General features: G+C 45.9%; 2 protein-coding genes across 3 annotated transcripts; both read left to right on the forward strand.

The window, feature by feature from the left end:
* Nucleotides 1–1617: 1617 nt before the first annotated feature.
* LOC141161887 (uncharacterized) lies at nucleotides 1618–27501 on the forward strand. Its single transcript, XM_073647379.1, has 3 exons — nucleotides 1618–2378; nucleotides 24453–24613; nucleotides 26055–27501. The coding sequence occupies exons 1-3, from the start codon at nucleotides 2036–2038 to the stop codon at nucleotides 26313–26315; spliced, it is 765 nt and encodes a 254-aa protein (XP_073503480.1). The 5' UTR covers nucleotides 1618–2035; the 3' UTR covers nucleotides 26316–27501.
* Nucleotides 27502–33190: 5689 nt separating this feature from the next.
* On the forward strand, nucleotides 33191–120531 carry CFAP65 (cilia and flagella associated protein 65). 2 transcript variants are annotated; one of them, XM_073647377.1, is made up of 33 exons: nucleotides 33191–33339; nucleotides 36032–36156; nucleotides 36252–36436; nucleotides 69470–69572; nucleotides 70678–70844; nucleotides 70952–71151; nucleotides 72565–72704; nucleotides 73371–73593; nucleotides 75373–75638; nucleotides 75717–75917; nucleotides 81934–82293; nucleotides 82444–82578; nucleotides 82653–82898; nucleotides 86642–86866; nucleotides 87534–87674; nucleotides 87767–87932; nucleotides 91841–91969; nucleotides 93245–93470; nucleotides 93575–93703; nucleotides 95834–96010; nucleotides 96347–96413; nucleotides 96695–96805; nucleotides 98151–98342; nucleotides 98430–98579; nucleotides 98933–99076; nucleotides 99720–99836; nucleotides 99908–100039; nucleotides 101118–101189; nucleotides 101584–101798; nucleotides 108835–108969; nucleotides 109495–109776; nucleotides 118902–119036; nucleotides 119898–120523. In XM_073647377.1, the coding sequence occupies exons 2-33, from the start codon at nucleotides 36079–36081 to the stop codon at nucleotides 120004–120006; spliced, it is 5358 nt and encodes a 1785-aa protein (XP_073503478.1). In that variant the 5' UTR covers nucleotides 33191–33339; nucleotides 36032–36078; the 3' UTR covers nucleotides 120007–120523. The 2 variants fall into 2 exon arrangements, with proteins under 2 accessions (XP_073503478.1, XP_073503479.1); XM_073647378.1 differs by lacking the exon at nucleotides 109495–109776 and having other exon boundaries at nucleotides 119898–120531.
* The last annotated feature ends 23648 nt before the right edge of the window (nucleotides 120532–144179 follow it).

Raw genomic sequence — 144179 nt, forward strand, 5'->3', positions numbered from 1 at the left:
TGCACATTTTTTTTGCCTAGTTTTTACTGTTTTTCACCTTTTTTTATTTGCACCTTATTCTTTTTTTAATTTGCACTTTTTAAAAGTACGTGTTTTTTTTTTTTATTATTTTAATGTTCATCATTGTAGGTGGTGTTTGGGGTTTCCAGATGTTTCTGGCTGAGTCATAAAGTGAAAAAAGTCTTTGTGTGCAAATGTACTCTAGAATCCCCCTGGAATTATTTGAAGTCAGCCTGAAAATTTTTGTGCAAATTTTGCAACATTTTATTGTAACATGAGATTTTTTTTTTTTATACTAAAAAGTCACAAGAGGTTAACGGTAAAAATAAAGACCAGTTTTTACTTTTGCCTAAAATTCATGAACCACGTGTGCGATTTTGAAGATTTTGGTGCTTTTTTTTTTTTTTTGCATCAATGAATACCACAAAAAAAGGACTTCATACAAAACAACAAATGGTGACTCAGACCTTATTTGTCTAAAATAGATTGGATAGATATAGGACATAGATAAATACACAGAGTTGAGGGGGGAATTAATCAAGGATTTTGTGGCATCAAAAAGTCACAAATTTTGGCTCATGTTTTTTGCAGAATAAAAAAAAATCTATCTTTTTTTTCTATTTTATGTTGCCTTTGCCAATTTTAAAGAGTGGATGTAATAATGTAGGTGCGGTTTGCTATACACAAAAGGTTTGCAAAACAAATTTATAAATTTGCGACTTAAAAAAAAAAAAAATTAAATTATCTCACAAAATAATTCATAATGTCACTCCAGTAGGAAAGTGGCATAAAAATGGTCATACTCTGACAAATTTGGCAACTTAGTCGCATGAAGATCGGATTAAAAAAACAAAAAAGAAGAAAAAAACCTGATGAATTTTTCTCAGAATTTCTAAAGGTAGATGTAAAATACGCGAGTAGATAGATATAACTATTATTGATGTATACTGTAAAGAATTGGTGGGCTGAAGGGATACAGGAGATGCAGAATTATTGCATCCAATGTTATTATTTTGACTTTAGAACAGCGGTAGAAAAAGTGATTGTATAGAAACAAGATACAGAACACAATGTAGCCTCAATCATTGTCCCATGTTTTCTAATTCCCTATATAATTATACAGAATTATATATTCAGTTTGTGCAGAAATTCCATGAATAATAATAGATCCGGAGGATTCATCGCCCAGTGTATAACTACTACTCTCACCAGACACAGCTCTGCTCCTCTGATTATACATTAACTTTCTGTACATTACTTTATGGTGACCTGTGTAAAGTACAAAGCTCTGACTATCATCCTCAGCCGCCCACTGTCTGATATACAGAATAGTAAGAAGGCTATCTCCACAGCTGGAGCCAGGAAGGGTTAAACCCTGCTGCCCCCTCCCTGGTGCCCCCCAGCTTGTGCCATGGTCCAGAGCTGCAGAGATGGCCACTGAGGGATGGACCTGCCAGGCTCTCATGCACACAGGGCTTGGCTTGCGGCAATGAGGGGCTAATTAGCTCATTAGCAGATTGTCTGCTGCCACTCAGCACAGGGGGGATGAGGTCAGTGTCTGACAGCCAATCAGAAGCCGGCACCAGGCTCCAGGAGGAAACCGGTGCAAACAACTGGGAAGGAACTTTGTAGAGTTGATACATTTGTTTCACATGAACAGACAGAATGAATGTATCTCCTGCAGTCACTGCTGAGGACCTGCCAGCAACCACACAGCTTGCCATGTATTAACCAAGTAATCTCCAGAGCAGCAAGGAAGGACTACCACCTCATCACCCTCACTGCAGCACCTGCAAAGCCACAGAGCTTGCAATCCATGAACTCGATCATTATAAAAGCTCCCATCATCCACGTCCCACGAGGACTTCTTCCTCCACCTCCTGAACTCATTAATGGGCTGCAGAGCTTGCAATCAGTGCACAGTGCCAGGATGTGTTATTACTGAGACTCTGCAGGGAAGCACAGAGCTTGCACTTCTCTCTACTCACCACAGAAGCCTGGGAAAAGCCTGGACCAAGTCTCGTCTGCTGCAGCCATGCAGAAAGTAATGGAGAATTCGCAGAAGTTTCGAATTGATGCCCTCCTGGCAGAAGAGCGCCCCCGTGTGGTCCCAGCTCAGGGCAGAGACCTTTGCCTAGCGCAAGCTACCCCCGTATCACATCAGTACCCGAAAACTGGGTTTTTGCCTCTACATGGACTCTACCCTGCACCTCTGTACCACATGCCCACCCTTGGCACCGTGCAGCACCCACACTTTCCATACAGCTGCTTCTCAGGGGTTCCTGTCCCAGGACCAGAACATATTAAAGCAGCATCATTGCCCCTGGAGCACTGGCTGAGGGCCGGGCTGCTCCTCCACAGGGGACCGGACCTGCATGGTGAGTACCAGGGGCTGAGGGCAGAACCCAGGGGCAAAATGGGGGAGGGGAGGTTAAAGGGTGACACGGGAGGAATAAAGGGCAGAACGGTGTGGGGATAAAGGGCAGAACAGTGTGGGGATAAAGGGCAGAACGGTGTGGGGATAAAGGGCAGAACGGTGTGGGGATAAAGGGCAGAACGGTGTGGGGATAAAGGGCAGAACGGTGTGGGGATAAAGGGCAGAACGGGGTGGGGATAAAGGGCAGAACGGGGTGGGGATAAAGGGCAGAACGGGGTGGGGATAAAGGGCAGAACAGGAGGAATAAAGGGCAGAACGGGGGATAAAAGGCAGAACGGGTGGGGAGGGGGGATAAAGGGCATGCTACAGAGGAGCTGTTATTGCCATGTATGCAAAATTATTAAAAAAAATGTATATACCTATGTATTTATCCATCTCATGTCTATCTAATATTTATCTCACACCTATCCAATATCTAATATCTATTAGTCAATCAATGCATCTATGTGTAACAGGTAGGAGCCCTTTGTTCTGCACAACAGGTATACATGTCCTTGTATACCATCTGCACCTTGTATACTGATCATTTGGGTATGGGTAGTGGGGAGATTTCCTGGATATTTCTGCTCATTTTTATTGTAGAGGAAACATCAGAACTTCTCACGTGACACAATGGAAATATTCACTGATACATTTTGTGATGCCATAAATACACACTGAACACCGCACGTCTGTTATGGAGGCGCCGAGACCTTGTGGGCTGTGTGCAGTGGGTCCACATGTAACAGATGGGCCTGTGCCCATGAGGACTCAAAACAGGTTGATTCCTATTCTGAGGGCTCAGGCATGTCCATGCCCCTTGAGGACCATGGTATAAAGACTGCAATGAAGATGCTGTGGTGTCCTGCCAGGATTGATGGTCTTTACCCACCTGGCACCCTTACATCCGATCAACTGAAAGTAATGAGAGCCTTTATACTAATTCAAACCTAACCTGTATAGAGCAAGACTCTACTCCAGTCTATCCTCAAAAATAGTAATTATTTCTTATTTCAAAATGTCATAACACAATCTCGATAAAAGCATAGAAAATTCAGGGAAAACAAGATGTGATGGCATGCTGCATTCTCATGTGATTAGAAGTGTATACATTATTCTGTTAGTCAAAATAAGTATAATGCATTTGTATCAAACTTCGCCACAAAATAATTACAGATTTGTACATGATCCTATGGACATAATAGATAAAGTGCATACAGAAGCTTTACTCCTCTACAAAGTGCAAAAATAATAATTGGAGAAAAGTGCTTGATGCAATGTAAACCACCATGTCAGAGGAGCATATAGCATACGATATGCAGGAAAATCTCTTAGGGGTAGCAGCCATTTGGTTGAAGTAGTAACACATGCCATACCAGCCCCTTTACTCACCTGGCACCCTTACATCCTAGACTAATACCAACCACTTTACCCACCTGGCACCCTTACATCCAAGACCAATACCAGCCCCTTTACCCACCTGGCACCTTTACATCTTAGAATAATACCAGCCCCTTTACCCACCTGGCACCTTTACATCTTAGAATAATACCAGCCCCTTTACCCACCTGGCACCCCTACATCCTAGACCAATATCAGCCCTTTTAACCACCTGGCACCCTTACATCCTAGACTAATACCAACCACTTTATCCACCTGGCACCCTTACATCCTACACCAATCCCAGCCCCTTTACCCACCTGCACCCTTACATCCTAGACCAATACCAGCCCCTTTACCCACTTGGCCCCCTTACATCCAAGACCAATAGCAGCCCCTTTACTCACCTGGCACCCTTACATCCTAGACTAATACCAGCCCCTTTACCCACTTGGCCCCCTTACATCCAAGACCAATACCAGCCCCTTTACCCACCTGGCACCCTTACATCCAAGATCAATACCTGCCCCTTCACGCACTTAGCCTCTTTACATCCTAGACTAATACCAGCCCCTTTACATCCTAGACCAATACCAGCCCCTTTACTCACCTGGCACCCTTACATCCTAGACTAATACCAGCCCTTTTACCTACCTGGCATCCTTACATCCTACACCAATACCAGCCCCTTTACCCACCTGCCCCCTAACATCCTAGACTAATAACAGTCCCGTTACCCACCTGCACCCTTACATCCTAGACCAAATCCAGCCCCTTTACCCACCTGCACCCTTACATCCCAGACCAATACCAGCCCCTTTACCCACCTGCATCCTTACATCCTAGGCCAATACCAGCCCCTTTACATCCTCCATGGTATAATGAGAGTTGTAGTTCCACAACAGCTGGAAAACCTTAGACGGAAGAACACTTAATATATGGTACCATATACAATGCATGTGTTGGTGGTGAGGCCGGTTCTGCTTTATGGCGGTGGTCAGATTCCAGTCTCTTAAGGGCACACTGCAGTCATTTTGATAAGAGAGGAGGAAATAGTGAGACACTCACATGGCAGATTCCCGGATTGATTTACACAGCTGATAAGATAATGGGAAACCTTTATCCCAGGAGAGGAGTGCATATAGTCTACACTATATATAGTGTACCACCCTCCGTATACACCATCAGAACATCTTATCGGCCATATTCCCCTGTGATCTGATCTGCACTGACATACTGAGCACTTCCTCCGCCAGAGGCAGCGATCCTATACTATCTGCTGTCAATGTGGCCGGTATAGATGTCCTAACACAACCCAGGGGCCGCGTCCCTTCAATGTACAGCAGCATAATGAGAAGGTTCTGAACTGGCTGATAACAGGGGACAATAGAGTGCATTCCACTACAAGAACCTTAGAGAACTTGTCATCAATCCTGACATGTCTGTCATAGAATAACAATTGTAGAGCATTGTTTTTCGTAATTCTGTGTTGGTTTATTCTTCTGTTAATCTTCCTGAAAATCTATGACTATATTGACAGCTGAGCGTTACTATTCCCCCTCACAATGGGGTGTGACCCAAAACACTCAGATACTCTCTGTACCGACTGGACAGGGGAGACACTGCAGGGACACAGCCTCGACTGCTACTGCCGGACTGTCAATCTATGCAGACATTTTCCAGGACGAATAACAGAGGAACAGCACATGCAAAGCTCCAAAAAAAGATGCTATAGAACTGTTATTTCATTGGGAATATCGGTCTCTATAACAGGTTATCCAGTGTCGTCCAGAACCGCTGACTTACACGGGTGACGTGAGAGCTGCCGATGACGTTATGACCCCATGACCCCACACACCGGCCGAGACTCCTGCACTTCAGACATGAAAGCAGCGGCTCTAGAAAACCCCTTTGGAGTCCAGTCCAAAACTTCTATTGATTCACTAAAGAATGAGGTTGTCGATCAGTTTTGTAGGGGCAGGAGAAGCGCACATATCATGGAGGCCACGGTAGGGTCCTTGGGACACAAGTTTTGACGGGTTCCATCTTATTTGAGTAATGGAAAGGGCATGGAGGGGAAACAAACTCCAGGTCCCTCCGCCATGTGCGTGCTCCTATATTACCATCACATGCAGGGCTGTGGTTACCCGAGGTCCAGGGCCTAGGGTGGCAGGTTCTGGGGAGGGGGATGGTCCCGGTGTGAAATAAAAGAAAAATGCCAATGCTGTAGAAAAAGACATAAAGACATGGACCACACGTCCAAAGATCATACATTGATCTAATGCGACTGGGCAAAAATAAAAAACTGAACATGAGGTTCTTATTCTGATCAGACTGTATGAAGCCGCTGCCACGTCACGACAAACCTCTCAGTGGGTCCATAACTTACATAGCCTTAAAGGTGCAGCGCCGCATGCCAACAACCACCGCGGCAGCAGTGCACCAGCAGGGCAAGCAACCTGGTGCCTCACAGCACCCACACCGCAAGGCTGAGTCCCCATGACTCCAGGCCGCACCGCTCCACAACCACAAAATCACAGCAACAATGGCCGCCACACAGCACCAACACCAAGTGAGAGGAACCAAAAAACTCACCTTCCACAGACCCTCAGAATGTGAACAGAGAAAAAATAGGCAGACCCCTCTCCTGCTAAACTAGGAACCTCATGTTCAGTTTTATACATTTTTGCCTAGCAGCATTAGATCAATGTATGATTTTTGGATGTGCGTTCCATGGTTTTTTTTTTTTTTTTTTTTTTTAAGACAGTTCTAGCAGAAAAGAAAAATATTTCCATTAGAGCCCCCATCCCCTCCACCTTACACAAAGGCACATAAACATGCAAGTATATATAGCAAATATATTTGTGAGCTGGACGTCTGCAGGACGTCGTCTGCCAGCGTAGCATAGAAGTGTAGCATAAAAGTGTATTGCAGATGTATACAGCTCTGAATTGAAGCTGAAGGTAACTGGATACTCAGTCACAGTAAACAATGTTCCTATCTGTTTTCACTCTCTCCTCTATAATCCTTCACTTTCTACTAACCCCCCTAATCCCTACACCTAGTAAGAAACTGGTCATCTCTTCCTCCATCCTCCCCATCCACCTCACCTCCTCCTCAGAACTATTCCTCAACATACAATCCTGCATCTCTAAGCACAAACAGCCACCTCACGCCCTATCCTGCGCCCACCTGCTAACACTTTGTCTGCTCCTCCTCATCTCTGGCGATATCTCTCCAAATCCCCCCCAACCACATCCCCACAGTCACTTCTACCTCTCATCCTAGATCTAGCACACATTTCTGCAACCTCTCTAACCTTATACCCATCCGCCCAGGCCCCGCTTCCCCTGTCCCACTAACAGGAGCTCTATGGAACGCTTGCTCCATCTGCAACAAACTTTCCTACATCCATGATCTTTTCATCACTAACAAACTTTCCTTCCTCGCCATCACCGAAACCTGGCTCACCCCCTCTGACACAGCCTCTCCAGCTGCACTTTCGTATAGCGGACTCCACCTTTCCCACACCCTCCGCCCTTGCGGCAAGCATGGTGGAGGAGTTGGCTTTCTCCTGTCAGACAACTGCTCCTTCTCACATATCCCACTGCTACCCTCCATTACTCTCCCCTCTTTTGAAGTGCACTGCATGCACATATACTCCCCCTCCAACCGGCTGTCATCTACTGCCCCCCAGGACAAGCCACCACCTTCTTAGACCACTTCACCACCTAGCTACTTCATTTCCTTTCTGCTGACATCCCCACTATCATCATGGGTGGCTTCAACATCCCAATTGACACTTCCCACTCATCAGTCTTCAAGCTTCTATTCCTCACTTCCTCCTTCGGCCTTACTCAATGGCCTTCCACAGCCACCCACAAAGATGGACACACACTGGACCTCATCTTCACCCGCCTCTGTTCCCTATCCAACCTCTCTAACTCTCCTCTCCCTTTTTCTGACCACAATTTTCTCACATTCTCTCCCCTCTCCTCTCCAGGTCCACAATCCCCCATCCAGAAAATTGCACACCCTCGCAGAAATCTCAAACACCTCAACCTACACTCACTCTCTGAATCCCTCCTCCCTCTTACAGACATAAATGCCCTACATGATGCAGATGCTGCTGCCACCTTATATAACACCACAACAGCTGCAGCTCTTGAATCGGTCTCCCCCCTCATACATACCAAAGCTCGCACAATCAACAGGCAACCCTGGCACACCAGCCTGACTAAAGAACTACGACGGGCTTCCAGGGTTGCTGAGAGGAGATGGAAAAGGTCCCACTCCAACGAACACTTCATCGCATTCAAACAAGCCCTCACTACTTTCAGGTCCACACTCACTGCAGCAAAACAAACATACTTCTCATCTCTCATATCCTCCCAGTCTCACAACCCTAAACAGCTGTTCAGTACTTTTAATTCTCTCCTCCGCCCCCCAGCACCTCCTCCCTCTCCACTCATCTCAGCTGAAGACTTCAAGCAAAACATTGATACCATCAGACAAAGCTTTTGCCATAAGTCCCCACAGTCCCTCCTCATATCTACTCAACTCTCCTCCTCCAAAACCAGCTTCTCCGCCATCACGGAAGATCAAATGTCCTCTTTACTCTCAAAGTCACATCTCACCACCTGTGAACTTGACCCAATCCTGTCTCACCTCATCCCAAATTTTACCGCAGTCTTCATCTGAACCCTAACCCACCTCTTCAACCTGTCACTAACAACTGGTGTCTTCCCCTCATGCTTCAAACATGCCTCGATCACACCCATCCTCACAAATCCATCCCTTGACCCATCCTCTCTGTCTAGCTATCGCCCCATATCACTTCTCCCCTATGCATCAAAACTACAGGAACAACACGTCCATCTTGAGCTGTCCTCCCACCTCTCCTCCTGCTCCCTCTTTGACCGCCTCCAATCTGGCTTCCGACCGCACCATTCTACTGAAACTGCCCTGACTAAAGTCACCAACGACCTACTGACCGCCAAATCCAAGCGACACTACTCTGTCCTTCTCCATCTGCCTTTGACACAGTAGACCATTCCCTCTTACTACAGACTCTCTCATCTCTCGGCATCACAGACTTGGCACTATCTTAAATCTCCTCATACCTAACAGACTGGACATTCAGTGTCTCCCACTCACATACCATCTCCTCATCTCATCCCCTATCGTTCGGTGTCCCCCAAGGCTTAGTTCTAGGACCCCTACTCTTCTCCATCTACACCTTTGGCTTGGGACAGCTCGTAGAGTCTCACGGTTTTGAGTATCACCTCTATGCTGACGACAAAAAGATCTACCTCACTGGACCGGACATCACCTCTTTACTAACCTGAATCCCACACTGCCTGTCAGCTATTTCATCTTTCTTCTCTGCTAGATTCCTAAAACTTAATAGGATAAAACTGAATTCATCATCTTTCCCCCATCTTACTCAGCCCCCCTATCTGACCTATCCATCAAAGTCAATCGCTGTCCACTCTCCCCAGTCCCACAAGCTCGCTGCCTCGGAGTAACCCTTGACACTGATCTCTCCTTCAAACCTCATATCCAAGCCCTTTCCACTTCCTGCCGATTCCAGCTCAAAAATACTTCCCGGATCCGCACATTCCTCAACCATGAATCTGCTAAAACACTAGTGCACGCCCTCATCATCTCTCGACTCGACTACTGCAACCTCCTGCTCTGTGGCCTCCCCTCTAACACTCTCGCACCCCTCCAATCTATCCTAAACTCTGCTGCTCGACTAATCCACCTGTCCCCCCGCTATTCCCCGGCCTCTCCTCTCTGTCAATCCCTTCACTGGCTCCCCATTACCCAGAGACTCAAGTTCAAGACCCTAACCATGGCATACAAAGCCATCCACAACCTGTCTCCTCCATACATCTGTGACGTAGTCTCCCGGTACATACCTGCACGCAACCTCCGATTCTCACAAGATCTCCTGCTCTACTCCCCTCTTATCTCCTCTTCCCACAATCGCATACAAGATTTCTCCCGTGCATCCCCCCTACTCTGGAACTCTCTACCCCAACACATCAGACTCTCGCCTACCGTGGAAACCTTCAAAAGGAACCTGAAGACCCCCCTCTTCCGACAAGCCTACAATCTGCAGTAACCCTCGCTCCACCACACCGCTGCACGACCAGCTCTACCCTCACCTACTATATCCTCACCCATCCCCTGTAGATTGTGAGCCCTCACGAGCAGGGTCCTCGCTCCTCCTGTACCAGTCGCCCACTTGTTTTTGTTCAAATTATTGTACTTGTTGTTTGCTATGTATACCCCTTTTAAACATGTAAAGCGCCATGGAATTAATGTCGCTATAATAATTAATAATAATAATAATAATAATAAAGTACACCAGCAATGTTCGGGGTCAGAGGAGCACCAACAAGCTACCCCCTTAATGTGTGGATGCGTGATCATGCTGCTGACGTCGCTATAGTACCACAGAAGCAGTGAAAAAGTGGGAGCCAGAGGAGGTAGGCGCTCCATGGAGTTGAGGATACAACGGATTTTTACTATTGGTCTGGAGAAGGGAGGACGGCTTCAGTATAAAGAGTGAGGGATATGTGAGTATGGATAGTATGGAAAGGGACACCTTAAAGAGGGGACACAGCCTGGAGAAGGACATTGGAGAGGGGGCATTGTGTGAAGCGGAGAGGGGTTGAGGGACACTGAACAGGGGGCACCGTGGCATGGGCAGGGGGACAATGTGGAGGTTAAAGTTCATAAAGGAGGTGTGCTGGTTGTAGCTAATATGGGAGAACAGTGTGGAGATAAGGACAGCGTGAAGTAGTGACGGTATGAAAGTTATAGTCCATAAGGGAGGACAATGTGTAGGTTATAGTTCATAAGGGAGGACAATGTGTAGGTTGTAGTTCATAAGGGAGGACAATGTGGGTTTTATAGTTCATAGGGGAGGTAGTAATTCATAAAAAGGAAAGTGTGGTGGTCACTGCACATAAAGGAGGACGGTGTGTAAGCAGTATTTTATAGGAGAGGATATTGTGGAGGTCATGTATCATAAGAGGAACAGTGTGGGGTCATTTGTTTGTGCAGGAGGCACAGTGAGGGGCAATTAATTATTCAGGGGTAAAATATAGAGCTTATTTAGGGCACAGCATGGACACACACTTTTATTCAGGGCTCTGTGTTGGGATGGCACACGGCCAAACAGGGAAGACAGGCTGTGAATGTGACAACTCATCATGGCGTCAGGACCAGATGAAGAAGAACAACTCCAGTCAGAGAAGAAAGATGTCACTTATAAAAAAAAAAAAAAAGGTACCTGGATCTAAGGTTGCATTTACACTGGTCAATCACAGCCTTTAAAATGACTGCAGACAGGTAATATGAAGACGTTTAGACAAGCACATAGAAAAGCATTGTTCTCGGCAGCACGTCTTGTTTATACAGGACAATCTGCTGGTGAGCACAATGATATTTAAGTAATCTTCAAAATCATTTCACCCAACAAACAAACATTTTGTTCGTGGATCAGTTGATTGACAACCTGTTGAGATAGTCTGATATTTGGTTCCCAATTATTCGCCAGTGTAAATGTACCTTTAAGAGTAACTAAACTTATGGTAGATTTTTTTTTTTTAAATGTTTTAGGCCCTTCCTGAGACCAGCATAAATTGCTCAAAAGACCTAGAAAAATTGAGCAGCTCAGGAGAAAGTAGAGCACACGGAGGAGTACGTATGCAGCAGGAAATCATAGGCTTTCTGTGAGCTCCAGTCTCCTGAGTTTCGCACTTCTGAGAGGTCTTTTGAGCGATTGGTGGTGGTGGTGGTGGGGTGGTGAAATCAGGGCCCAGACCCCCACTAATATTCTCAGAACTAAAGTTCCTAAAACATATAAGATAGCTCCAAAAAGTTAAGTTCCTCTTTAGACGCAGACAGTAGCACTATTAAACATTTACTCAGTACTGTGGTTCTTGTATGGTCCAAAGTCTGATGATGGCTGGTGACAATGCCCATCATATCCTTACCATTGTTAAGAACATACTAGGAGTTGCAGGTTCAAGCGATACAATTGTGCCATAGGCTGACATTGCAATTGGTCACTGCACTAAGATTTGTGCTTTATTCATGTAGTGATGGTGGTTCTGGTGCTGTATTCATGTACTGATGGTGGTTCTGGTGATGTATTTGTGCACTGATGGTGGTTCTGGTCATGTATTCATGTACTGATGGTGGTTCTGATGCTGTATTCATGTACCGTTGGTGGTTTTGGTCCTATAGTAATGTAGCTGTAGTAATCCTTAACTTGTCAGACTCGACAATAGATTATTATAGGGTCAGTGTACTGCCCGTTGCGCACACGCACAACACACAGACTAAAAATCCAGCCTTTTGAAAGAGCCCATATAGGTCAGCTGAACAAGTGTCTAACTAAAGCTCCCATACACTTTCGAGAGCTGTCGAACGATGGCATGTGCGATCATTTAAATGGCAGCTATTTAGCACAACTCTCTCATGCAAAGGAGCGTTTGCTCTGCTGAGCACTCCTGTGCTCACTGAGAGAGCCGCTGCAAGACATCTCTGGTGGTGGCTTATAACTTAGATAAATGGATCTGAAGCCTGAAATCAGACATGCTGGATCCCCTATCTTCCCCGATAATCATCTGTCAGGGGCACCCATACACATTAGACTGTTGGAGATTCCTGCAAATATTGAATGGTTAGGCCGACGTTACTGTAATCTATTTGGGTGCCTTAACCACTATCTTAAGGGTATGGCCACTTTTAGTCGGATTTACCAGTAGGTGGCAACGTGGCGTGACCACTTAAAGTGCCGTGGGTAGTGGCAAATATGGCCCTGATCACATATGCCCGCCAGTGACTGTGCATACATCCACATACAATGAGACAATGATATATTTGCCAGGAGCAATCAGTAGAGCTGAGCGTCCGCCCGTACAGTGTTTGCCCTCTGAGGGACGAGGATTTTCGTCAGGTAATGACAGGGACCTGAGATTGCTGTTTGATTACAATTCTAGAAGATCATTAGTCACGGCTGACGCGACAGCTGCTGCAGCGCGGCGGACAGGAACCGCACGAGAACTTTGTATCCAGATTATTATATGGCGGGAGCGACGGCTCTTATCTCCGCAGGTAATGTATATATAATCACTGAGCGGAGATAAGACGGCAATGTGTGTATTACTCATTATCAGCCATGTAATATGTGCTCCTCCCAGAGCATCACACGGCAGAGGATTAGATACAGCAGCTCAGCATCACGTGGCAGAGGACTAGATACAGCAGCTCAGCATCACACGGCAGAGGATTAGATACAGCAGCTCAGCATCACGCGGCAGAGGACTAGATACAGCAGCTCAGCATCACACGGCAGAGGATTAGATACAGCAGCTCAGCATCACACGGCAGAGGACTAGATACAGCAGCTCAGCATCACACGGCAGAGGACTAGATACAGCAGCTCAGCATCACACGGCAGAGGATTAGATACAGCAGCTCAGCATCACACGGCAGAGGATTAGATACAGCAGCTCAGCATCACACGGCAGAGGATTAGATACAGCAGCTCAGCATCACACGGCAGAGGACTAGATACAGCAGCTCAGCATCACACGGCAGAGGATTAGATACAGCAGCTCAGCATCACACGGCAGAGGATTAGATACAGCAGCTCAGCATCACACGGCAGAGGACTAGATACAGCAGCTCAGCATCACACGGCAGAGGACTAGATACAGCAGCTCAGCATCACACGGCAGAGGACTAGATACAGCAGCTCAGCATCACACGGCAGAGGACTAGATACAGCAGCTCTGCATCACACGGCAGAGGACTAGATACAGCAGCTCAGCATCACACGGCAGAGGACTAGATACAGCAGCTCAGCATCACACGGCAGAGGATTAGATACAGCAGCTCAGCATCACACGGCAGAGGACTAGATACAGCAGCTCAGCATCACGCGGCAGAGGATAAGATACAGCAGCTCAGCATCACGCGGCAGAGGATAAGATACAGCAGCTCAGCATCACACGGCAGAGGACTAGATACAGCAGCTCAGCATCACACGGCAGAGGATTAGATACAGCAGCTCAGCATCACACGGCAGAGGATTAGATACAGCAGCTCAGCAGACGGTATCACACAGGAAAGGATTAGATACACGGTTCATCAGACAGTATAACACAGGTGAGAATTAGATACTTGGCTCATCAGATCGTATCACACAGGAGAAGATTAGATACACAGCTCAGCAGACAGTATCACAAAGGAAATGATTAGATACACAGCTCAGCAGACAGTATCACAAAGGAAATGATTAGATACACAGCTCAGCAGACAGTATCACAAAGGAAATGATTAGATACATGGCTCATCAGATATGAAAGGCTTAGATACAGCAGCAAAACCACAAATAATAACCTTAGATACACTTTCTTATCAGACAGTTTCAAACATAAGAAGCTGAGATACACAACTCAACACAAAGTATTACATAGGAGATGCTTAGATGCACAACTAACCATACATTAACACATGAGAAGTTTAGGTATCGCAGCTCAGAATATAGTATAACACATGATGGTTTTAGATACATCCGCTCAGCAGACAGTATTACACATATCAGGCTTAGATACAGAGCTCAGCAGAAAGTACCAGGAAAGGACATCTCAAGGACCTTAGAAAGAGGCTCAGTGGTTAGGTACGCCTCCTCATTATTGGAAAAGTAGACAAAGTCTCCATAAAAGGGCTGAGCTAAGCACTTTCCTGAAGAGCTGACATTCCCACCCGCTGTTTATTTTATCTGGTTCTCAAGGAGGTTTCTATAAATTAGGAGGTGGTGGCTTTGGCCGCCATAAATTGTGGCTTTAAGTGGCGCTTTGTGCAGGGGGATGACAGCTGTAAACTCCTCTCTCTCGGTCTTATTGCATGGCGGTGGCTCTAAATAAAGTCCTGGAGCTGTAACCGTGACCCTGAGCCCCTCACTTACAGGACACTGAACAGAACCAGGTCTGGATCAAGTGATCGCCCCCGATCTGGGATCAAGAGCAGAACTAAATGATATCCCCAGGTCACATCCTACAGACAGACAGGAGCGGATGGGTATTATACCGGCATAATAAGATTCAGTGACATGATGGGGGATGTAGTGCTGTGCTCTGCGAGTGTATCACACGACATCGGCTTAGATACACCCGCTGCAGAAACGTCTGAGGGACTGCACACCCCTAACACAACCACCCATTTAACATAAGCTTCCAGCAATATCCCTGGGGGTCTACAGAGGTGTACATTTTTAGTTTTTTCCTCCTTGCCTTCCAAGACCCATAACTCCCCCCCCCATCAACATAATATGAAAAAAGTCGATGAAATAGTGGAAAAATATCAAACAGAAAAAATAGCAATTCCGCCATTGTTTTTTATTTTTTTTTTTGCTTTTACAACATTCACTTTGCGGTAATAAAGACGCAATGACTTGTGAGTGCGGTTATGGCGACCCCTAATTTATATAGGCATTTTCTTTTTACTACTTTAGGGCGTGTGCACACGACGGCTCTTTCAGTCGGATTCTGCATAAAACTCGCCTGAAAGCGCTAAAAACTGCCACAAAATATGAGCACGATGTGCAGCAATGTCAAAAAGACTTGCCGTGCGGACGTTCCGGCTTTTGGTCACTTATTTTAACCGTTTCTGGGTTGGAAAGCTGGGAAGCGGTAAGGAAAAGAAAGTAGCATGGTGAATCTTCGGGCTTCTCTGCGTGTTTTCCTGAAGCGTCTTTGCCCTGGAAATCTCGGTGGGTACACTAAAAGACGCCGTCTGCAGATACCCTTAAGAAAACAAACACAAATAAATTTGTTTCAGCCGCAATATTCTAAAACAATAACTTTTTTTTTTTATTATGGTTCTGCTTGTGGTTTTCGGCAAACAGTGATAAAAAAAACAGCAATTCTGCAGCAGTATCACAGATAATAGGTTTAGATACAGCTGATCAGGAGCACAGCATCCCATAGCAGTGATATAAGCTGATGCTTGGGTGCACACTCTGCAGACCCCAGGAGCTGTTGGGGGCTTTATGTGACCATGACCTTGGACGGCCCTGGCTGGAGTGTGGCAGAAGGAATCCCATTATCCTGGGTAATTGAGCGGAGGCCCCTTCTCCTCATTGTCCTGCTGACTATACAACTTGCTGCTGTAGTGTCCTGTTAGAGTGATCTCATGGGAGGGCGTCATTTTCTGCCCCATTACCCTGAATGAAGAGATCTCAGCTCTGAATACAAGGCTCAGTGCTATTAACAAAGTGCTCTCCTCCCCGCAAACCGCAGATTAGTGATCCGGGCGTGAGTGCGAATGACGTCCTACATAGGAGTTTGTCTACAGGGCGGATATTTGGCTTCTGAAAGTGAATAACTGTGTGAGATTAAACATGATTATTTATAAGAGATTATGATTATTAATGTGTGCAGAACATTTACTGTATGTTTATAGAGGTGTTTAACACTTTATTATATCATCATTTACCAATATACAATATATCATTTAGTTGTGGAGCGGAGACCAAGACACCGACATATAAAGCCAAACACTAATGTGTTCATTTCTTATCCTGTCCTGATCCCGAGATTCCTACTGCATTATACTCCAGAGCTGCACTCACTATTCTGCTGGTGCAGTCACTGTGTACATACATTACATTACTGATCCTGAGTTACATCCTGTATTATACTCCAGAGCTGCACTCACTATTCTGCTGGTGCAGTCACTGTGTACATACATTACATTACTGTTCCTGAGTTACATCCTGTATTATACTCCAGAGCTGCACTCACTATTCTGCTGGTGCAGTCACTGTGTATATACATTACATTACTGATCCTGAGTTACCTCCTGTATTATACTCCAGAGCTGCACTCACTATTCTGCTGGTGCAGTCACTGAGTACATACATTACTGATCCTGTAGTGATCCTGAGTTACCTCCTGTATTATACTCCAGAGCTGCACTCACTATTCTGCTGGTGCAGTCACTGTGTACATACATTACATTACTGATCCGAAGTTACATCCTGTATTATACTCCAGAGCTGCACTCACTATTCTGCTGGTGCAGTCACTATGTACATACATTACATTACTGATCCTGAGTTACATCCTGTATTATACTCCAGAGCTGCACTCACTATTCTGCTGGTGCAGTCACTGTGTACATACATTATAATACTGATCCTGTACTGATCCTGAGTTACCTCCTGTATTATACCCCAGAGCTGCACTCACTATTCTGCTGGTGCAGTCACTGTGTACATACATTACATTACTGATCCTGTACTGATCCTGAGTTACATCCTGTATTATACTCCAGAGCTGCACTCACTATTCTGCTGGTGCAGTCACTGTGTTCATACATTACATTACTGATCCTGAGTTACATCCTGTATTATACTCCAGAGCTGCACTCACTATTCTGCTGGTGCAGTCACTGTGTATATACATTACATTACTGATCCTGAGTTACATCCTGTATTATACCCCAGAGCTGCACTCACTATTCTGCTGGTGCAGTCACTGTGTACATACATTACTGATCCTGAGTTACATCCTGTATTATACTCCAGAGCTGCGCTCACTATTCTGCTGCAGTCACTACATAGAGCATCCCATCTGTTGATGCACAGTCTCCCAGATGTTTGTGGCATCTTTTATGGATGTTGTTCACATGTCGGTTTTGTAACAGTTTCTCAGCTGTCAGTGACTGGAGATGTTCATTGTTCCTATTCCGAGGTTGAACATTCCTCCAATATATCTGTAATAGCGGGAAAACACTGGGACCCCAGAGCAGAACTTGCAGTGTGGCCCCACTTCATTATCACAGGGGCTTGTGCCGGTTGAGAGATTTGTCTCATCTCTAAACCCCTTTCTCTCACTTTCTCCTTTTCCTTTAGCCCTTTTGTACCACATTTCAGCACAATCTGTCACATCTTACATATCATGACATCACATATCTGGAGCATCTGACATATCATGACATCACATATCTGGAGCATCTGACATATCATGACATCACATATCTGGAGCATCTGACATATCATGACATCACATATCTGGAGCATCTTACATTTTAAGCAGCAGTATTTGCTAAATCTCATCCACTTTACTGCTGCTGCAAAAAGTCACACATTTTCTACCTGATCGCCCCCCTTAGGGTTTTATTCTCCGGTGATTATATTTGCAGATTATCTGAGCAGAAACGACCTGGCTAATCTGTTAATTAAACTATCCCCTGGAACAAAGAGCCTCAGTCCAGTCCAGTCGCTCTGATTAGCGCCGACAATTAATTTATTTTAATTTTGCGCGTTTTGTGGACAGAAGATAAGAAGTGTTTTATTTTCCACTTAGCAATAAACGAGGACTCTCCCCCGCTGCTGCTATATCTGTACTGGAGATACGGAGGAGAATTATCTGCAGGTGCAGCCGACAGGCAAAATATACCCCGAGATGTGATACCTGTACAGGGGTCAGTCATGGTGCAATAAAGCCCGGGCTGTATAAGGGGCAGAGGAGACGTAAAGACTTGTATGCCACCATTTGCCATGTGTATGAGACCTAAATATCAACTGTGCCACTCCATTCTGGACAGGCGTCAGCTGTGTAAGACAGCCAGCACCGGCCTGTAACAGCAGCGACCAGAGCCATCTCCAATCACTGCTATTTAACCATTTAGATACTACTGTTCATTATTGACTGCAGCATTTAAGTGGCTGGGTTGGTGGTCCGCACATCACGTGTACTGGTGCCCATTAGCTTTCCCCCCCATTTGAAATGCAGTTTTGATGTACCAATGGGTTGGCATGGCATCTAGGAGTCGACTGTGCAATAAATAGTACAAGATTGCAGGTTAAAGTCTGTGAGGGGAAACTGCAGAGTAAAAATAAAAAAGTTTTTAAACAATTACAAAATTTAAATTACCCCCATTTTTTCACAAATAAAGAAAATTAAATTTGGTATTACTGCATCCATAAACGTCCGTACAATTAAAGTATGAATTAGTTAAGAAAAATGGCAAACTGTATAAAATAAGAAACACAAGAGGCCGGAACTGCAACTTTTCCCAATGTCACTTGCAAAAAAAATAATGTCAGCTCACCGTGCAAAAAAAACAAGCCGATGGAAAATGTAAAACAGTTACAACCACTTTTTAATTTTTTTTTTTTTTTTTACAAAGTTGTACATTTTTTGGGGGAACCACTAATATAATAAAATAAAATAATAATAATAATATTTATAAAAAAAAAAAAAAACGATATAAGTTTGGTATCGCTGTAATCGTACTGCCCTGGGGAATCATACTGCCAGATCATTTTAAAAGCACAATTAATTCTGTAAAATGAAATTCAAAAAAAAAACAAACGGCAGAATTACATATTTATATTTCAGCAATTCACGGCACATGGATCCCCCCCACCCCACCCCTTGTTTTTACATACAGTAAGTTATATGGGAAAGTGAATGGTGCCATTTAAAATTACAACTTGTAATCACAAGAAATAAGCTCTCATATACCGATGGGGGAGGGGGAAGAAAAAAAACACAAAAAACGTATGGCTCTTGGAAGAAGAGAGGGGGGAAAAAATGTAAGTGTAAAAAACTAACAAAAAAAAGGGCCCGGTCCTGAAGGGGTTAAAATATTGCTGACAAGCAGCAGTGAGAGCCTGGGGGGGGGGGGGGGGGGGGGACGACATGTTTTCTGTCCTCTGCGGCTTTATTATTTCAGTAAATCCCTGTGTGAATCGGGCAGGGTGGACTCTGCGGTGGCGGCGGGTGGACCCGGACCTGTTCCCGTGAGAGGTTCTGCTTGTGGTCGGGAGATTCACACCTAATAATAATATTGACACGAGCTGCAGATTTCCCCTTCGCGCTGACGGTGCGCTCCGTGCACTCTGACCCGCGGGCCCCCATCCAGATAACGCTGTGTAAACTCCTCTATAAACTGCGCCTCTATCTGTGTTTGTAGAATAATCATTAGTTATTAGGCCGCAGATAAAGAGCCGGCGACATTCACTGCCAGCGACTAAAGCTTTTATTAATTTACCCGGGGTTGGCACTGCCTAATCCTCTGCCTTCTGTCCCAGGGATGGCCGCACAGCAGCCTGGGAACATGAAGGATACAAGATAGACCTACTGTATATACACACACAGGAATACAGCAGCCCCATGCCAGTCGCCCCTCTGCAGATAGGACGGCTCCGCTCTTTGGGGGAAGGATTTCTATAAGATTTTGGTTTCTGTGGGAATTTTTGCTCTCTTTCTCCAGAAGAGGATTTGTGGGGTCAGACCCTGATGTTGGGGGGGTCCGGGCTCACAATCTCCATTATAGGATGGGGCTAAGGTCCGGGCTCTGTGCAGCCGCTCATGTTCTCCTCCATGTTTGTATGGAGCTTGTGCACTGGGCGCAGTCATGGGGGACAGATAAGGGCGAACCCGAAACTGTTCCCACAAAGCTGAAGCTACAATTGTCCTCAATGTCTTGTGCCGATTATTAAGATTTACCATCACTGGAGCCGAGGGTCTGCGGCCGCCCCTTATAACAGCCCATAGCTTTATCCTCCTTCACCATCTGTACAGGGGCACAATGCAGTCAGGGGGTAACGTCCTCCTGGAATCACCAAACCCAGACTCCTCCATCAGCCGCAGATAGAGAAGTGCGATCCGTCACTGCACAGAACACATCTCCTCCAGTCCAGTGTTGGCAGCTTTACACCACTCCATCCGACGCTCAGCATTGTGCTTGGTTATGTACGGCTGCATGCAGCTGCTCGGCCATGAAGCTTCCAGTGGGGGCGCAGTGTTTGTGCCGATACCAGAGGAGGTCTGGACTCTGCAGTTATGGGGTCAACAGAGGGGTGGGGACCTTTCTGCCCTCTGCTCCTCAGCCCCCTGCTCTGTAACGTTACGGGGTCTCCACTTTGATGATGGGGGAAGAAATGTCATGGAACGGACTTGTTACCCCGGTGGCTCCTATTACAGGACCGCGCTGGTATCAGGGAGCTCTGCACCACCGGCCGCTCTGTCACATGGTAGTAAAGGCAGACAGCATGAGAGGGGCCCGGAGGTTATACACCAGGGGGCCGGAGGTTATACAACAGGGAAGCAAGGGGCCTGAGGCTATATACAGTGGAGGGTGAGGTGAGGGAGATCATACACCGGAGGCAATGGGAATTTCACCAATTAAGGCTCAGTATCATCAGTTAGAACAGATCCAGCAGTAAGCCGTTAACAAGAAAGTTGTGCAGACACTACTTTTTTTTGTCCGGCTAAAAGAAAATGATTTAAACTGGATCTGTTTTTTTTAACATTGACGTCTATGGAAAACGGATCCATTAATTCGCCACCAGTTTTTCTTTCATTTGAGAAGGATCCAGTTTTTTGCTCACTGGATCAGTTTCAAATGGAGCAAAACTGATGTCTATTTACCGGATCCGTTTTCTATAGACTTCAATATTAAAAAAAAAACGGATCCAGTTGAAATAATTTTCTTTTAGCTGGACCACAAAAGTTGCGTCTGCACAACTTTCTTGTTAACCGATTGCTGCTGGATCCGTTCTAACGGATGATTACTGGACATGTGAACATCGCCTTAGACGTGTGGCCCAATGCCTTCTCCATACCAAGTGGATAGAGAGATAAATGTGAATTGCGCCTTTGAAGATGAATGATATCAAGTAGGAATATCTTTTGGCAAAAACTACAGATATCCGTCCTGGAGGTATTTGCCATCTGTAGACCGGTGATAGCTTTGTTTGATGTCAATAATCAAGATACGACCTTCAATATCAGATGAGAGATTTAATGAAACCAATAATTCTGCCTTTAATGATTTTATTAGTTTACTGTTTTGTTCCCATAATTACTAAATTATCTTCATTTAATCTGTTCCGTAAAGAGAATACAAGTTCATTGCACATCTACGAGCGCTGTTGTCCTCAGTCAGGACTGGAGCTGCTATTGTGAAGCCTTAGATCTAGGGGGCGCTGTTTCTCCTTGTGTAGGAAGCCTTATAAGCCAGGCAATGCTCCCTGGGAAAAAGTGTATGCAAATGAGCTCTACACCAGAAAGAAGAAAACTTGTCTCCATTGTAGGAAGACACCTCACAACTCAATGTTTGACCCTTTAATGTAACTTGAAACATAAGTAAAATTGTGAGACAAACCAGAGTTCTTCAAAAAGAAAACAGCTGTTTTTCAAAGTCTTCTTTTAGTGCAATTTTTATAAATGTCCTTTTAACTTTTTGTTTTTTTTTGTAGATTATTTTTTGGATTTTTTTTTTTAAAACTGTATTGTCTTAATGTTGGAGACTTTTTTGTGGCATTTTTTCATGTCCATTTTAGCTTTAAAGTCTACATTGAAACAAAAAAAAAAAGAGTAAAAGCACTACATACAATGCATGTGTGTTGTTAGGCTCAGTGTACAGTCATGGCCAAAAGTATTGAGAATGAGACAAATAGTAATTTTTCCAAAGTTTACTGCTTCATTTTTTGTAATGGCAATTTGCATATACTCCTGAATGTCAAAGAGTGATCAGCTTAACAGCAATTACTGTACTTGCAAAGTCAATATTTCCCAGAAAATGACCTTTAACCCCCAAAACACATTTCAACATCATTGCAGTCCTGCCTTAAAAGGAGCAGCTAACATCGTTTTAGTGATTGATCCATTAACACAGGTGTGGGTGTTGATGAGGACAGGGCTGGCGATCAATCAGTCATGATTAAGTAAGAATGACATCACTGGACACTTTAAAATGAGGCTGGTTCTTGGTATCATTGTTAACCTTGGTTAACTGAAGAGAATCTCTAAAGAAACACATGCAGCCATCATTGCACTGCACAAAAATGGCCTAACAGGGAAGAGTATCGCAGCTACAAAGATTGCACCTCAGTCAACAATCTATCGCATCATCAAGAACTTCAAGGAGAGAGCTTCCATTGTTGTCAAAAAGGCTCCAGGGTGCCCAAGAAAGACCAGCAAGCGCCAGGACCGTCTCTTAAAACTGTTTCAGCTGCGGGATCGGACTACCAGCAGTGCCGAGCTTGCTCAGGAATGGCAGCAGGCTGGTGTGAGTGCTTCTGCACGCACTGTGAGGCGGAGACTCTTTGAGCAAGGGCTGGTTTCAAGGAGGGCAGCAAAGAAGCCACTTCTCTCCAGAAAAAACATCAGGGACCGACTGATATTCTGCAAAAGGTACAGGGAGTGGACTGCTGAGGACTGGGGCAAAGTCATTTTCTCTGATGAATCCCCTTTTCGATGGTTTGGGACATTTGGAAAACAGCTTATTCGGAGAAGAAGAGATGAGCGCTACCACCAGTCTTGTCTCATGCCAACTGTAAAGCATCCTGAAACCATTCATGTGTGGGGTTGCTTCTCAGCCAAGGGAATCGGCTCACTCACAGTCTTGCCTAAAAACACAGCCATGAATAAAGAATGGTACCAGAATGTCCTCCAAGAGCAACTTCTCCCAACCGTCCAAGAGCAGTTTGGCGCCCAACAATGCCTTTTCCAGCATGATGGAGCACCTTGCCATAAAGCAAAGGTGATAACAAAATGGCTCATGGAACAAAACATAGAGATTTTGGGTCCATGGCCTGGAAACTCCCCAGATCTTAATCCCATTGAAAACTTGTGGTCAATCATCAAGAGACGGGTGGACAAACAAAAACCAACACATTCTGGCAAAATGCAAGCATTGATTATGCAAGAATGGACTGCTATCAGTCAGGATTTGGTCCAAAAGTTGATTGAGAGCATGTCAGGGAGAATTACAGAGGTCTTGAAGAAGAAGGGGCAACGCTGCAAATATTGACTTGCTGCATTAACTCATTCTAACTGTCAATATAACCTATTGGTCCTCATAATATGATTGCAATTATATTTCTGTATGTGATATAAACATCAGACAAACACTAATAAAAACCAGAGGCCAGCAGATCATGTGAAAATATAATTTTGGTGTCATTCTCAAAACTTTTGGCCATGACTGTAGTTATGCTGCATACTCTGTGTATGGGGTTTTTCATATAGGACTTTAAACAGTACATAAAATAAAAATTATGAATTGTTACAAATCGCTTGTAAAATCAAGTTTATGGCATGGAAAAAAAAAAAAAAAAAATCATAATAAAACCATGAATAAATTTGCAGAAAACTGTTGGGATACAACCTAAGGCTACAATCGTGGACACTTTTTGCCATCATTTTGTGTCCAAAATCTGTATATAAAACTACCGGCGTTTTTTTTTTCTTCCATTTTTGGAGGCTTTTTTTTTTTTCTTCATTTTTCAATGTTTAGTTTTGAAAGGTTAAAATCAGGTGATTCCAAGATTCACAAAGTGAGAAAATGCAAAAAAAAAAAAAAAAAAAAAATATATATATATTTTTTTAAACCTTTAAACCGAGGATAAGAAATAACACAAAAGTGCATGTAAAAATGCCACATCTACAACATGCTGTGGTAAGAAAAAAAAAAAGGCAAATGCACAAAAACCAGAAGTAAAGGTCTCTATGTCTTATGATGTTGCACATGATTGTATTCCGATGGTTATGTATAATCTGGCGCCGGTTTCTATTAGTATGGTGAATCTGGGGTCTTCTGTTTGCAGCCTCTGCTCAGCCCGGGCTCATGGGGAAGTGCAGACGCCCTCGGACGGCTTTCACCAGCCAACAACTACTAGAACTAGAAAACCAGTTCAAGATGAACAAGTACCTGTCACGACCAAAGCGATTCGAGGTGGCGACTTCCCTTATGCTGACAGAGACCCAGGTAAGAAAACCCCCAGACACACCCCATGTTCTTCATTATCAAGCCCCATTACTGCTCCGTCTTCTCACCCATCGTTTTTGTGTTTTTTTTCATTGCCTTACGACATAGAATCCATTCTGGTTTCTTTCCTCCTTCACACAACTTTTAGACTATTTTCGCACTGGCCCCAAGAACTATAACAAAAAAAACTTTTTTTTCCCAGATGCAGTTGCGCCCCCTAGTGGGGGTCAGTGATAAAATTAAACAGAAAGCGAGTTCTGCTGGGGATGTTGTTATAAACTAAAAATAGATTTGAAACTAAAAAAAAAAAGTTAAAATGTCAGCAAATCTAAAATAGTTCATCTTGTACAAGTATGAAGAAAGAGATTTCACACATTACTGTATATAGGAATTGGTTTTACAGCCGACCTCTACCAATCCTGACAATGAAGGGGCTTCAGCACTGGTATAGTTCAGCATTCCCATCACTAATTCTCTCTGTGCAATGACACTGAGATCTGCAAGTTGTTTGCTATAGAGCTTGTAAGCGCAGCTCTGATCTGCTGGATCGCTGCCCTGGTGCTCCGCCGATGTGCAGTGGTAAAGCTGCTCTGCTTGTAGCATGGGAGAGTGCACAATTCAGACCAGCAGCGCGACCAAACTACTGGTCTGAACTGTCTCCAGCAGGCAGGAAGCCGGGAGCAGAGGAGCGCTGCGCTCCAGAAGAAGGAATATTAGATAAACGCTTTAAGCTGTATTTACACATTGCAGCCGTGGAGCCGTTTTTTTACTTTAAGGAAAAAAAAAAAAAGGTTGCAGCAAATTGAAAATTGCAGCAAAAACAGTGCGGCTTTATCATAATTACGTAAAAAAAAAATAAAAATGCAGCTGCAACATATGAATGCTGCTTAAAGGTGCCATATCCCTAAATCAGCAGAATCATGGGGGCCCCAGAATTGATATGTTGCAGTTTTGAAGATCTGCAACGTTCCCCGTATTCAGTACCGTACAGATTTTCAGCCCTTTACACCCAGACATCATGGATTTGTTTCAGATTTTCAGTGCTGATTCTGCCATTTGCAAAGCAGAAGGAGAAATCTACAACAAATCCACATTTAGCACATGCAGATTGTGCCTTTGCTACGCCGCAAAATCTACTTTTTTCTTATGACTATGTTCACACTGCTCCGTTTTTACTTGCCTGGACCTGACTAATTCTTCCCACATCTGAGGGTTTGTTACACTTGTATCCACTCTAAACAATCCTCCTTGAGCCGAACAGTCTGGTCCCTAGACTCGGACATTGTACCAAAACTACCAGAACAGGAGAGAGATACAAGATGCAATTGTAACAAACCCTCAGCAGTGACGTTATAGAGACATATAAACTCATTTAAGATCATTTCTTTACACCCCCATGCAGATAAATCCGTCTAAATCTCCTCTCCGCCTTCATTTCCAGGTAAAGATCTGGTTTCAGAACCGCAGGATGAAATGGAAGAGGAGCCGCAAAACCAAAGAACAGGGATCGTCCAACCAGAGGAACGGGGGCAAAACGCCAACCAAAGACGAAGACGAGGAAGAGGAGGAAGATGAGGAAGAAGATGGTGTGTTTCAAATATCGGAGCGTGGCACGGACATCCTGCGGCTTCCGGCCCAGAGCAGCTACAGCCCGGAGTCGTTCTGCTCCGAGGAAGAGACTGCGGCCATGTCCTCGCTATAAGGGACGGGCACACGGACAGCGGGCACTGGAGGGCCCAACATCCCATTTATTTATTGCCCATGGACTGGTTACTCCATAGACTCAGAGGGTGGAGATATTTAATTTATATGTATTTAATTATATACTGGGGGTTGTAGGGTAGGGGGCAAACTATGCTGGTGAGCGCTTATATACGCCTCTGAGGTAGAAAGTTATAGGGGTTATTTAGCTTAAAAAAGTTTTACAACTTTCTAATATATTATATATATATATATATATTTTTTTTTAAGTCCTCTGCTTGCTGTTAGTCAAAATTTGTGTTTATAAGAGATCTAAAACCCCTCACAGCTGAGCATTTGCTACAACTGAATCCAATCTGGACTCTAGAGCGATACAATGTATCGGTGCAAGTAAATTGTAACAAACTATCTGAAAAAGAGAGCGAGGCTTGTACTACCCATGAGGAATATTAGAAATGCAGCACGCTCCCATTCACTGACAGCAGGCAGAGCTATGGGAAATGGCCGGGATTGAAGACTGGAGGATATTAGAATATTGCAGAACTTTTCATGATGCAATTAGTAGGATATACTCCCGGGAAAAAAAAAAAAAAATAAAAAATAGAAACTTCTTCACTTTGGATGTCGAATTCTACCAAAAAAAAAAAAAAAAAAAAGCCTTACGCAGTAAATTCCTGTAATTCGGCATCAATCGGATCAGATATCTGACGGTCATAGACCATCCAGTAGATATAATGCTCATTTGCAGTGGTGCAGCATCTGTGGGGCCGGATTATGAAATATTCCAGATTATTGGATAACGGATTAAAGAGACAAATCTGAAGTTTATTAAAGCAGGTTTTCCTACCATAGACATTGGCAGCAGTTTTGTTTTTCCACGATCAGTAACTGGACGGCTGCCATGTCGGTTGCCAGTTTAAGCTTCTCTTATGGCCATGGTAAATCCACAATCATTATCTGCCCTATAAACTAGAAATAGTCATAGGTGAAGGGACTACAAATCTCAGCATGTCTTGGCAAGGAGCCAGGGATGATCTCTCGGATTGTTGCTGGATTTGGAGTTGTTTTTGGGTGAAGTTCACAGATTTTTTTCATGATCATTTGTACACTGGGTGGCGCTGTTTTGATGATTCATTTGTGTTTATTGCCTAAGAAAAGCCGTTCAGAAAGTTCATGAGAATAACTGACTCTAATAAAGTGATAATAAACTCCGCCGACATATTAGGAATCATCTCCCTCTGTACTAGGGTGTCGTTCCCCGATGATTTGCTTTCTTTCCTTTGTGATTTACTTGCTTGTATTTTATAATCATTCTGTCCTTGCCGCTATAAAGAGGTGATTTTCCATAACATGTAAGGCGAACAAGCAAAGCCGCAGTGTAAACCATGGGGGACAAAGGTGGATTTTAGACAATGTCAGCCTCCAAGAAAAGAAAAAATCCTCTATTCGTCCAAATTAAGAAGGCACTAAGTTCTGTCCTAAGAATGGTGATAAAACTAAAGAAAAGTTTGGGTGTTTGACTTCTGATCAGAGCGGATGGTAAAGATCCAGATCACAAACTATCTAGGGTCCCAGAATTCATCATCTACAAGTATCGGATATTATTTAGGAATGGGTGATGATAGTGAGAACGGAGCAGCAGCAGTACGTGGTAACCATATGGCGGTATTATACTGCATCTCGCTCAGACATTTATGGCGTGGCCACAGGTTATGCCATAAGTGTCCGAAATAGTCCCACCATCGGGGAGCATCTTTTGGATACTGTATATTACTTGTGACCATATGGTGCAGACTCTATATGACAGTATTATCTTGGCACTATGTGGCGGTATTATATGGGTAGTAAATAGCAGAATTATGATTACCCTGAATGGAGATATTTTGTGGGCTGAAAATATGAAGAATACTATGAAAGAAGTTTCGCAATCGCTTTCCATATCAACTCAGATTTTCTCATTTCCTTATTGCTGAATAGTTATGATGTGTAGGATCAGGGATGGACGGGGTCACGGGAGAAGATTATTGACTATGATATAATCATTGAGTGCTGTGACTCTGGAGTCCTCCACTCCTGACCTCGGAGTTATCACTCAATCTTTATATCCTGGGGAACAGAAAGATTAGATAATTTATGGGGCCGAGAACCGGAATATGGTGAAAGACATTACATTATGTACATTTATATCCTGCAAGATCCCAGCATGTCGCACTGCCGAAATCATACCCTGCTGGACCGTGCATCATATATGGTGAACGTACAGACAGACACTACAAAGTCTCCAAGGCTAATTGTTTTCAAAATGTTTATTCTGACGTTCTCAAGATGTGAAATTCATTTTAATTAATTTCTTATCCTGTACTGATCCTGAGTTACATCCTGTATTATACCCCAGAGCTGCACTCACTATTCTGCTGGTGCAGTCACTGTGTACATACATTACATTACTAATCCTGAGTTACATCCTGTATTATACTCCAGAGCTGCACTCACTATTCTGCTGGTGCAGTCACTGTGTACATACATTACATTACTAATCCTGAGTTACATCCTGTATTATACTCCAGAGCTGCACTCACTATTCTGCTGGTGCAGTCACTGTGTACATACATTACATTACTGATCCTGAGTTACATCCTGTATTATACCCCAGAGCTGCACTCACTATTCTGCTGGTTAAGTCACTGTGTACATACATTACATTACTGATCCTGAGTTACATCCTGTATTATACTCCAGAGCTGCACTCACTATTCTGCTGGTGCAATCATTGTGTACATACATCACATTACTGATCCTGAGTAACATCCTGTATTATATTCCAGAGCTGCACTCACTATTCTGCTGGTGCAATCATTGTGTACATACATTACATTACTTATCCTGAGTAACATCCTGTATTATACTCCAGAGCTGCACTCACTATTCTGCTGGTTAAGTCACTGTGTACATACATTACATTACTGATCCTGAGTTACATCCTGTATTATACTCCAGAGCTGCACTCACTATTCTGCTGGTGCAATCATTGTGTACATACATTACATTACTTATCCTGAGTAACATCCTGTATTATACTCCAGAGCTGCACTCACTATTCTGCTGGTGCAATCATTGTGTACATACATTACATTACTTATCCTGCACAGACCTGAGTTATCTCCACAGTTGCACTCAGTATTCTGCTTGTGGCTACGCCCACCTGTCAAATTCTTCAAAAGTGGCAGTGTTCCTTACGCTAGAAATGTTACTCTAGTCACTGACTAGAGTAACATTTCCGGTGAGGTGCATGCCACTTAGACGATGCGCCAAGTTTATTAAGAGGAATGCAGCTCATAATGAATTCGGCAGATCTTATTCCTGCACGCCCCTCATTAATACTAGATCACACAGCACCAGTCTTAAGGAATCGGGGCCATTGTCTTGGGGGGAGGGGGGAATATCTGGGATCTGATAGGGCCTTAGCACTTTGCTGCATGGCCTCCATACACTACCGCACAGACCGGCGGCCAGCGCACATGAGCCGTAAGGTTCTAGACCAATGTTCTATTTGGGCCAATTTCCTTCATAAATTAAAAAAAATAAAATAAAATATATATATATATATATATATATATATATATATATATATATATATATATATATATATATATATATATATATATATATATATATATATATATATATATATATATATAAATAAATAATTCCCACTCTGGACAACATCTGGAAGACAAACACTTGTACCAGGATACAGACACTTGTCAGCCAGTGAAAATTCATAGAGAAGGATGAAAGGATGAAGAGCGAGGGGGGGTGTCAGTGAAAATGGAAGGACGTCAAAGATTTAAGTTGCGCTCCTCGCTGTGCGGTGACAGCTTTAATTTGCAAAGTACAAGCATTAAAGTGATGAATGTGCTGCTGTAATTCCTGCAGGGAGAGCGGCCGTCAGGAGCCGTACAGTGGCCTTTTTTATTTATGGCTGTGCTTGGGAGGGACGGGCAGAGGGCCCAGTTCTGCTGCTTGGCCCGGGAGCGCTGATTTATGGCCCCCGTGGAGCATGACTCACCGTGTATACACAGACTGATCTCATTAGTGCTTCATTAATCCCACTTATCCCCGAGTCTTAAACACCGATCCGCTCTCCGCTTATAAAATACACCTGCAATCTGCGCCACACGCACGAGAGGCCGCGAGACTCCATTATTAGCGGATCACGGCTGAGAATCAATGAAAGTCGGGATCGGATTAGTCTGGATCTCATTTATCTTATGTCCTTTCATTACCGGTAATAAGACCAATCTACGTTTCATGTGTCGCAATTTTCAGACAACTCGTCTCACCAAAAATAGTTCTCACACAACTATTTTGGAGTTGTGATTTTGCAAGTTGTGGACACGTAAAAATGTGCGGCAATCAACCAGCAACGAAAAATCAAACACATTTGGAAACATTTGCAGCTCTGTGTCGTGATCTGTGACATTGTAACCTGCGACCTCATAGGAAATCGTTAGATGCGACACCGTGATCCCTCGCTCGCTGTGTGGCCACAGCCTTAGTTCACACGGAGTTTTCAGTACAGTTAAAAAAACTAGCAGTTTTTCAAGCAGAAACCACTTCAGGAAACTCTCTGGTTTTGGTGAGTTTTTCATTTTCCTGAAGAGTTTTGGACAAGTTTTTGTTGCTGCCTTTTGACTGGACAGTGCAATTTCTGGAGACGCTTATTTCAGGATCATCTTCATAGAAGAAGTGATGTGCACTCTCTTTATTTCCACCTCTTTAGGAAAAAAAAAAACTCCTCCTCATATGAAGAGTAAAGTGTATTTCCCGTAGAAATAAATTGGAATTGTTTTCTTTTTTGCTGCCTTTTGACTGGGCAGTGTATAGTTTGCAGAAGTATCCACAAGTAAAAAAAAAATAAGGGGAAAAAAAAAAAATACGCCGTGCAAATGAGAATTTAGAAATCTAATTTACTTTACTAATACTGCATTTTTTCAGCACAAAAAAAAGGTTTTAAAAAAAAATAAATAAAAAAAAAATAGTACATAAAAAAAAAAACAAGCTGCAATTTCTCATAAGGGTGTCGAGGGGTTTACAAGATTTTTTATCCAACCTTCATCCACTCTTGGTCCTTTTGAGCATTTTTGCCATAAGTTTGGCATCACATGAAAATAAAAAATAAAATATTCAAAATAAATAAATAAAATTCCACGTTTCTTGTACCTGGTGCAAAACGTGCAGCTCGGATGACACTCGGCCGCCGTCCATGCGATTTCTGTTTTTTTTTCTCATTTTGATCTGCATTGAATTGGACAGAAATAAAAAAAAAATGGAGGTGAGATCCCGGACTGTGACGGCACGGGACGTATCTGAATGAGGCCTCCGGCGCCGTTCACACATCCCGGACCGTGATAGCCCATGACCTGTGAGCGAGGCCTCGGGCGCTGTTCACACATCCCGGACCGTGAAGGTACGTGACGCATCTGTGATCGAGGCCTCGGGTGCCGTTCACACATCCCGGACTATGACGGCACGTGACGTATTTGTCAACGAGGCCTCGGGCGCCGTTCACACATCCCGGACTGTGACGTATCTGTGAACGAGGTCTCGGGCGCCGTTCACACATCCCGGACTGTGACGGCACGTGACGTATCTGTGAACGAGGCCTCGGGCGCCGTTCACACATCCCGGACTGTGACGGCAGGTGACGTATCTGTGAACGAGGCCTCGGCCGCCGTTCACACATCCTGGACTGTGGCGTCACGTGAAGTATCTGAACGAGGTCTTGGGCGCCGTTCACACATCCTGGACTGTGACGGCACGTGACGTATCTGTGAACGAGGCCTCGGCCGCCGTTCACACATCCCGGACTGTGACGGCACGTGACGTATCTGTGAACGAGGCCTCGGCCGCCGTTCACACATCCCGGACTGTGACGGCACGTGACGTATCTGTGAACGAGGCCTCGGCCGCCGTTCACACATCCCGGACTGTGACGGCACGTGACGTATCTGTGAACGAGGCCTCGGCCGCCGTTCACACATCCCGGACTGTGACGGCACGTGACGTATCTGTGAACGAGGCCTCGGCCGCCGTTCACACATCCTGGACTGTGACGGCACGTGACGTATCTGTGAACGAGGCCTCGGCCGCCGTTCACACATCCTGGACTGTGACGGCACGTGACGTATCTGAACGAGGTCTTGGGCGTCGTTCACACATCCTGAACTGTGACGGCACGTGACATATCTGTGAATAAGGCCTCGGAGCGTCACACGCCCAAAATGGGGACGATAAAAACGACAGCTCATAACGAAAAAAGAAGAGGAACCCCAGAAAGAACCAGGAAAGAAGTTATGGCGCCTGGAAGGTGAGGAGGGAAAAAAGTGATGGCGGAGAGCGGGCCCCGGGACTCTGCCCTCCAGGGGCCACATACACCAGGTGCCGGCCCAGTTTCCGAGACTACCGCAGCTGGACCCTACACCGCTACCACTGGAGGCCGTGAAAAGAGAAATGGCGGTTTTGGAGGCATTTTCCATGGTTTCAGTTGGCGCTCGGTTCTCCACATCACTGGAATGGCGCCATCTTACCTCTACATCTGCATTTAACCCCTAGTGTCCTCAGTGTTGCCTCCGCTGCCAAAAGGAAACAAAATGTGAGCAGATTTTCACCCTGCTACATACAGATACCCGACATTTAGGTTATTATGAAGCACCATCGGCTGATACCTGTCTGGTTACCGCTCAGCAGACTCTTCCATTCACGATGTGCGTTATTCATCCACGTGGACGACGTTTTAGCGGGAGAATTTGCGCCCCCAGCGCAATTTTTACTGCTTCGTCTTCTCACAGATTTGACCTCGCGCGGCTGCCGTCGTTGCCAAGCAACGCTCTTCACCACCACCACACAGAGCCGCGTCCCGTTACCTAGGAGACGGATCATGGCTGCCAACAAGACGAGCAAGCCGTGAGGAGAGAAAGTCACCAGAACCGCGTCTGATATTGATGTCTGCAGCGTCTGACCAGGTGTTAATGGCTTGTGGGTGGTTTTATACAGGAGATAGACACGACTTGTGACGTCACTACAGGCCCCAGAGCTGTATCCTGTGCTCTGCCTAGTTATATATACCAGCCCTGGTTAGTGTTGGGGGCTGGTGGGGTCCTAGTGACCAGACACCCCCTTATTGACCGGTCATTAGTGCTTTTTAGTGGGGCTGCCCCTTTAAATGTACAATATTGCGGCAGAAGCGTCCGTCCGGTGGTTGATGGTGTAGTACCGCGCCCGTGTGTCTGTGTCACCATATATCATTATATCTTCTCATTGTATCCGCAGATAATGTTCTGATTGTTGTCAGAGAATAGATTTATTTTTATTTTTTTTCACCCTAAGATTAAAAACTCAAAATTAAAGGGTTTGACAGCAAGGAGAGATAATACGTGTATGAGCGTGGGGTCCCTCCGGTCAGTGGGACAGGGGTCCCGAGCCTCCACCTGGATGAGATGGAGCAGTCCGGTCTGCTGCCGCCCCCTCCAATGACTATGGGAGGTCAGCGCTCCGCCGGCCACAGCTACCCCATAAAGAAGAATGGCAGGGGTGGTGGGCACGTCCCGACTCCTCTACACTCACAGCCCCTTCCCAGCAGTCGGACCCCCAGCGATCAGACAATTTGCACAATATACTGTAGATTGGTGACAACTTGGGAATGTTAGGAATAACCCTTTAAGTCCCTTTAGGTGCAAAATGATTGGAAGTCCAGAAGGCAGCCCCTCTCTCACCATGCCAGAAGTGGTGGGGTCTCCTGTACCTAGAAATGAATGCTGTCATCCAGCAGCGGTGACGACCGGAAACAGAGACGACCGGAGACAGAGACTACCGGAAACAGAGACGACCAGAGACAGAGACGACCGGAAACAGAGACGACCGGAAACAGAGACGACTGGAGACAGTGAAGCCCAGGAACAGAGGCGACGACTGGGAACAGAGACGACCACGATCAGAGACGACCGGGAACAGAGACGACTGGGAACAGAGATGACCGGGAACAGAGACGACTGGAAACAGAGACGACCGGAAACAGTGATGACCAGAAACAAAGATGACTGTGAACAGAGACGACGACCAGAAACAGTGACGACCGGGAACAGAGACGACCTGGAACAGAGACGACCTGGAACAGAGACGACTGGAGACAGTGATGCCCATGCAGAAGACACTCCTTGCTCGGAGCAGCAATTTGAAGATATTTGAACATTAAAGGAGATGTCAACTGTCAGAAAATCTTGGTCCCTGGGAGCATTTTGTTAGAAAAGAAGCAAACCACACTTTACTCCCCCTCCCGGGGTCCAGCGCTAACATCAGTATTGGCTGCAGTGCGACATCACATCGGGAGCCCTACAGCCAATGACCGAGCTCAGCGGTTCTGCCCGAATAGACAGCAGAGCCACTGAGATCACTGATTGGCTGCAGCACTTGCGATGTGTCGTCAGTACGTCAGACAATAACAGACACCGGGAGCAGAAACAAAAACTTTCTGTAATTTTTTTAAATCAAGTTGCAGCCGAGGGACCGGAGTTTTCCAGAACCAGAAACCATTTCAAAGCTATGTTCACACGTTGCGATTTTGATGTGTTTTTTTCCGCAGGCAAAACCTGTTCTCTTGGCAGTAAAGAAGCAATGTCAAGCAGGTTTTGCGGCGTTTTTTTTTACTGCAGTTTTGTCAGTGTTCATTTGCCTATTGTGCATGCTAATAAAGTTTAGTGCATAAAAAATAACTTGGAGTTAGCTTCCTCAGATTTTGGCACCAAAAACACAGCAAAACCTGATGCCAGAGTTTTTTGCTGTGTTTTTTGTAGCGTTTTTGCACTACTCATTGCTTTCTATGGGTGAAAAACGCTGCAAAAATGCTGAAAGAAGTGACGTTCTGCATTTAGCAAAAACGCAGCTTTTTGACAAAACAGTCAGGAAAAAAAACCAATGTGTGTGCGTGAGATTTCTGAAATGTCATAGACTTTGCTGGTGCTGTAAAACGCAACTGAGAATTTGCATAAAAAACGCATAAAAAAATCGCAATGTGTGAACATAGCGTAATGACTGATAGACAAAACCATTCTCCTCGTGCCGCTGCCCGAGCTCAGCTCTGTATTCACCTCCATAGCCGGGCACGCTGCTTGGTATTATATGAACTCCCATAGATGAATATGGAGGCACAAGAACATTTGCTGCCTCCCCCCATTCAAAGCGGCACCAGATGAGACCCCTTTCGGCTCCATTTTTTGTGCTGGGTATGTATCTGTATTCAGTGTTTATATACCGCCTGACTGTACCCTTCTCTGTGTCTCATAAGCGTAGTAGTCTCATTGTGCCTTATCTTTACTCTGCATCATTTTCCTGTAGTCTGAATGCAGCCTGCAGTGTAAAGAATGGAGGCTGTCATTTCGGATGCATGGAGGAAATATATACACCTTTGTCCTCTTATTTATACTGATATACAATGTAATAATCATGAAAATAACCCTGGATAGAATCATAGCGACTGGATTGAAAACCACCATTCTTTACACTGCAGACGGAGAACTGGAAAAATGATATAAAATAAAAGGTTGAAATTAGAATGTTTATTTTTTTCCGTGTTTGTATTTTTGGACCCCTGTAATACCCGGAGCTTGGGGCTGTGCGGTGAGGGGGACAATCATTTACTGACCTATCTTTGCTCCGCAGGCTGACGTTTCACGAGGAGCTGTATTCACTTCAGAATTTGGGGTGCGATGCTTGGACCAGTTCATATGAGAAATTTGGACTCCTGTCCATTCGGGGGACAGAGCCGGAGCCCCTCAATCAAGCTGGTGAGTGCATATCCCATCCACAGCACCCAGAAACAGTCCTATGTAAGAACCGTCTGTGACTATGACCCCACTCTGGCCACATGTGTGTATTACAGAGACACGTCTCCTCGGAGGCCCGGCCCCGCTGTATTATACGCAGGAAGGTGAAAGAGAAGGACAACATCTTGGGGTTCGAGGTTTGCAAACGTCTTCATTGGCAGAACTGGGAATTAGGAAAGGAAAGCACAAAGAATCTTACCTTGAAAAATGTCCGACTGCAGAAACAGAAGATAAAATTCAGGTGATGACAGGAAGGTGAAGGGAGCAGAGTGTCGGGGGGACCCCAATACTATCATAGAATCATAGAATGGTAGAGTTGGAAGGGACTTCCTGGGTCATCTGGTCCAACCCCCTGCTCAAAGCAGGATTCACTAGATCATCTCAGACAGATGTCTGTCCAGCCTCTGTTTGAAGACGTCCATTGAAGGGGAACTCACCACCTCTCGTGGCCGCCTGTTCCACTCATTAATCACCCTAACTGTCAAAAAGTTTTTTCTAATATCTAATCTGTGTCTCCTCCCATTTAGTTTCATCCCATTGCTTCTAGTCTTTCCTTGTGCAAATGAGAATAAAGATGATCCTTCTACAATGTGACAGCCCTTGACATATTTGTAGACAGCTATTAAGTCTCCTCTCAGTCTTCTTTTTTGCAAGCTAAACATTCCCAGATCCTGCAACCGTTCCTCATAGGACATGGTTTGCAGACCAGTCACCATTCTGATCGCTCTTCTCTGAACTTGCTCCAGTTTGTCGATGTCTTTTTTAAAATGTGGTGCCCAAAACTGTACACAGTATTCCAGATGAGGTCTGACCAAAGAGGAGTAAAGTGCGATAATGACTTCACGTGATCTAGACTGTATGCTTCTGTTAATACATCCCAGAATTGTATTTGCCTTTTTTGCTGCTGCATCACACTGTTGACTCATGTTCAGTCTATGATCTATTAGTATACCTAAGTCTTTTTCACATGTACTGTTGCTTAGCTCTATTCCTCCCATTCTGTAGATGCTTTTTTCATTTTTATTGCCCAGATGTAGGACTTTGCATTTTTCCCTGTTAAAAACCATTCTGTTGGTTGCTGCCCACTGCTCCAGTTTATTTAGGTCTTTTTGAATCCTCTCTCTCTCTTCTCTAGTATTAGCTATCCCTCCTAGCTTTGTGTCATCAGCAAATTTAATCAATTTACCCTCAATTCCTTCATCTAAATCATTGATAAAGATGTTGAACAATACAGGTCCCAGGACAGAGCCCTGTGGTACCCCACTTGAGACATTCATCCAGCTGGATGTGAAGCCATTTACAACCACCCTTTGAGTCCGATCACTAAGCCAGTTATGAATCCACCTAACAGTTGCCTGGTCCATTGCATACTTGGTCATTTTTTCAATAATGATGGTGTGAGATACTTTGTCAAATGCTTTGCTGAAGTCAAGATATACTATATCTACAGCATTTCCCTGATCCACCCACTACACTCAGCCTGCGCCGTGGTATATGGGTATATGAGGGTATATGAGGGTAGTACTTGGGAGAAGGAAAGCCCGTAGCTCTGCATTCCCCTCCGGTATCTGCTATATTCACACTGCTGATTTGCTGCCAAACAACTCCATTCAGATGAAACCAAATCCAAGCAAATTTTGCCAATTTTGTGAATTAGTCCCATGTGGACGTACTGTGCCCCTATAGTATTATAGAGCTTTTCCCACAACAGGAATGCATCACTTATCCACATATGTGGTAAGTGTCTAGTTCCTGGGGCCCCCCACAGTTTGGACCCCACTGTTCACTATGATGGGGATACTGTCCCTGTATTTGGCTGCCTCCCCATAGACTTGCACTGCGTATACGCCATCGACTCCTTATACAAACTCTGCTTCACTGTGATCATGAATCAGGACCGCTGTTAAGGTCATTTTTGGAGGTCCCTTAGTGGGGCTCCAAGGGAACAGATATCACATATCCCATCATTACGTGATCAGTGTAATTTATGGGAATACCGGTATCCTAAAAACATTATTTATCACCTTGCTCAGTATACATGATAAATGTATGATCGTTGAGGGTCCAGCTGCTGTGATCCCCATTGATCCTGAGAACAGCGTCCCCTATGTGAATGGTGCAGAAGGGAGTGTGTGCGACCACCACTCCTATAGAGAGTGAATGGAGCGATAGTGAGCGTGTGTGACCACATCCTATATACAGTGAATGGAGCGGTAGTGAGCGTGTGCGACCATCACTCCTATAGAGAGTGAATGGAGCGATAGTGAGGGTGTGCGACCACCGCCCTTACATACAGTGAATTTAGCGATAGTGAGCGTGTGCGACCATCACTCCTATAGAGAGTGAATGGAGCGATAGTGAGCGTGTGCGACCCCCACTCCTATAGAGAGTGAATGGAGCGATAGTGAGCGTGTGCGACCACCACCCCTATAGAGGGTGAATGAAGCGATAGTGAGCATGTGCGACCATCACTCCTATTTACAGTGAATGGAGCGATAGTGAGCGTGTGCGACCACCACCCCTATAGAGGGTGAATGAAGCGATAGTGAGCGTGTGCGACCACCACCCCTATAGAGAGTGAATGGAGCGATAGTGAGCGTGTGCGACCATCACTCCTATATACAGTGAATGGAGCGATAGTGAGCGTGTGCGACCACCACCCCTATAGAGGGTGAATGAAGCGATAGTGAGCGTGTGCGACCACCACCCCTATAGAGAGTGAATGGAGCGATAGTGAGCGTGTGCGACCACCACCCCTATAGAGAGTGAATGGAGTGATAGTGAGCATGTGCGACCACCACTCCTATATACAGTGAATGGAGTGATAGTGAGCGTGTGCGACCATCACTCCTATAGAGAGTGAATGGAGTGATAGTGAGCGTGTGCGACCACCACTCCTATAGACAGTGAATGGAGCAATAGTGAGAATGTGCGACCATCACTCCTATATACAGTGAATGGAGCGATAGTGAGCGTGTGCGACCATCACTCCTATATACAGTGAATGGAGTGATAGTGAGCGTGTGCGACCACCACTCCTATAGACAGTGAATGGAGCGATAGTGAGCGTGTGCGACCATCACTCCTATAGACAGTGAATGGAGCGATAGTGAGCGTGTGCGACCATCACTCCTATATACAGTGAATGGAGTGATAGTGAGCGTGTGCGACCACCACTCCTATAGACAGTGAATGGAGCGATAGTGAGCGTGTGCGACCACCACCCCTATATACAGTGAATGGAGCGATAGTGAGCGTGTGCGACCACCACTCCTATAGAGAGTGAATGGAGAGATAGTGAGCGTGTGCGACCATCACTCCTATAGAGAGTGAATGGAGAGATAGTGAGCGTGTGCGACCATCACTCCTATAGAGAGTGAATGGAGCGATAGTGAGCATGTGCGACCATCACTTCTATAGAGAGTGAATGGAGCGATAGTGAGCATGTGCGACCATCACTCCTATAGAGAGTGAATGGAGCGATAGTGAGCGTGTGCGACCCCCACTCCTATAGAGAGTGAATGGAGCGATAGTGAGCGTGTGCGACCACCACCCCTATAGAGGGTGAATGAAGCGATAGTGAGCGTGTGCGACCACCACCCCTATAGAGAGTGAATGGAGTGATAGTGAGCGTGTGCGACCACCACCCCTATATACAGTGAATGGAGCGATAGTGAGCGTATGCGACCACCACCCCTATATACAGTGAATGAAGCGATAGTGAGCGTGTGCGACCACCACTCCTATAGAGAGTGAATGGAGCGATAGTGAGCGTGTGCGACCATCACACCTATAGAGAGTGAATGAAGCGATAGTGAGCGTGTGCAACCATCCCTCCTATAGAGAGTGAATGGAGCGATAGTGAGCATGTGCGACCACCACTCCTATAGAGAGTGAGTGGAGCGATAGTGAGCATGTGCGACCATCACTCCTATAGAGAGTGAATGGAGCGATGGTGAGCGTGTACAACCACCACTCCTATAGACAGTGACTGGAGCGATAGTGAGCGCGTGCGACAACCACTCCTATATACAGTGAATGGAGAGATAGTGAGCGTGTGCGACCACCACTCCTATAGAGAGTGAATGGAGCGGTAGTGAGCGTGTGCGACCACCACTCCTATATACAGTGAATGGAGCGATAGTGAGCGTGTGCGACCACCACCCCTATATACAGTGAATGGAGCGATAGTGAGCGTGTGCGACCACCACCCCTATATACAGTGAATGGAGCGATAGTGAGCGTGTGCGACCATCACTCCTATAGAGAGTGAATGAAGCGATAGTGAGCGTGTGCAACCATCACTCCTATATACAGTGAATGGAGCGATAGTGAGCGTGTGCGACCACCACTCCTATAGAGAGTGAATGGAGCGATAGTGATCGTGTTGGACCACCACCCCTATATACAGTGAATGGAGCGATAGTGAGCGTGTGCAGCCATCACTCCTATAGAGAGTGAATGGAGCGATAGTGAGCGTGTGCGACCACCACCCCTATATACAGTGAATGGAGCGATAGTGAGCGTGTGCGACCACCACTCCTATATACAGTGAATGGAGCGATAGTGAGCGTGTGGGACCACCACCCCTATATACAGTGAATGGAGCGATAGTGAGCTTGTGCGACCACCTCCCCTATATACAGTCAATGGAGCGATAGCGAGCGTGTGCGACCACCTCCTACATACAGTGAATGGAGCAATAGTGAGCGTGTGCGTCCACCACCCCTATATACAGTGAATGGAGCTGTAGTGAGCGTGTGTGACCACCACCCCTATATACAGTGAATGGAGCGATAGTGAGTGTGTGCGACCACCACCCCTATATACAGTGAATGGAGAGATAGTGAGGGTGTGCGACCACCACCCCTATAGAGAGTGAATGGAGTGATAGTGAGCGTGTGCGACCACCACCCCTATATACAGTGAATGGAGCGATAGTGAGCGTGTGCGACCGCCACCCCTATATACAGTGAATGGAGCGATAGTGAGAGTGTGCGACCACCACTCCTATAGAGAGTGAATGGAGCGATAGTGAGCGTGTGCGACCACCACTCCTATAGAGAATGAATGGAGCGATAGTGAGCGTGTGCGACCACCACCCCTATAGAGGGTGAATGAAGCGATAGTGAGCATGTGCGACCATCACTCCTATTTACAGTGAATGGAGCGATAGTGAGCGTGTGCGACCACCACCCCTATAGAGGGTGAATAAAGCGATAGTGAGCGTGTGCGACCACCACCCCTATAGAGAGTGAATGGAGCGATAGTGAGCGTGTGCGACCATCACTCCTTTATACAGTGAATGGAGCGATAGTGAGCGTGTGCGACCACCACCCCTATAGAGAGTGAATGGAGCGATAGTGAGCGTGTGCGACCACCACCCCTATAGAGAGTGAATGGAGTGATAGTGAGCATGTGCGACCACCACTCCTATATACAGTGAATGGAGCGATAGTGAGCGTGTGCGACCATCACTCCTATAGAGAGTGAATGGAGTGATAGTGAGCGTGTGCGACCACCACTCCTATAGACAGTGAATGGAGCAATAGTGAGCATGTGCGACCATCACTCATATACAGTGAATGGAGCGATAGTGAGCGTGTGCGACCATCACTCCTATATACAGTGAATGGAGTGATAGTGAGCGTGTGCGACCACCACTCCTATAGACAGTGAATGGAGCGATAGTGAGCGTGTGCGACCATCACTCCTATAGACAGTGAATGGAGCGATAGTGAGCGTGTGCGACCATCACTCCTATAGACAGTGAATGGAGCGATAGTGAGCGTGTGCGACCATCACTCCTATATACAGTGAATGGAGTGATAGTGAGCGTGTGCGACCACCACTCCTATAGACAGTGAATGGAGCGATAGTGAGCGTGTGCGACCACCACCCCTATATACAGTGAATGGAGCGATAGTGAGCGTGTGCGACCACCACTCCTATAGAGAGTGAATGGAGAGATAGTGAGCGTGTGCGACCACCACTCCTATATACAGTGAATGGAGTGATAGTGAGCGTGTGCGACCATCACTCCTATAGAGAGTGAATGGAGCGATAGTGAGCATGTGCGACCATCACTCCTATAGAGAGTGAATGGAGCGATAGTGAGCATGTGCGACCATCACTCCTATAGAGAGTGAATGGAGCGATAGTGAGCGTGTGCGACCCCCACTCCTATAGAGAGTGAATGGAGCGATAGTGAGCGTGTGCGACCACCACCCCTATAGAGGGTGAATGAAGCTATAGTGAGCGTGTGCGACCACCACCCCTATAGAGAGTGAATGGAGTGATAGTGAGCGTGTGCGACCACCACCCCTATATACAGTGAATGAAGCGATAGTGAGCGTGTGCGACCACCACCCCTATATACAGTAAATTAAGCGATAGTGAGCGTGTGCGACCACCACTCCTATAGAGAGTGAATGGAGCGATAGTGAGCGTGTGCGACCATCACTCCTATAGAGAGTGAATGATGCGATAGTGAGCGTGTGCAACCATCACTCCTATAGAGAGTGAATGGAGCGATAGTGAGCATGTGCGACCACCACTCCTATAGAGAGTGAGTGGAGCGATAGTGAGCATGTGCGACCATCACTCCTATAGAGAGTGAATGGAGCGATAGTGAGCGTGTGCAACCACCACTCCTATAGACAGTGACTGGAGCGATAGTGAGCGCGTGCGACCACCACTCCTATATACAGTGAATGGTGAGATAGTGAGCGTGTGCGACCACCACTCCTATAGAGAGTGAATGGAGCGGTAGTGAGCGTGTGCGACCATCACTCCTATAGAGAGTGAATGAAGCGATAGTGAGCGTGTGCAACCATCACTCCTATATACAGTGAATGGAGCGATAGTGAGCGTGTGCGACCACCACTCCTATAGAGAGTGAATGGAGCGATAGTGAGCGTGTTGGACCACCACCCCTATATACAGTGAATGGAGCGATAGTGAGCGTGTGCAGCCATCACTCCTATAGAGAGTGAATGGAGCGATAGTGAGCGTGTGCGACCACCACCCCTATATACAGTGAATGGAGCGATAGTGAGCGTGTGCGACCACCACTCCTATATACAGTGAATGGAGCGATAGTGAGCGTGTGGGACCACCACTCCTATATACAGTGAATGGAGCAATAGTGAGCTTGTGCGACCACCTCCCCTATATACAGTCAATGGAGCGATAGTGAGCGTGTGCGACCCCCTCCTACATACAATGAATGGAGCAATAGTGAGCATGTGCGTCCACCACCCCTATATACAGTGAATGGAGCTGTAGTGAGCGTGTGTGACCACCACCCCTATATACAGTGAATGGAGCGATAGTGAGCGTGTGCGACCGCCACCCCTATATACAGTGAATGGAGCGATAGTGAGAGTGTGCGACCGCCACCCCTATATACAGTGAATGGAGCGATAGTGAGAGTGTGCGACCACCACTCCTATAGAGAGTGAATGGAGCGATAGTGAGCGTGTGCGACCACCACTCCTATAGAGAGTGAATGGAGCGATAGTGAGCGTGTGCAACCACCACCCCTATATACAGTGAATGGAGTGCTAGTGAGCGTGTGCGACCGCCACCCCTATATACAGTGAATGGAGCGATAGTGAGAGTGTGCGACCACCACTCCTATAGAGAGTGAATGGAGCGATAGTGAGCGTGTGCGACCACCACTCCTATAGAGAGTGAATGGAGCGATAGTGAGCGTGTGCAACCACCACCCCTATATACAGTGAATGGAGTGCTAGTGAGCGTGTGCGACCACCACCCCTATAGACAGTGAATGCAGCGATAGTGAGCGTGTCCGACCACCGCCCCTATAGAGAGTGAATGGAGCGATAGTGAGCGTGTGCGACCACCACCCCTATAGAGAGTGAATGGAGCGATAGTGAGCATGTGCGACCACCACCCCTATAGGCGGTGAATGGAGCGATAGTGAGCGTGTGCGACCACCACCCCTATAGAGAGTGAATGGAGCGATAGTGAGCGTGTGCGACCACCACCCCTATAGAGAGTGAATGGAGCGATAGTGAGCGTGTGCGACCACAACCCCTATAGACAGTGAATGTAGCAATAGTGAGCGTGTGCGACCACCACACCTATAGAGAGTGAATGGAGCGATAGTGAGCGTGTGCGACCACCATCCCTATAGAGAGTGAATGGAGAGATAGTGAGTGTGTGCGACCACCACTCCTATATACAGTGAATGGAGCGATAGTGAGCGTGTGCGACCACCACCCCTATAGAGAGTGAATGGAGTTATAGTGAGCGTGTGCGACCATCACTCCTATAGAGAGTGAATGATGCAATAGTGAGCGTGTGCGACCACTACCCCTATAGACAGTGAATGGAGCAATAGTGAGCGTGTGCGAACACCACTCCTATATACAGTGAATGGAGCGATAGTGAGCGTGTGCGACCACCACTCCTATAGACAGTGAATGGAGCGATAGTGAGCGTGTGCGACCACCACTCCTATAGAGAGTGAATGGAGCGATAGTGAGCGTGTGCGACCACCACTCCTATAGACAGTGAATGGAGCGATAGTGAGCGTGTGCGACCACCACTCCTATAGACAGTGAATGGAGTGATAGTGAGCGTGTGCGACCACCACTCCTATAGAGAGTGAATGGAGCGGTAGTGAGCGTATGCGACCACCATCCCTATAGAGAGTTAATGGAGTGATAGTGAGCGTGTACGACCACCACTCCTATATACAGTGAATGGAGTGATAGTGAGCGTGTGCGACCACCACTCCTATAGACAGTGAATGGAGCGATAGTGAGCGTGTGCGACCACCACTCCTATAGAGAGTGAATGGAGCGATAGTGAGCGTGTGCGACCACCACTCCTATAGACAGTGAATGGAGCGATAGTGAGCGTGTGCGACCACCACTCCTATAGAGAGTGAATGGAGTGATAGTGAGCGTGTGCGACCACCACTCCTATAGAGAGTGAATGGAGCGATAGTGAGCGTGTGCGACCACCACTCCTATAGACAGTGAATGGAGCGATAGTGAGCGTGTGCGACCACCACTCCTATAGAGAGTGAATGGAGTGATAGTGAGCGTGTGCGACCACCACTCCTATAGAGAGTGAATGGAGCGATAGTGAGCGTGTGCGACCACCACTCCTATAGACAGTGAATGGAGCGATAGTGAGCGTGTGCGACCACCACTCCTATAGAGAGTGAATGGAGTGATAGTGAGCGTGTGCGACCACCACTCCTATAGAGAGTTAATGGAGTGATAGTGAGCGTGTGCGACCACCATCCCTATAGAGAGTTAATGGAGTGATAGTGAGCGTGTACGACCACCACTCCTATATACAGTGAATGGAGTGATAGTGAGCGTGTGCGACCACCACTCCTATAGACAGTGAATGGAGCGATAGTGAGCGTGTGCGACCACCACTCCTATAGAGAGTGAATGGAGCGATAGTGAGCGTGTGCGACCACCACTCCTATAGACAGTGAATGGAGCGATAGTGAGCGTGTGCGACCACCACTCCTATAGAGAGTGAATGGAGTGATAGTGAGCGTGTGCGACCACCACTCCTATAGAGAGTGAATGGAGCGGTAGTGAGCGTATGCGACCACCACTCCTATAGAGAGTGAATGGAGCGATAGTGAGCGTGTGCGACCACCCCTATATACAGTGAATGCAGCGATAGTGAGCGTGTGCGACCACCTCCTATATACAGTGAATGGAGTGATAGTGAGCGTGTGCGACCACCACCCCTATATACAGTGAATGGAGCGATAGTGAGCGTGTGTGACCATCCCTATATACAGTGAATGGAGCGATAGTGAGCATGTGCGACCACCACCCCTATATACAGTGAATGGAGAGATAGTGAGTGTGTGCGACCACCACCCCTATATACAGTGAATGGAGCGATAGTGAGCGTGTGCGACCACCCCTATATACAGTGAATGGAGTGATAGTGAGCTTGTGTGACCACCACCCCTATATACAGTGAATGGAGAGATAGTGAGCGTGTGCGACCACCACCCCTATATACAGTGAATGGAGCGATAGTGAGCGTGTGCGACCACCACCCCTATATACAGTGAATGAAGCGATAGTGAGCGTGTGCGACCACCACTCCTATATACAGTGAATGGAGAGATAGTGAGCGTGTGCGACCACCTCCTATAGAGAGTGAATGGAGCGATAGTGAGCGTGTGCGGCCACCACCCCTATATACAGTGAATGGAGCGATAGTGAGCGTGTGCGACCACCACCCCTATATACAGTGAACGGAGCGATAGTAAGCGTATTCGACCACCACTCCTATATGCAGTGAATGGAGCGATAGTGAGCGTGTGCGACCACCACCCGTATATACAGTGAATGGAGCGATAGTGAGCGTGTGCGACCACCACCCCTATATACAGTAAATGGAGCGATAGTGAGCGTGTGCGACCACCACCCGTATATACAGTGAATGGAGCGATAGTGAGCGTGTGCGACCACCACCCCTATATACAGTGAATGGAGAGATAGTGAGCGTGTGCGACCACCACCCCTATATACAGTGAATGGAGAGATAGTGAGCGTGTGCGACCACCACCCCTATATACAGTGAATGGAGCGATAGTGAGCGTGTGCGACCACCACTCCTATAGAGAGTGAATGGAGCGATAGTGAGGGTGTGCGACTACCACCCCTATATACAGTGAATGGAGTGATAGTGAGGGTGTGCGACCACCACTCCTATATACAGTGAATGGAGCGATAGTGAGGGTGTGCGACCACCACACCTATATACAGTGAATGCAGTGATAGTGAGCGTGTGCGACCACCATCCCTATATACAGTGAATGGAGCGATAGTGAGCGTGTGCGACCACCACCCCTATATACAGTGAATGGAGCGATAGTGAGCGTGTGCGACCACCACCCCTATATACAGTGAATGGAGCGATAGTGAGAGTGTGCGACCACCACTCCTATAGAGAGTGAATGGAGCGATAGTGAGCGTGTGCAACCACCACCCCTATATACATTGAATGGAGTGATAGTGAGCGTGTGCGTGTGCGACCACCACCCCTATAGACAGTGAATGCAGCGATAGTGAGCGTGTCCGACCACCGCCCCTATAGACAGTGAATGGAGCGATAGTGAGCGTGTGCGACCACCACCCCTATAGAGAGTGAATGGAGCGATAGTGAGCGTGTGCGACCACCACCCCTATAGACGGTGAATGGAGCGATAGTGAGCGTGTGCGACGACCACCCCTATAGAGAGTGAATGGAGCGATAGTGAGCGTGTGCGACCACCACCCCTATAGAGAGTGAATGGAGCGATAGTGAGCGTGTGCGACCACAACCCCTATAGACAGTGAATGTAGCGATAGTGAGCGTGTGCGACCACCACCCCTATAGAGAGTGAATGGAGCGATAGTGAGCGTGTGCGACCACCATCCCTATAGAGAGTGAATGGAGTGATAGTGAGCGTGTGCGACCATCACTCCTATAGAGAGTGAATGATGCAATAGTGAGCGTGTGCGACCAACACTCCTATATACAGTGAATGGAGCGATGGTGAGCGTGTGCGACCACCACCCCTATAGACAGTGAATGGAGCGATAGTGAGCGTGTGCGAACACCACCCCTATAGAGAGTTAATGGAGTGATAGTGAGCGTGTGCGACCACCATCCCTATAGAGAGTTAATGGAGTGATAGTGAGCGTGTATGACCACCACTCCTATATACAGTGAATGGAGTGATAGTCAGCGTGTGCGACCACCACTCCTATAGACAGTGAATGGAGCGATAGTGAGCGTGTGCGACCACCACTCCTATAGAGAGTGAATGGAGCGATAGTGAGCGTGTGCGACCACCACTCCTATAGACAGTGAATGGAGCGATAGTGAGCGTGTGCGACCACCACTCCTATAGAGAGTGAATGGAGTGATAGTGAGCGTGTGCGACCACCACTCCTATAGAGAGTGAATGGAGCGGTAGTGAGCATATGCGACCACCACTCCTATAGAGAGTGAATGGAGCGATAGTGAGCGTGTGCGACCACCCCTATATACAGTGAATGGAGCGATAGTGAGCGTGTGTGACCACCTCCTATATACAGTGAATGGAGTGATAGTGAGCGTGTGCGACCACCACCCCTATATACAGTGAATGGAGCGATAGTGAGCGTGTGTGACCATCCCTATATACAGTGAATGGAGAGATAGTGAGTGTGTGCGACCACCACCCCTATATGCAGTGAATGGAGCGATAGTGAGCGTGTGCGACCACCACCCCTATATACAGTGAATGAAGCGATAGTGAGCGTGTGCGACCACCACTCCTATATACAGTGAATGGAGAGATAGTGAGCGTGTGCGACCACCTCCTATAGAGAGTGAATGGAGCGATAGTGAGCGTGTGCGACCACCACCCCTATATTCAGTGAATGGAGCGATAGTGAGCGTGTGCGACCACCACCCCTATATACAGTGAATGGAGCGATGGTGAGCGTCTGCGACCACCACCCCTATATACAGTAAATGGAGCGATAGTGAGCGTGTGCGACCACCACCCCTATATACAGTGAATGGAGAGATAGTGAGCGTGTGCGACCACCACCCCTATATACAGTGAATGGAGAGATAGTGAGCGTGTGCGACCACCACCCCTATATACAGTGAATGGAGCGATAGTGAGCGTGTGCGACCACCACTCCTATATACAGTGAATGGAGCGATAGTGAGGGTGTGTGACCACCACCCCTATATACAGTGAATGGAGTGATAGTGAGGGTGTGCGACCACCACTCCTATATACAGTGAATGGAGCGATAGTGAGGGTGTGCGACCACCACCCCTATATACAGTGAATGGAGTGATAGTGAGCGTGTGCGACCACCATCCCTATATACAGTGAATGGAGCGATAGTGAGCGTGTGCGACCACCACCCCTATATACAGTGAATGGAGCGATAGTGAGCGTGTGCGACCACCACCCCTATATACAGTGAATGGAGCGATAGTGAGCGTGTGCGACCACCACCCCTATATGCAGTGAATGGAGTGATAGTGAGGGTGTGCGACCACCACCCCTATATGCAGTGAATGGAGTGATAGTGAGGGTGTGCGACCACCACTCCTATATACAGTGAATGGAGCGATAGTGAGGGTGTGCGACCACCACACATATATACAGTGAATGCAGTGATAGTGAGCGTGTGCGACCACCATCCCTATATACAGTGAATGGAGCGATAGTGAGCGTGTGCGACCACCACCCCTATATACAGTGAATGGAGCGATAGTGAGCGTGTGCGACCACCACCCCTATATACAGTGAATGGAGCGATAGTGAGAGTGTGCGACCACCACTCCTATAGAGAGTGAATGGAGCGATAGTGAGCGTGTGCAACCACCACCCCTATATACAGTGAATGGAGTGATAGTGAGCGTGTGCGTGTGCGACCACCACCCCTATAGACAGTGAATGCAGCGATAGTGAGCGTGTCCGACCACCGCCCCTATAGACAGTGAATGGAGCGATAGTGAGCGTGTGCGACCACCACCCCTATAGAGAGTGAATGGAGCGATAGTGAGCGTGTGCGACCACCACCCCTATAGACGGTGAATGGAGCGATAGTGAGCGTGTGCGACGACCACCCCTATAGAGAGTGAATGGAGCGATAGTGAGAGTGTGCGACCCCACCCCTATAGAGAGTGAATGGAGCGATAGTGAGCGTGTGCGACCACAACCCCTATAGACAGTGAATGTAGCGATAGTGAGCGTGTGCGACCACCACCCCTATAGAGAGTGAATGGAGCGATAGTGAGCGTGTGCGACCACCATCCCTATAGAGAGTGAATGGAGTGATAGTGAGCGTGTGCGACCACCACTCCTATATACAGTGATTGGAGCGATAGTGAGCGTGTGCGACCACCACCCCTATAGAGAGTGAATGGAGATATAGTGAGCGTGTGCGACCATCACTCCTATAGAGAGTGAATGATGCAATAGTGAGCATGTGCGACCACCACTCCTATATACAGTGAATGGAGCGATGGTGAGCGTGTGCGACCACCACCCCTATAGACAGTGAATGGAGCGATAGTGAGCGTGTGCGAACACCACCCCTATAGAGAGTTAATGGAGTGATAGTGAGCGTGTGCGACCACCATCCCTATAGAGAGTTAATGGAGTGATAGTGAGCGTGTACGACCACCACTCCTATATACAGTGAATGGAGTGATAGTGAGCGTGTGCGACCACCACTCCTATAGACAGTGAATGGAGCGATAGTGAGCGTGTGCGACCACCACTCCTATAGAGAGTGAATGGAGCGATAGTGAGCGTGTGCGACCACCACTCCTATAGACAGTGAATGGAGCGATAGTGAGCGTGTGCGACCACCACTCCTATAGAGAGTGAATGGAGTGATAGTGAGCGTGTGCGACCACCACTCCTATAGAGAGTGAATGGAGCGGTAGTGAGCGTATGGGACCACCACTCCTATAGAGAGTGAATGGAGCGATAGTGAGCGTGTGCGACCACCCCTATATACAGTGAATGGAGCGATAGTGAGCGTGTGTGACCACCTCCTATATACAGTGAATGGAGTGATAGTGAGCGTGTGCGACCACCACCCCTATATACAGTGAATGGAGCGATAGTGAGCGTGTGTGACCATCCCTATATACAGTGAATGGAGAGATAGTGAGCGTGTGCGACCACCTCCTATAGAGAGTGAATGGAGCCATAGTGAGCATGTGCGACCACCACCCCTATATACAGTGAATGGAGAGATAGTGAGTGTGTGCGACCACCACCCCTATATACAGTGAATGGAGCGATAGTGAGCGTGTGCGACCACCCCTATATACAGTGAATGGAGTGATAGTGAGCGTGTGTGACCACCACCCCTATATGCAGTGAATGGAGCGATAGTGAGCGTGTGCGACCACCACCCCTATATACAGTGAATGAAGCGATAGTGAGCGTGTGTGCGACCACCACTCCTATATACAGTGAATGGAGAGATAGTGAGCGTGTGCGACCACCTCCTATAGAGAGTGAATGGAGCGATAGTGAGCGTGTGCGACCACCACCCCTATATACAGTGAATGGAGCGATAGTGAGCGTGTGCGACCACCACCCCTATATACAGTGAATGGAGCGATGGTGAGCGTCTGCGACCACCACCCCTATATACAGTAAATGGAGCGATAGTGAGCGTGTGCGACCACCACCCCTATATACAGTGAATGGAGAGATAGTGAGCGTGTGCGACCACCACCCCTATATACAGTGAATGGAGAGATAGTGAGCGTGTGCGACCACCACCCCTATATACAGTGAATGGAGCGATAGTGAGCGTGTGCGACCACCACTCCTATATACAGTGAATGGAGCGATAGTGAGGGTGTGCGACCACCACCCCTATATACAGTGAATGGAGTGATAGTGAGGGTGTGCGACCACCACTCCTATATACAGTGAATGGAGCGATATTGAGGGTGTGCGACCACCACCCCTATATACAGTGAATGGAGTGATAGTGAGCGTGTGCGACCACCATCCCTATATACAGTGAATGGAGCGATAGTGAGCGTGTGCGACCACCACCCCTATATACAGTGAATGGAGTGATAGTGAGCGTGTGCGACCACCACCCCTATATACAGTGAATGGAGCGATAGTGAGCGTGTGCGACCACCACCCCTATATGCAGTGAATGGAGTGATAGTGAGGGTGTGCGACCACCACCCCTATATGCAGTGAATGGAGTGATAGTGAGCGTGTGCGACCACCTCCTATATACAGTGAATGGAGTGATAGTGAGCGTGTGCGACCACCACCCCTATATACAGTGAACGGAGTGATAGTGAGCGTGTGCGACCATCACTCCTATATACAGTGAATGGAGAGATAGTGAGCGTGTGCGACCACCACCCCTATATACAGTGAATGGAGAGATAGTGAGCGTGTGCGACCACCTCCTATATACAATGAATGGAGTGATAGTGAGCGTGTGCGACCACCACCCCTATATACAGTGAATGGAGCGATAATGAGCGTGTGCGACCACCACCCCTATATACAGTGAATGGAGCGATAGTGAGCGTGTGCGACCACCACCCCTATATGCAGTGAATGGAGTGATAGTGAGGGTGTGCGACCACCACCCCTATATGCAGTGAATGGAGTGATAGTGAGCGTGTGCGACCACCTCCTATATACAGTGAATGGAGTGATAGTGAGCGTGTGCGACCACCACCCCTATATACAGTGAACGGAGTGATAGTGAGCGTGTGCGACCATCACTCCTATATACAGTGAATGGAGAGATAGTGAGCGTGTGCGACCACCACCCCTATATACAGTGAATGGAGAGATAGTGAGCGTGTGCGACCACCTCCTATATACAATGAATGGAGTGATAGTGAGCGTGTGCGACCACCACCCCTATATACAGTGAACGGAGTGATAGTGAGCGTGTGCGACCATCACTCCTATATACAGTGAATGGAGAGATAGTGAGCGTGTGCGACCACCACCCCTATATACAGTGAATGGAGAGATAGTGAGCGTGTGCGACCACCTCCTATATACAATGAATGGAGTGATAGTGAGCGTGTGCGACCATCACTCCTATATACAGTGAATGGAGAGATAGTGAGCGTGTGCGACCACCTCCTATATACAATGAATGGAGTGATAGTGAGCGTGTGCGACCATCACTCCTATATATAGTGAATGGAGCGATAGTGAGCGTGTGCGACCACCACTCCTATATACAGTGAATGGAGCGATAGTGAGCGTGTGCAACCACCACTCCTATATACAGTGAATGGAGCGATAGTGAGCGTGTGCAACCACTACTCCTATATACAGTGAATGGAGCGATAGTGAGCGTGTGTGACCACCACCCGTATGTACAGTGAATGGAGCTGTAGTGAGCGTGTGTGACCACCACTCCTATATACAGTGAATGGAGCGATAGTGAGCGTGTGCGACCACTACCCCTATATACAGTGAATAGAGCGATAGTGAGCGTGTGCGACCACCACCCCTATATGCAGTGAATGGAATGATAGTGAGCGTGTGCGACCACCTACTATATACAGTGAATGGAGTGATAGTGAGCGTGTGCGACCATCACTCCTATATACAGTGAATGGAGAGATAGTGAGCGTGTGCGACCACCTCCTATATACAGTGAATGGAGTGATAGTGAGCGTGTGCGACCATCACTCCTATATACAGTGAATGGAGCGATAGTGAGCGTGTGCGACCACCACTCCTATATACAGTGAATGGAGCTGTAGTGAGAGTGTGCGACCACCACCCCTGTATACAGTGAATGGAGAGATAGTGAGCGTGTGCGACCACCACCCCTATATACAGTGAATGGAGAGATAGTGAGCGTGTGCGTCCACCACCCCTATATACAGTGAATGGAGCGATGGTGAGCGTGTGCGACCACCACCCCTATATACAGTGAATGGAGCGATAGTGAGCGTGTGCGACCACCACTCCTATATACAGTGAATGGAGCAGTAGTGAGAGTGTGCGACCACCACCCCTGTATACAGTGAATGGAGCGATAGTGAGCGTGTGCGACCACCACTCCCATATACAGTGAATGGAGTGATAGTGAGCGTGTGCGACCACCACCCCTATATACAGTGAATGGAGAGATAGTGAGCGTGTGCGTCCACCACCCCTATATACAGTGAATGGAGCGATGGTGAGCGTGTGCGACCACCACCCCTATATACAGTGAATGGAGCGATACTGAGCGTGTGCGACCACCACTCCTATATACAGTGAATGGAGCGGTAGTGAGCGTGTGCGACCACCACCCCTATATACAGTGAATGGAGCGGTAGTGAGCGTGTGCGACCACCACTCCTTTATACAGTGAATGGAGAGATAGTGAGCGTGTGCGACCACCACCCCTATAGACAGTGAATGGAGCGATAGTGAGCGTGTGCGACCACCACCCCTATATACAGTGAATGGAGCGATAGTGAGCGTGTGCGTCCACCACCCCTATATACAGTGAACTGAGCAGTAGTGAGCGTGTGCGACCACCACCCCTATATACAGTGAATGGAGCAGTAGTGAGCGTGTGCGACCACCACCCCTATATACAGTGAATGGAGAAGTAGTGAGCGTGTGTGACCACCACCCCTATATACAGTGAATGGAGCGGTAATGAGCGTGTGCGACCACCACCCCTATATACAGTGAATGGAGCGATAGTGAGCGTGTGAGACCACCACCCCTATATACAGTGAATGGAGCGGTATTGTGCGTGTGCGACCACCACCCCTATATACAGTGAATGGAGCGGTAGTGAGCGTGTGCGACCACCACTCCTATATACAGTGAATGGAGCGATAGTGAGCGTGTGCGACCACCACCCCTACATACAGTGAATGGAGCGGTAGTGAGCGTGTGCGACCACCACCCCTACATACAGTGAATGGAGCGGTAGTGAGCGTGTGCGACCACCACTCCTATATACAGTGAATGGAGCGATAGTGAGCGTGTGCGACCACCACCCCTATATGCAGTGAATGGAGCGATACTGAGCGTGTGCGACCACCACTCCTATATACAGTGAATGAAGCGGTAGTGAGCATGTGCGACTACCACCCCTATAGACAGTGAATGGAGCGATAGTGAGCGTGTGCGACCACCACCCCTATATACAGTAAATGGAGCGATAGTGAGCGTGTGCGTCCACCACCCCTATATACAGTGAACTGAGCAGTAGTGAGCGTGTGCGACCACCACCCCTATATACAGTGAATGGAGCAGTAGTGAGCGTGTGCGACCACCACCCCTATATACAGTGAATGGAGCAGTAGTGAGCGTGTGCGACCACCACCCCTATATACAGTTAATGGAGCGGTAGTGAGCGTGTGCGACCACCACCCCTATATACAGTGAATGGAGCGATAGTGAGCGTGTGAGACCACCACCCCTATATACAGTGAATGGAGCGGTATTGAGCGTGTGCGACCACCACCCCTATATACAGTGAATGGAGCGGTAGTGAGCGTGTGCGACCACCACCCCTATATACAGTGAATGGAGCGGTTGTGAGCGTGTGCGACCACCACCCCTACATACAGTGAATGGAGCGGTTGTGAGCATGTGCGACCACCACCCCTATATACAGTGAATGGAGCGGTAATGAGCGTGTGCGACCACCACCCCTATATACAGTGAATGGAGCGGTATTGAGCGTGTGCGACCACCACCCCTATATACAGTGAATGGAGCGGTAGTGAGCGTGTGCGACCACCACCCCTACATACAGTGAATGGAGCGGTTGTGAGCGTGTGCGACCACCACCCCTACATACAGTGAATGGAGCGGTAGTGAGCGTGTGCGACCACCACCCCTACATACAGTGAATGGAGCGGTAGTGAGCGTGTGCGACCACCACTCCTATATACAGTGAATGGAGCGATAGTGAGCGTGTGCGACCACCACCTCTATATGCAGTGAATGGAGCGATAGTGAGCGTGTGCGACCACCACTCCTATATACAGTGAATGGAGCGATAGTGAGCGTATGCGACCACCACCCCTATATGCAGTGAATGGAGCGGTAGTGAGCGTGTGCGACCATCACCCCTATATACAGTGAATGGAGCGATAGTGAGGGTGTGCGACCACCACCCCTGTATACAGTGAATGGAGCGATAGTGAGCGTGTGCGAACACCACTCCTATATACAGTGAATGGAGCGATAGTGAGCGTGTGCAACCACCACTCCTATATACAGTGAATGGAGCGATAGTGAGCGTGTGCGACCACCACCCCTATATACAGTGAATGGAGCGATAGTGAGCATGTGCTTCCACCACCCCTATATACAGTGAATGGAGTGATAGTGAGCGTGTGCGACCACCACCCCTATATACAGTGAATGGAGAGATAGTGAGCGTGTGCGTCCACCACCCCTATATACAGTGAATGGAGCGATGGTGAGCGTGTGCGACCACCACCCCTATATACAGTGAATGGAGCGATAGTGAGCGTGTGCGACCACCACTCCTATATACAGTGAATGGAGCGATAGTGAGCGTGTGCGACCACCACCCCTATATACAGTGAATGGAGCGATAGTGAGCGTGTGCGACCACCACCCCTATATACAGTGAATGGAGCGATAGTGAGCATGTGCTTCCACCACCCCTATTTACAGTGAATGGAGTGATAGTGAGCGTGTGCGACCACCACCCCTATATACAGTGAATGGAGCGGTAGTGAGCGTGTGCGACCACCACCCCTACATACAGTGAATGGAGCGGTTGTGAGCGTGTGCGACCACCACCCCTACATACAGTGAATGGAGCGGTAGCGAGCGTGTGCGACCACCACCCCTACATACAGTGAATGGAGCGGTAGTGAGCGTGTGCGACCACCACTCCTATATACAGTGAATGGAGCGATAGTGAGCGTGTGCGACCACCACCCCTATATGCAGTGAATGGAGCGATACTGAGCGTGTGCGACCACCACTCCTATATACAGTGAATGGAGCGGTAGTGAGCATGTGCGACCACCACCCCTATAGACAGTGAATGGAGCGATAGTGAGCGTGTGCGACCACCACCCCAATATACAGTAAATGGAGCGATAGTGAGCATGTGCGACCACCACCCCTATATACAGTGAATGGAGCAGTAGTGAGCGTGTGTGACCACCACCCCTATATACAGTGAATGGAGCGGTAGTGAGCGTGTGCGTCCACCACCCCTATATACAGTGAACTGAGCAGTAGTGAGCGTGTGCGACCACCACCCCTATATACAGTGAATGGAGCAGTAGTGAGCGTGTGCGACCACCACCCCTATATACAGTGAATGGAGCAGTAGTGAGCGTGTGCGACCACCACCCCTATATACAGTGAATGGAGCGGTAGTGAGCGTGTGCGACCACCACCCCTATATACAGTGAATGGAGCGATAGTGAGCGTGTGAGACCACCACCCCTATATACAGTGAATGGAGCGGTATTGAGCGTGTGCGACCACCACCCCTATATACAGTGAATGGAGCTGTAGTGAGCGTGTGCGTCCACCACCCCTATATACAGTGAATGGAGCGGTAGTGAGCGTGTGCGACCACCACCCCTATATACAGTGAATGGAGCGGTATTGAGCGTGTGCGACCACCACCCCTATATACAGTGAATGGAGCGGTAGTGAGCGTGTGCGACCACCACCCCTACATACAGTGAATGGAGCGGTTGTGAGCGTGTGCGACCACCACCCCTACATACAGTGAATGGAGCGGTAGTGAGCGTGTGCGACCACCACCCCTACATACAGTGAATGGAGCGGTAGTGAGCGTGTGCGACCACCACTCCTATATACAGTGAATGGAGCGATAGTGAGCGTGTGCGACCACCACCTCTATATGCAGTGAATGGAGCGATAGTGAGCGTGTGCGACCACCACTCCTATATACAGTGAATGGAGCGATAGTGAGCGTATGCGACCACCACCCCTATATGCAGTGAATGGAGCGGTAGTGAGCGTGTGCGACCATCACCCCTATATACAGTGAATGGAGCGATAGTGAGGGTGTGCGACCACCACCCCTGTATACAGTGAATGGAGCGATAGTAAGCGTGTGCGACCACCTCCTATATACAGTGAATGGAGCGATAGTGAGCGTGTGCAACCACCACTCCTATATACAGTGAATGGCGCGATAGTGAGCGTGTGCGACCACCACCCCTATATACAGTGAATGGAGCGATAGTGAGCATGTGCTTCCACCACCCCTATATACAGTGAATGGAGTGATAGTGAGCGTGTGCGACCACCACCCCTATATACAGTGAATGGAGAGATAGTGAGCGTGTGCGTCCACCACCCCTATATACAGTGAATGGAGCGATGGTGAGCGTGTGCGACCACCACCCCTATATACAGTGAATGGAGCGATAGTGAGCGTGTGCGACCACCACTCCTATATACAGTGAATGGAGCGATAGTGAGCGTGTGCGACCACCACCCCTATATACAGTGTATGGAGCGATAGTGAGCGTGTGCGACCACCACCCCTATATACAGTGAATGGAGCGATAGTGAGCATGTGCTTCCACCACCCCTATATACAGTGAATGGAGTGATAGTGAGCGTGTGCGACCACCACCCCTATATACAGTGAATGGAGAGATAGTGAGCGTGTGCGTCCACCACCCCTATATACAGTGAATGGAGCGATGGTGAGCGTGTGCGACCACCACCCCTATATACAGTGAATGGAGCGATAGTGAGCGTGTGCGACCACCACCCCTATATACAGTGAATGGAGCAGTAGTGAGCGTGTGCGACCACCACCCTTATATACAGTGAATGGAGCGGTACTGAGCGTGTGCGACCACCTCCTATATACAGTGAATGTAGCGATAGTGAGCGTGTGCGACCACCACTCCTATATACAGTGAATGGAGCGATAGTGAGCGTGTGCGACCACCACCCCTACATACAGTGAATGGAGAGATAGTGAGCGTGTGCGACCACCACCCCTACATACAGTGAATGGAGAGATAGTGAGCGTGTGCGACCACCACTCCTATATGCAGTGAATGGAGCGATAGTGAGCGTGTGCGACCACCACTCCTATATGCAGTGAATGGAGCGATAGTGAGGGTGTGCGACCACCACCCCTATATACAGTGAATGGAGCGATAGTGAGCGTGTGCGACCACCACTCCTATATACAGTGAATGGAGTGATAGTGAGCGTGTGCGACCACCACCCCTATATACAGTGAATGGAGAGATAGTGAGCGTGTGCGTCCACCACCCCTATATACAGTGAATGGAGCGTTAGTGAGCGTGTGCGACCACCACCCCTATATACAGTGAAAGGAGCGATAGTGAGCGTGTGCGACCACCACCCTTATATACAGTGAATGGAGCGGTAGTGAGGGTGTGCGACCACCACCCCTGTATACAGTGAATGGAGCGATAGTGAGCGTGTGCGGCCACCTCCTATATACAGTGAATGGAGCGATAGTGAGCGTGTGCAACCACCACTCCTATATACAGTGAATGGAGCGATAGTGAGCGTGTGCGACCACCACCCCTACATACAGTGAATGGAGCGGTTGTGAGCGTGTGCGACCACCACCCCTACATACAGTGAATGGAGCGGTAGTGAGCGTGTACGACCACCACCCCTATATACAGTGAATGGAGCGGTAGTGAGCGTGTGCGACCACCACCCCTATATACAGTGAATGGAGCGGTTGTGAGCGTGTGCGACCACCACCCCTATATACAGTGAATGGAGCGGTAGTGAGCGTGTGCGACCACCACCCCTATATACAGTGAATGGAGCGGTTGTGAGCGTGTGCGACCACCACCCCTATAGAGAGTGAATGGAGTGATAGTGACCGTGTGCGACCATCACTCCTATATACAGTGAATGGAGCGATAGTGAGTGTGTGCGACCACCACCCCTATAGACAGTGAATGGAGCGATAGTGAGCGTGTGTGACCATCACTCCTATATACAGTGAATGGAGCGATAGTGAGTGTGTGCGACCACCACCCCTATATACAGTGAATGGAGCGATAGTGAGCGTGTGCGACCACCACCCCTATATACAGTGAATGGAGCGGTAGTGAGCGTGTGCGACCACCACCCCTATTTACAGTGAATGGAGCGGTAGTGAGCGTGTGCGACCACCACCCCTATATACAGTGAATGGAGCGATAGTGAGCGTGTGCGACCACCACCCCTATATACAGTGAATGGAGCGGTGGGTGAGCGTGTGCGACCACCACCCCTATATACAGTGAATGGAGCGATAGTGAGGGTGTGCGACCACCACCCCTGTATACAGTGAATGGAGCGATAGTGAGTGTGTGCGACCACCACCCCTATATACAGTGAATGGAGTGATATTGAGCGTGTGCGACCACCACCCCTATATACAGTGAATAGAGCGATAGTGAGCGTGTGCGACCACTCCTATAGAGAGTGAATGGAGTGGTACTGAGCGTGTGCGACCACCACCCCTATATACATTGAATGGAGCGATAGTGAGTGTGTGCGACCACTACCCCTATATACAGTGAATGGAGTGATAGTGAGCGTGTGCGACCACCACTCCTATAGAGAGTGAATGGAGCGATAGTGAGCGTGTGCGACCACCACTCCTATAGAGAGTGAATTGAGCGATAGTGAGCATGTGCGACCACCACCCCTATATACAGTGAATGGAGCGATAGTGTGTGTGACCACCACCCCTATAGACAGTGAATGGAGCGATAGTGAGCGTGTCCGACCACCACTCCTATATACAGTGAATGGAGCGATAGTGAGCGCGTGCGACCACCACCCCTATATACAGTGAATGGAGCGATAGTGAGCGTGTGCGACCACCACTCCTATATACAGTGAATGGAGCGATAGTGAGCGTGTGCGACCATCACTCCTATATACAGTGAATGGAGCGATGGTGAGCGTGTGCGTCCACCACTCCTATATACAGTGAATGGAGCGATAGTGAGCGTGTGCGACCACCACTCGTATATGCAGTGAATGGAGCGATAGTGAGCGTGTGCGACCATCACTCCTATATACAGTGAATGGAGAGATAGTGAGCGTGTGCGACCACCACTCCTATATGCAGTGAATGGAGCGATAGTGAGCGTGTGCGACCACCACTCCTATATGCAGTGAATGGAGCGATAGTGAGGGTGTGCGACCACCACCCCTATATACAGTGAATGGAGCGATAGTGAGCGTGTGCGACCACCACCCCTACATACAGTGAATGGAGAGATAGTGAGCGTGTGCGACCACCACTCCTATATGCAGTGAATGGAGCGATAGTGAGCGTGTGCGACCACCACTCCTATATGCAGTGAATGGAGCGATAGTGAGGGTGTGCGACCACCACCCCTATATACAGTGAATGGAGCGATAGTGAGCGTGTGCGACCACCACCCCTACATACAGTGAATGGAGCGATAGTGAGCGTGTGCGACCACCACCCCTATATACAGTGAATGGAGCGATAGTGAGCGTGTGCGACCACCACCCCTACATACAGTGAATGGAGAGATAGTGAGCGTGTGCGACCACCACTCCTATATACAGTGAATGGAGCGATAGTGAGCGTGTGCGACCACCACTCCTATATGCAGTGAATGGAGCGATAGTGAGGGTGTGCGACCACCACCCCTATATACAGTGAATGGAGCGATAGTGAGTGTGTGTGACCACCACCCCTATATACAGTGAATGGAGCGATAGTGAGCGTGTGCGAACACCACTCCTATATGCAGTGAATGGAGCGATAGTGAGGGTGTGCGACCACCACCCCTATATACAGTGAATGGAGCGATAGTGAGCATGTGCGACCACCACTCCTATATACAGGGAATGGAGCGATAGTGAGCGTGTGCGACCACCACTCCTATATACAGTGAATGCAGCGATAGTGAGCGTGTGCGTCCACCACTCCTATATACAGTGAATGGAGCGATAGTGAGTGTGTGCGACCATCACCCCTATATACAGTGAATGGAGCGATAGTGAGTGTGTGCGACCACCACCCCTATATACAGTGAATGGAGCGATAGTGAGGGTGTGCGACCACCACCCCTGTATACAGTGAATGGAGCGATAGTGAGCGTGTGCGACCACCACTCCTATATACAGTGAATGGAGCGATAGTGAGCGTGTGCGACCACCACCCCTATATACAGTGAATGGAGCGGTAGTGAGCGTGTGCGACCACCTCCTATATACAGTGAATGGAGCGATAGTGAGCGTGTGCGACCACCACTCCTATATATAGTGAATGGAGTGATAGTGAGCGTGTGCGACCACCACCCCTATATACAGTGAATGGAGAGATAGTGAGCGTGTGCGTCCACCACCCCTATATACAGTGAATGGAGCGATAGTGAGCGTGTGCGACCACCACTCCTATATACAGTGAATGGAGCGATAGTGAGCGTGTGCGACCACCACCCCTATATACAGTGAATGGAGCGATGGTGAGGGTGTGCGACCACCACCCCTGTATACAGTGAATGGAGCGATAGTGAGCGTGTGCGACCACCTCCTATATACAGTGAATGGAGCGATAGTGAGTGTGTGCAACCACCACTCCTATATACAGTGAATGGAGCGATAGTGAGCATGTGCGACCACCACCCCTATATAGTGAATGAAGCGATAGTGAGCATGTGCTTTCACCACCCCTATATACAGTGAATGGAGTGATAGTGAGCGTGTGCGACCACCACCCCTATATACAGTGAATGGAGAGATAGTGAGCGTGTGCGTCCACCACCCCTATATACAGTGAATGGAGCGATGGTGAGCGTGTGCGACCACCACCCCTATATACAGTGAATGGAGCGATAGTGAGCGTGTGCGACCACCACCCCTATATACAGTGAATGGAGCGATATTGAGCGTGTGCGACCACCACTCCTATATACAGTGAATGGAGTGATAGTGAGCGTGTGCGACCACCACCCCTATATACAGTGAATGGAGAGATAGTGAGCGTGTGCGTCCACCACCCCTATATACAGTGAATGGAGCGATAGTGAGCGTGTGCGTCCACCACCCCTATATACAGTGAATGGAGCGATAGTGAGCGTGTGCGACCACCACCCCTATATACAGTGAATGGAGGGATAGTGAGCGTGTGCGTCCACCACCCCTATATACAGTGAATGGAGCGATAGTGAGCGTGTGCGACCACCACCCCTATATACAGTGAATGGAGCGATAGTGAGCGTGTGCGACCACCACCCCTATATACAGTGAATGGAGCGGTAGTGAGCGTGTGCGACCACCACCCCTATATACAGTGAATGGAGCGGTTGTGAGCGTGTGCGACCACCACCCCTATATACAGTGAATGGAGTGATAGTGAGCGTGTGCGACCACCACCCCTATATACAGTGAATGGAGCGATAGTGAGCGTGTGCGACCACCACTCCTATAGAGAGTGAATGGAGCGATAGTGAGCGTGTGCGACCACCACCCCTATATACAGTGAATGAAGCGATAGTGAGCGTGTGCGACCACCACCCCTACATACAGTGAATGGAGCGGTAGTGAGCGTGTGCGACCACCACCCCTATATACAGTGAATGGAGCGATAGTGAGCGTGTGCGACCACCACCCCTATATACAGTGAATGGAGCGGTAGTGAGCGTGTGCGACCACCACTCCTATATACAGTGAACGGAGCGATAGTGAGCGTGTGCGACCACCACTCCTATATACAGTGAATGGAGCGATAGTGAGCGTGTGCGACCACCACCCCTATATGCAGTGAATGGAGCGATAGTGAGCGTGTGCGACCACCACCCCTATATACAGTGAATGGAGCGATAGTGAGCGTGTGCGACCACCATCCCTATATACAGTGAATGGAGCGGTAGTGAGCGTGTGGGACCACCATCCCTATATGCAGTGAATGGAGTGATAGTGAGCGTGTGCGACCACCACCCCAATATGCAGTGAATGGAGCGGTAGTGAGCGTGTGCGACCACCACTCCTATATACAGTGAACAGAGCGATAGTGAGCGTGTGCGTCCACCACTCCTATATACAGTGAATGGAGCGATGGTGAGCGTGTGCGACCACTACTCCCATATACAGTGAATGGAGCGATAGTGAGCGTGTGCGACCACCACTCCTATATACAGTGAATGGAGCGATAGTGAACGTGTTCGACCACCACCCCTATATGCAGTGAATGGAGCGGTAGTGAGCGTGTTCGACCATCACTCCTATATACAGTGAACGGAGTGATAGTGAGCGTGTGCGACCACCACCCCTTTATGCAGTGAATGGAGCGATAGTGAGCGTGTGCGACCACCACCCCTAGATGCAGTGACTGGAGCGATAGTGAGCGTGTGCGACCACCACCCCTATATACAGTGAATGGAGCGGTAGTGAGCGTGTGCGACCACCACCCCTATATGCAGTGAATGGAGCGATAGTGAGCGTGTGCGACCACCACCCCTATATACAGTGAATGGAGCGGTAGTGAGCGTGTGCGACCACCTCCTATATACAGTGAATGGAGCGATAGTGAGCGTGTGCGACCACCACCCCTATATGCAGTGAATGGAGCGGTAGTGAGCGTGTGCGACCACCACCCCTATATACAGTGAATGGAGTGATAGTGAGCGTGTGCGACCACCACCCCTGTATACAGTGAATGGAGTGATAGTGACCGTGTGCGTCCACCACCCCTATATACAGTGAATGGAGTGATAGTGAGCGTGTGCGACCACCACCCCTATATACAGTGAATGGAGCGGTAGTGAGCGTGTGCGACCACCACCCCTATATACAGTGAATGGAGTGATAGTGAGCGTGTGCGACCACCACCCCTATATACAGTGAACGGAGCGGTTGTGAGCGTGTGCGTCCACCACCCCTATATACAGTGAATGGAGCGATAGTGAGCGTGTGCGACCACCACCCCTATATACAGTGAATGGAGTGATAGTGAGCGTGTGCGACCACCACCCCTATATACAGTGAACGGAGCGGTTGTGAGCGTGTGCGTCCACCACCCCTATATACAGTGAATGGAGCGATAGTGAGCGTGTGCGACCACCACCCCTATATACAGTGAATGGAGCGATAGTGAGCGTGTGCGACCACCACCCCTATATACAGTGAATGGAGCGATAGTGAGCGTGTGCGACCACCACCCCTATATACAGTGAATGGAGCGATAGCGTGTGCGACCACCACCCCTATATACAGTGAATGGAGCGATGGTGAGCGTGTGCGTCCACCACCCCTATATACAGTGAATGGAGCGATAGTGAGCGTGTGCGACCACCACCCCTATATACAGTGAATGGAGCGATGGTGAGCGTGTGCGACCACCACCCCTATATACAGTGAATGGAGCGATGGTGAGCGTGTGCGACCACCACCCCTATATACTGTGAACGGAGCGATAGTGAGCGTGTGCGACTACCACCCCTATATACAGTGAATGGAGCGATAGTGAGCGTGTGCGACCACCACCCCTATATACAGTGAATGGAGCGATAGTGAGCGTGTGCGACCACCACTCCTATATACAGTGAATGGAGTGATAGTGAGCGTGTGCGACCACCACCCCTATGTACTGTGAACGGAGCGGTTGTGAGCGTGTGCGACCACCACTCCTATATACAGTGAATGGAGCGATAGTGAGCGTGTGTGTCCACCACCCCTATATACAGTGAATGGAGCGATAGTGAGCGTGTGCGACCACCACTCCTATATACAGTGAATGGAGAGATAGTGAGCGTGTGCGACCACCACTCCTATATACAGTGAATGGAGCAATGGTGAGCGTGTGCGACCACCACTCCTATATACAGTGAATGGAGCAATGGTGAGCGTGTGTGACCACCACCCCTATATACAGTGAATGAAGCGATAGTGAGCGTGTGCGACCACCACTCCTATATACAGTGAATGGAGAGATAGTGAGCGTGTGCGACCACCACTCCTATATACAGTGAATGGAGCGATGGTGAGCGTGTGCGACCACCACTCCTATATACAGTGAATGGAGCAATGGTGAGCGTGTGTGACCACCACCCCTATATACAGTGAATGAAGCGATAGTGAGCGTGTGCGACCACCACTCCTATATACAGTGAATGGAGCGATGGTGAGCGTGTGTGACCACCACCCCTTTATACAGTGAATGGAGCGATAGTGAGCGTGTGCGACCACCACCCCTATATACAGTGAATGGAGCGATGGTGAGCGTGTGCGACCACCACCCCTATATACAGTGAATGGAGCGATGGTGAGCGTGTGCGACCACCACCCCTATATACAGTGAATAGAGCGGTACTGAGCGTGTGCGACCACCATCCCTATATGCAGTGATTGGAGCGATAGTGAGCGTGTGGGACCACCACTCCTATATACAGTGAATGGAGCGATAGTGAGCGTGTGCGACCACCACCCCTATATACAGTGAATGGAGCGATAGTGAGCGTGTGCGACCACCACCCCTATATACAGTGAATGGAGCGATGGTGAGCGTGTGCGACCACCACCCCTATATACAGTGAATGGAGCGATGGTGAGCGTGTGCGACCACCACCCCTATATACAGTGAATGGAGCGATAGTGAGCGTGTGCGACCACCACCCCTATATACAGTGAATGGAGCGATGGTGAGCGTGTGCGACCACCACCCCTATATACAGTGAATGGAGCGATGGTGAGCGTGTGCGACCACCACCCCTATATACTGTGAACGGAGCGATAGTGAGCGTGTGCGACCACCACCCCTATATACAGTGAATGGAGCGATAGTGAGCGTGTGCGACCACCACCCCTATATACAGTGAATGGAGCGATAGTGAGCGTGTGCGACCACCACTCCTATATACAGTGAATGGAGTGATAGTGAGCGTGTGCGACCACCACCCCTATGTACTGTGAACGGAGCGGTTGTGAGCGTGTGCGACCACCACTCCTATATACAGTGAATGGAGCGATAGTGAGCGTGTGTGTCCACCACCCCTATATACAGTGAATGGAGAGATAGTGAGCGTGTGTGTCCACCACCCCTATATACAGTGAATGGAGAGATAGTGAGCGTGTGCGACCACCACTCCTATATACAGTGAATGGAGCAATGGTGAGCGTGTGCGACCACCACTCCTATATACAGTGAATGGAGCAATGGTGAGCGTGTGTGACCACCACCCCTATATACAGTGAATGAAGCGATAGTGAGCGTGTGCGACCACCACTCCTATATACAGTGAATGGAGAGATAGTGAGCGTGTGCGACCACCACTCCTATATACAGTGAATGGAGCGATGGTGAGCGTGTGCGACCACCACTCCTATATACAGTGAATGGAGCAATGGTGAGCGTGTGTGACCACCACCCCTATATACAGTGAATGAAGCGATAGTGAGCGTGTGCGACCACCACTCCTATATACAGTGAATGGAGCGATGGTGAGCGTGTGTGACCACCACCCCTTTATACAGTGAATGGAGCGATAGTGAGCGTGTGCGACCACCACCCCTATATACAGTGAATGGAGCGATGGTGAGCGTGTGCGACCACCACCCCTATATACAGTGAATGGAGCGATGGTGAGCGTGTGCGACCACCACCCCTATATACAGTGAATAGAGCGGTACTGAGCGTGTGCGACCACCATCCCTATATGCAGTGATTGGAGCGATAGTGAGCGTGTGGGACCACCACTCCTATATACAGTGAATGGAGCGATAGTGAGCGTGTGCGACCACCACCCCTATATACAGTGAATGGAGCGATAGTGAGCGTGTGCGACCACCACCCCTATATACAGTGAATGGAGCGATGGTGAGCGTGTGCGACCACCACCCCTATATACAGTGAATGGAGCGATGGTGAGCGTGTGCGACCACCACCCCTATATACAGTGAATAGAGCGGTACTGAGCGTGTGCGACCACCATCCCTATATGCAGTGATTGGAGCGATAGTGAGCGTGTGGGACCACCACCCCTATATACAGTGAATGGAGCGATAGTGAACGTGTGCGACCACCACCCCTATATACAGTGAATGAAGCGATAGTGAGCGTGTGCGACCACCACTCCTATATACAGTGAATGGAGCGATGGTGAGCGTGTGTGACCACCACCCCTTTATACAGTGAATGGAGCGATAGTGAGCGTGTGCGACCACCACCCCTATATACAGTGAATGGAGCGATGGTGAGCGTGTGCGACCACCACCCCTATATACAGTGAATGGAGCGATGGTGAGCGTGTGCGACCACCACCCCTATATACAGTGAATAGAGCGGTACTGAGCGTGTGCGACCACCATCCCTATATGCAGTGATTGGAGCGATAGTGAGCGTGTGCGACCACCACCCCTATATACAGTGAATGGAGCGATAGTGAGCGTGTGGGACCACCACTCCTATATACAGTGAATGGAGCGATAGTGAGCGTGTGGGACCACCACTCCTATATACAGTGAATGGAGCGATAGTGAGCGTGTGCGACCACCACCCCTATATACAGTGAATGGAGCGATAGTGAGCGTGTGCGACCACCACCCCTATATACAGTGAATGGAGCAATGGTGAGCGTGTGCGACCACCACCCCTATATACAGTGAATGGAGCGATGGTGAGCGTGTGCGACCACCACCCCTATATACAGTGAATAGAGCGGTACTGAGCGTGTGCGACCACCATCCCTATATACAGTGAATGGAGCGATAGTGAGCGTGTGCGACCACCACTCCTATATACAGTGATTGGAGCGATAGTGAGCGCGTGCGACCACCACTCCTATATACAGTGAATGGAGAGATAGTGAGCGTGTGCGACCACCACTCCTATATACAGTGATTGGAGCGATAGTGAGCGCGTGCGACCACCACTCCTTTATACAGTGAATGGAGAGATAGTGAGCGTGTGCGACCACCACCCCTATATACAGTGAATGGAGCGATGGTGAGCGTGTGCGTCCACCACCCCTATATACAGTGAATGGAGCGATGGTCGCGCATGCTCCCTACTGCTCTGTTTTCATAGTGAATATGTGATCTTTGTCCTCGTGATTGTGAAAGTCCCAGAAGTCAGACCCCATTAATCAGACATTTCTCATCTCTCCGGGGGTCTGCAGCATTTACATTCTTGATAAGAATCTGATGCTCCTTTCTTTAGCTCTGAGCGCTGACCCCCCGCCCCATACAGAAACGTCATCTGCCTGTTACCACAACTACAGTGAGGCCTCTCCAAAAGACCACCTCTACAAGAAGACCACCACATTATCCAGGCCAGATATCCTGTGACAGATTCTCACTCCCACCATTGTCTTATCCAGACTTTCTCCACCCCTCATGACCACTTTCCAATGCAGTTTGTGGTAATTGTCTCAAACAGGTTTTACTGAATCTGAAAGCCCATTCATAAAGAATAATCATCTTGCATTTGGGTCCCCACAGGAACAGATCCGAGGAAAGCTGGGACCCCTGAACTATGTCACTTTGAAACTTGGGATGGCAAAGTAATGTAATGACAACAATTAGGGTGTAACTAAACTGACGGCTGCATCGCTCAGGGGGTATAAGTACATACAAGCTGCACCCGGGGTGGTAGTTTGGGGCTGCCCATGTATCGAGGCTTGTTCCTCCGTCAGAGGGTTGTATCACATCAATAGATAACTACTGTATACGCTCAGATATACAGAGACTAATATAGTTCTGTCCGTCTTGCAGTCCTCCCGTCACCGCCTTCTTCAAGACTCTGTTCCCGCAGACGGTCACACTGAGTGCAGGAACGTCCTTTACTTTGCCGATCACATTCTGCGCCCTGGAGAAGGTATTACTCGCTCTCCTCTATAGATGCCTGGTCGGGGGCTTATTTTGGTAGCTCTCGTGTTGCTAGAATTACAAGGAAATGTTTCAGATGCTTGTCTTATACCGCCATCTAGTGGTCACAGAAATGCCATGTGATTGTAGAGTATAAACTTCTGCAACTTTCTGACGCTCCCCATTTGACCTTAGGATTTCAGCTTGCTGTCCACAAGATTCATGTTTACTTCTAGAAGGTGAACATTTGCGTATATCTTTACCCTGCGTTTTCTCCTTACCCTGCGTATCCTCCTTACCCTGCGTATCCTCCTTACCCTGCTTATCTTCCTTACCCTGTGTATCCTCCTTACCCTGCGCATCCTCCTTACCCTGCGTATCCTCCTTACCCTGCGTATCCTCCTTACCCTGCGTATCCTCCTTACCCTGCGTATCCTCCTTACCCTGCGTATCCTCCTTACCCTGCGGATCCTCCTTACCCTGCGGATCCTCCTTACCCTGCGTATCCTCCTTACCCTGCTTATCCTCCTTACCCTGCGGATCCTCCTTACCCTGCGTATCCTCCTTACCCAGCGTATCCTCCTTACCCTGCTTATCTTCCTTACCCAGCGTATCCTCCTTACCCTGCGTATCCTCCTTACCCTGCGGATCCTCCTTACCCTGCGGATCCTCCTTACCCTGCGGATCCTCCTTACCCTGCGGATCCTCCTTACCCTGCGTATCCTCCTTACCCTGCGTATCCTCCTTACCCTGCGTATCCTCCTTACCTTGCTTATCCTCCTTACCCTGCGTATCCTCCATCGCCACCCTGTATTTATTTCCACTATTGGCAATACTGTGTTTTGACTCCAGTCTCATACACAGGAGAGAGATTCGTGATATATTTATCTCACAAAGGATTTTCTACACTAGATACAATTGTAACAAACCCTCAGCTATGTGAATTATTAAGTTAGAACAGGTTCTCAGCTACTGGATATAAAAAATGTTGTCATTTCCAAGCAGCGACAGCAAGTAGGGATCTGAGACACAACATATGTTATTTGCAGAACTTTTCATTATGCAATCATTAAGTGTGATTTTTGCTGATTTTTGCACTTGTTGTCACATTATAGCGGGATTACGAAGATGCCGTCACTTTTGAGACAGAAGATGGCAGTTTCTCCGTGGCGTTATGTGCCACTCTCACCCACCACGAGCTGCTGTTCCCTGAAGACCTCAGCCTCCCCACCTGCGCCGTGTATCACACCTCAGAGGTCGCGTTCATCCTGCGTAATGCGAGGTAAGGGATCCCTTTGTCCATTGTGATGCACGATATCCATCCCTGCACGTCCATTAGACATCTATTGTGCGTGCCCCCGTTATGTGTTGTACACTTTGCCTCGTCAGTGACTTGCAGACTCGGTTCCATTGGGATGTGCCGGAGCCTTTCGTCCTGATGCCGGCCAGCGGTGTCATTGATCCCATGTGTGAGGTTCGGACCAGAGTCATATTCCAACCACAGATTGCCCTTGTGTATAACGCAACTGCAACGTGTCACTTCGGGGAACGAGAAGAATATAAAAGAATCATCCAGTTTACTGCAATCGGTAAGAAGAAGTGAAGCAAGGTGTTAGGTCAGGAATCTGCTGCCGGAGCCGTGCGGCGGTACATTAGATAGAAAACCGTATGTACCAGTAACATATCTGCCGTAAAAGCAACTCCCTATCTGAGGTAGTGATGATATATTGCTGAAATATACTATTATTTCATGATTAGTGGGGGTCTGAGCCCTAGAATTCCCACAGTCCTGAGGATAAAGGGGCTGCAGCACTAATTGAGCCTTACTTAAACTGGGCTGGCAGCAGTTGATGGCGGGGGGCGCTGAGGACGGCAATCAGCCCAATGTAAGTGAATGGTGCCAGCTGCTTTGGGTTATCACCAGGCCGCTGTGTAGGGGACAATAATAAAGCAGTTATCGTCCTCATTCTCTGGATTAGTGGTGGACTCATACAAATTGTACTTTATTGGTTTATTCATCACTTTATGACATGAGAGTACCACCTTGTACTGTTTTAAAAAAAAATTCTGGACACGACTGAATTTGGTACACGTAGACAATCGGCACCAAGAAAGTTTACCAAACTCATCACTTATCCCATTTATGACCTAACCTGAGGAAAAGACAATAAATCAGATAGGTGGGGGTCCGACACCCGGTGCCTCCACTGATCAGCTGTTATCTGCTCCAATGGCGGCTGGTTGTACACAGTGAATGGTGACGGACAGCACAGCTCCGTATATTATGTAATGGCCATTCTCTGTACCGTAGATCAGATTGCAGTCACTTCAATGGAAGCGGAGCTGCAGGTACCAGGGAATGACCACGGCACAGCGTATGGAGCGTACGGATCTGTGCTGTCCGGCACCAACCACTCTTTACAACCAGCTGCTGCCAGAGCTGAAAACAGCTGATTTGTTGGGCTGCCGAGTGTCGGACCCTATCGATGACTGAGGATAAGGCACCAATATCATAGCCCTAGACAACCCCTTTAAGCTTGTATCTGTGCTGAGTATGTATTCTAGTTAGAGAGGTCAGTATCCCGCTGGACAGTGGCCCTGAAATCCATCTCTTACCTGCCACCATCCGCGGCTTCTCTTTTGATTAGCCGGCCTGGTGACATCATAGCTGTGACGTGACTCATGACATCACGCCAGTCCTGCTAATCAAGAGAAGAGCCAAGGATTTCACCAGGCAAGAGGTGGTTCTGTCTAGCGGCCATGGAAAACAGATCCGGCCACTAATTCTAGCAGATTTGTAGACTTATTAGATTGAAAGGTTTCAGTCTGTCATTGATATCACATGGAAGCTGTTGGATCTTTGTGTCTGAAGGTCCCACATTCTAGATGTCACATGATTGTCGGGGGCCCTGATACTGTATATTGGGGCCCAGAATTCTTTTCTCTTATACTGTATTTTCATGACTCCAGGTAAACTAACTTTATTATGTTCCTTGTCGTAGCAAAGTATCCCCATCTGCTAGTGACGGTGCCAGACACGTCCTGTGAAGAGAAGGAAGATGGAGGACCGCTTCTGGATTTCGGATCTGTGGGAGTGAGCACGATAGCGGAAAAAGTCATTGAATTACACAACCTGTCTATGGTACGTTCTGTGTCATAGGGCAGGAGGATAGACGTGTCGTATCTGTGTCCTTCCTTGTTTCTAAGCCTGACATTTCCTAAGATAAATCTGTGCAATCGTAAGCAACTTCTCTACCTTTACTTTGCTGTCCCTCTATTATTCCCCCTGGAAATGTCGGAATAAATTGACAACTGGCTGTTACTATTTCCCCCTGTAATTAGTCAGACACTGTCACCACTCAGTATATATATATATACTGTATACATTGATACTCATTTGTAGTCTTACATTTCCAGGAGGAATAAGAGGGATGACACAATGTAAAGTTATACAATAACGTAGTCTACTAATATAGACACATCCGGATTGTCGGCAGACGCGCTTTCACCCCTTTAACGATGCAACCAATTTTCGTTTTTGCATTTTCATTTTTCATCTCCTTTTTGCAAGTGCTATAACTCTTTTAGTTTCCATCTCCACAGCCATATGAGGCTTGTTTTTTGCGGGATGAATTCTCCAGCTCCGTGCGATTCTAAACTTGTGTCATTTTTTTTTTTTTTTTACTATTTTAGTGACTCAAAAAATTTCTGAACATTGTAAAAAAAAAGTTGATTTGTGTCACCATTTGGGGGTAAATACAACGTTATGATAGTTTTTTATGCCATTTTTATGTCCCTGCACCTGTAGGTAGATTCTCCATTCCGTATTGAACAGGAGAAACGCTCTTGCCAAGTGGACTGTAACTTTTCTTGTGAAGTTGCCCGTGGGATAGTTCCCGCCCAAGGGAAGCAGCGAGTTCCCCTGCAGTTTCGGCCGCGTATCGTGGGCTTGGAGAGCGTGGACTATTTTCATGTTATTCCAGCAGGAAATCTCACGAGGACGGTGCTCAAGGTTTCTGGAACTTGTAAAGGTAATAATATTGGGGACTATGTTCACTAGTACTGTACAGTGTTCCCCAACTCTGCATATACTGAGGTACATGCAGAGGTTTGGGAACACTATACAGAACTGCGTGTACCTCCTAAGCCTCTGCGTGTACCTCCTAAGCCTCTGCGTGTACCTCCTGGGCCTCTGCGTGTACCTCCCTGGCCTCTGCTTGTACCTCCCGGGCCTCTGCATGTACCTCCCGGGCCTCTGCATGTACCTCCCGGGCCTCTGCGTGTACCTCCCGGGCCTCTGCATGTACCTCCCGGGCCTCTGCATGTACCTCCCGGGCCTCTGATTGTACCTCCTGGCTTCTGTGTGTACCTCCCTGGCCTCTGCGTGTACCTCCCTTGCCTCTGCGTGTACCTCCCTTGCCTCTGCATGTACCTAGTGAGCCCCCACATGTACCTCCTTGGTCTCTGCATGTACCTCCTTGGCCTTTACATGTACATCCTGGGCCTGTGCATATACCTCCCGGGCCTCTGCATATATCTCCTTGGCCTCTGCGTGTACCTCCCTGGCCTCTGCGTGTACCTCCCTGGCCTCTGCATGTACCTCCTTGGCCTCTGCATGTACCTCCCTGGCCTCTGCATGTACCTCTTTGGCCTCTGTATGTACCTCTTTGGCCTCTGTATGTACCTCTTTGGCCTCTGCATGTACCTCCTTAGCCTCTGCATGTACCTCCTTGGCCTCTGCATGTACCTTACAGACTTCTGCATGTACCTCCACGGCCTCTGCATGTACCTCCTTGGCCTCTGCATGTACCTCTGTGGCCTCTGCATGTACCTCCTTGGCCTCTGCATGTACATCCTTAGCTTCCGCATGTACCTCCTTCAACTCTGCATGTACCTCCTGGCCTATGCATGTACCTCCACGGCCTCTGCTTGTACCTCCTGGCCTCTGCATGTACCTCCTGGCCTCTGCATGTACCTCCTTGCCCTCTGCATGTGGCTCCTGGCCTCTGCATGTACCTCCTTGGCCTCTGCAGTTACCTCCTTGGCCTCTGCATGTACCTCCTTGGCCTCTGCATGTACCTCCTTGGCCTCTGCATGTGGCTCCTCAGTTATTGGCAGCTACAGATACTACTTGCACCATTTTCAAATGGCGATGGTAGCATTACTGATACCTTACACAGTCAGAATATGATAATTGGCAGCTTACGTTAGGGTAAGAGTCTTACCGTTTGGTCATATTTAATAGATTTTTAAAGGGATTGTCCACAACCTATCAGATCAGTGGTGGTCTGACACCTTGTACCCCCACTAATTAGCCTGAGGTAAGTGGTGAGCAGAGCGGGGACACCCCAGATCTGTACATTGGGTAATGACCATTGCCGGGTATTGCAGCTCATCTATTGAAGTGAATAGAAGCTGAGATGCAGTACCCACGATCGGCCACTACACTGTATACGGCGCTGTGTTGTCCCGCTCCATTCACTGTTTATATTTGCCAGCACTGGAGCTACAAACAGCTGATCATGGAGGGTCCTGGTGTCGGACCCCCACAGATATAATATGGAGGACCTATCCAAATGATAGGTCATCAGTATAGTGGACAACCCCTTTTATGTTCACTTTGGCTTTACACTACCATTAGAAAGTGGCACATGACTTACAAGAGGTTGGGGGCCTCCGCTCTACAATATTATTAACGACCATAGAGGAACCCCGACCTCAGCTGAGGACTTACTGATGCCTTCAGATCGGTAAGACATGTCTCTCACCTACCTAGGTCCACGCTTTATATTTGGATCATTATTTTGCAGGCCCCTTTGTTTCTCTCCAGACGTCTTTAGTGAATTTTGCTTTGTTGCAATTGGGAGAGAAGGCCGCACGGACCTTAGAAATCACCAACTCCTCAGAAGTTCCCGCCGTCTACCAGTTTGACATTGACAGCAGTGAAAGTGTTTTTTCCTTCCATCCTCTCTATGGGAATCTGGGTCCTAAGGAGACTCGGAGTATAAAGATCGTCTTCTCTCCTGTGCACCCGATCCCTCACTATCGGAGGGTCGCCTGTCTCATCCATCACCAGGTAAGAAATAATGGTTTGCTGTTAAGATTTATCTTGTGTTCAGGAACATTTGTGGATGACTCCCTCTGCTTTGTCTAGGATCCTCTGTTTGTGGATTTGATTGGCACTTGTCACTCGGATATAGATAAACCTGCCATCGTGCTTCCAAAACATCTCTCTATCTATAGGACTAATATGGCGCGGGGTATGTCTGTTTACTCTCCTGACGTTCTGGACACCATGCTGGAAAGCGGAAAGCTCAGTGCAGACCCCAGCGGAGCGCTCGCTGTCCTGGAGCCGGTGAGCTTTGTAACGGGGATATAGCTCATGAAATGTGCAGCGTGGCCTAAAATCTAAATCTGCGCAGGATTTTCCACCAAGTGTGGATGGGATTCCTCGCCCGAGCTTTATAGTCTTCAATTCTGCATCGTCGTCTCCTCATTTTTGTCTACACGGATGATAGAAATCTAATGTGGCCTGCAGCATGTGTATCATCAGACTATAGGGTGGGAGAGATCGTGGTGAGCCCCCCTGAATAGCAGGGAATCTCTGTGATATGACAGGGGCACAGACCTTACATGGGTAGACCACCCAGAGCAATGAAGATCCCCAGCGCTACCATACTATTTGTGCTGTTTTTAGGATGTACTTAGTTGTTAGGTATGTGTAATATTTGTACTCAGGGTAATATACTGGCATATAGATAGGAGTCATTGCATTATACACTGCTCAAAAAAATAAAGGGAACACTTAAATAACAGAATATAACTCCAAGTCAATAACACTTCTGTGAAATCAATCTGTCCACTTAGGAAGCAACACTGATTGACAATCAATTTCACATGCTGTTGTGCAAATGGAATAGACAATAGATGGAAATTATTGGCAATTATCAAGACACCCTCAATAAAGGAGTGGTTCTGCAGGTGGGGACCACAGACCACATCTTAGTACCAATGCTTTCTGGCTGATGTTTTGGTCACTTTTGAATGTTGGTTGTGCTTTCACACTCGTGGTAGCATGAGACGGACTCTACAACCCACAGAAGTTGCTCAGGTAGTGCAGCTCATCCAGGATGACACATCAATGCGAGCTGTGGCAAAAGGTTTGCTGTGTCTGTCAGCGTAGTGTCCAGAGGCTGGAGGCGCTACCAGGAGACAGGCCAGTACACCAGGAGACGTGGAGGGGGCCGTAGGAGGGCAACAACCCAGCACCAGGACCGCTATCTCTGCCTTTGTGCAAGGAGGAACAGGAGGAGCACTGCCAGAGCCCTGCAAAATTACCTCCAGCAGGCCACAAATGTGCATGTGTCTGCACAAACGGTTAGAAACCGACTCCATGAGGGTGGTATGAGGGCCCGACGTCCACAGATGGAGGTTGTGCTCACAGCCCAACACCGTGCAGGACGCTTGGCATCTGCTACAGAACACCAGGATTGGCAAAGTGGCCACTGGCGCCCTGTGCTCTTCACAGATGAAAGCAGGTTCACACTGAGCACATGTGACAGACGTGACAGAGTCTGGAGACGCCGTGGAGAGCGATCTGCTGCCTGCAACATCCTTCAGCATGACCGGTTTGGCAGTGGGTCAGTAATGATGTGGGGTGGCATTTCTTTGGAGGGCCGCACAGCCCTCCATGTGCTCGCCAGAGGTAGCCTGACTGCCATTAGGTACAGAGATGAGATCCTCAGACCCCTTGTGAGACCATATGCTCGTGCGGTTGGCCCTGGGTTCCTCCTAATGCAGGACAATGCCAGACCTCATGTAGCTGGAGTGTGTCAGCAGTTCCTGCAAGATGAAGGCATTGAAGCTATGGACTGGCCGCCCGTTCCCCAGACCTGAATCCGATTGAGCACATCTGGGACATCATGTCTTTCTCCATCCACCAACGTCACGTTGCACCACAGACTGTCCAGGAGTTGGCGGATGCTTTAGTCCAGGTCTGGGAGGAGATCCCACAGGAGACCATCCGCAACCTCATCAGGAGCATGCCCAGGCGTTGTAGGGAGGTCATACAGGCACGTGGAGGCCACACACAATACTCAGCCTCATCAGGAGCATGTCCAGGCGTTGTAGGGAGGTTATACAGGCACGTGGAGGCCACACACAATACTCAGCCTCATCAGGAGCATGCCCAGGGGTTGTAGGGACGTCATACAGGCACGTGGAGGCCACACACAATACTCAGCCTCATCAGGAGCATGCCCAGGCGTTGTAGGGAGGTCATACAGGCACGTGGAGGCCACACACTATACTGAGCCTCATCAGGAGCATGCCCAGGCATTGTAGGGAGGTCATACAGGCACGTGGAGGCCACACACAATACTCAGCCTCATCAGGAGCATGCCCAGGCGTTGTAGTGAGGTCATACAGGCACGTGGAGGCCACACACAATACTCAGCCTCATCAGGAGCATGCCCAGGCGTTGTAGGGAGGTCATACAGGCACGTGGAGGCCACACACAATACTCAGCCTCATCAGGAGCATGCCCAGGCGTTGTAGGGAGGCCATACAGGCACGTGGAGGCCACACACAATCCTCTGCCTTATCAGGAGCATGCCCAGGCGTTGTAGGGAGGTCATACAGGCACGTGGAGGCCACACACAATACTCAGCCTCATCAGGAGCATGCCCAGGCGTTGTAGGGAGGTCATACAGGCACGTGGAGGCCACACACAATACTGAGCCTCATCAGGAGCATGCCCAGGCATTGTAGGGAGGTCATACAGGCATGTGGAGGCCACACACAATACTCAGCCTCATCAGGAGCATGCCCAGGCGTTGTAGGGAGGTCATACAGGCACGTGGAGGCCACACACAATACTCAGCCTCATCAGGAGCATGCCCAGGCGTTGTAGGGAGGTCATACAGGCACGTGGAGGCCACACACAATACTCAGCCTCATCAGGAGCATGCCCAGGCGTTGTAGGGAGGTCATACAGGCACGTGGAGGCCACACACAATACTGAGCCTCATCAGGAGCATGCCCAGGCGTTGTAGGGAGGTCATACAGGCACGTGGAGGCCACACACAATACTCAGCCTCATCAGGAGCATGCCCAGGCGTTGTAGGGAGGTCATACAGGCACGTGGAGGCCACACACAATACTGAGCCTCATCAGGAGCATGCCCAGGCATTGTAGGGAGGTCATACAGGCATGTGGAGGCCACACACAATACTCAACCTCATCAGGAGCATGCCCAGGCGTTGTAGGGAGGTCATACAGGCATGTGGAGGCCACACACAATACTCAGCCTCATCAGGAGCATGCCCAGGCGTTGTAGGGAGGTCATACAGGCACGTGGAGGCCACACACAATACTCAGCCTCATCAGGAGCATGCCCAGGCGTTGTAGGGAGATCATACAGGCACGTGGAGGCCACACACACAATACTCAGCCTCATCAGGAGCATGCCCAGGCGTTGTAAGGAGGTCATACAGGCACGTGGAGGCCACACACAATACTCAGCCTCATCAGGAGCATGCCCAGGCGTTGTAGGGAGGTCATACAGGCACGTGGAGGCCACACACACAATACTCAGCCTCATCAGGAGCATGCCCAGGCGTTGTAAGGAGGTCATACAGGCACGTGGAGGCCACACACAATACTCAGCCTCATCAGGAGCATGCCCAGGCGTTGTAGGGAGGTCATACAGGCACGTGGAGGCCGCACACAATACTCAGCCTCATCAGGAGCATGTCCAGGCATTGTAGGGAGGTCATACAGGCACGAGGAGGCCACACACAATACTGAGCCTCATCAGGAGCATGCCCAGGCGTTGTAGGGAGGTCATACAGGCACGTGGAGGCCACACACAATACTGAGCCTCATCAGGACCATGCCCAGGCGTTGTAAGGAGGTCATACAGGCACGTGGAGGCCACACACAATACTCAGCCTCATCAGGAGCATGCCCAGGCGTTGTAGGGAGGTCATACAGGCACGTGGAGGCCACACACAATACTGAGCCTCATCAGGACCATGCCCAGGCGTTGTAAGGAGGTCATACAGGCACGTGGAGGCCACACACAATACTCAGCCTCATCAGGAGCATGCCCAGGTGTTGTAGGGAGGTCATACAGGCACGTGGAGGCCACACACAATACTCAGCCTCATCAGGAGCATGCCCAGGTGTTGTAGGGAGGTCATACAGGCACGTGGAGGCCACACACAATACTCAGCCTCATCAGGAGCATGCCCAGGCGTTGTAGGGAGGTCATACAGGCACGTGGAGACCACACACAATACTCAGCCTCATCAGGAGCATGCCCAGGCGTTGTAGGGAGGTCATACAGGCACGTGGAGGCCACACCCAATACTCAGCCTCATCAGGAGCATGTCCAGGCATTGTAGGGAGGTCATACAGGCACGAGGAGGCCACACACAATACTGAGCCTCATCAGGAGCATGCCCAGGCGTTGTAGGGAGGTCATACAGGCACGTGGAGGCCACACACAATACTGAGCCTCATCAGGACCATGCCCAGGCGTTGTAAGGAGGTCATACAGGCACGTGGAGGCCACACACAATACTCAGCCTCATCAGGAGCATGCCCAGGCGTTGTAGGGAGGTCATACAGGCACGTGGAGGCCACACACAATACTGAGCCTCATCAGGACCATGCCCAGGCGTTGTAAGGAGGTCATACAGGCACGTGGAGGCCACACACAATACTCAGCCTCATCAGGAGCATGCCCAGGTGTTGTAGGGAGGTCATACAGGCACGTGGAGGCCACACACAATACTCAGCCTCATCAGGAGCATGCCCAGGTGTTGTAGGGAGGTCATACAGGCACGTGGAGGCCACACACAATACTCAGCCTCATCAGGAGCATGCCCAGGCGTTGTAGGGAGGTCATACAGGCACGTGGAGACCACACACAATACTCAGCCTCATCAGGAGCATGCCCAGGCGTTGTAGGGAGGTCATACAGTCACGTGGAGGCCACACACAATACTCAGCCTCATCAGGAGCATACCCAGGCGTTGTAGGGAGGTCATACAGGCACGTGGAGGCCACACACAATACTCAGCCTCATCAGGAGCATGCCCAGGCGTTGTAGGGAGGTCATACAGGCACGTGGAGGCCACACACAATACTCAGCCTCATCAGGAGCATGCCCAGACTTTGTAGGGAGGTCATACAGGCACGTGGAGGCCACACACAATACTCAGCCTCATCAGGAGCATGCCCAGGTGTTGTAGGGAGGTCATACAGGCACGTGGAGGCCTCACACAATACTCAGCCTCATCAGGAGCATGCCCAGGCGTTGTAGGGAGGTCATACAGGCACGTGGAGGCCACACACAATACTCAGCCTCATCAGGAGCATGCCCAGGCGTTGTAGGGAGGTCATACAGGCACGTGGAGGCCACACACAATACTCAGCCTCATCAGGAGCATGCCCAGGCGTTGTAGGGAGGTCATACAGGCACGTGGAGGCCACACACAATACTCAGCCTCATTTTGACTTGTTTTAAGGACATTACATCAAAGTTGGATCAGCCTGTAGTGTGTTTTTCCACTTTAATTTTGGGGTGACTCCAAATCCAGGCCTCCATTGGTTAATAAATGTGATTTCCATTGATGATTTTTGTGTGATTTTGTTGTCAGCACATTCAGCTTTGTACAGAACAAAGTATTCAATGAGAAGATTTCATTCATTCAGATCTAGGAGGGGTTATTTCAGTGTTCCCTTTATTTTTTTGAGCAGCGTAGTTAAACAAAAAATAATAAAAAAGTCCACACAAAAGCACTTATTTTCCAATAACTAATTTTTATTAAATATAAGTTGCAAAACCTAAGGCTATGTTCACAGTTTACGTTTTTTTGCTGCATATTTTTATGCAAATTTTAAGCTGCGTTTTACAGCACCAGCAAAAGTTATGAGATTTCAGAGATCTCTTGTACACACATTGTTTTTTTTTTTCCTGACTGATTTGGAAAACTGCTGCGTTTTTGCAAACTGCAATATTTCACTTTTTCAGCGTTTTATCACCCATAGAAAGCAACGAGTAATGCAAAAACGCAGCAAAAAATGCAGGGATCAGGTTTTGCTGCAAAAACCTGAGGAAGTTGCGTCATGTTTTTTTTTTTTTATGCACTAAACTTTATCAGCATGCACAAGAGACCAATGTACCTACCAAAAATGCAACAATAAAAAACACCGCAAATACGCAGCAAAAACTCAGCAAAACCTGCTTTTTGTAAGCAGCTTCTTTACTGCCAAGAGAGCAGGTTTTACCTGCAGAAATAAAAAATGCATTCTACATAATTGTAGACTTTTTGTTCTGATATACTCTGATTTCTTTATTCTAGGATGCAGATCACCCATCTCCTGAGACGTGCGACCTCACTGATGCCTCCACCCAATACTTCCATGATGAGTTTGATCACGAGGCCTCCAAGCCGACCTCCCATATCACCGCCAGCACCGGACACTTTGACTTCGGACGCTGTGTCTGCAGCGCTCAGGAACCTCTTCCTCTCTCTCTAACCAATCACACTAAAGGAAAGGTGACCATCGTCTGGACCTGCAAGCCTGGCAGCCCTTTCCGGATCACCCCGGAGCTCACTGAGATACCTCCGCTCAAATCCACGGCCTTCAGAGCCATCTTCCACCCAACACAAGCCAATACCTTGTATTCTGCTGAACTGGAGGGTTTTGTCTTTTATAAGGTGAGTAATTGGGAGATGCGTGATGGTCCAATTACACTTATTTCTAAGGGGCCTTAACAATAATCAAGAAGATCAAGGAGTCACCTGTGTCACGTGACTACGAAACATACGGTCAGACTATAAGATCCTGATCGATTGCTTGTCTTACAGGTTCAGCGCGATTACCGCAACGTGAAGGAGACCACTTGTCCACCGTGGTGCATTACGCTTCGAGCGAGGGGACACACTTTTGCATTTGGAGAAGAACATTTTGTACCCAGGTGTGTTCTGGATTCTCCACGGATGGTAAGACCAGTAAAAGCGAGATTTATTGGTAACATGTGAGACATGAAGCTTCACATTCTGTCCGTTCTTCACAGCTGTTTCCACCGGCTAAACCGGATGACCACTCTCATCGGACTCTGCTGCTGCAGAATACAGGACCGACTATAATGACATTTGTGATTGATGAGAACAGCTGCCCTGAAGTCCAAGTGAAACCAAGATCCGGCCACCTGGACCCTGGATCCCATCAAATTTTACTAGCAAGGACCAGTCCGAGTGAAGATGGACTAGTAAAACACATTGTGTCGCTGCAGCTAAACTGCAGCCCCGACTATACTCAGGTGAGTCTTCCCTGCAACCAATTGAGCCCCCAATAGGAGTTGTTCTCATTGGTATGTTCACTGTTCACGTAGGGGTTTTTAATGCAGGATTTCATCCAAAATCTGTGTTAAAAACACTTAAAAAAAACCTTGAAATAATTTCCCTATTGATTTCAGTAAGCAAAAGAAATCACCGTGCACGCAGCGAGGTTTTACAATACGTTACATGTCAATTCTTGGGATGTGTCAGTGGGAAAAATGCTCCAGATTTGCCCTTTGAATTGACCTAAAGCAGAGAAATACAATCAGTTTAAAAAATGCTTAAAAAAACAGCATAACATTTCTTTGTGTGATTTTTTTTTTACATGGTTTCTGTGTCACATTTTTAGCCTCCGGTGGGGAAATGGAGCTCTGTAAGTGTTCGTGCACACAGCGGCTTTTAGACGCTGGTGCAGCCGCCGAGTTTTCCCCGGTGAAGCCGCTTCAGGATAACTTTAGCAGTCATTTTCCAGAAGTGGCTTTGCCATCGGCGTCTTTTATGCTCTACTGCCGAGTATAGAGCGCGGGCGACTTGCTAGCAGGAGCCGCCCTGTGTATGAGCTGGTCTCTTCTTTAAACCACTTTAGGGTTTCCGAACATAAGACAGAACATGTGCACAATGTCATTTTGACATTGCTGTATATCATGTTATGGGGCTGTGCATCATGTTATGGGGCTGTGCATTATGTGCATGTTATGGGGCTGTGCATTATGTACGTTATGGGGCTGTGCATCATGTTATGGGGCTGTGCATTATGTGCATGTTATGGGGCTGTGCATTATGTACATGTTATGGGGCTGTGCATTATGTACATGTTATGGGGCTGTGCATTATGTTATGGGGCTGTGCATTATGTTATGGGGCTGTGCATCATGTTATGGGGCTGTGCATCATGTTATGGGGCTGTGCATCATGTTATGGGGCTGTGCATTATGTACATGTTATGGGGCTGTGCATTATGTTATGGGGCTGTGCATTATGTTATGGGGCTGTGCATTATGTTATGGGGCTGTGCATCATGTTATGGGGCTGTGCATCATGTTATGGGGCTGTGCATCATGTTATGGGGCTGTGCATTATGTACATGTTATGGGGCTGTGCATTATGTTATGGGGCTGTGCATTATGTTATGGGGCTGTGCATTATGTTATGGGGCTGTGCATCATGTTATGGGGCTGTGCATCATGTTATGGGGCTGTGCATGCTGTGCATCATGTTATGGGGCTGTGCATTATGTGCATGTTATGGGGCTGTGCATTATGTGCATGTTATGGGGCTGTGCATTATGTGCATGTTATGGGGCTGTGCATTATGTACATGTTATGGGGCTGTGCATTATGTGCATGTTATGGGGCTGTGCATTATGTGCATGTTATGGGGCTGTGCATTATGTGCATGTTATGGGGCTGTGCATTATGTGCATGTTATGGGGCTGTGCATTATGTGCATGTTATGGGGCTGTGCATTATGTACATGTTATGGGGCTGTGCATTATGTACATGTTATGGGGCTGTGCATTATGTTATGGGGCTGTGCATTATGTTATGGGGCTGTGCATTATGTTATGGGGCTGTGCATTATGTTATGGGGCTGTGCATTATGTTATGGGGCTGTGCATTATGTTATGGGGCTGTGCATTATGTTATGGGGCTGTGCATTATGTGCATGTTATGGGGCTGTGCATTATGTGCATGTTATGGGGCTGTGCATTATGTGCATGTTATGGGGCTGTGCATTATGTGCATGTTATGGGGCTGTGCATTATGTGCATGTTATGGGGCTGTGCATTATGTACATGTTATGGGGCTGTGCATTATGTTATGGGGCTGTGCATTATGTACATGTTATGGGGCTGTGCATTATGTACATGTTATGGGGCTGTGCATTATGTGCATGTTATGGGGCTGTGCATTATGTGCATGTTATGGGGCTGTGCATTATGTGCATGTTATGGGGCTGTGCATTATGTGCATGTTATGGGGCTGTGCATTATGTGCATGTTATGGGGCTGTGCATTATGTGCATGTTATGGGGCTGTGCATTATGTTATGGGGCTGTGCATTATGTTATGGGGCTGTGCATTATGTTATGGGGCTGTGCATTATGTTATGGGGCTGTGCATTATGTTATGGGGCTGTGCATTATGTTATGGGGCTGTGCATTATGTTATGGGGCTGTGCATCATGTTATGGGGCTGTGCATCATGTTATGGGGCTGTGCATCATGTACATGTTATGGGGCTGTGCATTATGTACATGTTATGGGGCTGTGCATCATGTTATGGGGCTGTGCATCATGTTATGGGGCTGTGCATCATGTACATGTTATGGGGCTGTGCATTATGTGCATGTTATGGGGCTGTGCATTATGTGCATGTTATGGGGCTGTGCATTATGTGCATGTTATGGGGCTGTGCATTATGTGCATGTTATGGGGCTGTGCATTATGTACATGTTATGGGGCTGTGCATTATGTGCATGTTATGGGGCTGTGCATTATGTGCATGTTATGGGGCTGTGCATTATGTACATGTTATGGGGCTGTGCATTATGTGCATGTTATGGGGCTGTGCATTATGTGCATGTTATGGGGCTGTGCATTATGTGCATGTTATGGGGCTGTGCATTATGTGCATGTTATGGGGCTGTGCATTATGTGCATGTTATGGGGCTGTGCATTATGTGCATGTTATGGGGCTGTGCATTATGTGCATGTTATGGGGCTGTGCATTATGTGCATGTTATGGGGCTGTGCATTATGTACATGTTATGGGGCTGTGCATTATGTACATGTTATGGGGCTGTGCATTATGTGCATGTTATGGGGCTGTGCATTATGTGCATGTTATGGGGCTGTGCATTATGTGCATGTTATGGGGCTGTGCATTATGTACATGTTATGGGGCTGTGCATTATGTGCATGTTATGGGGCTGTGCATTATGTGCATGTTATGGGGCTGTGCATTATGTGCATGTTATGGGGCTGTGCATTATGTGCATGTTATGGGGCTGTGCATTATGTGCATGTTATGGGGCTGTGCATTATGTGCATGTTATGGGGCTGTGCATTATGTGCATGTTATGGGGCTGTGCATTATGTACATGTTATGGGGCTGTGCATTATGTACATGTTATGGGGCTGTGCATTATGTACATGTTATGGGGCTGTGCATTATGTTATGGGGCTGTGCATTATGTACATGTTATGGGGCTGTGCATTATGTGCATGTTATGGGGCTGTGCATTATGTTATGGGGCTGTGCATTATGTACATGTTATGGGGCTTGGTTGCGGCGCTTTTTCATGTGGATTCCTGGCAGAATCCACCTGAACAGACCTGCTGTGCCCATAGCCTGTATGTCTGACATATGTGCCAGGCGCATTTCCTAGTCTTTATGCTTAATGTATAAAGCTTTACAGTGTTAGTTTTTGGGAAAACACGCGGATTACTTCTCCTCAACACTAGAAGCGCTGTGATCGTCCGCGACCTTAGATGGTTTGATGGGTGACTTCTACGTGGACTGACATTTCTTTGCGGCACGTAATGAACTTTTATGATCATCAAAAGTAGTCGGGATATTTACAGTATGTCACATCTACAGATGATGACGCTCCACGCTGGGGGTTGTTACCCGCAGGATTCCCACAATGCTCTGTGTATATGGAGCCATGTCTCATAATGGAGAGGTTACATCCATTGTTTCTCTGTACCTTATATTCTTCAGGAGATCGTCTTGTTCTGTCGAGCGGAAACTCCACAACTATCTCTAGAGAAAGGAGGAAAACTTTTCTTTAAGCCGACCTGCGTGGGCAGCCATTCGGAGTGCTCCTATTCCATAAGGAACGTCTCCAGGGTCCCGATGCATTTCGAGTGGAGGATCCAGCAAGAACACATGCAAAACCTATCAGTTCATCCAAGATCAGGAATCATCAGACCTAATGAAATCCTGGTGAGAGGCCGCGTGATGGAGACGCTGGCTTGTTGTCAGATGTTTTTGTAGTAATGGCCCGGACCATACGGCTTATGGTGCCCATACACATTGGATGAAAGTCACCCAAACCCACAGATTTTGGCAGGATTAAACGATTTTCCAATGTCAATGGTTTGTCCTGACTCACCATTTTTGAGATATTAACACTATTCTTATAGCTTATTGTTTGGGAGACCGACCACCGCTGATTCGACAGCAGAACATAAGCAGTGCTTACAAGCTCTTTACTCTCGAGCTTGTAAAGCACTTGTTTTGAAGCAGGCTAGAATCGCTGGAGCGAACTTATCTGCACATTACAGCAGCCAGTTGCAGCGTAGTGCTTCCAAGCTAGACAGCAGCGGTGGTCGGTCTCCAAGACATCAGGCTGTAAACAAGAGAAAAGTGTTAATATCTCAAGAATGGCTGCAAATTTTAATAAGCTTAAAATTGCAAAAGTGCTTGTTTTTAGAAGCTGTATCTAATAATATCCATGTAGGAAGATGGGAGTAACCTTTTAATACACTTATTCTGTGCTCAAAAACGGTCATTGTTGTCAGCACCACATGTCCTGGACACGTGCTCCCAAAAATGCTGATTTTTAAGCAGGTTGGTGTTGGATGTAAACTGTTGATTATTCGATTGCCAGTCACAGAAATGGTCATTTTTGCCACAAGAAGAGAGAAGTTACTTCATCAAAGCCACCATACTATCATGGCTGGATGATCGAAGCCCCAAAAGCCACTACACCTTGCGTATCAACGGCGAGGGCTGCACAGGTTGGTTGTCGGTAAGTAAGGCTGCAGCGTTGGCCAAGACTCTGTTCTTCCATATTATATTAACCAGCAATACTCCTGATGCAAAACTGCGTTACTTCTCCAGGCGGAGCCGGTGTCGGTGGACTTGGGCAATGTTCTGGTTGGAAGTTTTCAGTCCTATGATCTTCTTCTTTGTAATGATGGTGAATGCACCCTGCAGTATACGCTCAGCGCTAAACAGGAGATTTCTGGGCCGTGTGACCCGGACGTCGTGATCACTGACCCCGTGGGTGAGTAACTGTGGGGTCTAAATGACAAAAATAAATGATTTATAACCTAAAGTTCTGAAATGTTCTTACTTTATTTGTATAATCCCCCATTTTTTTTTTAAACATTTCTGTTTATATCTATAGGCTAAAAAACACTCCACAGCTGCCCGGGGTCACTCACACCTATGTTTAATGTCACTTGTTTTTCTGAAATTGCGGCAGAGCGCATTGGTTTGTTTAAAAAAATTATGAGAAAACTGACATGACCACAATGCTCTGACAGCCGTGACTGCTGAATGACTGAATTCTTCTCTCCCCCTGGACTAGTCCGGCTAGGCGTCTCTCCCCCTGGACTAGTCCTGCCTCGCATCTTCTACTCAGGCCTCCCTGGATGTGACTGACAGCCTGCACAACCGTGCTGCCATGAGGAGTATTGTATGCAGGCTGTCAGTCACACCCGGGGAGGCCTGAGTAGAAGATGCGAGGCAGGACTAGTCCAGGGGGAGAGACGCCTAGCCGGACTAGTCCTGCCTCACTAGCATATAGTCAGGAGAGCTGACAGGATCCCTTTAGACTTGAACCCAGAGCGCCCAGCAGCTCAGTGACAGCCGTGTGACACCGTATAGGCCTTTTATTTTCATCTTTTACATTTTAAAAGTTACAAAAAGGAAAATGGATTGATGCAAAAGTTTGGGCCCCCCGCATGGTTAGTACCCAGTAGCGCCCCCCCTTTTGCAAGTATCACAGCTTGTAAACGCTTTTTGTAGCCAGACAAGAGTCTTTCAGTTCTTGTTTGAGGGATTTCCTCCATTCTTCCTTGGAGAATTCTTCCAGTTCTGTGAGATTTCTGGGTTGTCTTGCATGTTCTGCTTTCTTGAGGTTTTGCTACAGATTTTCAATGATGTTCAGATCAGGGGACTGTGAGGGCCATTGTAAAATCTTCAGCTTGCGCCTTCTGAGGTCTATTGTGGATTGTGACGTGTGTTTAGGATCATTATCCATTTGTAGAATCCTCTTTTCATCTTCAGCTTTTTTACAGATGGTGTTATGTTTGCATCAAGAATTTGTTGAAATTTCATTGAATCCATTCTTCCCTCTACCCGGAAATGTTCCCCTTTCCATTGGCTGCAACACAACCCCAAAGCATGATTGATCTTTCCCCCATGCTTAATGGTTGGCGAGATGTTCTTTTCCTGAAGTTCTCTGCCCTTTTTTCTCAACATATACAGTACAGACCAAAAGTTTGGACACACCTTCTCATTTAAAGATTTTTCTGTATTTTCATGACTATGAAAATTGTACATTCACACTGAAGGCATCAAAACTATGAATTACCACATGTGGAATTATATACTTAACAAAAAAGTGTGAAACTACTGAAAATATGTTTTATATTCTAGGTTCTTCAAAGTAGCCACCTTTTGCTTTGATGACTGCTTTGCACACTCTTGGCACTCTCTTGATGAGCTTCAAGAGGTAGTCACCGGAAATGGTCTTCCAACAATCTAGAAGGAGTTCCCAGAGATGCTTAGCACTTGTTGGCCCTTTTGCCTTCACTCTGCGGTCCAGCTCACCCCAAACCATCTCGATTGGGTTCAGGTCTGGTGACTGTGGAGGCCAGGTCATCTGGCGTAGCACCCCATCACTCTGCCTCTTGGTCATATAGCCCTTACACAGCCTGGAGATGTGTTTGGGGTCATTGTCCTGTTGAAAAATAAATGATGGTCCAACTAAACGCAAACTGGATGGAATAGCATGCCGCTGCAAGATGCTGTGGTAGCCATGCTGGTTCAGTATGCCTTCAATTTTGAATAAATCCCCAACAGTGTCACCAGCAAAGCCCCCCCACACCATCACACCTCCTCCTCCATGCTTCACGGTGGGAACCAGGCATGTAGAGTCCATCCGTTCACCTTTTCTGCGTCGCACAAAGACACGGTGGTTGGAACCAAAGATCTCAAATTTGGACTCATCAGACCAAAGCACAGATTTCCACTGGTCTAATGTCCATTCCTTGTGTTCTTTAGCCCAAACAAGTCTCTTCTGCTTGTTGCCTGTCCTTAGCAGTGGTTTCCTAGCAGCTATTTTACCATGAAGGCCTGCTGCACAAAGTCTCCTCTTAACAGTTGTTGTAGAGATGTGTCTACTGCTAGAACTCTGTGTGGCATTGACCTGGTCTCTAATCTGAGCTGCTGTTAACCTGCGATTTCTGAGGCTGGTGACTCGGATAAACTTATCCTCAGAAGCAGAGGTGACTCTTGGTCTTCCTTTCCTGGGGCGGTCCTCATGTGAGCCAGTTTCTTTGTAGCGCTTGATGGTTTTTGCAACTGCACTTGGGGACACTTTCAAAGTTTGTCCAATTTTTCGGACTGACTGACCTTAATTTCTTAAAGTAATGATGGCCACTCATTTTTCTTTACTTAGCTGCTTTTTTCTTGCCATAATACAAATTCTAACAGTCTATTCAGTAGGACTATCAGCTGGGTTTCCACCAGACTTCTGCACAACACAACTGATGGTCCCAACCCCATTTATAAGGCAAGAAATCCCACTTATTAAACCTGACAGGGCACACCTGTGAAGTGAAGACCATTTCCGGTGACTACCTCTTGAAGCTCATCAAGAGAATGCCAAGAGTGTGCAAAGCAGTCATCAAAGCAAAAGGTGGCTACTTTGAAGAACCTAGAATATAAGACATATTTTCAGATGTTTCACACTTTTTTGTTAAGTATATAATTCCACATGTGTTAATTCATAGTTTTGATGCCTTCAGTGTGAATGTACAATTTTCATAGTCAAGAAAATACAGAAAAATCTTTAAATGAGAAGGTGTGTCCAAACTTTTGGTCTGTACTGTACCTTTGACCATTGTGACCAAAGACTTCTATTTTACCTCATTGATCCACTTGACTTGTTTCCAAAATGCATCAGTCTTGTTTAGATGTTCTTTTGCACTTCTGACACTGAATTTTATTGTGAGGACACAGGAGAGGTTTTCTTCTGATGACTCTTCCATGAAGACCATATTTCTGGTGGTGTCTCTGAACAGTATAGCAATGTACCTCAACTCCAGAGTCTGCTGAATCTTTCTGAAGGTCTTTTGCAGTCAAGCGGGGGTTCTGATTTGCCTCTCTAGCAATCCTATGAGCAGCTCTCACTGAAATTTTGCTTGGTCTTCCAGACCTTATCTTGACCTCCACTGTTCCTGGTAACTGCCATTTCTTAATTACATTTTAAATTGAGGAAAGGACAACTTGAAAAATGTTTTCTATCTTCTTATAGCCTTCTCCTGCGTTGTGGCCTCCACTATTTTCATTTTCAGAGTGCTCGGCAGCTGCTTATAAGAACCCTTGGCTGCTGGTTTTTGGCACAAGGTTAGAGGAGGTTTTTATAAAGCTGGGAAATTTGCATCACCGGCCTTTCCTAACGATGACAGTGAACAAGCCATAACCCTAACAGGCTAATTAAGGTCTGAAACCTTGGTTAAAGTTATCTGAGCACACAAATCTCCAAGGGTGCCCAAACTTTTGCATCAGCCCACTTTCCTTTTTGTAATTTTTAAAATGTAAAGGATGACAATAGATTTTTTTTCTGCCTGAAGTACAAAAGGAAATGTGTCGTCTGTAACTTTAGGCCTTTTAGAGATCATTTCATCTTCAACTTGCTCAGCTGTTCACAATCACAGTAATTTTGACCAGGGGTGTCCAAACTGTTAAATGCCGCTGTGTTAAGTTAAATAGGTTACTTGCATTTTTGTTTTAAATATGCAGCATTAAAAACTCACCAAAAACGCATTGTGGGAACATAGCCTTAGACAGATTAATAAAATGCAACTTTTACCAAACTTTTGGAAAATTTTGGTTTGGTTCCCAGACTTGTACATGCCACTCTACATGACCGTTTACTGCATTCTGTCTTTTTCTCTACAGCTCTGGAGATTGAACAGGAGAAGGGCAGCCTGCCAGCACGTACCAAGCTGAGGATCAGAGTCACCGTTCACCCTGCCCGCCGGGTCTCCTACACGTGGTCCATCCACTACTACGTCCTCTCCCCTAAAGGTGCGTTTGTTTCTATGTCACCAAGCAGCTTACTAGAGCGGGTGGATTCATGACTAGAGCGGGTGGATTCATGACTAGAGCGGGTGGATTCATGACTAGAGCGGGTGGATTCATGACTAGAGCGGGTGGATTCATGACTAGAGCGGGTGGATTCATGACTAGAGCGGGTGGATTCATGACTAGAGCGGGTGGATTCATGACTAGAGCGGGTGGATTCATGACTAGAGCGGGTGGATTCATGACTAGAGCGGGTGGATTCATGACTAGAGGGGCGGATTCATGACTAGAGCGGGTGGATTCATGACTAGAGCGGGTGGATTCATGACTAGAGGGGCGGATTCATGACTAGAGGGGCGGCTTGATGACTAGAGGGGCGGCTTGATGGCTAGAGGGGGCGGCTTGATGGCTAGAGGGGGCGGCTTGATGGCTAGAGGGGGCGGCTTGATGGCTAGAGGGGGCGGCTTGATGGCTAGAGGGGGCGGCTTGATGGCTAGAGGGGGCGGCTTGATGGCTAGAGGGGGCGGCTTGATGGCTAGAGGGGGCGGCTTGATGGCTAGAGGGGGCGGCTTGATGGCTAGAGGGGGCGGCTTGATGGCTAGAGGGGCGGCTTGATGACTAGAGCGGCAGATTCATCACAAATGACATGGGACTGCGCTCCTGAGCATTGTTGACCCCCCCAGCACTGGACACACGAGGTCGACATTTTAAGATGGAATCAAGAACAGCAGGGGGCGCTCTTTGAATCCGTCTTTTTTAGGCATTTTTAAGTCCCATAGAGAAGCCTGTAGAAAAAATGCCAGAGACTCCAGAACATGCTGCATTAAAATAAGAGTAAATGTGTTTTATATCGATTTGAAGGTAGCATTTGATTCCCTGAAAAAATACAAAATAAAGCTCCCTGGTAAATCATCAGTATGACGAGCGATCAGGAGCTGCCATGTCTGTATGGGGGGCGCTCTGTCCTGTTGTGCTTCTTATAGGCAGCACCGTGTATTCTCTAATATTGGGGGCATTCTCTCATTTCTAGTTGTCAGATGTAAGTCGGGGGCTTAGATACATTGATACACTTAGCAGGGCCATATTGCTTAGGTTTCCTTAGCCGGGGTCTGTAAGGCTGTATCTGATATTACAACACTGCTCCAGTGAAGTGATCAGGGCTGAGCTGTCATACCACACACAACCTGTGGGCAGGAGTGGCGCTGTTTATGGACACAGCAGCCATGTCGCCTGCAGGTTCTTTTTGGCTCTAGAGTTGACCGTTCTCTCTCTTTGCAGCTCTGGATCCTGTCGGTGCCATCAGCGAGGAGCGGTTCCTTTGTACGGTGACGGCACAGGGTGTATACCCAACCTTCTCTGTGGTGGACGCATGTCCAGTGGGAGGCGCTAGTGCCCTCAGCAAGACCCAGCTCTGGAAGCTCTTTTCTCTAGAAAGGTTGAATTCCTGTCTGCAAAGTGACCCGACCCCAGGAGAGCTACTATACAGGGTGCCCACGCGACACAGGTAGCACCTGGGTACTACAGCTGGAAGCTGAGGCCGATGTCTTTACTATGCATAAACTCTCTAAAAACAGGATATCATGCATTTTTGTACTTTTTTCCGCACAGCATTCGCCGATGTCCTTCTGTAAACACTCCGGTCCTCCTAGACTTTAACTTCGGAGCCGCCCCCGTGGGGTCTGAGCCGTTTGTGGCTTTGCTTCTGTTGGAGAATAAAGGCGTATTACCTGTAAGATGGTGAGTGATCGTATGACACTGTGGCCGGAGCATCCCCACCTCGCATAACATAAGACCTGGGCCGCATGTCCAACACTCATACACCGGTCTATGGCGGCTAAGGAAAAATGTCCAAAACTGAAGATCCGACTGTATGATGCCACGACAGTCACTGTGAACCTCCGAGTGAGTCCTTGATCTTAAAGGTGCGGCACCGTACTTCAACTGCCACCGAAAAAATACTGCAGCAGCGTGGGGAGTGACCCAGACGCCCGACAGCACCCATGCTGCAAGGCAGAGCCCCCTCCAGGTCAGACCACCCTAAAGGCACAGCACCAATGGCCGCCACACAGCACCGACACCAGGTGAAAGGAGCTAAAAAAACTCACCATCTACACGATGCCAGACAAAAAGCTCAGAGCAAAATAGGCAGAAACTCGAGTTCAGTTCTGTACATTTTACCTTTGCTGCAACAGATCAGTGTATAGGTTTTGGGGCTTTGTTCTACAGTTGTAGCATTCGCACCTTGTATGTCTTCGCACCATGTTTAATACCGTACATGTTGTAAATGCCACATTTTTCACACTTCGCCTTTTTTGCAGCAATTTCCTGAAAATTGCAGCCTGTAAATAAGACCTTGGAGGGGTTTTCTGGTGCAGATCACACCAGCATCGGGAGGTGAGCTGTACTGATGAGGTTCTGTCTGGTACGTGCGGACAGGATAGGAAACATGCACAATACCTGCTGACCGTGCACTCATCCTGGCAGGTACGTGCAGACAGGATAGGACACATGCACAATACCTGCCGATCGTGCACTCGTCCTGGCAGGTGCATGCAGATAGGATAGGACATATGCACAATACCTGCTGACCGTGCAGTCATCCTGGCAGGTACGTGCAGACAGGATACAACACATGCACAATACCTGCTGACTGTGCACTCATCCTGGCAGGTGCGTGCAGACAGGATAGGACACATGCACAATACCTGCCAATCGTGCACTCGTCCTGGAAGGTGCATGCAGACAGGATAGGACACATGCACAATACCTGCTGACTGTGCACTCATCCTGGCAGGTACGTGCAGACTGGATAGGACACATGCACAATACCTGCCGATCGTGCACTCGTCCTGGCAGGTGCATGCAGATAGGATAGGACATATGCACAATACCTGCTGACCGTGCAGTCATTCTGGCAGGTACGTCCAGACAGGATACAACACATGCACAATACCTGCTGACCGTGCACTCATCCTGGCAGGTACGTGCAGACAGGATAGGACACATGCACAATACCTGCTGACCGTGCACTCATCCTGGCAGGTACGTGCAGACAGGATACAACACATGCACAATACCTGCTGACCGTGCACTCATCCTGGCAGGTACGTGCAGACAGGATACAACACATGCACAATACCTGCCAATCGTGCACTCATCCTGGCAGGTGCATGCAGACAGGATAGGACACATGCACAATACCTGCTGACCGTGCACTCATCCTGGCAGGTACGTGCAGACAGGATACAACACATGCACAATACCTGCCAATCGTGCACTCATCCTGGCAGGTACGTGCAGACAGGATAGGACACATGCACAATACCTGCTGATCGTGCACTCATCCTGGCAGGTACGTGCAGACAGGATACAACACATGCACAATACCTGCCAATCGTGCACTCATCCTGGCAGGTGCGTGCAGACAGGATAGGACACATGCACAATACCTGCTGACCGTGCACTCATCCTGGCAGGTACGTGCAGACAGGATACAACACATGCACAATACCTGCCAATCGTGCACTCATCCTGGCAGGTGCGTGCAGACAGGATAGGACACATGCACAATACCTGCTGATTAAGCACTCACACTGGCAGGTATGTGCAGACAGGATAGGACACTGCTGATCGTGCGCTAGTCCCGGCAGGTAAGTGCAGATGTGATACCCTCTTTGCCACTCACCTCCCGATGCATAAATGTGTGTAGCAGGACAAACCCTTTTAACATGACAAGAGTTGGGTGCTACCTGTTACTGCCACAATAGGGCCATTTGGCCATTTGCCATGTGGGCAACTTAGAATATATTTTTCCTTTTCCTCCTTACTTGTTGGTCTGATGTATTTGGGGTTTGTGCTCTTCCTTAGGGATTTTCTGTTTCCCGCGGATCAGCAGATTGAGCTGGAGTTCTGGGCTGAGACCTGGGAGTTTGACCCCAGTGAGATTCACCAGATGAGAATCCAGGATAATAAACTGTTCACCATCAACCCAAAATCAGGGAATCTAAAACCCGGCCAGCAGCAAACTCTGCAGCTGACGTACAGGTGAGCCGCGCGCAGGTGACCACGGAGGACCCCGGGCCCTGCACATACAATCGTCAATGCAGAGTGTAAAGAACATATACCATCACGTGGTAAACCCTGCACTTCATTCATTTTGCTCTGGCACCACTGCATCTTATGTTCCCATGGGTCAAATATTCTGCAGATTTACATGTTGATAATCATATGTGTAATTTTTGGGTTTAGATTACAAAGTAAAATATTTTTGAAAAAAAGCGAATAAAATCTCAAGCGACTGTTACCACGAGTGTCGTGTGCTCCACAAAAAGTTACAAAACTCTGGATTTTTGACATTTGTGTTTTTTTGTTTCTGCACAGACATGATTTTGTCGGGACTGACCGTTTGCCCGTCCTCTTAAAAGTCTCACATGGCCGGGAGATTTTGGTACGTACATTACTCACATGCAGAGCCCACACTGCATTAGTTACATTGTGGCTGCCTATAGTGACCACTAGGGGGAGCTCAGTGCGTACGATTTCTGCAATGAACTATAACACTGTATGCTGAAGGCTCACAAGCTCCCCCTAGTGGTGGGAATGGTAATTTTACCAGTCGTACAGAGATGTTTGATGTCTGTGCCGGTGTTTTGTGTCCTATTCAGAGTTTATATATTGTAGAATTTCTTTGAAGCATTTATATCATTATCTACCTGTCTGACTTTCCAGCTGAACTTCATTGGGGTGACGGTAGAGAGAGATCAACGCTACGTACATTTCACCTCCACTAAACATTGCTTCACCCCAGTGGCCATCGGCAGCTCCAGTCCTTCTAAGCAGGTAAGATGTAGCGATAAAGCGCTGTCACTGTATGGGGTCTGTATGGGGGTCAGTGTATGGGGGTCACAGTATGGGGTCACTGTGTGGAGTCAGTGTATGGGGTTACTGTATGAGGTCACTCTATGGGGGTCAGTGTATGGGAGTCAGGGTATGGGGGTCACTGTGTGGAGGCAGTGTATGGGGTTACTGTATGGGGTCAGTGTATGGGATCACTGTATGGGGTTACTGTATGGGGTCAGGGTATGGGGGTCACTGTGTGGAGTCAGGGTATGGGGGTCACTGTGTGGAGTCAGGGTATGGAGGTCACTGTGTGGTGTCAGTGTATGGGGGTCAGTGTATGGGATCACTGTATGGGGGTCAGTGTATGGGGTTACTGTATGGGGTCAGTGTATGGGGGTCAGTGTATGGGGTCACTGTGTGGAGTCAGGGTATGGAGGTCACTGTGTGGTGTCAGTGTATGGGATCACTGTATGGGGTCACTGTGTGGGGTCACTGTGTGGAGTCAGGGTATGGAGGTCACTGTGTGGTGTCAGTGTATGGGGGTCAGTGTATGGGATCACTGTATGGAGTCAGGGTATGGGATCACTATGAGGTCACTGTATGGGGTCAGTGTATGGGGTCACTGTGTGGAGGCAGTGTATGGAGTTACTGTATGAGGTCACTGTATGTGGGTCAGTGTATGGGGTCACTGTGGAGGCTGTGTATAGGGTTACTGTATGAGGTCACTGTATGTGGGTCAGTGTATGGGGTCACTGCACTGTGTGGAGTCAGGGTATGGGATCACTGTATGAAGTCAGTGTATGGGGGTCACTGTGTTGTGTCAGTGTATGAGATCACTGTATGGAGTCCGAGTATGGGGTCAGTGTATGGGGGTCACTGTGTGGAGTCAGTGTATGGGGTTACTGTATGGGGGCCCTTGTATGGGGGTCACTGTATGAAGTCAGTGTATGGGGGTCACTGTGTTGTGTCAGTGTATGAGATCACTGTATGGAGTCCGAGTATGGGGTCAGTGTATGGGGGTCACTGTGTGGAGTCAGTGTATGGGGTTACTGTATGGGGGCCCTTGTATGGGGGTCACTATGGAGTCAGGGTATGGGGTCATTGTATGGGAGTCAGTGCATCGGGTCACTGGGGTGAGTGTATGGGTCACTGTATAGGGTCACCGGGGTCACTGTGTGAGGTTACTGTATGGGGTCACTGTATGGGATCAGTGTATGGGGTCAGTGTATCGGGTCACTGGGGTGAGTGTATGGGGTCAGTGTATGGCCTTTTCCTCTACACAGCCGGGCTGTAAGTCACAGTCGTGCTTCTAATTACTGATTTGTGATCTTCCACATTTCTTTAGATCTATGAGCTGATCAATGGGGGCTCTGTAGCCGTAATCTATGAGATCCAGCTAGAACCATTGCGGGGAGTCCAAGAAGCGAACTACCACCACCCCATATTCCAGTGCTTGAACCCCCGAGGGGAGATACTACCGGGGTCAACTGCGTGTGTGGAGTGGATCTTCTCCCCGCTGGAGGCCAGGACTTACTCGGTCAGAGTCTCCTAGTCTTCTGCATCGTTCACCATCTGCAGATCGCTGTGTTATGTCCAGTAATGGCGTCTTCTTCCTCTTATGCAGGTCACTGTTCCTGTTCACATCTTAGGGGGGGACTCTGCCCTCATCACCTTTGAAGGGATTGGTTATGATCGCAGTGTTCTGGGGGGTGCAGCGGCATTTGAGGAGTTTTCGCCGTTATCAGCTGTGCCGCGACTTACTCTTCCTGGACAGGTGAGGACCCCGCTCTGCGGAGTAGACACACGAAGACCCCCATAGGGTTCATAGATTCACTTGTATGACATGAGATAAGTCAGCTGCAGCCGCCAATTGTGGTGGGACTGAGATGTATTGTGTGTGAGGGTCTCCTGACTCTCCCTGACGATGGTGTTGGGGCAGATGATTCCTGGCACTTTTCTCCTCCTGCTAGATCAGCGGCAGTCATTCGAGGTTGTCAGTAGCTTACTCCGCTCTCCCCATGGAAAGCACATGTACGCTCAGCCGGGCATACATCCATCAGTCTGTTTCTCACACGTTTTTTCGGATGGTGTAATGCCGAGGTGTCTTGTGATACTTCTCAATTGCAGGTTCCTCACTTGACCCAGCAGAAACTGACATTCGGGGATATTCCCGTTTTCAGTAAGTCCAGTCGGCTGCTGTTCCTGAACAACACTTCGGAGTCCGAGTCCATCCTCTTCACTTGGTATGCAGCGTCGCCCAATGCCAGCGAGGTGGGTACAATCACTAGCCCACCTTTAATGGGGCAGGTTTTGAAGAACTAGCTTCCAAGGGTTATTCTCAACATTGGAAGTTGGCTCCGTTCTATAGCGAAGGAAATAACATTCTGATCGGTGGCCGCCCGACCATTGGGACCTCCCCCCCCACTAATTCAGAGAACGGGTCACTGATATGCCCCATCGTAATGGAGCAATGGCTTTGCATGTGCCACCACTCCATTCATCCTCTATGGGACTGGGCTCGGCTTTCAGCAGTGGATGTCGGGGACTTTCAGTGTGGGGAATAATCCTTTGTAGGATAACTCCTTCTTAAATACAATATATAATAAAAATACCCCATACTCGTCTCCCGTACAGGTGCTGTACTAGCGATGTCAGCGCCGGGTCTCCCGATGTTCCTGTAACATTGGCAGCAGGGCTCGTATGGCATAACAATGTTACAGGAGACCCAGCACCGCCATCGCTGCAACGATGCCGGTGCAGAAAGTGAGTATAAGGTGGTTTTATTTTACAAGAGGGAATATAGTATTCAAGAAGGGATTGTCCAAGTAGTGGACTTGATAAAACATGGGACCCTGTGGATGAATCTATGGATGAATTTATGAGTCAATCACTGAAGTCTCCTCTGGTTTTGCAGATTCTTCAGGTCTCCCCTTTGTCCGGTGCCGTACGACCAGGTGAGAGCCTCAGCATCATGGTCACGCTTCAGTCCGGAGAGCAGGCCTCGTTCTATGCTCTGGAGCTGGTGTGTGAGGTGCGTACTGAAGCTTTGTATGGCAGCAATTGCCTTCTGTGGTGGTTCTTATGTAGATATCCCCCCTGCAGATATTCATGGAGAGAGCCGTCATTGAATATGAGCGAGATCTCCGAGAATGGGAAGAGGAAGGGGAACGGCAGTCATTGGAGTTCACGATCGTTAAAGCAGAGAAGCCAGAAAAGAGAAGCCAGACGGCAGAGGTACGTCTGCATTTACACAGGTACGCCATGAAGGGTGTCTGAACAGCAGAGATCGAAGCTGCCTGAGAGCTAACAGAAACCAGCAGAAAGGCGAGTGCAGCCCTGGATGGGACTGAGCAGCGAGTGCAGCCCTGGATGGGACTGGGCAGCGAGTGCAGCCCTGGATGGGACTGGGCAGCGAGGGCAGCCCTGGATGGGACTGGGCAGCGAGGGCAGCCCTGGATGGGACTGGGCAGCGAGGGCAGCCCTGGATGGGACTGGGCAGCGAGGGCAGCCCTGGATGGGACTGGGCAGCGAGGGCAGCCCTGGATGGGACTGGGCAGCGAGGGCAGCCCTGGATGGGACTGGGCAGCGAGGGCAGCCCTGGATGGGACTGGGCAGCGAGGGCAGCCCTGGATGGGACTGGGCAGCGAGGGCAGCCCTGGATGGGACTGGGCAGCGAGGGCAGCCCTGGATGGGTTAGGGTTAGGGTTAGTTCTAGTCTCAGAAAACTTCTAATATGTCAGAATTAATTGCTGAAACAAAGACTGATCCTCTGAGACGTGAACATGGGAGTTTACAGACCCATATACTCTGTGGTCCTCTAGACTATAACCCTCCCTCTCTGGGGATCAGCCTCATCGAGCAGAGCACGGCTGAAGGGGCGCAGCGATCACTTACGTGCTTCTGCCTCCTTGGTCAGGATTCTCTGCTGCTGGTTCAGAATCTGTACTAAACCTGCGCCACGAACGAGTAGACAATAGACGTCAGAACAGGCGCAACTTAGAAGAAGAATTTGGCTTTAACTGGAAAAACAACACAAAAACTAGGTGGAAAACGCGATAATGAATCGGTTCCATTGTGTTTATGCCAGGAAAAATGTGAGAAAACAATACAAAAGTGCAGAATAAAGTTGGTAGCGAGCAGAAGTTCGATTGCTGCTGTGGAGGTGACTGTAGAATAAAACACATTCTCAGTCAGTAAAAAAAAAAAAAAAAACATTACACATTAGTTGTGAAATAAAAGTGAAGTTATGCAGTGTTCCCCGGCGGTGCCCGGGTGGTGGCTGGCGTGTACTCACAGGCTGCTTATGTTGTAGTGTGCGCTGGAGGCCGGCGGTGCCCAGATCCTTCCTGCTAAGCAACAACTGACGGAAATCAGGAGATACAAGGTAATGAGCTGCGGTTCACGTCATGCTTGCAGGTCATTGACCTTTATAGTTCGCCTTCCATATGCCGTGCACATTAGTAATAAGAGGCCACTTGCACCAATAATCCAACTGCATGCCATAAAAAAAATAACCACCAGGGGGCAGCGTCATCTTTCAAATATGCAGCAATTTAAAAGGATTTTCCATCTTTGTGCATCGATAGCATATTAATTAGATGTCACCAGTGTTCGGGGCCACATCACCTGTTTATTCCAAGGCCGTATTAATCCTGACTCTGGGCACTGGCTCATAAATTGCAAATAACTGTTAATCAGGCGGCCATGTGAATGTCACACAATATATACTCCCTACCTAATGAGATAATTCCAGACTAGACTGTGTTTTTTATTAACAGACCCTACCACCCATCAAGAATAGAGATAATGTCCGAGCACCCGCCAGCCGAGACAGAGAGAACCGAAAGGCAATGAAGCTGGCACAGAGGGTCTGGGCGAGACCCCAACCACCTGTGCCCTTACAGCTCCACCTGTCTGTGACCGGACGATCCCACCACACTCCAGATTTCCTCAACCAATTCCAGGATGATTTACTGCGCCATTTCCAGCAGCGGTGAGTGTTCAGCCATTCCTGCCGAGAGGCAGGTGACGTCTTCTCTGACTCTTCCTCCATCCCGGACCTCTGCAGCGCACTCATCGTGTCATTAGTCCCACATTTATTCCCAGCCTTACTAACGGTATTGTCACATAATGGCCTCCAGAATATAACAGTGCCACATATTGCACACCCTGAAAATAGTGCCCAGCACTGCCACTTTATGTATTGCCACCAGCAAATGTGTCATACAAAGCACCTGAAGAACATACAGTGCCACACATAAGTCTGCCGAGAAATAATGGTGACCCTGCACCATGACCTCATGTTTTTTCCCATTATATTGGCCAGGTATATTTTCCCACTTAGTGCTACTGCAAAGTGCCCCTTTATGGTGCCACCACATAGTTCCCACCAGTAAGTTCCCCCTTATAGTGCTACCACATACTGCACATTTAACATGCTACTACATAGTACCGTAATGTTCCCTTCAAAGTTCAAAGTGCTTCCACATAGTGCCCGCTTATAGTGATACCACATGATGTCCCTTTTTCATGTCCCCACAATTTGCGTCTTTGGAGTGCCACAGTTCTCCTTTATAGTGCTATCACATGGTCCTCCTTTATAGTTCATTCACATGGTCCTCCTTTATAGTGGTATTACATTGTCCTCCTTTATAGTGCTACCACATGGTCCTCCTTTATAGTGCTACCACATGGTCCTCCTTTTATAGTGCTATCACATGGTCCTCCTTTATAGTGCCACCACATGGTCCTCCTTTGTAGTGCTACCACATGGTCCTCCTTTATAGTGCCACCACATGGTCCTCCTTTATAGTGCCACCACATGGTCCTCCTTTATAGTGCCACCACATGGTCCTCCTTTATAGTGCCACCACATGGTCCTCCTTTATAGTGCCACCACATGGTCCTCCTTTATAGTGCCACCACATGGTCCTCCTTTATAGTGCCACCACATGGTCCTCCTTTATAGTGCCACCACATGGTCCTCCTTTATAGTGCCACCACACGGTCCTCCTTTATAGTGCTACCACACGGTCCTCCTTTATAGTGGCACCACATGGTCCTCCTTTATAGTGGCACCACATGGTCCTCTTTTATAGTGGCACCACATGGTCCTCTTTTATAGTGCCACCACACGGTCCTCCTTTATAGTGCCACCACATGGTCCTCCTTTATAGTGCCACCACATGGTCCTCCTTGATGGTGCCACCACATGGTCCTCCTTTATAGTGCTACCACATGGTCCTCCTTTATAGTGCTATCACATGGTCCTCCTTTATAGTGCCACCACACGGTCCTCCTTTATAGTGCTACCACATGGTCCTCCTTTATAGTGGCACCACATGGTCCTCCTTTATAGTGGCACCACATGGTCCTCTTTTATAGTGGCACCACATGGTCCTCTTTTATAGTGCCACCACATGGTCCTCTTTTATAGTGCCACCACACGGTCCTCCTTTATAGTGCTACCACATGGTCCTCCTTTATAGTGCCACCACATGGTCCTCCTTGATGGTGCCACCACATGGTCCTCCTTTATAGTGCTACCACATGGTCCTCCTTTATAGTGCTATCACATGGTCCTCCTTTATAGTGCCACCACACGGTCCTCCTTTATAGTGCTACCACATGGTCCTCTTTTATAGTGCCACCACATGGTCCTCCTTTATAGTGCCACCACATGGTCCTCCTTTATAGTGCTACCACATGGTCCTCCTTTATAGTGCCACCACATGGTCCTCCTTGATGGTGCCACCACATGGTCCTCCTTTATAGTGCTACCACATGGTCCTCCTTTATAGTGCTACCACATGGTCCTCCTTTATAGTGCTACCACATGGTCCTCCTTTATAGTGCTACCACATGGTCCTCCTTTATAGTGCCACCACATGGTCCTCCTTTATAGTGCCACCACATGGTCCTCCTTTATAGTGGCACCACATGGTCCTCTTTTATAGTGCCACCACATGGTCCTCCTTTATAGTGCTACCACATGGTCCTCTTTTATAGTGCCACCACATGGTCCTCCTTTATAGTGCCACCACATGGTCCTCCTTTATAGTGCTACCACATGGTCCTCCTTTATAGTGCCACCACATGGTCCTCCTTGATGGTGCCACCACATGGTCCTCCTTTATAGTGCTACCACATGGTCCTCCTTTATAGTGCTACCACATGGTCCTCCTTTATAGTGCTACCACATGGTCCTCCTTTATAGTGCTACCACATGGTCCTCCTTTATAGTGCCACCACATGGTCCTCCTTTATAGTGCCACCACATGGTCCTCCTTTATAGTGGCACCACATGGTCCTCTTTTATAGTGCCACCACATGGTCCTCCTTTATAGTGCCACCACACGGTCCTCCTTTATAGTGCTACCACACGGTCCTCCTTTATAGTGCCACCACATGGTCCTCCTTGATGGTGCCACCACATGGTCCTCCTTTATAGTGCTACCACATGGTCCTCCTTTATAGTGCTATCACATGGTCCTCCTTTATAGTGCTACCACATGGTCCTCCTTTATAGTGCCACCACATAGTCCTCCTTTATAGTGCCACCACATGGTCCTCCTTTATAGTGCTACCACATGGTCCTCCTTTATAGTGCTATCACATGGTCCTCCTTTATAGTGCTACCACATGGTCCTCCTTTATAGTGCCACCACATGGTCCTCCTTTATAGTGCCACCACATGGTCCTCCTTTATAGTGCCACCACATGGTCCTCTTTTATAGTGCCACCACATGGTCCTCCTTTATAGTGCTACCACATGGTCCTCCTTTATAGTGCCACCACATGGTCCTCCTTGATGGTGCCACCACATGGTCCTCCTTTATAGTGCTACCACATGGTCCTCCTTTATAGTGCTACCACATGGTCCTCCTTTATAGTGCTACCACATGGTCCTCCTTTATAGTGCTACCACATGGTCCTCCTTTATAGTGCTACCACATGGTCCTCCTTTATAGTGCTACCACATGGTCCTCCTTTATAGTGCTACCACATGGTCCTCCTTTATAGTGCTACCACATGGTCCTCCTTTATAGTGCTACCACATGGTCCTCCTTTATAGTGCTACCACATGGTCCTCCTTTATAGTGCCACCACATGGTCCTCTTTTATAGTGCCACCACATGGTCCTCTTTTATAGTGCCACCACATGGTCCTCCTTTATAGTGCCACCACATGGTCCTCCTTTATAGTGCCACCACATGGTCCTCCTTTATAGTGCCACCACATGGTCCTCCTTGATGGTGCCACCACATGGTCCTCCTTTATAGTGCTGTCACATGGTCCTCCTTTATAGTGCTACCACATGGTCCTCCTTTATAGTGCTACCACATGGTCCTCCTTTATAGTGCCACCACATGGTCCTCCTTTATAGTGCTACCACATGGTCCTCCTTTATAGTGCCACCACATGGTCCTCCTTTATAGTGCCACCACATGGTCCTCCTTTATAGTGCCACCACATGGTCCTCCTTTATAGTGGCACCACATGGTCCTCTTTTATAGTGCCACCACATGGTCCTCCTTTATAGTGCCACCACACGGTCCTCCTTTATAGTGCTACCACATGGTCCTCCTTTATAGTGCTACCACATGGTCCTCCTTTATAGTGCTACCACATGGTCCTCCTTTATAGTGCTACCACATGGTCCTCCTTTATAGTGCTACCACATGGTCCTCCTTTATAGTGCTACCACATGGTCCCCCTTTTACAATGCTACCAGATTGTGCAGCTTTATAGTGCCCCCCCTCATAGTGCTTCATTATAATGCCCACCCAAATACTGAGCTGCCCGTTTCCTGCCCCATTTTCCCGGGTGAATCTTTCCCTGTGGCACAGTGACCTTGCATGTCCTGCTCTGCAGAGAGGAGCCTAATGACGGGCAGGGAGCGGACCAGCTTGGAGATGTGACCCCAGTAAACTATCATCGTAGTCCGGGTATATAGGGATTTATATTCCGGGGAATCATCTTATCGTCTCCTTTTATTACTGAACACACAAAAATAGATGGAGTCTCCGGGGAAAACTGGAAATTCCACAAGTCCAGGCCCCGGATCGTCTGACATTTCACATAATCCATTCTTAAAACACTGAAGTCTGCGCCGGTATTATGTTCTCCGGGAACCTCCTACCGACGGTAATTACCCAGTAAAGGAAGAATCACACCCTGAACTTGTGAAAATCTTCCATCCCATGCAGTAAGGTCATTATTTACTGAAAGACCCCGTCCACCTTCACTACTGCTGCAGAGAAAATGAAGAATGTCCTATTGTGTTACAGTTGTGCTCAAAAGTTTACATACTCCGGCAGAATTTTTCCTTTCTTGTTCTTGTTTCAGAGAATATGAATGATAGCAAAAAAACTTTTTCTCCCCTCATGGTTATCGGTTGGTTGAAGACATTTATTGTCAAACTACTGTGTTTTCTCTTTTTAAATCTTAATGACAACCAAAAACATCCAAATGACCCTGATGAAAAGTTCACATACCCTGGTGATTTTGGCCTGATAACATGCACAGAATTTGACACAAATGGGTTTGAATGGCTACTAAAGGTAACATCCTCACCTGTGACCTGTTTGCTTGTAATCAGTGTGTGTGCATAAAAGCTGAGTGAGTTTCTGGGATCCAGACAGACTCTTGCATCTTTCATCCAGCCACTGACGTTTCTGGATTGTGAGTCATGGGGAAAGCAAAAGAATTGTCAATGGATCTACGGGAAAAGGTAGTTGAACCGTATAACACAGGAAAGGGAAAAAAAAATATCCAAGGAATTGATAATGCCAGTCAGCAGCGTTCAAACTGTGATTAACAAATGGAAAATCAGGGGCTCTGTAAAAACCAAACCACGGTCAGGTAGACTAACAAAAATTTCGGCCACAACTGCCAGGAAAATTGTTCGGGATGCAAAGAAAAACCCACAAATAACATCAGCTGAAATTCAGGACTCTCTGAAAACTAGCGGTGTGGCTGTTTCAAGATGCACAATAAGGAGGCACTTGAAGATAAATGGGCTGCATGGTCGAGTCGCCGGAAGAAAGCCATTACTGCACAAATGCCACAAAGTATCTCGCCTGCAATACGCCAAACCGCCCAGAGACAAGCCTCACAACTTCTGGAACAAGGTAATTTCGAGTGATGAGACCAAAATTGAACTTTTTGGCCACAACCATAAACGTTACATTTGGAGAGAGGTCAACAAGGCCTATGATGAAAGGAACACCATTCCTACAGTAAAGCATGGAGGTGTATTTCTGATGTTTTGGGGATGTGTGAGCTACAAACGCACAGGAAACTTGGTAAAAGTTGAAGGAAAGATGAATGCAGCACGTTATCAGCAAATACTGGAGGCAAATTTGCACTCATCAGCCTGGAAGCTTCGCATGGGACGTACTTGGACGTTCCAACATGACAACGATCCAAAACACAAGGCCAAGTCGACCTGTCATTGGCTACAGCAGAACAAAGTGAAGGTTCTGGAGTGGCCATCTGTCTCCTGACCTCAATATCATTGAGACATTCTGGGGAGATCTCAAGCGCCCGGTTCATGCTAGACAGCCCAGGAATTTACAGGAACTGGAGGCTTTTTGCCAAGAAGAATGGGCAGCTTTACCATCTGAGAAAATAAAGAACCTCATCCACAACTACCACAAAAGACTTCAAGCTGTCATTGATGGTAGAGGGGGCAATACACGGTATTAAGAACTGGGGTATGTGAACTTCTGATCAGGGTCATTTGGATGTTTTTGGTTTCCATTAAGATTTAAAAAGAGAAAACACAGTAGTTTGACAATAAATGGCTTCACCCAACCAATAACCACGAGTGGAGAAAAATTTTTCTGTTATCATTCATATTCTCTGAAACAAGAAAGGAAAAATTCTGCCGGGGTGTGTAAACTTTTGAGCACAACTGTATGTATACAGCCCCTGTGCAGATGTATGTGTCTCCATGGTAACAGACAACAAACCCTGTGTAGTTTGATGCTGCAGTGAGGAAAAATAAAAGTATTGTAATAAACAAACATTTGTATTGTGCTTTTCACACAATGGACTTAGAGATCAGAATATTAAAGTAGTGGAGTTTCCCCACATAGATAAACTCTGATCATGAGGCCGGAACCAAGAAACATCTCATCTCTGTGGTTATCATTACCCAGAGCCTGCAGAAATCTGAGTGCAGCTCTGGAGTATGATACATTACATTACTGATCCTGAGTTACCTCCTGTATGTACACAGTGACTGCACCAGCAGAATAATGAGTGCTGCTCTGGAGTATAATACAGGATGTAACTCAGGATCAGTAATGTAATGTATGTACACAGTGACTGCACCAGCAGAATAGTGAGTGCAGCTCTGGAGTATAATACAGGATGTAACTCAGGATCAGTAATGTAATGTATGTACACAGTGACTGCACCAGCAGAATAGTGAGTGCAGCTCTGGAGTATAATACAGGATGTAACTCAGGATCAGTACAGGATCAGTAATGTATGTACACAGTGACTGCACCAGCAGAACAGTGAGTGCAGCTCTGGAGTATAATACAGGATGTAACTCAGGATCAGTAATGTAATGTATGTACACAGTGACTGCACCAGCAGAATAGTGAGTGCAGCTCTGGAGTATAATACAGGATGTAGCTCAGGATCAGTAATGTAATGTATGTACACAGTGACTGCACCAGCAGAATAGTGAGTGCAGCTCTGGGGTACAATACAGGATGTAACTCAGGATCAGTAATGTAATGTATGTACACAGTGACTGCACCAGCAGAATAGTGAGTGCAGCTCTGGAGTATAATACAGGATGTAACTCAGGATCAGTACAGGATCAGTAATGTATGTACACAGTGACTGCACCAGCAGAACAGTGAGTGCAGCTCTGAAGTATAATACCTGATAAAGCCACTGAACTATTTATGTGTTTTTTGTATTTTTGGGATTAGTTGCATTTGCAGCATTTATTGTGCAATTTACTTTTATTCTTTTGAGGGATTTATTTTTGTTGTACACTTTTATAGTCCATACAAAAAGAAGATGGAAATTCCTGCTCCCGTGAAGCTGCAGCCAGAGACGGGAGAGCCGGACAGATACAGCGAGAGACCGAGCAACGCTCAGCAGGAGATGACTCGGGACGTCATGACCTCAATCATCAGGTGATGTGATGCGGATGTTCTCAGCTTTTACACCAATAATCCGGCATTTCTTTAAGGAGCGGTTTGGTAATCTGAAATGTTATGTTTTATAATCCCAATCCTCAATAATCCGGCATCGGTAGGTCAACATTTATGCCACCTAGGAGGAATTTTATTCTGCGTTCACTGGTTGCGGTTTTGTCATGATTTTCACAAAATAGGAAATACACCGTGAACATGTGACACTACAAGTCCCAGCGTGGCATAGCAGTCTACAGCTTGTATGGCTTGCTGTTTCACACCAGCTAGAGAGCCAGAGGTGACTATATAATACCGTCATCATCTGCTATAACACCGCACATTATTAGCAGGAGGTGACGGATGATTACAGCTGCGGCTAATTACCAGTTATATGCAGGTAATGGCAGAGGATTTGTGAGGCTCGTGTTACCGCAGCAGACCTCAGATTATATATATATATATATGTATATATATTATATACGGTCTGAGCGCCCGGCTGTAACCTGCGCCCTCCTGGTCTTGTAGGAATCTCCTGGATGATAAGCAGTTTCATGAAGCGCTGATCCAGATCCACAATGAGCCTCTGCTCTACTTCACCCAACTTCGCAGCTCGGAGTCCAGGCCAAACACCACAGACGCCGGTGTCCCGGCAGACCAGAGGCCAATGGTGGCAGAGTCTGCACCCCGGGCACCAGAGGAAAAGATGCCATCAGACTCACGGGCAGTGCCAGCAGACATGACACACAAGGAGACCCTGACCAAACTACTGCTCGTACCACAAGATGAACAGAAGGAGAAGATTAAAAGGTAAAATGCACCCACCAGTAATCCGGCAATCCATGGGAACAGCAAGGTGCCGGACTATTGGATGTTCTTTGCCATTGGACATCATGACATACAGACTAGGGGATCATGCACGCAGAGAGCGTCCTACAGACAAATGCAGTTTGTTTTTCTGTGGGATCTCATAGGAAACGGACGGAAAATAGTGACTTGCTCCATCAGATGCCGTATGTCCAGACGTACAGGGAAGCATTGCTGCTGGGGGATAATACCCCCGCACACCCGGAGTCTGGTGCCGCCGGTAAGATGGTGCACGGAGGCGGCACAGCTCTGTGCTAAGCGAGTCGTGCACTGCAACACAGGCTTTACATGCAGGGCTCCGCCATATTCTAAACATCTCGTAGGGGTCCTGAGACCCTCACCAATCTTCCCAAATATTAATCCCAAGCAATTACTTCTCTAGGCAGAAGGGCTCACTCCTGTATGAGTAGTGTACAGGCTCAATAGTAAGTACATGATGCCCCTCTGTACTCGCTCATGTAGAAGCTGAGCACTTCTGAATAGTATTTTGAAGGATCGGTGGTGGTCTCAGGATCCGGACCCCCACTGATCTGCAATGTGTTTACAGTTATACAACATGAAAAAACAATTTGCCAAAGTGTTTGTACATTTACTAACTTCCAGAGGACCCCCCCAACTGCCGATAAGTTCAATCAACCCTACATCAGTGGCCAGATGTAATCCCTTACAGTCACTCATCACCAGGGGGCGCTCTAACACCATTTCACAAATTACTGACTTTGGAGTCCTTATTTTCGGGCCTCATTTATTGCCAGCGACGAGCTCCTATCCACGACTAAAGAAGTCAGTCAGTGCTTGTTTCCCTTCATTCACATGCCCCCGTTACCGTGAGGGGTCCGCATGAGCAATCATTCTTTCGATCATCCGCTTCCCGGCAGCACATTCGTGTTTACGTAAAATAATTATTTTTTTTCCCCAGGTTTACACTGGGAAATGACTGACAATGAATGTTCACCTTGCGACCATCGTCCTGAGTATAGGGCCCTTATTCTATTATAGACCTTATGTCCTTTCTCATTAGGTGCTATACACATGTGAATATTTTGCAGCCAATCACTGCTGAGGCCATTGATTGGCTGCAGTGGTCACGTGATGTATTTGGGACATCATTGCTGCTGGTTTGTAAGCGGCAGACAATCGACACTGGAGTGGCAGAGACTTTCACAGATTAGTAATGCTTTTTTATCTCACAGTATTACCAGCCTTGGTCCCATTTTTTATGTAGCCCCATCCTGAATGGAGCAGAGCTGCACAGGCTCGTTTCTCTGCTCCGCTCATTGTCTATAAGACTGCTGGGAATAGCAGAGCGCAGCGCTCGGCAGTCCCACGCACACTGAATGAAGCCGAGGTCCAGCCTGCTTAGCTCTGTTTTAGAGACCCGATTTGGGGATTTATGGGGGGATAAATAGGGGATAACTTGACTTTTTGGGAATAATCCTTTAAGTGTAATGTTTAAGGCCATCCTAACATTTAATCCTGTTCCTTCCTAGCCTAAATTATATCCCTTTTTCAGATATCCTTATCCTGATCTTCCTGCTGTTTTCCCCTAATAGGGTCGGCCATACACATTAGATGGCTGTTGACTGGACGATCATCCATCTCTGCTGTCTCTCCCATATTCGGGAGCGCTCCCTCGACTGATCGCTCCTGTGTTTTCTATGAGTAAGTCGCCGACTGACACATTGGCCGGCAGCTTATCTCCTGGAGAACAACATGACCAGCAGTCCGAAATCAAACATGCCCTATCGACATCTCTCCTGACCATCAGACGGCCGGCGCCCCCATACACATCACACCGTCAATATCGGCAGGTTCAAGTGACATTAGTCTAATGTGTATGGGGCCTTAACTTCCCAGGTGACAAAATAGTTTATTATACCAACACCCCAGGCTTCCTGACGCTCTACGTCCGTGTGACCACCGTTATTTTCTCTCTCTCTAACCGCCATGCCCCCCCACCTAACCTGTGTCAGGGACAGGTGGCCCTAACCCTCACAATTAATTATTGGGCGACCCATTAAACCTAACCAGACTGTCCAGATCGCATCATTCATAGCGGCCGACACTTGATCTATTTTCCAAGAGGAGATCTAACTAGTGTTGAGCCACCCCCGTAGTGTTCGGGTTCGGTTCGGTTCGTCGAACACCGGGATGTTCGAGGAACTGTTCGTCGAACTGTTCGTCGAACACCTTAGAACACCGTCGAACACCGTTAAAACCAATGGCAGGCAAACAAAAACACATAGAAACACATAGAAAACACCTGCAAAGGTGTCCAAAAGCTGACAAACTGCTCAGAAGACACTCTCTTTAAAAAAGCCGGCCGGCAAATTCAGCAGCGGCATACACCGGTACCCGACAATTTAGACAAGAAGGAATAGAGCATCACACATAGATTAGATAGATAGAAACATGTCAGTCACACATATAAGAAGCACAGTGACAGTGTTGGTTACTGCACTTGTCATTTAGTGTAAAGGATTTATTAAAAAAAATAATAGTGTTTTCATGCACTGTCTCTTTAAAAAAGCCGGCCGGCAATTCAGCATCTGTACCCGACAATTTAGAACAGAAAGAATAGAGCTTCACACATAGATTAGATAGATAGAAACATGTCAGTCACATATATAATAAGTACAGTGATAGTGTTGCTTACTGTACTTGTCATTTAGTGTAAAGGATTTATTTAAAAAAATAATAGTGTTTTCATGCACTGTCTCTTTAAAAAAGCCGGCCGGCAATTCAGCAGCGGTACCCGACAATTTAGAACAGAAAGATAGAGCATCACACATAGATTAGATAGATAGAAACATGTCAGTCACATATATATGAAGTACAGTGATAGTGTTGGTTACTGTACTTGTCATTTAGTATTAAAATAAAGGATTTATTATTAAAAAAATTGGCGTGGGGTTCCCCTTAATTTTAGGCTCTAGCGGAGGTTAAGCAGACGGCTGGGGCAGATGTTTGAAGCCTGGGAAGGGGGTAATACCCACGGAGCTTCCCAGGCTACTAATATCAGCCTCCAGCTGAATACATAGCCTTTACTAGCTATTAAAATGGGGGACCCCCCAAAAAAAATGACGTGGGGTCCCCCCTAATTTAATAGCTAGCAAAGGCTAGGCAGACAGCTGGGGGCTGATATTAATAGCCCAGGAAGGGAGCCATGAATATTGGCCCCCTCCCAGGCTAGAAACACCAGCCGTCAGCCGCCCCAGAAATGGCGCATTCATAGGATGCGCCAATTCTGGCACTTAGCCTCGCTCTTCCACGCTGCCCTGGTGCGGTGGCAGGGGGTAATAGGGTTGGGGTTGATGTCAGCTTATAATGCCAGCTGACATCAAGCCCAGGTTAGTAATGGAGAGGCGTCTATAAGACACCCCCATTACTAACCCCATAGTCAAAGTTAAAAAAAACACAAACACCCAGAATAAAGTCCTTTAATTGAAATAAAGACACAATCCTTTATTGTTCTAAATTAAACCATACTTACCATCACGCCCATTCCAGCTGAAGCCAACGATCTCCTGCAATAAAAGAAAAATAATAAAGCAACCTCATCCTTACCTTTCCATGGTTCCCACGACAGCTTCAGCTCTGCTACATCGAGATGACAGGCTGGACCGCAGCAGAACGCTGCCATCCAGCCTGTCATCCCGCAGACACTGAGAAGCGCAGGCTTGCTTGCGCTGCTCAGCGTCTCTCTGTGACGACATCCAGATGAGCCGAGTTCATGTCCAATGAACTCGGCTCACCTCATGCACGTCACTGACAGCGTGGGAAAATTCTCACGCTGAAGCGCTGATTGCAGGAGAATTTTCCCACGCTGTCAGTGACGTGCAGGAGGTGAGCTGAGTTCATTGGACATGAGCTCACCTCATGCACATCACTGACAGCGTGGGAGTATTCTCCTGCACTCAGCACTTCAGCGTGAGAATTTTCCCACGCTGTCAGTGACGTGCATGAGGTGAGCCGAGTTCATTGGACATGACCTCGGCTCATCTGGATGCCGTCACAGCGAGACAGTGAGGAGCGCAAGCATGCCTGCGCTTCTCAGTGTCTGCGGGATGACAGACTGGATGGCAGCGTTCTGCTGCGGTCCAGCCAGTCATCTCGATGTAGCAGAGCTGAAGCTGTCGTGGGAACCATGGAAAGGTAAGGATGAGGTTGGTTTATTATTTTTCTTTTATTGCAGGAGATCGTTGGCTTCAGCTGGAATGGGTGTGATGGTAAGTATGGTTTAATTTAGAACAATAAAGAATTGTGTCTTTATTTCAATTAAAGGACTTTATTCTGGGTGTTGTGTTTTTTTTAAATACTTTACTAGAAATTCATGGCGGTCATGTCTAATACTGGCGTGACCCCATGAATTTTGGGCTTGGGGCCAGCTGATAATACCAAGCTGGCCCTAACCCCTTTATTACCCAGTGAGCCACCGCACCAGGGCCCTGGATGAGTTGGGTACAGCGCCAGAAGATGGCGCTTCTATGAACGCGCCATTTTCCGGGGTGGCTGCGGACTGCAATTTGTAGCGGGGGGGGGGCCAGAAAGCTTGGGCCTCCCTGCGCTGCAGATTCCAGCCCCCAGCTGCCTAGTTGTACCTGGCTGGACACAAAAATAGGGCGAAGCCCCACGTACTTTTTTTTTAATTATTTCATGAAATTCATGAAATAATTAAGAAAAAAAGGGCTTCCCTATATTGTTGTGTCCGGCCAGGTGCAAATAGGCAGCTGGTGGATGGGGGCAGCCCGTTCCTGCCTGCTGTACCTGGCTGGACACAAATATAGTGCGAAGCCCCACGTCAATTTTTTTTAATTATTTCATGAAATTCATGAAATAATTAAGAAAAAAAGGGCTTCCCTATATTGTTGTGTCCGGCCAGGTACAAATAGGCAGCTGGTGGATGGGGGCAGCCCGTTCCTGCCTGCTGTACCTGGCTGGACACAAATATAGTGCGAAGCCCCACTTCAATTTTTTTAAATTATTTCAGGAAATTCATGAAATAATTTAAAAAAAATTGACGTGGGGCTTCGCACTATATTTGTGTCCAGCCAGGTACAGCAGGCAGGAACGGGCTGCCCCCATCCACCAGCTGCCTATTTGTACCTGGCCGGACACAACAATATAGGGAAGCCCTTTTTTCTTAATTATTTCATGAAATAATTTAAAAAAAATTGACGTGGGGCTTCGCACTATATTTGTGTCCAGTCAGGTACAGCAGGCAGGAACGGGCTGCCCCCAACCACCAGCTGCCTATTTGTACCTGGCCGGACACAACAATGTAGGGAAGCCCTTTTTTTCTTAATTATTTCATGAAATAATTTAAAGAAAATTGACGTGGGGCTTCGCCCTGTTTTTGTGTCCAGCCAGGTACAACTAGGCAGCTGGGGGCTGGAATCCGCAGCGCAGGGAGGCCCAAGCTTTCTGGGCCACCCCCGCTGCAAATTGCAGTCCGCAGCCACCCCGGAAAATGGCGCGTTCATAGAAGCGCCATCTTCTGGCGCTGTACCCAACTCATCCAGGGCCCTGATGCGGTGGCTCACTGGGTAATAAAGGGGTTAGGGCCAGCTTGGCATTATCAGCTGGCCCTAAGCCCGAAATTCATGGGGTCACGCCAATATTAGACATGACCACCATGAATTTCTAGTAAAGTATTTAAAAAAAACACAACACCCAGAAAAAAGTCCTTTAATTGAAATAAACACACAATTCTTTATTGTTCTAAATTAAACCATACTTATCATCACGCCCATTCCAGCTGAAGCCAACGATCTCCTGAAATAAAAGAAAAATAATAAAGCAACATCATCCTTACCTTTCCATGGTTCCCATGACAGCTTCAGCTCTGCTACATCGAGATGACAGGCTGGACCGTAGCAGAACGCTGCCATCCTGCCTGTCATCCCGCAGACACTGAGAAGCGCAGGCTTGCTTGCGCTCCACAGTGTCTCTCTGTGAGGGCATCCAGATGAGCCGAGTTAATGTCCAATGAACTCGGCTCACCTCATGCACGTCACTGACAGCGTGGGAAAATTCTCCTGCACTCACCGCTTCAGCGTGGGAGAATTCTCACACTGAAGCGCTGAGTGCAGGAGAATTCTCCCACGCTGTCAGTGACGTGCAGGAGGTGAGCTGAGTTCATTGGACATGAGCTCACCTTATGCACGTCACTGACAGCGTGGGAAAATTCTCCTGCACTCAGCGCTTCAGCGGGAGAATTCTCACGCTGAAGCACTGAGTGCAGGAGAATTCTCCCACGCTGTCAGTGACGTGCATGAGGTGAGCTGAGTTCATTGGACATGAACTCGGCTCATCTGGATGTCGTCACAGAGAGACGCTGAGCAGCGCAAGTAAGCCTGCGCTTCTCAGTGTCTGCGGGATGAGAGGCTGGATGGCAGCGTTCTGCTGCGGTCCAGCCTGTCATCTCGATGTAGCAGAGCTGAAGCTGTCGTGGGAACCATGGAAAGGTAAGGATGAGGTTGCTTTATTATTTTTCTTTTATTGCAGGAGATCGTTGGCTTCAGCTGGAATGGGCGTGACGGTAAGTATGGTTTAATTTAGAACAATAAAGGATTGTGTCTTTATTTCAATTAAAGGACTTTATTCTGGGTGTTTGTGTTTTTTTTAACTTTGACTATGGGGTTAGTAATGGGGGTGTCTTATAGACGCCTCTCCATTACTAACCTGGGCTTGATGTCAGCTGGCATTATAAGCTGACATCAACCCCAACCCTATTACCCCCTGCCACCGCACCAGGGCAGCGTGGAAGAGCGAGGCTAAGTGCCAGAATTGGCGCATCCTATGAATGCGCCATTTCTGGGGCGGCTGACGGCTGGTGTTTCTAGCCTGGGAGGGGGCCAATATTCATGGCTCCCTTCCTGGGCTATTAATATCAGCCCCCAGCTGTCTGCCTAGCCTTTGCTAGCTATTAAATTAGGGGGGACCCCACGTCATTTTTTTGGGGGGGTCCCCCATTTTAATAGCTAGTAAAGGCTATGTATTCAGCTGGGGGGTGATATTAGTAGCCTGGGAAGCTCCGTGGGTATTACCCCCTTCCCAGGCTTCAAACATCTGCCCCAGCCATCTGCTTAACCTCCGCTAGAGCCTAAAATTAAGGGGAACCCCACGCCATTTTTTTTAATAATAAATCCTTTATTTTAATACTAAATGACAAGTACAGTAACCAACACTATCACTGTACTTCATATATATGTGACTGACATGTTTCTATCTATCTAATCTATGTGTGAAGCTCTATTCTGTCTGTTATAAATTGTCGGGTACCGCTGCTGAATTGCCGGCCGGCTTTTTTAAAGAGACGGTGCATGAAAACACTATTATTTTTTTTGATAAATCCTTTACGCTAAATGACAAGTACAGTAAGCAGCACTTTCACTGTACTTCGTATATATGTGGCTGACATGTTTATATCTATCTAATCTATGTGTGAAGCTCTATTCTTTCGGTTCTAAATTGTCGGGTACCGGTGTATGCCGCTGCTGAATTGCCGGCTTTTCATGTTTCACTGTTGACACTGTTCCCATCGATTTGGGCAATCACTGTAATGCCACAACCACCATGGCTGTGGCATTACAGTGAGTGACAGACAATCCCTGCATGATTGGTGCTCTAAATAGCGCCAGACATGCAGGACAAGCTTTTGGTGCACGAACAGTTATCGAACATAACCTCGAACAGCCGAATTTTTTGCAAATCGTTCGGGTTCGTCGAACAACTCGAACACCGCCCAAAACAGCTCGAATTTGAGATTGGCGAACAGTTCTAGTCGAACACCGCTCATCTCTAGATCTAACATCATGTTCTGTCACGAGGACAACGAGGCCTTGGCTTATGCCACCTCGTTATATGACTGATCCTTGGTGTCATCTGGAATAAGTCACTGGGGAGACAGCAGCGCATGGCGTGAAATCAGGTCCCAGACAGGGACACGGCCCTCCGCTGCGTGCATGCATATAGTACAGAAAGCAGGATGGATAATTACGAGCTGGATACACAGCCTGCCCCTCGTCACAGTATCGCGTTCTGGATTTCTGCAATGTCCTCAGTCATATTTTTTATCAAGTATTGATTTTTTAAATACCATCCATACAATGGGGCCAAAAGTAGCAAACTTCATAGGATTGTTCCCTTTCTCCAGTCATTGGCTAAGATGGGAATAACAGCAGCCGAGCGGCGGCCACAGGAGGTCGGGGGGCTTCGCAAACAGCTGAGAGCGTCTGCACTTTGCTTTTTCCATGATTCACAAATACAGAAGTGAATGGGAGTTGCTGTTATTCTTGATAAACAGCGCAAATGAGAAAAAAACTGTTATTTCCTCTGGATCCATCCTACTAATTATTAGGGTCCCGGCGCTGATATAGTTCTGCATCCCCATCTACGTGACCTGCACAGACGCGCTGCTGGCCACCTGGAACTGCGGAGATCTGCAGCCGACCCCTTTATCCGATTAGATTTAGGGCACGTTCCCCTGCAGACCTCCCTCAGCAGAAACTCATCTACATAATCCATGGCGGTGAATATTAAGGCGACTTTGATATGAAAATGGTGCAGTTGGGCGGCACATTTCACCTTTCATTGCGCTGACATCCGCTGCATAAATCCGAGTCTACAATGTAGATATTTTTTCCTAAGATTTTCTAAAGCCTCGTGCACATTGCAGGATCTGTAACGCGCAAAGAATTTTCCATCCAGAAATTCCAAGTAGAAAATTGACTACATGTCACCAAACCAGTTGTCATCAGGACGTGTCCCTGGGCTGTCTGACATTGTAGGGACACCTCCCGCTGACAAGTCCTTACTGCTGACATTCAGGTTTGGTGCCGGAGCAAACACTGACAACCACTCTTCAATTTGGGGTACATTGGGTCCAGTTCTTTCCCTCCTCCCACACAGAAGTGAACCCCCCCCCCATGTGAGACAACCCACGCGTGTGATATAAAGAAACATTACAGAAATTTGGAAATAATTAACCCTCGGCTCACGGTGCGAGGTGCAGCGCACAATACACAGGTGCTGCCGAGTTTCTGAATGCTCACTCTGTGTTTCAGGACACCAGTGTTCAGCCAACTGGTGGAGGCCATACTGGAAAACACATTACAGAACATCATGACGGAAGCCAACCGTGGAGAAGTCGTCCTCACCACACGGCCTCGCGTCATCGCTCTGCCACCTGTGACCCCCAGGTACGGTAATGGGATGTGAAGAACTGTGGAGGCCGATCAGTGAACCTACGGGAGCCCAGGGTGCTTGGTCTCTGCGTCTGGTGGAGGCATTACCTTTATGATCTTTATTTGTTAAAGAGGTTTTCCTTGTTAAAATTAAATATCTCTAATGCTTCTATCGTGCCGCAATATGTCCACTGTCAGGATTGTGCACAGTTGCCATCACAAATACGGGATTTGGATACTTGCCGTCATGTGGCTTTTCATCCGCTTCTCTCAAAACAACATTGATAGTTGCAGGAAAAATTGCACATTACTGAACGTTTGCAAATCATGCACTTGCCATCACGTGATGACCGCTCCAGCTGAATCCTGACTGTGTGCATATCACACACTGCAATGGATCATTATTTACCACGACATCATCTGTCGGAGGAGAGTCAGGAGACCCTCATACACATTATAGGTTCGGCCGATGTTAGTCTAATATGTATGGGGGCCCTTATACATTAAAGCAGAGCCAGCTGCACCCCTTGAATCCGGCAGGACCAGCCAACTATCTTACATGTATGGGGGGTGTACCGAAGAAATCATCAACGCCTGTTCTCTGGTAAGTGTTTGGCCGCTGCTCACCTCCCTTTCCCCAATAGAAACACATAAATGCTCTGCTGAATCGGGGGGGTGGGGAACAATTACTGTCAGCGGGGTGGTGACAGCTGCTGCAGGTGTATGGCATCTTTAGGGGTGTCACGCTGAACATGGGTACACAGCAGACGCTCCACCTGTCCAGGTGACAGAAGCGCCACATAATTTACAGCTGTGTCAACACCACAGGTCTGTGTGTAGTGTACAAATATCACATCCCGGCTCTCTGCTTCACAGGGTAATGACACCGGCCTCCTCAGCCCGTACCGTGTCACACAGTGTACCGCCAAGTCCAAGCACCCCCGAAGCCCCAGGACATGTTCTACCTGCAAACCTCCAGTCGTGAGCACACAGAATAAAGGATCAAGGCGTCTCCTCTCCAGGCACGAGATGACTTATCAGAGGACATTTTAAAGGGGCTCTCCTCCCGGGGGGTGCGTCCTGTGCAGGCAAGAAATAAAGAAGCCCCTGCATCAGATGAGCCCTTTGGAGCGAAGACCCCCTTTAAATATGTACTGAATATACGATTAGTAACACGGGTACAGAGCGGCTACATAAAGCCATGGATTTCACATCCAGCCATAGATTAGACGACCCGTGCTGCGCCGCCCGAGTGATTTTATGTCACACCGACACTGTGCTCAATTTGTGTAACGCGAAATAAATGATTCTGTGACCCAGCGGCGCACTCCGACCTTCCAAAATCAGTGCTGATCTCCAAGGGGGGCGTTCAGGCTTCAGCGTATAAGGAAACATTTTGTAACTTTTTAGAAACTTTTGTGCCTGAATTCCTTTCTATTTTTAAGATCTCTGCTTGCTCCCAGTGAATGCAGACACTTTTGTTTCTATCCACAATCTGCCCAGACCTCATATTTCTCAAAGCTGAGGGTTTGTTACAGTCGTATCCACTCTGGACATCCTCCATGAGCCAAACAGCCCGGCCCCCTGGAATAAGCGAGGGATCCCTGCATCTGATGTATTGAGCTCGCAGAGGATTGTCTGGATGGGATTCAATTGTAACAAATCATCAGCTGTGAGAAGTTTTAAGTCTGAGTTTATTATCATCGAAATGTAAAGAAGAACGTTGTCATTTGCCGACAGAAAGCAGAGATACTGAAAATGGCGAGGAACCTTCTAGTATATGATGATTGCGTTTGCGTCATCACCTGTGTAGGTATATAGCGCCATTCTGCACTGCTGGTATATAGCAGCACACAGCGTGGGGCAGCCATCACCTCCCTCCCAACCTACATCCATAGAGCCGCCCTGTGAACCCTGCACCACTGCTCCATCCAACCGGATCTACACCTGGATGTGTGCCGGCCATTGTACTGTAGTGCACGCTGTCCAGAAACTGCGCAGATGTGTACAGAGGCCTGGAGCCTCCACACCCACTGCAACTACAAGTCCCAGCATGCAGCCATAGTATCCACAGACTGTACGTGCAGTGGTAATGTGTATATAGCCTGCAAGTCTCCACACCCACTGCAACTACAAGTCCCAGCATGCTGCCATAGTATCCACAGACTGTACGTGCAGTGGTAATGTGTATATAGCCTGCAAGTCTCCATACCCACTGCAACTACAAGTCCCAGCATGCAGCCATAGTATCCACAGACTTGCAGTGGTAATGTGTATATAGCCTGCAAGTCTCCATACCCACTGCAACTACAAGTCCCAGCATGCTGCCATAGTATCCACAGACTTGCAGTGGTAATGTGTATATAGCCTGCAAGTCTCCATACCCACTGCAACTACAAGTCCCAGCATGCTGCCATAGTATCCACAGTCGTGCAGTGCTAATGTGTATATAGCCTGCGAGTCGCTACATCCACTGAAATTACAAGTCCCAGCATGCACCGGTTTCCAGGAAACTGAGCATTTAAAAAATATTTCTTAAAAAAAAAAAGGGAACATGTGATTATCATAGGGGAATCCTGACTGCGCCCCATTTCTGTCAGCTTCACTCATAGTAACAGCTGAACAATAAGGGTCCCAGTAACGGCCCCTCATGACCAGTGACCTGTCCGTTCAGAATAAACACCTATCAGTCACCTGCCTAATACTGTGCTGATCCCTTTGTGCTCTGATCCACCGAGGCCACGACTCCACGAGATCTCTGAAGGATTCCTGAGGGATCCGGACACATGAGCAGCAGATCCTCTGAGTCTTGTAATTTGTTACATTTAGTTTTGGGGAAGTCGTCACATTAAATTCTTTGTCATTTTCCTTGAACCATCTCCTGAGGAGACACCCTATCCATATACCAGGGACACCCCACAAGACCCACTGCATACCGAGAACACCCCACAAGACCCGCCGTATACCGGGAACACCCCACAAGACCTGCTGTATACCGGGAACACCCCACAAGACCCGCCGTATACCGATAACACCCCACAAGACCGACTGCATACCGAGAACACCCCACAAGACCCGCCGTATACCGAAAACACCCCACAAGACCCGCCGTATACCAAAAAGACCCCACAAGACCCGCCGTATACCAAAAACACCCCACAAGACCCGCCGTATACCGGGAACACCCCACAAGACCCGCCGTATACCGATAACACCCCACAAGACCCACTGCATACCGAGAACACCCCACAAGACCCACTGCATACCGAGAACACCCCACAAGACCCGCCGTATACCGAAAACACCCCACAAGACCCGCCGTATACCGAAAACACCCCACAAGACCCGCCGTATACCGAAAACACCCCACAAGACCCGCCGTATACCAAAAACACCCCACAAGACCCGCCGTATACCAAAAACACCCCACAAGACCCGCCATATACCAAAAACACCCCACAAGACCCGCCGTATACCAAAAACACCCCACAAGACCCACTGCATACCGAGAACACCCCACAAGACCCGCCGTATACCGAAAACACCCCACAAGACCCGCCGTATACCGAAAACACCCCACAAGACCCGCCGTATACCAAAAACACCCCACAAGACCCGCCGTATACCGAGAACACCCCACAAGACCTGCCGTATACCAGGAACCCCCCACAAGACCTGCCGTATACGGGGAACACTCCACAAGACCTGCCGTATACCGGGAACACCCCACAAGACCCACTGCATACCGAGAACACCCCACAAGACCCGCCGTATACCGGGAACACCCCACAAGACCTGCTGTATACGGGGATCACCCCACAAGACCTACCGTATACCGGGAACACCCCACAAGACCCGCCGTATACCAGGAACACCCCACAAGACCTGCCGTATACCGGGAACACACCACAAGACCTGCTATATACTGTGAACACCCCACAAGACCTGCCGTATACTAATAACACCCCAGAACACACTTTACAGTTTGGTCGTTGCCCCTCACATCCTTCTTTTGACAATTTTTCCGGATTTCAATACAACAACTCTCTGTTTAGCCTTTACATTTTTACGGCTGGTCGTGTATCGGAGTGTCTGTAGATGTAGCAGAGACAATGCTGTTATTCTGTTGTACAAGATACTTTGCCTCCAGTTCTGCAAAACACAATTGTCAAATGTGAATACTGTTAGGTCTGCCAAATGTCAAACTCAGCTCTGCTACATCTGTATATTTGTCTCCCTGCTCTCTATAGGGGAACCTTCCTTATCTAATCACTAGGACTTCAGTGAGGACAGACCTGTCCACAAAACCGGCTCCTTATCTCCGCAGGTGCAGCTGCTCAGCCTGTGTAATGCACAAATCTGCAAATGGACCGTTAAAGTGACACTCCTTACATTGTCTTAAATTAAGGCTTAAACTACACCAGGCATGAAATCCCAAAAATATCATGGTCAGTGAAGCTGCTAATTCCTCTGGTCTAGAGTCACTATCTCTGAATATACCGCCTGGTCATATGGGGTCCTAAAACACAAATCCAATTTATTATTGGGGGATATAAAGTTTCCCTGCTCCTTTTAGACGGCCATAGATAAAACAACTACATACACAGTGACTGTAGCAGAATAGTGAGTGCAGCTCAGGAGTATAATACAGGATGTAACTCAGGATCAGTAATGTAATGTATGTACACAGTGACTGCACCAGCAGAATAGTGAGTGCAGCTCTGGAGTATAATACAGGATGTAACTCAGGATCAGTACAGGATCAGTAATGTAATGTATGTACACAGTGACTGCACCAGCAGAATAGTGAGTGCAGCTCAGGAGTATAATACAGGATGTAACTCAGGATCAGTAATGTAATGTATGTACACAGTGACTGCTCCAGCAGAATAGTGAGTGCAGCTCTGGGGTATAATACAGGATGTAACTCAGGATCAGTAATGTAATGTATGTACACTGTGACTGCACCAGCAGAATAGTGAGTGCAGCTCTGGAGTATAATACAGGATGTAACTCAGGATCAGTAATGTAATGTATGTACACTGTGACTGCACCAGCAGAATAGTGAGTGCAGCTCTGGAGTATAATACATGATGTAACTCAGGATCAGTAATGTAATGTATGTACACAGTGACTGCACCAGCAGAATAGTGAGTGCAGCTCTGGAGTATAATACAGGAGGTAACTCAGGATCAGTAATGTAATGTATGTACATAGTGACTGCACCAGCAGAATAGTGAGTGCAACTCTGGAGTATAATACATGATGTAACTCAGGATCAGTAATGTAATGTATGTACACAGTGACTGCACCAGCAGAATAGTGAGTGCAGCTCTGGAGTATAATACAGGAGGTAACTCAGGATCAGTAATGTAATGTATGTACATAGTGACTGCACCAGCAGAATAGTGAGTGCAGCTCTGGAGTATAATACAGGATGTAACTCAGGATCAGTAATATATGACTTTTTAAATAGATTACTTCTACATGTAAACAGTAAAGTGTTGTTCCAATGTGATAACATCCTGGATTAGGAAACTCCCTACTGATTTTAGTGATATTTACACTATAATAATCACTTGGGAACTGACAGTGAAAAAAAACCCTTAAAACTGTAATCCTGTGATGTAGTGAGTGTTAGATGAAGGGTTAATGTTCTCTTCCCGCCGCTTATCGGCTGTTGTGCCCCGAGGCTTCGCTCCAGCCCCGCACACAGCTCCTGTTGTATCAGGACAGGGGGTGTCACATTTTGCTCAGTTGTGAGCAGATTATATTTGACATTTTCTATAAATCCTGATAAAACTAGAATAGTCACATTACGTTCCTGGATCCCGTCCCCTGTAGATTGTACAAGACACCCGGGTCCCTCAGGAGAGCGTTGCCATTACAAGACTAGTCGTGGTTGTCTATCTGAACAGATCGCCCCAAAAGGCATTGTATAGCTAAAAAAAAATGACCGTGGAATTTGATGTGACCATTATATCTGTATAGGACAATTAGAGAGGAGCAAGGAGCGGCCACACCTATGAGGAGCCTCCCCGCACCTATGAGGAGCCTCCCCGTACCTATGAGTAGCCTCCCCGCACCTATGAGGATCCTCCCCACACCTATGAGTAGCCTCCCCGCACCTATGAGGATCCTCCCCACACCTATGAGGAGCCTCCCCGCACCTATGAGGAGCCTCCCCGCACCTATGAGGAGCCTCCCCGCACCTATGAGGAGCCTCCCCGCACCTATGAGGATCCTCCCCACGCCTCCTGAAAAGCTTTTCTCCAGGTTTCCTGTGCTGGATGCTTCCTCATCAGGTTGTACCCCAGCGTCCTGGCACACTTTCAGAGGTGGCAGATAGTAGTAAAGTAATGGGGGGGATTGACAAAATGTTGACAAATATACAATAACCTCAGATGGAAGCGCATGGCGGAGCCTATAAGTACACAAGCGGATCACATGCAGGATTAGCGGACCACAAGGTGCCAGACTAGTGGACCTTACTGTATCCCACCCATCCAGCGGTCCATAAATCTGTGAGTACTGAAGCTCCCAGGACGTTATAAAAGCCGGAGTATTACGCACCAATATGCAAAGTTCACCCCAGGTTGTAAATAGTATTCAAATCTTCTATTATCCAGCACTTCCTCAAATGCTCAGTATCCCTGCCGCCCGCCATTCAGAGAAAATGACCACGACACCCGGCGCCTAGAGGCCATGTTGCATTACCACCCCCCCAGTAATTCACACCAGGGGCGGACATATCACTGGTGCCAACCTGTATGGCTGCACAGGGGCCCAAGAGGTAAAGGGGGTCCGTCTCCACCTCCAGGGCAGGGGTCTCTTCTGTCTGTGTACGCCAGTGATTCAACAAAAACATGCAATAAATTGTTACAAAATAAACCTATATTACCGATACCTCATTGCTATTCTGATGCCCACCCTTCCCCTCGCGGTCTCTGCGCTTCCTTTTTCAGTTGGGACAGACAGACCGCTGCAGCAAATCACCGTCTGCAGTGGTGTCCAATGTGTCACTGCAGCTAGTGACTGCAATGGTTACATGTTTGCACAGAAGGAAAAGGATGTACAGAGCTGGCAGAGAGAATTGTGAACGCAGCTCTGGGTGTGGTGAGAATAGAGGAAATAATTACAAATCTGCACAGAAAGTTCTAGCAAAAGTATTTGTGCAGCTCCTGAGCCGTGGGATCTATTCCGATCAATTATTCTGGGATATCAGATCTAGGAATCTCTTCCTGACTGTTCTGGAGTGTGAAGTAACGAACCCCTAAGATGCCTCAATGAAGGTCCATCCATGAAAACAAAAAAAGACACCTTTTTTTTCTTATGCCTCACCCATTTATTTAGGACATTGGTGAGGCATAACCGTGGCCTTTGAGTCAAACATTTTATATAGGGTCCTAAGTGCACCCCAAAATAAATATAGACCACAGAGCAGACCCAGTAAAGATCTAGATAATTCTGTATATAGACCCCTGACCAGACCCAGTTTACAATTCCTAGACTAGACCCCCCTCTCTTTACTGACTCCCCCCAAACTACCCCTTTAAAGACCTGAGAACTCCGTCCCTGCGCTTCCTGTACCCCCAGAGCTGCTAGGCATCAAACACTGTTGTGGGGGGACGCTGGGAGCAGAAGGAAGAACAGGAATTGGGGGAACAAGTATGTGGGGCACCATGGAGATTTTGTGGCTTTCCGGGGAGTCTTCTTTTTTGGGGGGAGTCTCCTGGAATATCTGGGAGAGTTGACAAATATGCATTTACATCAGGTATGGTGCACAGTTACTATATGTCTTTGTGCATCCAGCTCTGCCATCACCCAGACTGGGCACCAGGTTAGTCCTGGGTGCAGCTGTACCTGTCCTAGGTGCGGCCATCATATCGTATGCAAAGCTCGGGTGGTTTTCTGGTGACAGCAGCTGTTTGGGGAAAAATGACTGGAGAGAATTTTCATATGGAAGTCGTAATCCACTTCTCGGAGATTTGAATGAGTCGGACGACTCCCTTATTATTCAAAACCAACAGAAAGGAAACTGTTGATAGGAAAGAGGAAGAGAATAAACATCACGTAGAAGCAGATGGTGAAGGCGAGAGGCGGGGGTGCAATCGCTTAAAAGGCAACTGACAGCCCTGGTCCTTTGTGTCCTGCACTCATTGACTAAATCTTCCTAATCTCTCACCCTATTCCCTCTCACTGCTACATTATTTAGTGTATTTGCTACTTTATGTAACGTGGAAATGACTTGGGGAGGGGGATCTGGCTGCTAAAATCCCAATGACTGTGAGAATACATGTGCCCAGTCCCCCATGGCGGCTGGAGTGATTACGGCACGCCTGTCTCACTCTGCTTCATATACAGAATAATTTCCAAAAAAGTGTCTGATATGCCTCTCGGACCCTATATGATCACTAGAATGAAGGGTAACTAGCATTCACCTTGGCTCCATTATTCTGCACCAATCCTGGTAAATAAACCAAAATGTTACATTGTTTATCATTACTCCATAGCCGCCATCGATATATGTAAAACACCGCCCCTCCCTGCCATCAACGCCCTCCAGTATTTGGACAGAGTGGCTACAATGTACGTCACAGCATATAATTAATAGAGACGCTCAGTCACAGTAAGCCCCAAATTTACTCTCCATTATTAGATTAATCTGTTGATTCCCTTAGTGGCCACAGCTCATGTAAGAGCAGAAACGAGAAAATAAAACCGTAATTGTCTCAGCTAATTCATTTATGGACTCAAACTAATGAGCGATGTCTTGTGGTAACACACTGCAACGTGTCCGGAGAAAAGCAAACTAATCATCTCTGTATCAACACTATTATTATAGTATCCACATAGTCAGCAGTATTATAGCAGTTATATTGTTATACATACGAGCAGTATTATAGTAGTTATATTCTTATATATAGGGGGCAGTATTATAGTAGCTATATTCTTGTATATAGGGGCAGTATTATAGCAGTTATATTCTTGTACATAGGGGCAGTATTATAGCAGTTATATTGTTATACATAGGAGCAATATTATAGTAGTTATATTCTTGTACATAGGAGCAGTATTATAGTAGTTATATTCTTGTACATAGGAGCAGTATTATAGCAGTTATATTGTTATACATAGGAGCAGTATTATAGTAGTTATATTCTTGTACATAGGAGCAGTATTATAGTAGTTATATTCTTGTACATACGGGGCAGTATTATAGTAGTTATATTCTTGTATATAGGGAGCAGTATTATAGTAGTTATATTCTTGTACATAGGGGGCAGTATTATAGTAGTTATATTCTTGTACATTGGAGCATTATTATAGTAGTTATATTCTTGTACATAGGAGCAGTATTATAGTAGTTATATTCTTGTACATATAGGGCAGTATTATAGTAGTTATATTCTTGTACATAGGAGCAGTATTATAGCAGTTATATTGTTATACATAGGAGCAATATTATAGTAGTTATATTCTTGTACATAGGAGCAGTATTATAGTAGTTATATTCTTGTACATATAGGGCAGTATTATAGTAGTTATATTCTTGTACATAGGAGCAGTATTATAGCAGTTATATTGTTATACATAGGAGCAATATTATAGTAGTTATATTCTTGTACATAGGAGCAGTATTATAGTAGTTATATTCTTGTACATAGGAGCAGTATTATAGCAGTTATATTGTTATACATAGGAGCAGTATTATAGTAGTTATATTCTTGTACATAGGAGCAGTATTATAGTAGTTATATTCTTGTACATACGGGGCAGTATTATAGTAGTTATATTCTTGTATATAGGGAGCAGTATTATAGTAGTTATATTCTTGTACATTGGAGCATTATTATAGTAGTTATATTCTTGTACATAGGAGCAGTATTATAGTAGTTATATTCTTGTACATATAGGGCAGTATTATAGTAGTTATATTCTTGTACATAGGGAGCAGTATTATAGTAGTTATATTCTTGTACATAGGAGCAGTATTTTAGTAGTTATATTCTTGTACATAGGAGCAGTATTATAATAGTTATATTCTTGTACATAGGGAGCAGTATTATACTAGTTATATTCTTGTACATAGGAGCAGTATTATAGTAGTTATATTCTTGTACATAGGGGTCAGTATTATAGTAACTATATTCTTGTAGATAGGAGCAGTATTATAGTAGTTATATTCTTGTACATAGGAGCAGTATTATAGTAGTTATATTCTTGTACATAGGAGCAGTATTATAGTAGTTATATTCTTGTACATAGGAGAAGTATTGTAGTTATATTCTTGATCATAGGAGCAGTATTAAAGTAGTTATATTCTTGTACATAGGAGCAGTATTATAGTAGTTATATTATTTTACATAGGAGCAGTATTATAGTAGTTATATTCTTGTATATAGGGGGCAGTATTATAGTAGTTATATTCTTGTACATAGGGAGCAGTATTATAGTAGTTATATTCTTGTACATAGGAGCAGTATTATAGTAGTTATATTCTTGCACATAGGAGCAGTATTATAGTAGTTATATTCTTGTACATAGGGGTCAGTATTATAGTAGTTATATTCTTGTACATAGAGACAGTATTATAGTAGTTATATTCTTGTACATAGGGGGCAGTATTATAGTAGTTATATTCTTGATCAAAGCGACAGTATTATAGTAGTTATATTATTGTACATAGGAGCAGTATTATAGTAGTTATATTCTTGTGCATGGGAGGCAGTATTATAGTAGTTATATTCTTGTACATAGGGGGCAGTATTATAGTAGTTATATTCTTGTACATAGGGGCAGTATTATAGTAGTTATATTCTTGTACATAGGAGGCAGTAATATAGTAGTGATATTCTTGTACATAGGAGCAGTATTATAGTAGTTATATTCTTGTACATAGGAGGCAGTATTATAGTAGTTATATTCTTGTACATAGGGGGCAGTATTATAGTAGATATATTCTTGTACATAGGAGCAGTATTATAGTAGTTATATTCTTGTACACAGGGGGCAGTATTATAGTAGTTATATTCTTGTATATAGTAGCAGTATTATAGTAGTTATATTCTTGTACATAGGAGCAGTATTATAGTAGTTATATTCTTGTACATAGGAGCAGTATTGTAGCAGTTATATTCTTGTACATAGGGGCAGTATTATAGTAGTTATATTCTTGTACATAGGGGGCAGTATTATAGTAGTTATATTCTTGTATATAGGAGCAGTATTATAGTAGTTATATTCTTGTACATAGGAGCAGTATTATAGTAGTTATATTCTTGTACATAGGAGCAGTATTATAGTAGTTATATTCTTGTACATAGGGGCAGTATTATAGTAGTTATTTTCTTGTACATAGGGGGCAGTATTATAGCAGTTATATTCTTGTATATAGGAGCAGTATTATAGTAGTTATATTCTTGTACATAGGAGCAGTATTATAGTAGTTATATTCTTGTACACAGGGGCAGTATTATAGTAGTTATTTTCTTGTACATAGGGGGCAGTATTATAGTAGTTATATTCTTGTACATAGGAGCAGTATTATTGTAGTTATATTCTTGTACATAGGGGCAGTATTATAGTAGTTATATTCTTGTACATAGGAGCAGTATTATTGTAGTTATATTCTTGTATATAGGGAGCAGTATTATAGTAGTTATATTCTTGTACATAGGAGCAGTATCACAGTAGTTATATTCTTGTACATAGGGGCAGTATTATATTAGTTATCTTCTTGTACATAGGGGGCAGTATTATAGTAGTTATATTCTTGTACATAGGAGCAGTATTATAGTAGTTATATTCTTGTACATAGGGGCAGTATTATAGTAGTTATATTCTTGTACATAGGAGCAGTATTATAGTAGTTATATTCTTGTACATAGGAGCAGTATTATAGTAGTTATATTCTTGATCAAAGGGACAGTATTATAGTAGTTATATTCTTGTATATAGGGGGCAGTATTATAGTAGTTATATTCTTGTACATAGAGGGCAGTATTATAGTAGTTATATTCTTGTACATAGGAGCAGTATTATAGTAGTTATACTCTTGTATATAGGGGGCAGTATTATAGTAGTTATATTCTTGTATATAGGGAGCAGTATTATAGTAGTTATATTCTTGTACATAGGAGCAGTATCATAGTAGTTATATTCTTGTACATAGGGGCAGTATTATAGTAGTTATATTCTTGTAGATAGGAGCAGTATTATAGTAGTTATATTCTTGTACATAGGAGCAGTATTATAGTAGTTATATTCTTGTACATAGGAGCAGTATTATAGTAGTTATATTCTTGTACATAGGAGAAGTATTGTAGTTATATTCTTGATCATAGGAGCAGTATTAAAGTAGTTATATTCTTGTACATAGGAGCAGTATTATAGTAGTTATATTATTTTACATAGGAGCAGTATTATAGTAGTTATATTCTTGTATATAGGGGGCAGTATTATAGTAGTTATATTCTTGTACATAGGGAGCAGTATTATAGTAGTTATATTCTTGTACATAGGAGCAGTATTATAGTAGTTATATTCTTGCACATAGGAGCAGTATTATAGTAGTTATATTCTTGTACATAGGGGTCAGTATTATAGTAGTTATATTCTTGTACATAGGAGCAGTATTATAGTAGTTATATTCTTGTACATAGGAGCAGTATTATAGTAGTTATATTCTTGTACATAGGAGCAGTATTATAGTAGTCATATTCTTGTACATAGGAGCAGTATTATAGTAGTTATATTCTTGATCATAGGAGCAGTATTATAGTAGTTATATTCTTTTATATAGGGGGCAGTATTATAGTAATTATATTCTTGTATATAGGGGGCAGTATTATAGTAGTTATATTCTTGTACATAGGGAGCAGTATTATAGTAGTTATATTCTTGTACATAGGAGCAGTATTATAGTAGTTATATTCTTGTACATAGGAGCAGTATTATAGTAGTTATATTCTTGTACATAGGAGCAGTATTATAGTAGTCATATTCTTGTACATAGGAGCAGTATTATAGTAGTTATATTCTTGATCATAGGAGCAGTATTATAGTAGTTATATTCTTTTATATAGGGGGCAGTATTATAGTAATTATATTCTTGTATATAGGGGGCAGTATTATAGTAGTTATATTCTTGTACATAGGGAGCAGTGTTATAGTAGTTATATTCTTGTACATAGGGGCAGTATTATACTAGTTATATTCTTGTACATAGGAGCAGTATTATAGTAGTTATATTCTTGTACATAGGGGGCAGTATTATAGTAGTTATATTCTTGTACATAGGAGCAGTATTATAGTAGTTATATTCTTGTACATAGGAGCAGTATTATAGTAGTTATATTCTTGTACATAGGAGCAGTATTATAGTAGTTATATTCTTGTATATAGGGGGCAGTATTATAGTAGTTATATTCTTGATCAAAGGGACAGTATTATAGTAGTTATATTCCTGTATATAGAGGGCAGTATTATAGTAGTTATATTCTTGTACATAGGAGCAGTATTATAGTAGTTATATTCTTGTACATAGAGACAGTATTATAGTAGTTATATTCTTGTACATAGGGGGCAGTATTATAGTAGTTATATTCTTGATCAAAGCGACAGTATTATAGTAGTTATATTCTTGTACATAGGAGCAGTATTATAGTAGTTATATTCTTGTGCATGGGAGGCAGTATTATAGTAGTTATATTCTTGTACATAGGAGCAGTATTATAGTAGTTATATTCTTGTACATAGAGACAGTATTATAGTAGTTATATTCTTGTACATAGGGGGCAGTATTATAGTAGTTATATTCTTGTACATAGGGGCAGTATTATAGTAGTTATATTCTTGTACATAGGAGGCAGTAATATAGTAGTGATATTCTTGTACATAGGAGCAGTATTATAGTAGTTATATTCTTGTACATAGGAGGCAGTATTATAGTAGTTATATTCTTGTACATAGGGGGCAGTATTATAGTAGATATATTCTTGTACATAGGAGCAGTATTATAGTAGTTATATTCTTGTACACAGGGGGCAGTATTATAGTAGTTATATTCTTGTATATAGTAGCAGTATTATAGTAGTTATATTCTTGTACATAGGAGCAGTATTATAGTAGTTATATTCTTGTACATAGGAGCAGTATTGTAGCAGTTATATTCTTGTACATAGGGGCAGTATTATAGTAGTTATATTCTTGTACATAGGGGGCAGTATTATAGTAGTTATATTCTTGTATATAGGAGCAGTATTATAGTAGTTATATTCTTGTACATAGGAGCAGTATTATAGTAGTTATATTCTTGTACATAGAAGCAGTATTATAGTAGTTATATTCTTGTACATAGGGGCAGTATTATAGTAGTTATATTCTTGTACATAGGGGGCAGTATTATAGCAGTTATATTCTTGTATATAGGAGCAGTATTATAGTAGTTATATTCTTGTACATAGGAGCAGTATTATAGTAGTTATATTCTTGTACACAGGGGCAGTATTATAGTAGTTATTTTCTTGTACATAGGAGCAGTATTATTGTAGTTATATTCTTGTACATAGGGGCAGTATTATAGTAGTTATATTCTTGTACATAGGAGCAGTATTATTGCAGTTATATTCTTGTATATAGGGAGCAGTATTATAGTAGTTATATTCTTGTACATAGGAGCAGTATCACAGTAGTTATATTCTTGTACATAGGGGCAGTATTATATTAGTTATCTTCTTGTACATAGGGGGCAGTATTATAGTAGTTATATTCTTGTACATAGGAGCAGTATTATAGTAGTTATATTCTTGTACATAGGGGCAGTATTATAGTAGTTATATTCTTGTACATAGGAGCAGTATTATAGTAGTTATATTCTTGTACATAGGAGCAGTATTATAGTAGTTATATTCTTGATCAAAGGGACAGTATTATAGTAGTTATATTCTTGTATATAGGGGGCAGTATTATAGTAGTTATATTCTTGTACATAGAGGGCAGTATTATAGTAGTTATATTCTTGTACATAGGAGCAGTATTATAGTAGTTATATTCTTGTATATAGGGGGCAGTATTATAGTAGTTATATTCTTGTATATAGGGAGCAGTATTATAGTAGTTATATTCTTGTACATAGGAGCAGTATCATAGTAGTTATATTCTTGTACATAGGGGCAGTATTATAGTAGTTATATTCTTGTACATAGGGGGCAGTATTATAGTAGTTATATTCTTGTACATAGGAGCAGTATTATAGTAGTTATATTCTTGTACATAGGAGCAGTATTATAGTAGTTATATTCTTGTACATAGGAGCAGTATTATAGTAGTCATATTCTTGTACATAGGAGCAGTATTATAGTAGTTATATTCTTGATCATAGGAGCAGTATTATAGTAGTTATATTCTTTTATATAGGGGGCAGTATTATAGTAATTATATTCTTATATATAGGGGCAGTATTATAGTAGTTATATTCTTGTACATTGGGAGCAGTATTATAGTAGTTATATTCTTGTACATAGGAGCAGTATTATAGTAGTCATATTCTTGTACATAGGAGCAGTATTATAGTAGTTATATTCTTGATCATAGGAGCAGTATTATAGTAGTTATATTCTTTTATATAGGGGGCAGTATTATAGTAATTATATTCTTATATATAGGGGCAGTATTATAGTAGTTATATTCTTGTACATAGGGAGCAGTATTATAGTAGTTATATTCTTGTACATAGGAGCAGTATTATAGTAGTTATATTCTTGTACATAGGGGCAGTATTATAGTAGTTATATTCTTGTACATAGGAGCAGTATTATAGTAGTTATATTCTTGTACATAGGGGCAGTATTATAGTAGTTATATTCTTGTACATAGGAGCAGTATTATAGTAGTTATATTCTTGTACATAGGAGCAGTATTATAGTAGTTATATTCTTGTACATAGGAGCAGTATTATAGTAGTTATATTCTTGATCAAAGGGACAGTATTATAGTAGTTATATTCTTGTATATAGGGGGCAGTATTATAGTAGTTATATTCTTGTACATAGAGGGCAGTATTATAGTAGTTATATTCTTGTACATAGGAGCAGTATTATAGTAGTTATATTCTTGTACATAGAGACAGTATTATAGTAGTTATATTCTTGTACATAGGGGGCAGTATTATAGCAGTTATATTCTTGATCAAAGGGACAGTATTATAGTAGTTATATTCTTGTACATAGGAGCAGTATTATAGTAGTTATATTCTTGTGCATAGGAGGCAGTATTATAGTAGTTATATTCTTGTACATAGGGGGCAGTATTATAGTAGTTATATTCTTGTACATAGGGGCAGTATTTTAGTAGTTATATTCTTGTACATAGGAGGCAGTATTATAATATTGATATTCTTGTACATAGGAGCAGTATTATAGTAGTTATATTCTTGTACATAGGAGGCAGTATTATAGTAGTTATATTCTTGTACATAGGGGGCAGTATTATAGTAGATATATTCTTGTACAGAGGAGCAGTATTATAGTAGTTATATTCTTGTGCATAGCGGGCAGTATTATAGTAGTTATATTCTTGTACATAGGGGACAGTATTATAGTAGTTATATTCTTGTACATAGGGGCAGTATTATAGTAGTTATATTCTTGTACATAGGAGGCAGTATTATAGTAGTTATATTCTTGTACATGGAGCAGTATTATAGTAGTTATATTCTTGTACATAGGAGCAGTATTATAGTAGTTATATTCTTGTACACAAGGGGCAGTATTATAGTAGTTATATTCTTGTACATAGGGGCAGTATTATAGTAGTTATATTCTTGTACATAGGGGGCAGTATTATAGTAGTTATATTCTTGTACATAGGAGACAGTATTATAGTAGTTATATTCTTGTACATAGGAGCAGTATTATAGTAGTTATATTCATGTACACAGGGGGCAGTATTATAGTAGTTATATTCTTGTATATAGTAGCAGTATTATAGTAGTTATATTCTTGTACATAGGAGCAGTATTATAGTAGTTATATTCTTGTATATAGGGGGCAGTATTATAGTAGTTATATTCTTGTACATAGGGAGCAGTATTATAGTAGTTATATTCTTGTACATAGGAGCAGTATTATAGTAGTTATATTCTTGCACATAGGAGCAGTATTATAGTAGTTATATTCTTGTACATAGGGGTCAGTATTATAGTAGTTATATTCTTGTACATAGGAGCAGTATTATAGTAGTTATATTCTTGTACTTAGGAGCAGTATTATAGTAGTTATATTCTTGTACATAGGAGCAGTATTATAGTAGTCATATTCTTGTACATAGGAGCAGTATTATAGTAGTTATATTCTTGATCATAGGAGCAGTATTATAGTAGTTATATTCTTTTATATAGGGGGCAGTATTATAGTAATTATATTCTTGTATATAGGGGGCAGTATTATAGTAGTTATACTCTTGTACATAGGGAGCAGTATTATAGTAGTTATATTCTTGTACATAGGAGCAGTATTATAGTAGTTATATTCTTGTACATAGGAGCAGTATTATAGTAGTCATATTCTTGTACATAGGAGCAGTATTATAGTAGTTATATTCTTGATCATAGGAGCAGTATTATAGTAGTTATATTCTTTTATATAGGGGGCAGTATTATAGTAATTATATTCTTGTATATAGGGGGCAGTATTATAGTAGTTATACTCTTGTACATAGGGAGCAGTATTATAGTAGTTATATTCTTGTACATAGGAGCAGTATTATAGTAGTTATATTCTTGTACATAGGAGCAGTATTATAGTAGTCATATTCTTGTACATAGGAGCAGTATTATAGTAGTTATATTCTTGATCATAGGAGCAGTATTATAGTAGTTATATTCTTTTATATAGGGGGCAGTATTATAGTAATTATATTCTTGTATATAGGGGGCAGTATTATAGTAGTTATATTCTTGTACATAGGGAGCAGTATTATAGTAGTTATATTCTTGTACATAGGGGCAGTATTATACTAGTTATATTCTTGTACATAGCAGCAGTATTATAGTAGTTATATTCTTGTACATAGGGGGCAGTATTATAGTAGTTATATTCTTGTACATAGGAGCAGTATTATAGTAGTTATATTCTTGTACATAGGAGCAGTATTTTAGTAGTTATATTCTTGTACATAGGAGCAGTATTATAGTAGTTATATTCTTGTATATAGGGGGCAGTATTATAGTAGTTATATTCTTGATCAAAGGGACAGTATTATAGTAGTTATATTCTTGTACATAGAGGGCAGTATTATAGTAGTTATATTCTTGTACATAGGAGCAGTATTATAGTAGTTATATTCTTGTACATAGGGGCAGTATTATAGCAGTTATATTCTTGATCAAAGCGACAGTATTATAGTAGTTATATTCTTGTACATAGGAGCAGTATTATAGTAGTTATATTCTTGTACATAGGAGCAGTATTATAGTAGTTATATTCTTGTACATAGGAGCAGTATTATAGTAGTTATATTCTTGATCAAAGGGACAGTATTATAGTAGTTATATTCTTGTATATAGGGGGCAGTATTATAGTAGTTATATTCTTGTACATAGAGGGCAGTATTATAGTAGTTATATTCTTGTACATAGGAGCAGTATTATAGTAGTTATATTCTTATACATAGAGACAGTATTATAGTAGTTATATTCTTGTACATAGGGGGCAGTATTATAGCAGTTATATTCTTGATCAAAGGGACAGTATTATAGTAGTTATATTCTTGTACATAGGAGCAGTATTATAGTAGTTATATTCTTGTGCATAGGAGGCAGTATTATAGTAGTTATATTCTTGTACATAGGGGGCAGTATTATAGTAGTTATATTCTTGTACATAGGGGCAGTATTTTAGTAGTTATATTCTTGTACATAGGAGGCAGTATTATAGTATTGATATTCTTGTACATAGGAGCAGTATTATAGTAGTTATATTATTGTACATAGGAGGCAGTATTATAGTAGTTATATTCTTGTACATAGGGGACAGTATTATAGTAGTTATATTCTTGTACATGGAACAGTATTATAGTAGTTATATTCTTGTACATAGGAGCAGTATTATAGTAGTTATATTCTTGTACACAGGGGGCAGTATTATAGTAGTTATATTCTTGTACATAGGGGCAGTATTATAGTAGTTATATTCTTGTACATAGGGGGCAGTATTGTAGTAGTTATATTCTTGTACATAGGAGGCAGTATTATAGTAGTTATATTCTTGTACATAGGAGCAGTATTATAGTAGTTATATTCTTGTACACAGGGGGCAGTATTATAGTAGTTATATTCTTGTATATGGGAGCAGTATTATGGTAGTTATATTCTTGTACATAGGAGCAGTATTATAGTAGTTATATTCTTGTACATAGGAGCAGTATTATAGTAGTTATATTCTTGTATATATGGGGCAGTATTATAGTAGTTATATTCTTGTTTATAGGAGCAGTATTATAGTAGTTATATTCTTGTACATAGGAGCAGTATTATAGTAGTTATATTCTTGTACATAGGAGCAGTATTATAGTAGCTATATTCTTGTACATAGGGGGCAGTATTATAGTAGTTATATTCTTGTATATAGGAGCAGTATTATAGTAGTTATATTCTTGTATATAGGAGCAGTATTATAGTAGTTATATTCTTGTACATAGGGACAGTATTATAGTAGTTATATTCTTGTACATAGGGGGCAGTATTATAGTAGTTATATTCTTGATCAAAGGGACAGTATTATAGTAGTTATATTCTTGTACATAGGAGCAGTATTATAGTAGTTATATTCTTGTGCATAGGAGGCAGTATTATAGTAGTTATATTCTTGTACATAGGGGGCAGTGTTATAGTAATTATATTCTTGTACATAGGAGCAGTATTATAGTAGTTATATTCTTGTACATAGGGACAGTATTATAGTAGTTATATTCTTGTACATAGGGGGCAGTATTATAGTAGTTATATTCTTGATCAAAGGGACAGTATTATAGTAGTTATATTCTTGTACATAGGAGCAGTATTATAGTAGTTATATTCTTGTGCATAGGAGGCAGTATTATAGTAGTTATATTCTTGTACATAGGGGGCAGTATTATAGTAGTTATATTCTTGTACATAGGGGCACTATTATAGTAGTTATATTCTTGTACATAGGAGGCAGTATTATATTAGTGATATTCTTGTACATAGGAGGCAGTATTATAGTAGTTATATTCTTGTACATAGGAGGCGGTATTATAGTAGTTATATTCTTGTACATAGGGGGCAGTATTATAGTAGATATATTCTTGTACATAGGAGCAGTATTATAGTAGTTATATTCTTGTACATAGGGGGCAGTATTATAGTAGCTATATTCTTGTACATAGGATACAGTATTATAGTAGTTATATTCTTGTACATAGGAGGCAGTATTATAGTAGTTATATTCTTGTACATAGGAGGCAGTATTATAGTAGTTATATTCTTGTGCATAGGGGGCAGTATTATAGTAGATATATTCTTGTACATAGGAGCAGTATTATAGTAGTTATATTCTTGTACATAGGGGGCAGTATTATAGTAGTTATATTCTTGTACATAGGGGCAGTATTATAGTAGTTATATTCTTGTACATAGGAGGCAGTATTATAGTAGTGATATTCTTGTACATAGGAGCAGTATTATAGTAGTTATATTCTTGTACATAGGAGGCTGTATTATAGTAGTTATATTCTTGTACATAGGGGGCGGTATTATAGTAGATATATTCTTGTACATAGGAGCTGTATTATAGTAGTTATATTCTTGTACATAGGGGCAGTATTATAGTAGTTATATTCGTGTACATAGGAGGCAGTATTATAGTAGTTATATTCTTGTACATGGAGCAGTATTATAGTAGTTATATTCTTGTACATAGGAGCAGTATTATAGTAGTTATATTCTTGTACACAGGGGGCAGTATTATAGTAGTTGTATTCTTGTACATAGGGGCAGTATTATAGTAGTTATATTCTTGTACATAGGGGGCAGTATTATAGTAGTTATATTCTTGTACATAGGAGGCAGTATTATAGTAGTTATATTCTTGTATATAGGGGGCAGTATTATAGTAGTTATATTCTTGTATATAGGAGCAGTATTATAGTAGTTATATTCTTGTACATAGGAGCAGTATTATAGTAGTTATATTCTTGTACATAGGAGCAGTATTATAGTAGTTATATTCTTGTATATAGGAGCAGTATTATAGTAGTTATATTCTTATACATAGGAGCAGTATTATAGTAGTTATATTCTCGTTCATAGGAGCAGTATTATAGTAGTTATATTCTTGTACATAGGGGGCAGTATTATAGTAGTTATATTCTTGTACATAGGGGGCAGTATTATAGTAGTTATATTCTTGTACATAGGGGGCAGTATTATAATAGTTATATTCTTGTACATAGGGGGCAGTATTATAGTAGTTATATTCTTGTATATAGGAGCAGTATTATAGTAGTTATATTCTTGTACATAGGAGCAGTATTATAGTAGTTATATTCTTGTACACAGGGGCAGTATTATAGTAGTTATTTTCTTGTACATAGGGGGCAGTATTATAGTAGTTATATTCTTGTACATAGGAGGCAGTATTATAGTAGTTATATTCTTGTACATAGGAGCAGTATTATTGTAGTTATATTCTTGTATATAGGGAGCAGTATTATAGTAGCTATATTCTTGTACATAGGAGCAGTATTATAGTAGTTATATTTTTGTACATAGGGGGCAGTATTATAGTAGTTATATTCTTGTACATAGGAGGCAGTATTGTAGTAGTTATATTCTTGTACATAGGAGGCAGTATTATAGTAGTTATATTCTTGTACATAGGAGGCAGTATTATAGTAGTTATATTCTTGTACATAGGGGGCAGTATTATAGTAGATATATTCTTGTACATAGGAGCAGTATTATAGTAGTTATATTCTTGTACATAGGGGGCAGTATTATAGTAGTTATATTCTTGTACATAGGGGCAGTATTATAGTAGTTATATTCTTGTACATAGGAGGCAGTATTATAGTAGTGATATTCTTGTACATAGGAGCAGTATTATAGTAGTTATATTCTTGTACATAGGAGGCGGTATTATAGTAGTTATATTCTTGTACATAGGGGGTGGTATTATAGTAGATATATTCTTGTACATAGGAGCTGTATTATAGTAGTTATATTCTTGTACATAGGGGCAGTATTATAGTAGTTATATTCTTGTACATAGGAGGCAGTATTATAGTAGTTATATTCTTGTACATGGAGCAGTATTATAGTAGTTATATTCTTGTACATAGGAGCAGTATTATAGTAGTTATATTCTTGTACACAGGGGGCAGTATTATAGTAGTTATATTCTTGTACATAGGGGCAGTATTATAGTAGTTATATTCTTGTACATAGGGGGCAGTATTATAGTAGTTATATTCTTGTACATAGGAGGCAGTATTATAGTAGTTATATTCTTGTATATAGGGGGCAGTATTATAGTAGTTATATTCTTGTATATAGGAGCAGTGTTATAGTAGTTATATTCTTGTACATAGGAGCAGTATTATAGTAGTTATATTCTTGTACATAGGAGCAGTATTATAGTAGTTATATTCTTGTACATAGGGGGCAGTATTATAGTAGTTATATTCTTGTATATAGGAGCAGTATTATAGTAGTTATATTCTTGTATATAGGAGCAGTATTATAGTAGTTATATTCTTGTACATAGGAGCAGTATTATAGTAGTTATATTCTCGTACATAGGAGCAGTATTATAGTAGTTATATTCTTGTACATAGGGGGCAGTATTATAGTAGTTATATTCTTGTACATAGGGGGCAGTATTATAGTAGTTATATTCTTGTACATAGGGGGCAGTATTATAGTAGTTATATTCTTGTATATAGGAGCAGTATTATAGTAGTTATATTCTTGTACATAGGAGCAGTATTATAGTAGTTATATTCTTGTACACAGGGGCAGTATTATAGTAGTTATTTTCGTGTACATAGGGGGCAGTATTATAGTAGTTATATTCTTGTACATAGGAGGCAGTATTATAGTAGTTATATTCTTGTACATAGGAGCAGTATTATTGTAGTTATATTCTTGTATATAGGGAGCAGTATTATAGTACTTATATTCTTGTACATAGGAGCAGTATTATAGTAGTTATATTCTTGTACATAGGAGCAGTATTATAGTAGTTATATTCTTGTACATAGGGGGCAGTATTATAGTAGTTATATTCTTGTACATAGGGGCAGTATTATAGTAGTTATATTCTTGTACATAGGGGGCAGTATTATAGTAGTTATATTCTTGTACATAGGGGCAGTATTATAGTACTTATATTCTTGTACATAGGAGCAGTATTATAGTAGCTATATTCTTCTACATGGGGGCAGTATTATAGTACTTATATTCTTGTACATAGGGGCAGTATTATAGTAGTTATATTCTTGTACATAGGGGCAGTATTATAGTACTTATATTCTTGTACATAGGAGCCGTATTATAGTAGTTATATTCTTGTACATAGGGGCAGTATTATAGTAGTTATATTCTTGTACATAGGGGGCAGTATTATAGTAGTTATATTCTTGTACATAGGAGCAGTATTATAGTAGCTATATTCTTGTACATGGGGGCAGTATTATAGTACTTATATTCTTGTACATAGGAGCAGTATTATAGTAGTTATATTCTTGTACATAGGGGGCAGTATTATAGTAGTTATATTCTTGTACATAGGGGCAGTATTATAGTAGTTATATTCTTGTACATAGGGGGCAGTATTATAGTAGTTATATTCTTGTACATAGGGGCAGTATTATAGTACTTATATTCTTGTACATAGGAGCAGTATTATAGTAGCTATATTCTTGTACATGGGGGCAGTATTATAGTACTTATATTCTTGTACATAGGGGCAGTATTATAGTAGTTATATTCTTGTACATAGGGGCAGTATTATAGTACTTATATTCTTGTACATAGGAGCCGTATTATAGTAGTTATATTCTTGTACATAGGGGCAGTATTATAGTAGTTATATTCTTGTACATAGGGGGCAGTATTATAGTAGTTATATTCTTGCACATAGGAGCAGTATTATAGTAGCTATATTCTTGTACATGGGGGCAGTATTATAGTTCTTATATTCTTGTACATAGGAGCAGTATTATTGTAGTCATATTCTTGTACATAGGGGGCAGTATTATAGTAGTTATATTCTTGTACATAGGGGACAGTATTATAGTAGTTATATTCTTGTACATAGGGGGCAGTATTATAGTAGTTATATTCTTGTACATAGGGGGCAGTATTATATTAGTTATATTCTTGTACATAGGAGCAGTATTATTGTAGTCATATTCTTGTACATAGGGAGCAGTATTATAGTAGTTATATTCTTGTACATAGGGGCAGTATTATAGTAGTTATATTCTTGTACATAGGGGACAGTATTATAGTAGTTATATTCTTGTACATAGGAGACAGTATTATAGTAGTTATATTCTTGTACATAGGAGCAGTATTATAGTAGTTATATTCTTGTACATAGGGGACAGTATTATAGTAGTTATATTCTTGTACATAGGGGGCAGTATTATAGTAGTTATATACTTGTACATAGGGGGCAGTATTATAGTAGTTGTATTCTTGTACATAGGAGCAGTATTATAGTAGTTATATACTTGTACATAGGGGGCAGTATTATTATAGTTTACCATGTACAGTATATATGTGCTTTTCCCCTTTAGTGAGTAGAAGTTTAGATGTAAGAGGGAAAATAATCCTCAGTCTCATTTTCAGCAGCGCTGTATTAATACAGTCAATAATAATTATCTTTAGTAAAAGGAGTGTAATAAATCATAATCTGTAAATATTTGCTTGCCAATATGTGTATAAATTATCAGTTCATACGAAATGTTATCAAATAACTTTTTTTTTTATTATGCTGAATAAATCCAACCCCAGGAGGTGTCAATAATCCATTAATAACCTCTTTAAAGAAGCATGCCTCTTCCTCCTCCTTGTCCTCCTCCTCCCCCTCTGCCCATCAGAAAGTTCATCCTCTTAATGTATTGCAG

The sequence above is a fragment of the Phyllobates terribilis genome, unplaced genomic scaffold (genome assembly GCF_046119375.1).
Source record: "Phyllobates terribilis strain yellow unplaced genomic scaffold, ASM4611937v1 Scaffold_9__5_contigs__length_417890890, whole genome shotgun sequence".
NCBI classification, from domain to species: domain Eukaryota; kingdom Metazoa; phylum Chordata; class Amphibia; order Anura; family Dendrobatidae; genus Phyllobates; species Phyllobates terribilis.

Coding starts and splice junctions, on each gene's coding strand:
- LOC141161887 (XM_073647379.1), top strand. CDS start 2,036: ATGCAGAAAGTAATGGAGAATTCGCAGAAGTTTCGAATTGATGCCCTC. Junction 2,379..24,452: donor CAGGGGACCGGACCTGCATG/GTGAGTACCAGG, acceptor TTCTGTTTGCAG/CCTCTGCTCAGCCCGGGCTC. Junction 24,614..26,054: donor TTATGCTGACAGAGACCCAG/GTAAGAAAACCC, acceptor CTTCATTTCCAG/GTAAAGATCTGGTTTCAGAA.
- CFAP65 (XM_073647377.1), top strand. CDS start 36,079: ATGCTTGGACCAGTTCATATGAGAAATTTGGACTCCTGTCCATTCGGG. Junction 75,918..81,933: donor CGCTCGCTGTCCTGGAGCCG/GTGAGCTTTGTA, acceptor TCTTTATTCTAG/GATGCAGATCACCCATCTCC. Junction 98,343..98,429: donor TGGAGGCCAGGACTTACTCG/GTCAGAGTCTCC, acceptor CCTCTTATGCAG/GTCACTGTTCCTGTTCACAT.